Raw genomic sequence first — 140,443 nt, 5'->3', positions numbered from 1 at the left:
TCCTTAGCTGATTTGTTGCAAAGTCAGTATTGCTTATACCACTTTGTATCCAGCATAAGTTGCTCCAGGTATCTTTGCTCACCAAAACCTTCCTGTTGCCTTTTCTCTAAAAGTAGTAATTGCTCAATTTAGAGTCTCAAGAAGGTGCCAGACTAGGCAGTAAACTAAAGCTTCAGCACAGTATCCTGTCACTGGGATGTCAGCACTGGGAAGTGGTGCCTGTTGAGGGGGTTTCCTGAAGCTCTATCTTTAATGAGTGTTTTCTTTTATCAGTCTCTTTGATCAATCTCTTTGAGTTACTAGCCTTGTGTAGCACTTCAACACACTGGAAAATCCCATCACTCTGCAACAGGGTGAGGTCAGAGAGTATGATTGTAAGTTTTGCAGGATGAGAAACAACTGGCAGGATGTGGCTCCTTACACACATTATCCTCCTTATCTTTTATTCTTCCAACTGCTGATTTAATATAGCAGATTTTCTGCAGTGAAAGTCTGCTTCTCAAAGCAGCCCTTAATATGAGGTGGGAATTTGCCTTCTCTAACATCCTGGGAACTTGCCCATTGGGAAACAGCAGTGGTGGAAACCCTGTACTGGTTTCTGCAATCAGAGTGCTGGATTGCTGTTGTCTATCAAATCTTTGGAGACTGCTTCCATTTTGTAGATCTTAATCTTATTTAGTCCTATGTCAAACTTCATAGTTATTTACAGCAGTCATAGAATCACAGGATGGTTTGGGTTGGAAGGAACCTTAAAAATCATCTAGCTCCAATCCCTGTCATAAGCAGGGACACCTTCCACTAGAGCAGGTTGCTCAGAGCTCCATTCAACCTGGCCTTGAACTGTGCCAGGGATGTACCACACATCATGACTGTTAATGTATTACATGGACTGTGATTTTTTTTGTTTGTTTTTCATTTAAATTCTCAGACTCCTCCTACATATTTAAAAGCCCACGGAAAATGTGGGGCTGATGCAAGCTGCTGTTGTTTCATGGTAGCCAGAGATCTCTTTTGAGATGTCAGGGAATGTATCACTCATATTTTTAGCCACCAAAAATTTCAGGCTGTGACTTCAAAAAAATACTCTTGCAGATGGCTTGTAAGCTGCATGGATAACTCTTCTTTCAACTTTGTTCACTAATTCTTTAGAAAATGGAGAAAATATACTATGACAAAAATAGCTATACAGTATTTTTTGAATCTAATAGGTTCCTTAGTTAAACTTTTGGTTACAGGCAAAACTCAGTTCTGATTTTTTTCCTGCATAATACATGTTCCTGTTCTCCAGTTGTAACCCATGTAATAATAAGGATATGCTTATATAATTGCATCATTGACAAAGCTCTTAAACTGATGTTTAATTTTAAATCCTTGCAGTTCTACAATAGATGATTTTGAAAGAGCTGGTGGTTTATGTGATCAAGACTTCATTTTTATTTTCAAAGAACATCCTATTAGATCAGAATTGTGGCTTACTTTAAGTATAATCATTTGCAGGATCTTGTTTTCTCAGTTTATGGAAGTGTTTTCAGTAAAATGGCAAACATTTGGTAGTGCCAATTAGACTAAGCAGTGGGGGACAAAAAGACATTTTCATTCTCGTAGGCTTTCCAAGTGTTATTTAAAAATATTTATCCAGCTTTCAGAAATTCTCTAAAAATAGTTTTGTTTTTCTAAAGCAAGAAATAATTTGGAAGCTTTGAGAATAGATAAGTGAGAACATCCCTGAGGAATGAAACTGGATACAGTCTATCTTCCTACACATATGTTATCTACATTACACTCAAAGAGTTTTTGTTCCAAATGTTGCCATCCTCCCAGTGTCTTTCATTTCTCCTTGTGATTCCTGATTATGGGATCACTTTAAGACATTTACTGAAGTAAAAATGTAAGGGAGGCACTATTTTTGTTACACATTGCTGGAAGTTGCTTCATTGTTTGGATGGAATTTACCTAAAATTTCTCAGTCATGTAAACACTTGGACAAATATTTATAGTTTCAAATAACTCAGATTTATTTAGTTAATAAAAGAAGAACTTCTTACCAGAAAAAGTTGCTTCTTTCCCAGAAGCTTGCAGCAAGGAATGTTACAGATTCCTGAAATGCACATTTGAATTGCACGATCATCACTCGTGCTGCAGAGGCCTTAGGGAGACTGGAATTAGTAAATTAAGTCCTTTTTATCTGGGTTTCCACACTTTGGATTGTAAGTTTTTTTAGTTTCAAGAGGAGTAGTAAATGCACATTCCTCTCATTATGTATCCATGTATTTGAAGTTGATGTTTTTTCATAAAGTATAAACTACAGACCATCACAAAGACAAGATAAATAGAAACAGTTTTTCTAATCAAGGAATTTCTGTTTGACTTGATATTTTGATAGGGAAGGGAAGCAAAAAGAAACATGCATGTATCAAATATGTACCAAGTTTTCACTTCTGTTGCAAAACAAACCCCAGTTTTGTTACTTGGGGAAAAGAATGTACTGAAATAGTTTTTGTTTTTCCTTTAGCTAACAAAGTATTTATCTGTACTGCATGTAACAAAACACGTGCCAGACAAAGGATCAGACACAAAGTAAGGTACCTATCACTTTCTGTTCTCTACATATTTCCATAATTTTTAACAGTGGAGTGTTTTTCAGAACAGAAGTTTTCTGAGTGCCCTTGATGAAGGGGAAATATTTGGCTAAGAGGCTGTTTCTCTTAGCGTGGGTGGGATGTAAGAAAGTTCACATTTGGGAGTGGATAAAAGATCCAAAAGGGCCAGTCATCAGTAATTTGGGCAGAGAGTGGAGACTGGGAGGTGAGTGTGAGAGGAAATGGGAGAGACAGGTAGAGCCAAGGTTGGGTGAAGCTGATGAGATGAGATCTGGTGCCTCGGGAGTGTGAGCCAGTGAAGGCTTCTGGAGCAGCTCCAGCTTGAAAGATTCCAGAAGACATTTTGTGTCAGAGCACATACTGTGGTTCCAGTATGGAGTGTAGCCAGGGACCTACTTCTGTTTTCTGGTTTTGTCCACATTAAAAAATTACAATAAAAAAAAAGACAAGGAAAAAAACCTTAGTAATTTCCTTTAGCAGACTTCCATCAAGGAAGAGGTCCAAACACCTTGCTGTTCCTGTCAATGTTGATACAATTGTGTCAGCAATTTTGCAGTTTTTTTATCTAACAGAATGTTAGATAAACTTAGTAAGGTGGATCCTTTGCTGTGTTGGAGCTGTAAGAACATGAAAGGAGTATAAAACTGACCTGCATCTAAAAATAGAAGTACCTGGCAGAATGTAAATGGAAATCTGCGTCATACATTTTTATTTGAACAAAACTAACTGTAAATCAGATATGGGCATAAGGAATGATTTGTCTTAAAATTAACACAGGGTTCCTATTTGAAGGACTGTATCTGTAAATCATGTCTGGACACAATGAAAGGTTTATTTTCAAACTGTTGAAAGCAAATGCTGGTAATACTAATGCAGTGCCAAGTATGTGATGCCTTTTTAAAAAAATGTACCTGAAGTTTTTTATCTGTCTGAAAAAAAAGTGAATTAAAATAAAGCACACCTTGTTGGTTACTCCCAATACCTGCCCAATACTGTTTCTACATGCTAATAAGGTCATCTGTTCTTAGCATAGCTCAAAAGTTTCACATAGGCAGATGGAGCTGTGCTTTAAAAGTCCTGTACTGTATCACTTAATTAAAAAAGAAAATCCAGACAGTCATCCTTGTGATGTAAGCAGTGACTTGACATAATTTTGCCTTGTGTCAATCCATTAAATGTTTATCAGCTAAGCTAGAGGCTAAGTTCCTTTAGAAGTGTGGATGGATGGATACAGACCTGGACCCACAAAAGAGGTATGGCATAATGGTGTAAGTGTTTGGATTTATAAAAATAAGCTGCTGAGTGCCTTCCCATGGGACTCACAGCACTGGAACAGCAGCCACCCTGCAGTGAGAGCACCACAGCACCATGAGAGGAGGGCAGGTCCAAGGGCAGCTGCTGTGAAATGCTGGGTGTGTGCTGAAAATCCCCACCCTGCCTCAGCTCACAGCGACTCATTTAGTGTCATGTCTTCTATCTTTCTATCAAGTAAAATTGGTTTTGGTGAAAGAGCAACCTGAACCTTCTTTTTTAATATAATTATGATGAACACAGTGGGAATATGTGCAGAAAAAAAACAACCCAGGACTAATTGGGTGGTTCATGTGACTGTGAGAGGTTCTGCTCACCAGATGGTACGTCTGGAAAAAACTGGGCTTCAGTCAGGAAAAGTTTCCTGAGAATGAGACTGAAATATCTGGGTGGATGCTGCTGCTGTTATGAGCAAACCTGAAATATGGACCTGATGCATCCTCACAAGAGGTTGGTGGGAGGCTGGATGTTTATGTTTACTGCCTCTGGATAAAGGATTTGCTGGCCCTCAACCTGCCTGTAGTGACTGTGCACACATTGTAAGGCTGGCCTGTAAATGCAGCGTGGCCATTTGGCAGGGGATCCTGGATACCTGACAGCCCCATTGGAGCAGCAGCTGCCTCACAGCCAGAAAACAGGCAGAAAAAATGGACAAAGTACCTAAAGGGGGAAAAAAGGGGGTGTGTGGGCAGGAAGCCTCAAAGTTTGGTGACTACTTCCTGACTGCTATACGATTTGCCCATTAGTACATAAAGCACTGTAAATATTTTAAAGGTCCAGGTGGCTGGCCTGTTCATTACTTTCTTAAAGACAAACTTTAACTCTGTACCAGGGGACAGAAATCATGGAAGGTTTTTGATGCTGTTCTTTTTCCTTCATGTCTTTTCTGTGTCAGATGAAAACAATATCTATGGCTTAAGATTTCTGATTAAACCTTTGCTTTCTCATTTCCATGTCTGTGATGTGTCACTGCAGCACTATTATTATTCTATTATTACTTCTTGATTATTACAGCACTATTATTACTTCTTGACTGATCTCCAGTCATTAGAACCAGCTAGGAGTGGGTAGATCTGGGATGGTTAAGAGTGTTAGAGCCCAACTGGAGAAGAAATACAGAAGTATTTTTCTCTTTGAGTAACTGAAGTAGTTTAAGAAGAAGCCAGAGATCCACCATCTATTTTTAAACAGGAGAGGTGGGGAAAAGAGGAATTACGTTGTGAAGTCTGATTTCAGAAATTCTCTGTGGGTTTCCTGTACTTTCTGGGGAGACTAGGAGCTGATAGAGCATGTGACTGAAGTGAATATGGACCTTTAACAAGGCAGCTTTACCCATTAGTCCTATTACTTATACATTTTGACTACACAGAATGGATTTTCCTTTTTTTTTACCCTTTGTTTTTCAGGTTATGCCTGTTCAGCCTGCCTTCAGTTTGTGTATATCCTACTCTACATATGAAGTGATCTCTCCATAGTAATTGTTTAAAAGTCAGTTTCTAAGAATATTCCACCTATTTAAATTGTTTTCAATAGTGAGAACAGAGAGCAAATGCAGAAAATGAGAACACAGATTAAGTGGATTTGTTTTTAAATTAAATGAGTGGAAAATATTTACTGGATTCATTGTTCTCCAACTGTAAAAGCTGCTATTGAATTCCTGTTTGTCTTAAGTAAACACTTACTCCTGGAGCCTTCAAGCAATGTTTTTCTTTATATCAGGTGCACACTACAAAAGCCAATGTCTTCTGTTTAATGTCCTGCCAGAGGCCTCATTACACTTTCTCTTCATCCTGATCATCACGTTGGGGAATCTTCTGATACCAGGCTGTGCAGGTCAGCCAGTGGCAGGAATCTTGCTTTGACCATTTGGGGTTCATCCTCAAAGTGCTTTGAGGAACTGTACTTTGCTCACTTAGAACTTAATTTGGCCTATTAAAATTTGTTCTTTGTTTGTGCAGTCTGAAATGCCATGGCTGTACTATTGGCACTTCAGAAATACAGGTTTAATGCTCCCTCAGAGTTCAACCTAAAATGATTTCTTAGTATCAAACTTGTTCATTTGTTGTAGTGGTAGTTTTTGATTATATTGGTGGTGTTCTGAAAGACAGTATTTATAGAAAGAGATCATTATAATTTATCAGATCGACACAATTAGCTGGAAAAAATCCCAGAGTTGCATTAAGAAGCAAAGCTGCTTCTTCAGTCTTCGAAAGTTTGTTGTTGCAAAAGATTGGTTGAAAAGCCCCAAAATATTGCTTCTCTCTTTAAACCCATTTAGCTTTTGCTTTGAAATAGGTTAGTGACCTGCTTCTGGCTAATGACCTGAGAAGATTATACTCTGCTACTCCACAAAATAATAACTCTAACTGAAAGTGGGGTTTGTCTGAATTACCTGGATCAAGAGGGGAGAATGAGTTTTCTGCTATAAGGATTCAGGTGAAATAGCAGAATTGTTGTGACTGTTTCATTAGCATCAGGATCCCTACATCTGTGTCTGATTCAGTTGTTAAGTTGCTTCTCACAGTGCTTTTCAGAAGAAGCCTGAAAGAACTTGCCAAGTGTGCAGCTGCTGGCCCAGAGGGCGGACTGTGGGGGTGCAGAAATGGGAACAGAGATGGGAACATGGACCATACTTCATCCTTCCTTTCACTTCCACAGGGATTCACCTTCTAAGCCATGGCACGAAGGCCACTCCTTTTTTGAGTCTTTGCTGTATTTCTATAGTCTGTGTAAGCAGTGCTGCCTTGGAGATGAGCACCAGACAGGTGCAAAGCAAGAGAAGCAAGCCAGTTCTCCTGTTGCAGAAATCCTGCTATGCTCCAGCTCACACTCTCTTCCCATCTCATTCACCTTTTTTTGCTGTAGCTGGAAGAATAAAGCACCCTCCAGCTGCATCTCTTTGCTGCCTCCAAAAAAGAAAGATTGAGAAAATAGTGCTGAAAAACTCATTCTGCCATCCTTTCTGCCAAGATTAGTGGGCAGCATGTGCTGAAAGAGAGTTTGGACCAAAGTGAAGGAGAAACTTGCATAAAAATCTAAATATAAGTTAAACAGTCATCTCTTGGTACCAGAATACAGCTGAATTTTGAACTTAATACTGAAAGCCATCCAATACAAATCTCTGCTGAAATATGACGTTTGGGGAGGATTAAGGATTCCCTCTGTTAGAAGTTCCTAAATTAAAAGTATGAGCAGCCTTTCAATAATCAGGAAACCAGGAAATACAGGACAGTTGCTAGAACTGTTTCAAAGCAAATAATTTGATTACCCATAACTGTAAAAACTTTGGCTGTTTTAAATGATTTCAAAATCTCTCTTAATTGCTTTCTAAACTTTTTATGTTACTGTGTTTATTAATTTAGTCAAGTTCAATAGAAATTAATTTCAAAAGAAGATGATTAGGGAAGCCTTTTCTTCCTTTCCTGATAGAAACAATAGGGGATCTCAGCCTTGTTATAAGGCTTGCTTTGAAAATACCTAATAATTATAAGATTAGTGAACAACTTCTAATTGCACATTTATGATGTCTCATCTGAATTTGCTTTTTCCTCTGAAGCCTCATTTGGACCTCAATTAATTAGATGACTAATTAAAGGAAGGCCTTTGATTTGAGATCTGGAAAACACATTTGAATGAAGGCTACACCCTCTGCTTTATCTGGCAGCATCCTTGAATATTAGCAGCATGCAATGATTAGGTGTGTCAAGTTAGGAGTTGATTCATCTTCTTTAAGTGGTCCCAGAGGAAGAGGTGGAGGACAATCATTCTCCAAAGGAGGCTGAAGAGAGTGAGATGTATAATGTATCCTCAGTTCCTGATGCTTCCTCAGAATATGTAGCTGCTAATATTTAAGTTCTTGAGCTCTATAACATCCCTGAAGTGCAGATGTGAAGTAAAAGGTGGGAGTGTGAGCAGAAACACAGCATGGGCATGAAAATAATGCTACCTCTGTTGGTGAATAGTCCAAAATTAGTTCATTTTATGGAGGTACAACCAAAATCTTTGGCAGGCCAGTTGGTGAAGCACTTGCACCCCTTTCACCTGTTTTGTACAGTTGTTTCAGTGAGGGTAAAGTATCAGTCCCTCCTGTGACTGATAAAAATAATCTGTGTACTTTGAGTATATGGAGCTCCTAACACTACAAGTTTTATGAATTATTTATTCAGGGAGGGTGTTTTCCAGAGCTGCTAACCACTGTTGATCCAATGTTGAATTCATGATTGAAGCTAACAATGTTCTTCAAGTCTGGTTTTGGATTGCAATCTACCTATGTGCAGGTGCCAGTAAGTCTTGAAAAGAAGTGCTGTTAAATATAGAGCAGACCCAAAATACAAAGTCATGGCCTTGGTTCCCTATATTCTGTAATAGGCTATTTTAGCAACAGTAAGAGAGCCCAAGCACAAAACTTAGTCTGGAGCCCTGTGCCTGGGCCAATCCTTCATGGTGGTCTTCATACACCTGGTGTGATTTTAGCAGCTCTGATATTAGAGAAGAAGGAGCTTCAAGTGTGTAGGAGGGATGATGGCAAGCTCCTACCTACCATAAATAAATAAAGGCTTAAAAACTTCATCATGGAAAGAAGATGGTTAAACATGGAAAAAAATCACAGGTAATTTTATTAATACTTTGAACCTGTAACTATTGTGAAATGAACAAATGATGTGGGATGAAGGCATATGTCTAGGATATCAGAACTGTTGCTATTAAATGAAGACTTCAGAAGCAAAGGTAAGTCCCATAATATCTGTATATGAGGTCAGGGTTCAGTTTTGAGATGATTCAATATGGCAGTAACAGTCATAAAGCAGAGAGACAAGGAGTCTTCTTGCGAGTATCTTCCTGCTCCCAAAGCAAAACTAGCAACTTCTTTATCTTATTTTTAAGATGTTAACTTCAAACACAGTAAGGGAACTCCAAAAGCTGACATAGAAATAATTGTCAAGAAGCTTTATCAATATTAATGCCATTTGTACTGAGAAAGTGGCACTAAATGGAAATTGCAATTCTAATGCTGATTGTAAAATTGATGGAAGGAGAAGATAGGACCCAACCTTCTCTCCTCCTCCAAGTTGCCTTACAAAATCTCCGGACTTGGCCCACCCCTGGCTGACACATTGGTGCTGTAACCCTTGTGCTCCCAGCTCCAGCTAATGGGATGTCTGGGAGCTCTCAGGCAGGGGAGGCAAAAGCAACTCTTCCTTGAGGGGGCTGCACAATCCTCATCTGGTTTTGGCAAAAACATATCAGTACAGCTTAGTGAGGAAATACCTTTTTTATGGTTGCTGTTAATTTGGTTTTGTCTTTCCTGAAATATAACAATCTGGACATGCAGTCTTTTCCAAAGAACACTTGTGCATGTGTAAGCAAGCATATGTGTAGTAAAAAATACTTATTCACATCCAAAAAACTGAATTGTTTTGTTGTGAGCATTGTTTCTATTTACTTAGCAGATAAAAGTTGTATATCCCAAGAATAACAGGAAACCTGGATCCTCAAATTGTAATTTTGTAGTCTGAAAAATTACTAATTTTTCTTTCCTAAATGCCAATGAAATGTTGGGGATTTTGTTCTGCAAATGAAACAATTCAATGTAACACCCACCCTCTCAAGCACAAACTGGAGTGATTGGAATGCAGGAATGTAGGTCTACAGTTGCTGAAGAAGTTGATTGTTAAATTCAGGAAGATGATCCTTGTATTCAACGGGGTCAGTCTTCCTTTCTGATGTACAGTGATCTGAGAACATGCTCTCCCTGCAGTGCTGCCCTGTCCTCTTCCCCCTGCACTGGCTGTATGTTCCTGCCCTGTAGCTAGGTGCTGGTAGCATAATGGCCAGACCAGAAAGACAATCAACAAATTCATCAAGCTGATGTCTAATTGTCCAGTTTCAGATGACCTCCTGTGAGCTCAACTTCATCTTTGTTAAAAAGCAGTGATTTAGAAGTGCTTTCCTACTCTGATAGCAATATTTGTTACTGTGCTAATGAAATTAGTAATCAGATTTGATTAATTGTACTTTTCTGTAATTTAATATTTTTCTAAGCTTGAAATAATGTGAAAAAGTTTCCTTGCAGAAGTCAACTGTCTGAAATTATCTGTCATGGCCAACCTATTGACTGCTGAAATATACCTAATGAGTTTTACAGCTTCTTAAACCAGGTTAGGTGAATCATTAGATAATATTGATGGTCCTTGTTTACAGTTTCTCAAACTCTGTGCTCTTGTTTCCTGTAATGAGTGTTAGTATAATAAACAGCATTATGCTTAGGTTAAACCCCACTGCTCAAACTCAAAGATCAGAAAGGGACGTACAAAAAGATGCAACTTTCTTGTAACAGACTGTAGCTGCTTCTGGGCTAGGAGGTGCTTAATAACATGATAGTAATTCTCATTCCTGCAGGTACTCCCCTTCAAAGCAAGTCTGTTGCTTTGAAATAGAAAATAACACTAGAATTTGGATATGGGAAAAGGCTGAAAAGGGTGCTGAAAAAGAGTGCTGGATTTTATCCCAGGGGATGAAGAAAACTTGTGTGTACTTGGTGGCACAGACTCAATTATTCCTTCACTTCCTCCCTCTCCCCAAGCTGCTCATGCCCTCCCTCCAGCTCTACAGTCTGAGCTGGATCCAGCCCCATCCCTTGTGCACCTGATGGATTTGCCATCTCTTCTGCTCTCTTTAGGAATCTTCTACCAGTCTTCTTCAGGCAAGCCCAGATGTCACCCTGAGCTCACCATGGAAATCACAGCCCAAGCTCTTTGAGATTCCCACCTGCAAATCTCTCTGCTCCTCAGATGCCACTCTCCTTTCTGCAGGTGGCCTTGTTCTGTTTCCCATCAGTACCCCAAAGACCTTTCTATCATTTTGTTTGTTTAGCTGGTACCTTTTGCAGTCTGGATAGCAACTGTGAAATAAAATGCCTTTTCCCCTAATCTTTCCCTCCCTCTCAATTGTAATTTCTTACCCCAATCTACCCTTCCATTCAAAGCTTTCCTGCTTTCTGTCTCACACTCTTTACCAACCTTACCAATACTCCTCTTCAGGTTTGTCTCCCTCCTTTGTCATTCTAGACAATTCATCAAGTTCTAAACCCTAATCTCCTTATCTAGCCAGCCCTGGTGACCAGCTATGGCAGCAACTCCTCAGTCATAGATAATTAATTCATGCCAGACTCTGAATCTGTTTCCTCTCCCGATCTCTTGTGTCTACAGAGGGTTTTTCAGGTGAGATGGCACTCCTGGTGGTGGGCAGTGTCACTGAGACCATCAAATGCAAATACAGGAGACCAGGCTTCCCCATTCCTATCTCCTGTGCTGTTTCCACCTGCTGCTGCCCCTGCCACTTTGGGCTGATGCAGACTTTGCAATGATGGAGCACAAAGTCTGAGAGCAGTACTGAGATAAAGCCAGCTCAGATGACTTTATGTGTAAAATCAACTATTGCTTTTTATTGCTGGTGTTTTTAAGAGCTGTTATGTTGTTCTGCTCTTTTTGCAGTGCTTGTGGTTACTCTAAGCACAGACATACTCCCATCTAGTACAGACTGTACAAAGGCTACCAAGCCTCAAAAATGGGCTCCACTTGGTTTAAACATGATCACAAAGGGCCAGCTGGAGTTGTCAGCAGAGATTTTTGACACTTGTTTCATAAGGGCACTTGTCTCACAATGGGTGTAGTTCCTTATTTCCATGCTCCTAATGCCCAGAGCAGGGCACTGATATCTATCTCTGCAGGTAACCTGTGGATGTGCTTCTCAAGGAAAAACATGGAAACATGAAAAGCTTCATAAACCAAAGAACGGCCATGTTAAGCCTGCATGTGTAGAAGTTATACTGCTTTTGTTCACTTCTAAGTCTTTGTTATACACCATATAATTTCTTAAATAATATGCTCCCAGGTCATGTTTTCTTCCCCAGCTTTTTGAAGCTGGACTCAATGATCCCTAAGGGTCCCTTCCAACTTCAGATATTCTTCAATTCTAGGAAATTGAAGTGCATATTTTGTGAACACAGCTCAGCTCAGCAGTAGCTCTGGCTTGGTTAATTTTTTATACTGTATATAAAATTTTAGGGAAGTCATACACAAAACCTGTCATCAAAACATGGGAGATGCTCTCTAATATAAGATGCCATTGTTATTTTATGAATAAGTCTAACTTAAAAAAAAAAAAGGTAAGACTTTCTCTACCTCTAACACTTCAGTGCTATGGACATTGTAGCTATAATTTGTTTGCACTTGGGATTCTGGGAGAAATTATTGAAGGTGAAGAGAAAGAAATGAAGGTCAAAGATCTGTAGGATGCTAATAGAAAGTGGAGGAGAGTTGCAGAGGACCTGAAAAGGCAAGCCCCTTTAATGAGAACTGTAGGAGAGTGAAAGAAGAAGCAGAAGGCTGGCAGTGAAGGGAAGGGAAGGCAGCATTACTCAGCAGTAGAGCTGGTGTCTGTGTCAAAGGAAGGTGGGAGTGCAGCACCTTGACTGAGGTCATTACAAACTTTGGCAAGACAGGTTTCATGAAATTAGATGTTGCATTACATCTGAGTGTAATGTACACCTAGCATGAGGAAGGGTGCGGCCCAATACCTTTTGTTTAGTGAGTGCAGACATAGCAGAAACAAGTTTGAGAAATCCTGGTTCTGGAGTAGCCAAACTTCCACCAGCCTGGGCTGCAGCAGTGCCACTGGTGTGGGACCACCCTTACAAATCCTCTGCCTGCTCACCATCCCAGGGATTAATGAGGATGGCTGCTCTGCTACATGTGGTGGGGCTCTCTGGTCCCTCCCACTGCAGTTTCTGGAGGTGCAGGGCGCTGGCAGGGGCTGTGCAGGGCAGGCTGGGTGCCTGCTGGGTTGGTGGGTGCAGAGCTGCAGCACCCCTCCCCTGCATGGGGCACCTTTCACACCCTTGGTCTCCTCTGGGAACCTGTGCATAGCCTGGCTCTCCTTATTACTGAGCACCCTTTGGATTTCTGTATGTAAACACTTTCTGGAAAGAGCAAAGATTTAAAAAGCAAACACAATGAAATAAAAGGTGCTTGGTTGTTATTTGTTGTTGTACAGAAGTTCATGGTTAGGCAAAGGGATTGCATTTTTTTCTATGGCAACACTATTGATTTGCTCTTTCTGGTAGGAATATGTAGTGTTTCAGTGCATTCCTGGTGATGTTATAACCCAGGTATGGTGAACAGAGCTGAGTGTGAACAAGGCTTGTGTGATCCAGTTGTTTGCCTGTGGGGAAGTAAATCTTTGACTGTCAGCCAGCATAGGTGATATCAGATGGTCACAGGTGATGCAGTTCCAAATGTAAATACATGGTGGAGATGAATTAAAACTTTACCAGCTATGGGAAAAGGGTGTTGGTCCACACAGCTGTTGTCAGCCACTGCTGTCATATTCTTTAATGTAAACACATTTTCTTGACATGGGCAAGGTCTGGTAGTAGGAATGTGTAAGATAAATAATGGAGGAGAAACCATAGGACAAAGCAAATAGACATGGAAAGCATTCTTTAATTTTTGCAATGTTTATACTTCCACATCATAACATAATTTATATTTCTTATCTGTGAATGTGAATATCTATTTACAATTTAAAAGCGATTAAAATTTATCTTCTAATGATAATCATAGTAGAATGAATACAGAAAATGAAAGATGGATTTGTACATGGATTTGACCACAGCATTCAGTTCTGAAGTAAAAATTATCTTGGAAAAATTACTTGCTCTGCCCTTAAATTCCATTTTTCCCAATTTCTTTTCAGTTTGGCAGGTTGGCAGACAGTTATAAGTATGCTCAAACCAGAATTTGATTACTACCAGAAACTTAATTTCATTGTATGAGGAAAAATATTCAAGCCCTTAATGATGGACAGAGAGGCTTGGTGTGCCATTCATGGTTTTAACTGAGGATCATTTACCTGGAAACAGCCAATTCAAGCACTTACTGCCTTTTTCATCTTCTGGTCTCTTTGTTCACAATTAAGTATTTTCTATATCCTGGTTGCTTCCACTTAATCTAAAATTATGGATTTGATGATAATTATTTGGTCAAGTTCAGAAACTGCAGCTGCGCAAATCAGAAGAGATAATAAGTAATAATTTTCTCTTACATCTATACTAAATTTTTCCTAAATTGTTGCTTTTAGAGAGCTCTACACTTTCTTAAATGTATGTAAAGGTTATAGGTGTTCTCAGGCCCTGAAACAACTAGAACTATCATCACAATTAAGCAACAAGGTATGGCAGCTGCAGTCTCTGGTTTGGAGGAGAAAGCAGAGTGGAGGGCAGTCTCTAATTTATTAATAAACTAATTATTAATTATTGCTTCTTTCTCCACCAGGGACAAATCACCCAAGTGTTTTGCTGGTTCTTCTTTCCTGAGTATTTAAGGGACTGTTTCATCTTGTCTCTCTGGGGCAGGTCCAGGTCTACAAATGGAAAATGCATCTATTATATTCTAATATTTATGTTGAGATATCTTTTCTATAGGCCAGCTGATTTAACTCCTACTGTAGTGAGAAATGGGCTGTTTACTATGAGTGAGGAAATGGAACTGCAGCCTTTCACTTGCCCCTCTTTCCTGCAATGTCTGCTATGCAAACCAATGCTTGCTGGTTTGTACTCCCTCAACTTTCTCAATTTTCCAAAATAAGACCTATACTTTAGACATCCTGAACATGCAGTGCTTAATTGGTCAGAATTGCAAGTACCTGCAGTGCTGGGTATTATATAGATTTAAAACCTGCTGTTTGTTTGTTGTTGTTCTCAAAGTTGTTTCTTACAAAGGCTGTTTTATCCAGAGCTATCTCTCTTAAAACTTTCTTTTTATGAAGGAGGAAGCTCCAGCTCTTCCCTGAGAAATCAGTGGGTGGGGAGCTGGTGCTGCTGATCCAAAACTGTGCCTTTTGATCAATGGCCCAGGAATGAAGACACTGGGGGCCAATTCTACACCAGCTTGTACCTGAACATGTCTGGTCAAGGCACAGTACCTGCAAACTTCACAGGGGGTATTATTCATTCACTTGGACTCACTCTTTCCATACTAGGAGCTAGGCTGAGGTGCTGTATTGTATGACTTTCCTTTCCTTGTAGGAATGTGATGCTACTAGTTTCCTTAATATTCAGAGAAACATGTGGCTGGTACTAAAAATAGTAATGAATAATCATGACTTAAAAGCCAAAGAAAACAAAGAGAGTACCTGGGAACCCTGAGTATGTAAGTCTTCTTATTTGGCTGGTGTTTGCCTAGCCTTTTTATTTGGTCTATCTTTTTTGAAATCAAATAAAACGTTGATAGATAGTTTCAGCTAAGCTGACTCTATCTGGAAGGCTAACAAGCTTTCCAAACAAAACAATTCTTTTAATGAGATCATAAAGCTGTCTCCTCAGGAATGAAGCAAGGTTAGATGTTCAAGGCTTAGTCTGCAGAATCTGACATTTTCAGAGGCCAGAAACACCTGAGGGTTCTCAGCTTTGCTTTATCTGTGGTTCAGTGACATCTCAGCTGGAGGCATTTGGTCATTTCAATACTGCAAAGTAGAAGTGGAGTTGATGTGAAAAATTATATTCTGACATTATATTCCTTTTTTATGTTCTTTTCCCATTGTGTGAAATGGGGGGAGTCCATTAATATCACTCTTCTGCTGGAGCTGTATTTCAGCTCCATCTGTTTTGTTGGCTATGAGGTTGTTAGCACAGAGGAGAAGACACAAGAACAAAACAAGCTGCTCTTAGCAAAGCCCTCCAGGCATGAGTGTTACAAATGATGGTGAAAATTTACTACCTGTGTGTGGTGCAAATCTTAACAAGTGAATAGCAGAGCATAGAGGCACAGAAAAGGAGAGAGATGGTTCTGCAGGAGTTTTGTGCTGAAGTACAAGTGTATGGAGCCCACATTACAGCTTTTAACACAATCAATGCCTCAGAGGTTAAGCCTCTTGTCAGCTAATTATGAGCATCCTCTGTTGCTCTGGAAATTGCACAGCTGCCAAGTGTAACTCTGGAGCCCTGCTGCCTGTGAGCAGAGGTCTGGAGATCTGCCTCTCACTGCCTGCAGTCCCATGCCTGCCTATTGTCTTTTATTTTTAATTGCTAGATTTTTTAAATGGAACTATTTAGTATTACTGTATATTTTTGTTATTATACTGCTTTATTATATATTTTAATTATATTCAGAGACATGAAGACCGTTGGTGATCAACCACATGATCAGCTAAGAGAGTAAGGGACACGGAAGAGGTACCCTGAAACATGTGCTGTTGTGGTTCCTCATGTGTGCCTGTAACTGGTCTGTTCTGGGCAGAAGATGAGGGTTTGTCATAGTAAAATTAAATAGGCTGTCAAGAACAGTCTCATTAGATGTCTGTGGAATTTGGGCTTCTAAGTCACAGAGGATGGGCCCACACCAGACACTGGGTGATGGCACAGGAAAGACTTGACTGGTGCCAGCTCAGGCTCCTCTGTTCATAAACAGTGCCTTTGCACAGAGCTGGGTGTTTGGAGCAAAAATCAAGGCAGTTGCAGCACAGAAATGCTGCACCCCATCACGTGTGACCTGGTAGTTCAGACACTGCTTAGCACTGGTGTGGTGGCATCACCAACCACTGAATTTCTGCTCCCTCAGAGGTATCTGGGCTCTGTCCCAGCAGTTCCTGGAGACCAATGGAAGCAAGAGAGGAGCCTGAGACATGCTGCTGGTACAGCAGCTGGTAAAAATATCTACTTAAAGACTTAATGTTACTTCTGGAATAAAGAAAACTGCTTTAAAAGGCAAGTTGAATTTTGAGAGTAGTTAAAATAAACATAAAAGAATTTTGCAACATACACATGAATCCAGAGCAACAGGTACATCTCCTTAAAAGCTGATGCAACCTCTCTCAGATTCTTTTAGAAATACCAGAAATGAACTACAGAAAATTCAACCTAGAAACTTGAGCTAGTGCAAACAGTGAAACTGGACTATCCTTGACATTGACCAGGTGCCTGTTATGCCTTTTTATTTTTTTTTAGCCTAAAAAGTTCTGCTACTGCAGAAAGATGAACACAGTGGAGTTAGAAGAGAAACTCATATTTTACGGTGTCTTTACCTTAAATCTAGTATTACTCTCACTTCCTTGAGCTGAGGAGATATTGGTTAGGTTTGGCTTGGGTTTGTATCTTAACTGTACAGAAGTGTAATTCTCTGATTAAAAGGGAAATAAACATTATTTTGAACAGTAACATCTAATTTATCCTTTTTTTTTTCTCTTGCAGTCATGGGAAGCTGGCTTCTAATCTCCCCATTCCTTGCATGCTGTTTGTCACCAGAGGCAAAGCTGAGGTTTCTGTAGTATGTACAATTGTCAGACACAGATGAGAGCTCCTGAGTTTTTAGTCTATTTAAATATCCCACGACATTTCTTTCCTGAGCTGTGTAAATGAAAAGTCAACATCCAATATTTCTTCACCCTGCTGAAAACTGCTGATGTTTGCCAAGCCCTCTGAAGTCTCCAAGAGAAATCGGTGTGGTTCAATGCCACAGTGCAGGGGCACCTGGACAGTATTGCTGCTGCAGGATGGGATTATACAATGTCCTCTCTGCAGCACCACTTGGGAGATGCTGTTGCACTGTTTCAGTAGATTAAAAAACCTAAATATTGACTGCACTGAACATGTAAATATATCTTAGACCTCTGTGAAGGTCATTTGTAGACATTGAGTTCAGATTGTGGTCTAGCCAACATCCTAACTGGAAACATGGCATGCATTTCCACCTCACCCCCCCTTTTCTTCTTTTTGAGGGATTATCTCCTAATATTCATAGTGCTTTTCTTTTCCTGGGTTCTGCCCTTACCCCTCTGCTTTTGCTGGAAGCTCCATCTTGCCAAGGAGAAGCTCACCCCTGCTGTGTCTAAAATCATTGAGTCCTTAGCCTAGTCCAGTGGACAGAAAAGATCCTTATCACTGCCTTCTGGGAGCTCAGGATACCAGAGTTCTTGTCCTGACATAACCCATCTGTCAGCAGGGGTCACAGGGTACTGCTTAAGTTCAGAAAATGGGTTTAGGGAAAGAATTCAAATAAGCACTTTTGTATGCTGCCTCTTCAATTAGCAGAGAAAAAAAAGCTGTTTTTGCAGAGTCCTGTGGTATGCTGCTACCTTCTGAACACCTTCTGGAAAAGCCGGTCTCTCTCCGTGGATTGTCAAGGACTAGAAAGTAAAAACAAAGGTTTTACAGAGAAGCTGTATTTGTCTAAAGAGGGAAAGTTAAGATCAGCACTAGAAACACAATGTACTTTCTTGCTGGTGTATCACTACAAATACCAGCTTTTGACAATGTCATTAAATTCTATAGGTCTTTGAGTTGTTTGATGATACCCAGCACAGCTATAAGCACTTTTTGCCTTTTCTTGGCAATTGCTTGTTGTTGTTGCAAGCAGTCACTGCTAGATCTAATCAAGTTTAAACATCTGAATCATAAAAATGTAAGGGCAGTAGTCTAAAGGAAAGGGAATTTTAATGTAAACTAATGCTTAAAGAAAGGTGTAATTGTCATGTGGCTTTGCTTTTATATCTGAATTATATGGCAAGCAACAGCATGAGGGAGGTGTTTCCACAGGAGCATCTCTTAAAAGTGTTGTCCTCAAATTACTCCTGTGAGTCAGTAGAAGAGACATGTTTAAGGAAATTATCAAAATTGGAAATGGCTTTGTACATCTGTTTATTTTGGGCTATTTAAAAGCACAATAAGCTTTATATTTAACTACATTCTTCACATGGTACTGTAATTATTGGCTATGCCCATCATTTTTTTTCCTTTCTTCCTTGCCTTCTTTGAACTTCTAACTTTTAAACTTTCATTTATTATGATGTTAATTTTGTTTCCCTATAAATGCCTGGGTTAAAAAACAAAAATTAAAATCTTTGCTGTGAATTGCTATTATTAGGATGCAGAATTTTACACATGGGTCCTCAGTATCCTCAAAGAGTGATACACATCTGATATGGGCAACCATTTACTGACCACAGGGTTAATAAAAAAATATTTCTAGTTTATTATGTTTCTTTTTAGTCTTATTGACCAGGCAACTGGTATTTGGTGTCAAACATAAAATTTCTATATGCTAGTTACTATTGAAATTTTTGGTCATTTCTCATTGTATGAAGGGCAACTGGGTTAGCTAAATGAGGGGATGGCTGTCTCTGCTCCAAAGTCAGTTCTGCTGCACAGTTGCTTGGGTAATCAACTCCTAATCTTTTCAAGGGAAAATGATCTCAAGCAGCTCTTGTCCCCAGCAGTTGCTCTCCCAGTGACCCTGTCCATAGGTGTTTGCATGGACAGCTGTGGTTAGAAGAGAATGTACAATCAAGCCTTACTGGGGCTTGCTCACGACCTAAATTTTCTGGGCTCACATCCCACAGATCTTGCCTCTTTTTGGAACAGCAATTTTCAATCCAAGAACCTTTCCTTCTGAAGTTTTATTGCTATGAAATGTATGAATCACAAAAAGTTTTGATGAATCAGCATTCTCTAGTAAGTTAAAGGTCCCAAACACCTTCCTCCACCTCTGACCTCCTTTCCTGACTCCTTGAGTTTTGCAGAATAACTCAGAAAGGCAGCTTGAGTGATCTGCTCTCATTTCTCTTGAAGTGCTCAAATGACAAACCCCTGAATATGTGCCCAATAAGACACTGAATTATTATGTTCTTCCATCAAGCTGTGATGATCATCTTGATGTGCCTAATTTCCATTCCAATTTCCTGATTACCCTTATGTATATTATTGCTGGATACAAGTCCATGTTTACTGTGCTGCCCTTCTACAAAAGATAAGTAATAAATTACACAAGATGTTTTGGATAAAATGTAAAAACCCCAAAGGTAATTGGCAGGGCTTAAAGGTAGGGGGATTTTGAGTTGTTTCCTTCTCAGAATTTCTGAGAGCTGACACACTGCTTTTCCTACCCAGTGATTTCTCTATGGGACAAGGATCAAATTGTGCTGGCAAGCCTGACCAAGTTTCCACGAAAGGTGAGAGGACTTTCCTATAAGCTATTTCACCTTCTGGCTTTATATTCAAGGTCTATGGAGTGGTCCCTCCTCCTTGGAGGAGGAAAGTCCTCTGCCCTGGCTTTTTCATTTCAGGGTGGGTGCAGAAGGTTTAGCAGCCATCCTGAGCTGGCTCTGCTTGCTGTGGCTTTGGCTGTGAGCAGTGTCCTGGGCTGAGCATGCACCTTGCAGAGGTGTGACTGTGTGACTTGGCACAAGATGAAGGCTGCCCCAGGTGAGGGCTCTGCCAGCTGCTCTGTGTGACACACTTCAATAGCATTTCTCTGCTCTCAGGTAGGAAAGTCTTATTTACTGGAATGACTAAGCGAGCCCCATTTTCTTCTCAGGCATTTTTTCTCAGGAAACACTGTTTTTTATGCAATTGCATTGGGTGAATACTGGTGAGTTCCATGCTGCACATGTAACCCCAAATTCAGTGTTCTCTTACATGCTATTGTGTGATCTAATGACAGCTGAGGCGATGACATGCTCTGTAAGGCAGGTCTTACCTTTGAGACCTACTTAAATGGGATTTAAGAATGGATTTTTTTATAAAGTATTGCTATGTTCAAAAGCCTAGAACCTCAAAAGGTTCATGAGTGTAAAGGAGCAAATCCTCCATACATGCCTTTTCTGTCTGTGAAAATTATAAGTGTGTGTTTTGTCTTTAATAGCAGATAGTTTGTCTTTGCTTGTACCCCTCAGCAGAGAAGATCTACTCCATGATGTGCTTTGGGGAATTGGATTTGTTAAACATGCCTCAAATGGTCTCTTCCTTTCTTTATCACTAAAAGAAATGCAGGGAGGGGGGTATCTGTATCCTGCTGATCACCAGGTTAATGGTGTGTCTTTGAGGGGAAAAAGAAAAAAATATTTCTCTTCCAGGGGGTAAAACACAGGGAAGCAATTAGGGCCAGGAGAGTGGGAATATGTAGACCATACCTAGGATGGCTCTAGTGCACTGGGGAGGCTGGTCATTTGGGAGAAGAAACTCTGTAATAAAGGTCAGGGGGAATGTGGGTCAGATGGCTTAAATGGCTGTCAGCCCAGGAGGGAGATAACAAGACTGGAAAGTGTAGCATGTTATCCATGAAAGAAGGGAGAAAATGGTGACCAAAACAATGCAGGTGTGTTGTAGTGTGCAAGGCCTCAGAAAAAAATTAAGACAAAAATTACGAACATATGGAGGTGGACAAAACAGAAAGTTGGGTGCAGGTGGGATGTGTTAACCTACTGATGTTTTGAATAATAACATCTGTTGTCTAGTCCTGCTGAATTCTTCATCTGTGTTCCTATGAAACTGAATACATTCTCAGAAAAAAAAGGTAATACCTAAATCTGGAGAAGTATTGGTGTGAGAAGTGTGATGCTGGTGAAGAGGCAGACAAATATCAGTCACCTGGCATTGGTCCTGAGAATTCTGCCAAAAAAACTCATGAGGACTGCAATACTAGAAATCAGTCATATATATATATACACACATACATATATATATATCCAAAATGAGTGGATGGCAAGAGTATTAGCAGTCAACCATTGTTTGGTTTAGCCAGAGAAAGGAGAACAGTTTAGAAGGAGGGAAGTAGGAAGAGTAGCAGGGAGAGCAGTTTATCTATCTATCTGGCTCTCTGCTTTCTGTAGTGTGGAAGGAGACATCTTCCAGTGCTAGAAACTCTGTTGTAGCACTAATGCCACATTTTAACTCCTTGAATCCCAGGCCAAGGCTGAAATTCTTTTAGTGAAGCTCGTTTTTCCTGATGGGGTTAATATTGTGGCAGAAATGGCTTTAGTATCCAGACTGTTCTACTTTAGAACAGAAAAAATAAAGATAAGATAGAGGTTATCTCACAAAACACATCTTGCAATTCCTGCAAACCAAAGCCCACAAAAAACCCTGTGCATTTTCTTATCTGTGAAGAATTTACTGTATCACCAGGATCTGTGGACTAGACTAAGCATGTGCAAGTTACACCCTGAACCTCCAGGCTTGTGAGCTTTCATTCCTGCTGGCAAGTTGTAAACCCTTTGAGGAGGATGTGACCTGCACATCCCACCCTGCTCATCAGAGCTGGTGCACGTTTCTGTGTGGCAGCAGATCACAGCACAGCTGGATTTGCCCCTGGCTGGGGGTGAGGACCAGCTCCTACACTGAGAGCAGAGAGCACCTCAGCCTCCTTCCCTCCCTCCCTCTGCCTGTCCTTGCAGAGCACAGTCTGCACACATGTCCTTGCAGACACAGCTCTCTGTCACAAGTGCAGTTTTGGGGCTTGGTGGCCCTGCTGTGCCATTCCCCAGCCCTGCCAGCTCCTGCCCATCCCCAGGCTGTGAACCCCAGTTTGTTCCCCAGGGATGGTGTCCCTTGGTGGGTGCTGGCACATTGTGCTGGGACAGCTGCCTGGAGTGAGCAGCAGTGATGTGCTGGGCTGCTCCTGCATCCTTTGGAGCAGCAGCCACTCCTGGAGCACTGGGAGTCCTGGGGCTGCTCCCTCCTGCAGTGAATTCTCCTCTGTTGGCAGTGCCAGAGCTGCAGCTGCTGTGCTCAGGCTGCCCTGGGAGGGGACGAGGCATGGGCAGAAGGAGAAAGGGATTTGATGGTGGAGCTCTCTGCACTGAAGGTGCTCTGTGGGTCCAGTTCAAAGCAAAGCATCCCAGCAAGGACTGGGTAGGGCAGGAAGGTTTCCACCATTACCTTGAAGTTTGTGTAAACCCAAATATTGTTTCAAATTGTGGCAGCAGGAGCTGAGGTGCTGCAGGCAGCCTGACCTGGAGGCCAAGGGGCCACTGGGAGTCAGAGGAAGCTGCTCTACTGGTGGAGATGATATGATGCTGTCAGCTGACTGAAAGGTGGCACCTTTGGAAGAATTCAGCAGGAAGTTTGTCAGCCATCTCAAACTGGCCACTCCAATGTGCCTGTGCTTCCTGGCCTGGATAAAGCTGCCACCAAAGCACTTCTTTTTAGAAAGGAAGTGGTTTCAAGGACAGAAAATTCTCAGAAATGGTTGTTCAAATGGGCATCTCCCTGTCTTTGCTTTCAGAGAACAATTTTAAGCTCAGGACCACCTGAAACAGGAAACTTTAAAACAAGGATTACAAAGATGTGCCAGTATCTGGGTATAGCACCTGTCTCAGGCTGCAGTATCTTGTCCTTCACCAGAAATTGCTCTTAACCATTTATAGCTATCTCAATCTTGTGTCTTCAACATGCATCTTATATTTTCAACAGATTGATTCCCTTTAATGTGAAATGCACTATGCAAAAATCAAGTATTATTATACTGTTATCAGGCATAATTAGCCTTATGTGTTTTGATTAGTGATTACAGAAAATGTGCTGAAGCTGTTCTATATGCCTCCTGAACAGATCATGCTGGCTTTGCACTAATGCCATTTTATGATCTGCTTTAACTTTCAAAATGCAAGACCAGCAGTTGAATCTGCCACATAGTAAATATGACACATTTCAGAAACAATAGGACTAAGAGTCAGTGACTTTTCAGAGGAAATATTAGTAAGTCAGTAAAAGGCAAACAACAGCATGCTTGATATTACAAATAAATAAGCTGTAAAAGCTATTTCTCCTTCTTCATGCTACCCTTTGCTGTGATGGTTTGCTGTCTTAATCTCTGTAATATCCAGCTACAGAAGAGCACTTCCAGCTTTGCAGGCAAGTGCATGACGTATCACACACGTGAAAGGCACATTGCAGCTGGAAACAACATCTCTGGGGACTGCTTCTGGGTCTAAGAGGGGAGCTGGATAGAGCCTTGTGCACTTGTTTGGTGTGTGCAATCCTACTGTGAGCCCTACCAGAATCCTTGGCAGTTTGCTGTGCTCCCGTTTTCCAATTTCCCAGGGCTTGTATTTCGTGGCACTATTTATTCACTGCTGAGAACAGCCATGTGTTGCCCAAGGCAGCACATCTAGAAAGTGATGCTCAGCTGCTGCCAGGACCCTGTTGTGTACCTGCTGTGGAGTGTGTTTATCATCCTTGAGGGAGCACGGCCGTGTCCGTGTCCCTGAGAGCAGGTGGGCAGCTCTGCCCCACCTGCAGCCCCACCACTGCTTGTCTCTGCAGGCTGAGGTTCACAGTGGGTGCCTCAGACAGGCTTTCATTCCATGCACAGTGTTCCCTGCTGCCCTTAATGCACCTGGGCTGGAAAAGGATCCTGATTGTTATTTCTGCTGCTGTTTCAGTGAAAAGAACAGGCACAAGCATGGAACAATTACATCTGAGCAAGGGCTTCAGACTGTGGAAAAGTCATACATAACATTTATTCTGAAATGTCTGCCTTGACCATCTCTGAATATCACAAGCTCCATACTTCATACTTTTTTATTTTATTCAAGAGTATTTTTCAAATGAATAACCAAACTCACCTAATAACGAAAGAATGTGCTCTGTGGCATATGATATGTGCCAAGCCTTTTTGTGACTGACAGAGGTGAAGGCTGGCAGGTCAAATCTTATTTCCTGGAACCAGGGACAGTTTACAAGACCTGTGGAGACAGAGCTGATTAAAAAATAGCAGACCAATCCAAGCATGGTGTGAGGATCAAGGACAGCACGTAAGGTATTGTAAATGGGCTATACATTATTTATATAAATTAGCATAAAGTTACAGTTTTACAACTCTGAAAGTCTTGAGTTACACATCAGCTGTAACAAAAGCACCTCTTTAAATCTTAATATATGCAAAATGACACTTGTTACCTTCAGGTTTAAAAAAAAGTTCTTCCAGTACAATTAAGAAGCAATTCTCTTCTTGCTGAACTAATTTATGCTTGTTACTTAAACAAAGAAACACTTAATTTGAAAGTAATGGAAATCATAGGTTTGCAATAGTATAATTTTTATTGAAAGTGCAGAAACTTCAATGAAAATGCATTAAATTATTGTTAAGACTGTGTTTCTGCTAAATGAAAGAGATGCTTTGCAAGACTTAAAATCAAGAGGTTAATAAGGTCACATTATGCCAGAAATTTCCAGCTTATCAATGAGCATAATATTTGGGCCTGGGTTTAAAGAGGTTTTAAAGAGCAGCCAAACTATATAGCCAGTGGTTTATCAATTAATTTTTTAGAGAGATAAAATTATATTTTCCTGAGCAGAGGAATTGTTTATAATGCTTTTTAAAGCTAACATGATCCACTCCTTAAAGAAAGAAGGTCTTTGCTGTAGTATTTCCTCTTTGCACTTGAGCAACCAGCCAAAGCTGAGATCTGCTTCCTTTAGCAAAGATAGCTAATTGTGTATTCAGATATTCTTGAAGTATTGCTCTGTATTTCCAAGAAATGTTCAGATTCCTGTTTCATGAATTCAGCTTAAGAATACAACAGAGAATATTTTGTTGTGAGTTTTTGGTGGCATTTTTCTGCCATCACTGAGCCCAAAGGTTTAATACCTTTGAGTTCTACTTGGTGTACTCAGTAGGGAAAGCTGTTATAGATTCCAGGCGTTATAAAAGGAGGTAGAGGGATTTTTCATCAGCAGAGAGCGACAGGACAAGGGGTAATGGTTTAAACTGAAGCAGGGCAGGTCTACATTAGATGTTCAGAAGAAATTCTTCCCCATGAGGTTGGTGAGGCACTGGAACAGGTTTCCCAGAGAAGCTGTGGATGCCCCATCCCTGGAGGTGTTCAAGGTCAGGTTGGATGGGGCTTTGAGAAACCTGGTCTAATGAAAGGTGTCCCTGCCCACAGCAGAGAGGTGGGAACCAGGCAGTCTTGAAGGTCCCTTCCAACTCAAGCCATTCTATGATTCCATGATTTTTCATATAAAGAGACACAATGCAATAAAAGGACTTTCTATCATTTAAGGGAAGCAAACAGCAAAATCCTTGCACATGAGCAAATGCTTTCTGTCTTGGGTTCCTCTTCAGGTTTGCCTTGTGTCTATTACAGCCTTCCTTTGTAAAAGCAGGTATTGGTCTTGTTACTCCCTTAATTACCCCTTATAAAGCTAAAAATATGTGTGTAAAAGGATGAACTGTAAACAATTAAAAAGCAGCCACTGCCTGCATGCCTTGGTCAATATAATGCCTTAAACACCCACATTTACACTTCTGAGTCAATAGGAGCTGTAATTGTGTGTGAATAGGAGATTTAATCTTTCAAAAGTTTATAAGAAGCTATGTCTTCTTATTCTAGTGAAGTCACTCATTGCATGTATCTTGAAGATGGGCACCTGAAATCTATAGAAAGTCCTGGGGATAGTATTTAAGCAAAAAAAGCCTTGCATTTCTTCATGTGTGACTTAAGGCTGAGACTTATATCCAATTTACACTGCAAGGAGAGTGGGAATGGTTCTTGCACCATGTACAATGTCATGTTTTCAATAACAAAATCGTCTAAAAGAATCCATGGTTTCAGTGGCTGACAGCAGGACTGGACTGAAACTGTTTTTGTGGCACAGGCATCACTGAGAGATGGTGCTGTGAAAGAAGGAGACAAATTTTCTGATGTTTGGCACACTCCTAATTGCAAGATCTCTCAACTATGCAGCAAGACTAGTTTGCCTAATGCAGTAAGAAAATTACTGCAGTGCTCACACAGGAGAGGGCTGTCCTCACTCATGACTTGACTTGGATTCCTTTCCTGGTTATCCTGGCAGGAATGGAATGGAATGGAATGGAATAGAATAGAATAGAATAGAATAGAATAGAATAGAATAGAATAGAATAGACTCAGTTGGAAGAGACCTACAATTATCATCCTGTCCAACTGCCTAACCAATTCAGGGCTGACCAAAAGTTAAAGCATGTTGTTTATGACATTGTCCACACATCTCTTAAATGCTGACATGCCTGGGGCATTGACCACCTCTCTAGGAAGTCTGATCTGGGGTTTAACCTCCCTTTTGTTAAAGAAATGCCTCCTAATGTCTGGTCTAAGCCTTTCCTGGTGCAGCTTTGAACCATTCCCATGAGTCCTATCCCTGGAGAAGGGAGGAGAAGGGAGGAGAAGGGAGGAGAAGGGAGGAGAAGGGTTCATCCCTCTCTGTGTCTCTCTCTTTATTTCCCCTCCTCAGGAAGGTACAGAGAGCAATAAAATCACTCCTTAGCCTCCTTTTCTCCTACATGGACAAACCCAGAGCCCTCAGCAGTTCCTCACAGGACATTCCTTCCAGTCTTTCACCATCTTTGTTGCCCTTCTCCAGATACATTCAAAGACCTTTTTATTAGATGATAATCTTAGGTAATTGCTTATAAACTACACATTAAGGAAAGTTACTGTGTTTGATATTTATTGAATACCAGATAGTTTGATTTTGCTGTTAATTTTGCAGATCTAGTTTAATGACTTTTACAGAATTAGTGAGTTGGACAATTATTTGTATGGCAACTAATTTCAAAGAAAAGAGATTTATTCCCTCACCTTATGGCATCAGATCACGTTTAAGTGAGTCACCTAGAGCTGTCCAAAAGCTGTTTCATGAACAAAGGCTCAGAAAGGAGATTTTGCCAAGCATTTTGCAACAATAAGTACAGAACAGTGTTGTTGATTAAATAATTGGTAATTTTTCACCTGGAGTTTGAGGGGTTTCATACTTTATTTGAAATATACATTTTTTGTGCAGAATTAGTGCATATGGCCTTTGAATGAGTAGTGTGTTCTTGAGAGACTATTTATTTTGTGAAAAATCCTTATTTTATGCCACCCTCACATCTGCCTTTTGGCAGAATTAATTTGGGGGGAAGATCAGTAAGTGTGGGTGTGCCCTGTTGGCAGCACGCAGGGGCTGCACAGAGCAGGAGGAGCACACGATGGGTGGGAAAGGTGAGATGGAGCCTCTGTCTCAGCAGTCATGCTCAGCTGGCTGACAGTAATTATACTGGCTTGTCCTGCTACCAGCAGCACCATGCCCAGTGTCAGCCAAGAGTTAACAAATCATGTAGGAGGAAAACAATGGGTTTCTTAAAATTAAACATATACTGAAACTGTCTGTGAATAATAAAGGAGCCAACATCGCTTACTTTCCCAAAGCACTTGGATCTGTAAATTAAGGTTTGCCTAAGAGTGTGAATATTATTATTTATTTAAGAGCTCTCACATTTCCTTTCACTTCTCTTCCTCTTCCCCATCACTTGTTTGCTGGGAAGGTGCTACTTGCATTCATGTGTGACCAAAGTGGGAGGCAACCAGAGGCTGTGGAATATAAGATTGGTTCAGAGAGTGAACAGGAGTGGGGAATGATGGGTGTGGTGTCAGGGTAAGGTTAGGGGAGAGACTATAAAAAGTGTAAGGAAAGGTTAGCAGGAGGGGAATAATATTGGGTTTCTTTTGTGATTAAAAATTTCTGATGCCAAAGCATCACCAGCTCTTTGTCTTGGAGATTATTTTTTAATGAATTATCTTAACCTTTAGTTAAACCTTTTAGTTATACACTCCAGACAAGAAGTGAACGTTTAAAACAGCTATGGTAAGCAAAGTTTAAAAATTTATCTGGGATTTAGTAGTAAAAGCAAATTACATGATCCAACTTTTTAGCATTCTTGCTGAAATCAAATGCAGGCTACTGCTGGTACTATTTTTTCATGCCCTATTTTAGCCTGTACCTTGTTGCCTCAGGCCATGCCTCCCCTGGGAGGGGGTCAGAAGCTGTGGGAGCTGCCCCTGCTCTGAAGCCCTCACCTCCAGTGCCTGACTGCAGGCTCCAGATGAGCACTCCCTTACATGCCAGCAAACGCTGAGAACAGTGCATCTTGTAGCAAAACATCAACTAAATAGGACGTTAAAATAAGATACTTCAGGAACAATAAAAATAACTGTAAATAGTTACTTTAATGAAAACATAGCTATCATGGAAAATGTCAACAAAATATCTCCCTTAACTCATGTCCAAGGGTGTATTTGTACTGACAAAAAAATTTGAGACATAGTGGTAATGAGAATAAACTCATTCTATACTGAAGGAACTGCTCAGCTGTTGTAAGACCAAAAGAGATTTCCCTTATTCCTTTCAAACACTTCTATCTGTCTAAAATTGTTTGCCATATAATTGCTTCATAAAAACTATTTCCCTGGTGTTGAAATATTTATTTTCCTTTGTACGTTTGAAAGCCCTTCCTGTAGTTTTTCTCTTTGTGACTCCTTTGGTTCACATTTTATTTCCCCCTTCCATTCCTGGCATTGGTTCTGTTGAGTGCTGTCTCTTTATGACTTTATTCATTACTCAGTTCTGGAAGTATGTTAACTACCATAACTCCATTATTTTTTTTTTGCATATCATTCATGTTAGATGAAATGCACAGTATTGTAATAGAGAACCCTGTGATAGTATCCAGTTTCTTTATACGTGAAATTAGGGGTTTTCTTATTCCTATCAAAGTAGACTTAGGAGTTATTCTTTACTATTCCCAACTATAGCAGAAATATTGGGGAAAAAAGTTCTGAGTATGTATGGCAGTAATAGGCAGAAGAGTGCAGGCTAGCTGAAAGCCAGTGATTTCTTTCAAAGACAAATTTACACTTCTTAATGGAAAATAAATTAATTAGTGAACAGCAGAGTTGTAGCACTTACCCAGTGTTACAAAATCAAAGCATCCTATATAATGTCAGGGTCAAAGTCTGCTACAAATATTGCTTCCAAATAAATACCCAGCTGGGTACCACTATGGAAGTTCATATTCAAAAACCACATCTGACTGGGTGTTTTCATTAATAAGGTTCACTGCTAAAATGTTTTTAGGAAGAATACTTTTCAGACAATAGATAAAGCCAGGACTTAAATTTTTCCAGGTAACTACACAAAGAAGGAAAATCTTTTTCTGCTGAATGGGTGTAAGTCCTTAACCAAATAACTCTTCAGGCTATAATTCCTATTGAAATCAGCACTGGCCTCTCTTTTATGCTTGGGGCTTTGTGTTTTACGTATCTGGAAGAGGGAAGGCTGATTTACACTCATGTTGTTCCCAAATGTAGACAACTAGATTTGGTCAAGGCTTCTGAACAAGAGAAAATCAACACTTCTGTTTCCAAATGATGGAAACAATTCCTGTTCTCTTCAGTAAAGAGCTGTTTTCCAGATTCCCACTCTTTTGAATGTACATAGTTTAGGTGTGGATTCTTTGGATTTGTGGAATATTAAAAATTAAATTAAAATGTAGGAGAGAGAGAGATTTTCTCCTGGTGTTAGCTGAAAGCCATGCTCATGCTTGCTGACTTTTGAAGCTGTGTCTCTAAAAGAGCAACCCTCATCATGTTAATATTACTGTTAGTGAATATGTATCTTGGACTGCACTGACACACCTTTGCAGGATAAATGGCCATTTCTTTCACTTCCTTGTAATTATTTTTGTTTTAGTTGTGACTTATGTGCACTTGGTTTGCTGAACTAGGGCTTGGGTCTTACAGGTAGGATGGGGTTGACACTTGCACAGCAGGTACCCCTTTTTTGGGGAGATCTGTAAAGGAGCTTGTAGCACGGATGTTATGTGGACATGTTTCTTTTCTGTGTCATAACTTCTTGCAACATATAACAGTGACTGGACAGAGTTCACCTCTCACAGAATTTGCACATGCTAGGAATTTTTTTCTTATTCTGTGTTTAAGACATTTTCTGTGTTTGCACTTCCTGTTAAATGCTAGATTTATTCCAAATAGCTGCAGAGTAATCCAGCACCTTTGTTTGAGGAAACCAGGACCCTTCAAATTTGCTTGCTTTCTTTACTTTATTAAGTGTTTCCTATCCAATATATATATTTTTTTAATTAAGTCAGTTGTTTCAAAGTAAGCTCTAAAGTGGGAAGATAGAGCATTGCCTCACACTTGCCGAGCAGCAGCAGCATCTTTTGAGTGTGTGCCAACAAGCACTCTGAACTATCACTCTGACTGCCCTGGTGTTCCAGGAAGAACATCAGCTTCTCCTCTGATTTTGAATGAAGAGAAGGCTTCTGGAACAAATAACACCCACCTTCATCCCTTGTGACAAACTTCTTATGAAGGCTCTTTCAGAGTGACTCTGCAGAAGATTCACCCTGGACTTCCAAAGACAGACTGTAGATTGTCTGCCTTTGTGTAAATGACTGCTTTTTCTTTCCTTAAGTTTTTTTTTTTTTTTTTTTTTTTTTTAGTTCAATAGGTCTGATATAGAATTTTTCTCTTTCTGAAATGTTAACTTGGTCAGCACTTAGGATTGTGTTTAGCAAATGGAATTAGCAATGTTGGAATAAAACACTGCAGAGGACATCGCCACATTCTGGGTGAGCCATGGCAGGGTACTTGGGTACTTGAAATGTGCACACTTCATAATTTCCCACTCAGAAGAGCTGGGTTTCACAAGCAGTGACTCAGAAGAGAATAAGCCATAACTCAAAGAAATACAAGTATTCCCAAGTAAAAGATTCACCTGATTTCCTGCATGTTGGGCATGACTTAAAATGTACTATTTTTAGATGTAATGTTAAAGTACACTTCTGCTAAGAGAAGTGTGCCTGTGAACCACCAAGGACAACCTTGGGTCCTTTTTTCATTACTTCTTTCCACTTCTGCACAGTTCTCCACTTCACACAGAAGAGAAATTGGTTTCCTTTTCATCCTTGCCACCTCTGTGCAAACTGCAAGTGAGGAGGGTGAGGCAGGGCTGGTGCCTCCATCCTTGGGCTGCGCCATCAGCCCTGCCCAGCACAGTGTGGGCAGTGGGGTCGACACCAGCAGGGCCATTGCAGCAGGGGAGGTGCTTGGTGGCTCTGCTGCCAGGATGTGATGCTGCACACGGGGCTGCAGAGCTCTCCTGGCCACAGCTTATTAAACATTTCTGACGCCGACGCAGGAGAAGGGGAAGTTGTGACTCACCGCTCCGAAGGCTGGGCATCTCCAGGGGACTGAAAGGTGCAAAAAGCAAGAGTTTTACTTTACTGAGTTACTAAGTCACTAAGCTGCTGGGAGATACGACTGCATGCAAGCAGACAAAGCAGATCTGCTGCTTACATGGCTAGTTTACAGCGTATTTTCTGAGTGTAAGTTGCCCACTGAAACAGAAAAAAATCAAAGATAATAAAGCTGCAGTGCCTAATGCAGCCCCCCCATCCAGCTCCCTGTGAAGATGATCAGCACTAGAACAGACAGCAATGCTGGTGGCTGCTTTGTCTAATCTATAGTACCACACTGTTTTATTGAATAACCTATCTCTTTATCATCTATTTGTCTTCATCTCTAGTGTTCTGAATGTGATTATCAAAGGTGTCCTTACACCTTTAAATCTACTTTGGAAGTAGAGCCACAGCCAAAATGCTAATGAGCTTGCCTTAATTGTAAACATTGAGCACTGATAAGAATGAAACTCCATCCTCTGTTCTAAGGAGTTCTTACGTGTTTCCTACTTACACTGTTTTTATCTGATTCTCCTTCACTTCTGTTCTTAGGCAGATTAATAGGCACCTGAACAGACAAATAACAGTACTACATCTCCTTCACACTCTTTTGACAGACTTTTGAGACTGCAAAATATTTTTGGAAAATTATTATTGGAAAAAAGATTACTGAATGATCAGGCGGACAGCAATTTTTCTGGCTGGAACAATTAGTTCTCCAGTACTCACATGAGCACATTTGTAACTTGTACTTAAATGCTGATGGGACATTTTTTAGAATGTGATAAGTGTGAAATAACCCATAGTTTTATCAGTGTTGGTTGCTTCCCACTCCTGCAAAAAGAAGTTTTATTGTGATCATTAAGTTGCAGGTAGGCAGTGCCTCTGGACTGTAAAATAGGAATGTTAGTGTGCAGTGATGAAAGCAAACTTTGCTCAACACCTGTCTATATATATTGCAGGTTTCAGTGGCTGCCCAGTTGATCCGTTCACTCTATTGTCTCGGAATTAAGTCGTGGTAAGTAAAAGCAACTAAGACTGGGTTTTCTTTTCTTCTCTTTTGAACTTTTTTAGCTTCAAATCTAAAGCTCTGCTTTTGCAGTTCAAGAAATAGTGAAAGAGAGGTAATGGGGGTACTGGAGTGGGATGTGAAATGTCATCCTCTTGTTAATATTTTTACCTTGTTTTCCTTTTACTGCATCTGTATTTTAAGGAAGTGATAAGGAACATAGTTCTGAAAATAAACTATACTTTTTTTCTGCAATTAGCTAGGTTTATTCTTATTAAATATGGTAAAGGAAGAAAGTATTTTGTTAGCAGCTGCCAAAAAAACCACCCCCCCCCAAAAAAAAAAGAAATGCCTGTATCAAAAGAAAATATTTGTTTAACTATTATTTGAAAAGAAGTGAGATTTTAAGTCATAGTGATCAGTGGTATTGGATAATGGAAAATGTCTAGGATATGATTAATGAAACATTGGAAGGAAATACGGTCAGTTCATGTGTTAGCATAGATCTTCTGTAAGGGCTGTGTGCCTCACCACTGCCGTGTCAGGCTGTTCTCGATGGAAACATTTTCTTATGCTAATTTGGTTTGATACACGGAGGTAAAAGGAATACATTAGACTCTGATGTAGTTTGCTCAACTAATGTGGCAGTAGGCAGAAATCAACTGGTTTCTCAGTAACTTTTATTATCAGCTCTTCCATTAGGTCAGTAAGTCTTTTTAACATCATTTTTTTCCTTTCTTTGTTCTTTACTGTGTATTTTGTCTATGGGATGGGGTAGATCTGTACTATTTCTTTGTTGGTGGGGTTATTAATTTTCTTGGCATTTTATTCTGAAAAAGTAATTGTTTTATTTAAATACCTACTAGGCATTTCAAGTAGTTCAGTGGTATTTCCTGGCTCTGGCTCCTCGGGGGCAGTCTCCAGTGCTTTGCTTGGTTGTGAATTCAAAAATTAATCTTTGGGATTTATTCTCTCCCTGCACATACCTAGATATTAGTTGACTTTTCTAGTTTGTTTTGTGTGGTTTTTTGTGTGAGATTCAGGCTTGTGAGCAATGACTCTTACAGATCCATAGGACTAAAACTGAGCACAGTTTTTGTAGCTTTTGCATATCTCTTTCTGCCTTTACTACTGCATGAGTTGAAAGTTTACATCCCGGCTAAGCCTGCTGACTTATTCAAAGAAAAAGCCTCAAGGAAGCAGCTGGTGCCAGAGCAAAGACAAGACTTGCTCCTAGCAAGGCTGAATCATTGCTGGTGTTTATTTAAGTTGTTACTGCCTCTGTTGCACCTGGGGCTTTGTGGCTTCCATGGAACTGGTTCTGGGGCAAAACTATCAGCTGATGTAAAGCTCCTGAATGAATTTGTGCTGGCTCAGAAGCTTTCTTTTCCTGTCTCTACACAATGTGCTTCTATGCTGCAAGTGGTACATTTTGAGAGGAAAAAGACAATATTTCTTCAAACTTTGTACGAGAAAGGCTGATATGTAGGTTGGTATTTATTCCTATGAAGTATGTGTGATAAATATTCATATTTACTAGGTCATATATTTGGATATCAGATTAGTTAATAAATCCCTTTTGAAGATAAAAACTTTAGTGCTGTGGTGAATGATAAGGAAGTGAGGTACTTTAGTAGAAAAGCTGAGACAGGAGGGAATGAGAGGGAGAGAGAATGGGGAAAGCCTGGCTGAACCCAAAATCTGATATGGAGCTGCTTAAGCAGCCTGTAGGTGCATGTATGGTCACATTGGTTGTTGTAGTTATTATCAGTTAGTTTTGAAAATACTGCTCTTTTCTTCAGTACTTTTTATTTTATCTTGTTTTGACTGTTTCTGCTCCCCAGGAATGAGGTTTCTTTAAGGCTTGTTGCTGCTCCATAGTTCCTGTGTCTGGCACAATGTGGCTCACCTTTGGGTGAGCTGTCACGGGTGGAGAGGCACGAACAATGCTGGCTGGGCACACACAGGGGTAGCTCATTGAGCTGTGTTAAGTCCAGCAAAACAAACAGATTGACAGCTGTTTCTGATTTAGAACTGCAAAGCACCGAGAGTGCAGCTCTGCAACACAGGCAAAGCTGTTACAGCCCGTGAGTCACTGAGGAATGCAATATAGGGCAGCTGCATGACACCCAGTGTTGCTCAGATAATTCCCCAGAGACTTTAACTCTTTGAAATGCTGCAGTGAGAGACTATGGACATAAAAACCACAGGAGCTCACTTTGGCTCTGAGTTTTTCTCTCTCACGTTTTCGGAATTTGAATGCCATTGATTTTTCCCATCTATCTCCCTCTTAGGAGGGGGAGGGTTCAGTTTCTTTTGAAGTTAGAAAGGATGTCACACATGGTTAGCATTTTCCAAAGGCAAGGAAAGATTATACTCACAACGAAAGAGGCACACACGACGGTGTGAGAGGATTTGCCACGAGGTTCACTGAAACGGGCTGGATTACATCTTGCCCAGGCATTGGTTTTCAGACCTTTGCAATATGCATAGCACATTGTGACCTGCCACTTTCAGGAGGAAATCAGCTCCCGTTTCAGCACCCGGCAGGTGGATATCCCGAGCACCAACGCGCGTCCTGACGTGAGCTCCGTGACTTCACCCTGGCTGCAGGCACCCTGCCTGGTGTCCTGCCAGCCAAGGCAGGAGCCACATGCGTGGCACTGAGGCACCTGGGCTGGCATGGGAGTGGGCAGAGCTCATCACTCCAGTGCCTCATCCAGCAATTGTGGCTCTCCTGCCTTTGGACCTGGACCGGTGCGTCCAGCTGAGCACAGCAAGTTGTTGCAGTGTGCGTTGTCACTGGCCTGCTCTCTATGTTCCTTTGCATGTAGCTGTCTTTGGTGCTCACAGGTAAACCACTATTGGGGTTTTCATTGTCACTGGGATCTTGCGTCAGCAGTGCTGGTCCCTTCTGCCACAGCTGACGTCAGCCTCTGCAAAGGCGCGTGTGAGCACCCAGGGAGCGATGGGGTCACTCGGCCACCCCACTGCTCTGCTCCTCCACAGCACACTGACTGTCCTCTGAGTATTTTCTCAAGGTGTTAATGTCTGTATTTGGGCCAAGGAAAAATTCTTTAAAGGGAAAACTATAGAATGTAGATTATCTTTGTAGCACAGTGGTTAATTAACAGTAAGTAGCTGTGGCTAGGACTCCAGCAGAGAGTATCAGGTGTCTCCCCACTATCTTCTCAGCTATTCCTCTTAACAAGAGCTGGGATCTGGGAAAGCTGACAACTGTGGGAGGACTTCAAGGGTATAGAAGTTCTGCTAGCATCAGTCATTAATACCACTCACACATCATGGGCTGTTCTAGTAATGCCTCTGCAAACCCAAATGTTCAAGGCAAATGCTGTAAAAGCCTCCAGAATTCAATTCTATCTTCTCAAGTCAGAGGTTGGCTAGGGCTCATGTGAATTACTTTATATACATACCTATAAAAACTTCCTCTACAGAGGTGATTAACTCTCATTCTATGATGTTTAATCACATAAAACAAAAACAATAATAATACATGACGTACCTGTGGGCTCCTGAGCACCTCCGGAACATGGGAGATGCTTATTATGGAAAAATGCTCTGCCGAATTCTTGTTTGGAGAGACTTTTTTTAGGAGACGCAGAGGCTGTTTGTCTGCTGAAGTTTTCAAGCTCCAGTTTCTCCAGTGAATGCATCAGCTCAGTTTCCATACAGTAATAATGCAGGCTGAATCCTTCATTTCCATACTAAGCGTAACAGAAGAGCTGTACTACTGATGGCATCTCTGGGGATGGTGGTGTCCAGCATATTCTGTGTCTCCATGGCTGGAATAAGTTGCAGCTTCACATCTGACTTTCCAATATATTTTCATGATTACATTTCACTTAAGAATCACTTGTGCAGAGCAGTTATTTTTTTAATAGGTCTTTAAATGCTGAACATATATAAATGAAACTTGTTTAACAAGATGGAGGTGTTTTTGTCTGGGTGGGGCTGGAGGTTGTTTTGGCATGGATGGAAATGCGAGAATTTGCTCCAAGCAAATGGGAATCCTTGTTGAAACAAGCAAGAATGACTTTCTTTCATCTGTTTGAAGATCTTTGTGTATCTTGGGAGCTGCTCTGGGTCTTACACCACAGATAAAGAATGTGAAACGTGTAGTTTTTGCTAATGGAATTGCAGAATAACTTTTCCTGGTAATGTGGAAGAAGAGATACTCTTTTCTTTGTGGAGTGCCAGAAAACAATACCCACCTGTGTAACAGTAAGACACAAGTGATTTTGTCTGTGACTTTTCCTTCCCAGCTAAAGGAGGAGGATGTGTGGCTTACTGATGTGGGCAGGCACAAAACATTTTCGCCATCAGCTACATAAAGGACTATGATTAAATGAATGACTAATTATACTCCCTGAGAGTGACTGCTAACTGCTGGTGAACCTTGTTTATGGGAGCATGAAACCAGTTCTGACTTTTGGAGGCGCAGGGGGCACAGGGGCTCTGTGTATGAGGAGCATTGGTGGCAAATTTGCTGACCAGTGTTTCAGCCATGTGGGTGCCAGATGTGCTGCTCATGGGGCAGCTCTGGCTGCAGCACTGAGTGACTTGTGGGGCACAGAGGGTGGAAGAGACAGACCTGAAGGGGGGGCTTTCCTGGACAGGGTTCACTTCTCCCATCCTTTCCACGGAGTTTTTGGATGTGCTGGCTGATGTCACCAAGTCTGTAAAGGCAGAAGCATTGTGGTACATATTGGCTCCTGTTTCCACAGTCACTTCCCCCCTCATTCATGTCTCTCCCTCTGGTTTCTAATACTGGTGAAGTAAATAGGGAGGACCTTTCCAAGCTTGGTCTCCTCTTGTGCCTGGACCAGGTCTGTCATGTGTGCTTGCACCCATGCTGGCAGGATCTGGACATGTGATGTCTTACTTTTTAAGTTATTACTCATTAATAATAGAGTGCATGTCAAATGTGCCCAGAAAGGGGTCAGGAAGAGGTTCAGAGAGAGAGCCTGTGTGAGATGGGTGAGCTGGACCTTGCTGCTTCCAGCTCAGCTTCATTTGCAGCATCAGCTGTGGCTTACAGGCAAATACAGAGCTGCAAATGGCCCCTGCTCTCTAATTGTCCTCTTCTCTGGGCACTCAGCAAGCTCAAAACCCTGGGCTCTTCTTCCACCTTGTCCAGGATTCTCCTCTTCATGTTTCCATGGCAGTGAACCAGTAAAGGCAACAAGGCATTGTGTTTAGCATTCACGACCCAAACTAAGCAGTGCTTTAGGGAAGAATTTTTTTGCTAAAACATTTCTGTGTATTGAATTACCAGGTAAAGGTCTGTGTATTGAATTACCAGGCAATTGCTTGGTAATCCAGAAGGTGGACGAAAATAAAACAATTCTCTGACTTCTTGTTGAAAGGAGTTAAAATTAATTAAAGAGAAGAAATGCCTACCTTTTGGAAAGCAGAGGAATATTTTCTTTAATGAAAGTTAAAAGTGTATGAAAATATAGATGTGAGATGGAAATATTTTTTTAATTGTGTACACAAATAAGTAAACTGTGATTAAAAATATTGAGAAATCAATTTCCCAAATAGAAGAATAACTCATAAAGTTTAGTAAAAATTTGTGTTCAAGGGAAAATTGCTTCTATTTAATTTTCATCTCCTGTGCTCTTTATCCTTATCACATTTCTCACATGCACTCTTATAAGGTGAATATTTTGACTGCACTTGCATTTCACTCAACACTACTTTGTTAGTCACAGATCATGGCTCCCTGGCCGGAGGTAGAAAAGCCTGAAACCAATAACTATATTGGGGACTCTTCCAAACAAAACCAGAACATGGCTGGGAAAGAAGGAGAAAATCACAAAGGTAATGTGCTCACTCTGAGTTATAAAAAAATAGATAGGATTTGGGGATCCTTGGAGAAGATGGAAAGTAATTAAACAATTTTTTAAATGTTCTGTTTTGTCAGGCAACGTGGCTTCACTTGGAAATAAAGGGGAAATTCAACCTGCATTTTCCACAGTAGCTTTGATAGATGAGACAAGGCCAGAAGAAGAAGACCCGTGGGCTCTGCCAGAACTGCAGGACACTGGGATCAAGTGGTCAGGTAGCCATTTCTCTGTAAATAAGTTACCTACATTGTTTTCCCATCACTTGTCTCATGTTAATCAAGAGTTAATGGGTTTATAATATTCAATCAGCTAAGAAAAATCCCAAAATCATGCTTCTTAGCCTCCTTAAAACATGAGAAGATATATGTAAAACAGTCCAGCACTAATACAGTTTTATATCCAGGCAGCTGTTGGTCATTTTTTTACTCAGTAGGATGACTATAAAACCAAGGGTCAATGTCAGATTTCATAAGGCTTTTGTCACATACCAAAAAGGTTTTTTTGTGGTAAAAGTAGGCAAACAAAATACCTGCTTCTGCAGTTAAAATGTGATTAAGAACATTCTTTTGGGTTTAATCACACACTGGAGCCATGTCACTGTCTTTGTCTCCACTGTCTCTGCTTGTGCACTAGAGTATTCCAGAGAAAAATTCAAATGATTCTTTTATACATAATGTATTTGTTTTGCAGATCTGGATACAAAAGGAAAAGTCATTCGTGTACTCTATGGGATAGGGAAGTTCATTATGCTACTTGGATTACTCTACATGTTTGTGTGTTCTCTGGATGTACTGAGCTCTGCTTTTCAACTGGTAGGAGGTATGAAAATATCTAAAATATCAAGAATAAATTAATAAAGCAGTAAATTTTGTCTGAGACACTTAGTTACAACTACCAGTCTTCAAGAACATTCTTCATATATGATGAGACATAGATTCAGAAGGAAGGATCTCTGATTAAACACTGACCTTCAGATGTTTGAAAGAAATGAAAACATTTCTGTCTCAAATTCCACAGAGCTGATGTAGGGGTTATTGGCCCCAGTTTCCCAGTAGCTCCCAGTTACTTTAGTGACAGTTTAGAAAAATACATCTGGACATAAATCTGTCCCATGTAAAAGACATTTCAACAAGGTGAAATACAAAACTGTTCTCTTGACCAAAGCATCTAACACTGAAATGTCCCTCAAATCCTTCAAAGACAAAAACTATTGAAATGTATTTTTTACATTTACCTCAAAGTGTTGAATTCAGGTCATGGACTCAGGAGTGGTTATCAGAGAAATAAGTATTTTGCAAACACAGAAAGGTACAGGGACTGAATTAGTCAGTATTATTAAAAGCATTACCCTTAATTCAGTGTCCAAAAATACCAAGTAATAACATTTAAATCAAGGTATGGGTGTTTTTTTTGTCCTACAGTCTTTCTGCTGATGGCTGTGGCATTATATGTGGCAACTCTCTGCAGAGTTCAGCAGGTCTTATAGTCACTGAAATGAGAGAATAGAAAGTATCCTCTAAAATCTGAGAAGCTGCGAGTCCAGGACATGAATCTGGATCCCTGGGCTACATTGTACTTTTTTGGGATAGCAAACATGGTTATATATGTATCAATTAAATGGCTGAATGATCTTGAATTAAACACTGATAATTTCTATGGACTTTACCTTGTGCTTCTCTGAGAATATGTTTTTTTACAGGTAAAGCAGCAGGGGACATATTTAAAGATGATTCAGTGCTCTCGAATCCTGTTGCGGGACTGGTGATCGGAGTTCTGGTGACTGTGATGGTCCAGAGTTCCAGCACCTCTTCATCCATCATAGTCAGCATGGTGTCCTCCACATGTGAGTCTGCTCACAGAATCTTCCTAGAGATCACTCATAAACCTTGTCTCAGGTGCAAACATTCCCACTTGTGTTCAAATTGTAGAAGCTTTGTGTAAAAGAATAGAGACCATTGGAAAAGTTTTTCACAGCTGTTTCCCCGATATAAAATAAAATTTTTAAAAGGAATCATAATGGTATTAGTATTAGTAGTAGCAATAGTAGTAGTAGTAATAATAATAAAACCACAACTGCAAGGAAAATCATTGGAAGCCATGGCACCGAATGACTTAATTTTGGAATTATCTGCATCATTTTCTCACATTGGACAGTAATGAACTTCATTTTTTTCTGTGGTATCATTTCAAAATTCTGTAGTAAGTAGGAAAATGCCTGGGAAAGAAGAGACTTTATTTTCATCTGGCCCTTTAACATGTGATGAAAAGGGATAACCATGGGCCATAGTGTCAGTGGGGATCATGGGACTATGGGAGTGCCACATTACCAGGGGGCTTGATTAAAGCAAACCTGTTTGGATTAGAGCAGCTCATCACACTGACATCAAGGGAGGTCAGGAGTTCACTGATAGCAATAGAAATTTTCATTGAAGCATAGAGCTTGCTAATAATATGATTTTTTCGTTCATTGTTTCCTTTTCTGTTTTGCAGTGCTGACTGTTAGAGCAGCTATTCCTATCATCATGGGAGCAAACATTGGCACCTCAGTTACAAACACAATTGTGGCACTTATGCAAGCTGGGGACAGGAATGAATTTAGAAGGTATTGTATTTAAACTCTAGATCTGGAAAATTGTTTCTTTCATTTTTGTAGGTCTTCTATATTCCCTCTCACTACTACAGCCATTCAACCTTTCTAGATAGGAAAGTCACAAGCATGGCCATGGCAAAGGTATAAAGCTGCCTACATGTATGGCCTTATATGCTTGGAAAAAAAAACTATATCATGTTCCTTTAAAAATTTTGTGGGTTTGTGAGAATTCACCATTTTTAATGATCTTACACAGGAATAAATTTTCAAGTGCTCTCACTATACCCCCCACCTTTTATTATGTGCCAGCTGTGGGAGGGCTGTACAAGAAGTTAGTATTACATAAGTTTGGTCTGGTTTCCTTAAAAGAGATTTCAATGTTGAAGTCTGCAGAAAACCAGAGCTGGTAACTGTAGAGAAATGAAATGTTCTGGCTGTCAGATATATACAGTGACATCTTTAGGACTCACACTTGACATTGCCACTGAGAGAGCTCATGGAGCACTTGGAGGCTTACTGGAGATGGGCAGTAAACTTGGGAGTGATAGGAGACTTTGGAACCTTGTCATTTATGCACTGGGCATATTGAAATACTCTTGGCCAAAGCCTCTGAGGGACAAGCTGTGGCTCCTCGTGCTTTGGAGGAGAAGATTGAAGGGACCTGTACACCACAGATTGCAGAAACATGTGGGAGAGCTGCAAAGCCCTCTTGCCCCAGGAGTCAGGGAGAACTGGTCCTGTAGGCAATGACTGGCTGAGGATTAAAAATGTACTAAAAACAGGTGAGAGGCAAAACAAACACAGGCTGTACAGCCGCTTCTTTCTTCAAAAAAGTACTCTTGGCAGCCTCATGCTATGGATTACTTCTGTCTTTTCTAGTTTTTCTTGTTTTACTCACCTGTCTGGCTCTTTAATTGGCCAACAGTGTGGAGCCAACCTAGCACTCCATAACAAAGTAGCTATTGCATTTGACCCCAGAAATTAAATTATTCCCATCTTGAAATGCCCTTCATCTCTACTTTTATGATTTCATATCTAATTGATGTTATACACATTTTGTTTAATTAAAAGCAGCTCTGTTTTTTAATTTCTTCTTGCAGGGCCTTTGCTGGGGCAACAATCCATGATTTCTTTAACTGGCTGGCTGTGTTTGCACTGTTACCCATTGAAGTCATTACTGGCTATCTCTACCATCTCACCAATGTTATAGTTGACTCCTTTCACCTTGAAAGTGGTGAGGATGCTCCAGAGCTACTAAAAGTTATCACAGACCCCTTTACAAAGCTCATCATTGAGGTAAGCTCTTTCTCACTTCAAGAAGCTGCCTACCTGATTCAGTCCCAACTAATCAAAATGCTCTGACTGTGAGAAGGCTTCCCACTCCTGTCTCTGTGTTCCTGGGGGCAAAGTTCATTAGCAGATGAATTCTTCTCTTAATTCATATCTCATAAAGCCCCAGTTCTACGTTTCCAGTTTCTATTTCGCCCACATTTCACAGCATCAGTGGCAGACAGGGGGGAGGAGGACTGGGAAGGCAGCTGAGGACAAATTCAGCCATGTGGGATGGATGGGAAGGCAGCCTCTTGCCTGGGCATTTGCAGGTAGCACTAGCTGAGACACAGCCAGAGGAACAGCATTGGACCTGATGAAGACACTGAAATTATGGGACAAAATCATATGCATCTAGAGGCCAGGGGATGCACACAGGTTTTGAAGTGACAGTAAATACAGTCAGGGAGTTGTGTCAGAGCAGCTGATTAAACAGAAAGGATGAGATGAGGTAGTGGATGATGTGGGGAGAATGAGACAAAGCATTTGTTCATGTACAGTTGTACTTTTTTTTTCTGGGAGTAACCCCCTTCCTACCCGTTGGGCAGGAGTTCCAGCATTGGAGTCATGCAGATTTTACATGGTTGAGCTTTCAAGGGGGCTTATTTGAGTAGAGCTGAACAGAAGTATGTGATACAAGCTGGAAATAAAGCATTTTTAAAATTCTTTTTATTCTTCCTTTTAAGCTTGATAAATCAGTAATAAATGCAATTGCCACTAATGATGAATCAGCAAAAAACAAAAGCCTGGTAAAGATCTGGTGTGTCACTGAAACCAATGTGGTGAGTATCATGTTAAATTAATTGTCAGGTACCTCAGGAAATATATTACTGATCTGTAGCTGATGCTCCTTATCACAGGATTGTGAAATTAGATTTTTTAATGAGGGTGGGGTTTTTATCAGCAGAAAAAGAATGAAAAAAATTTAATGCAGTTTTTTTTAATGCTCCACTTAAACCAAGCATGGTCACCAGTGGTGACCTTGACCTGGCTGCTTTCAGTACTGTGCAGGACCTTGCCTATCAGAACTGGTGGATTGGTGCCAAGCCTTTTACTCCTTTCAAACCCAAATGCCTTTAAACTCTGATAGCAAGTCCTACCAACTCCCTGAAAGTGGAAAAAGTCTGCACCGTAGGCCAGAGAAAAGATCGTTTCAACCACCATTTATCTGCTGATCTAATCAGCTTCAGTTTGACGTGTGTTGGGGTGATCTGGTGGCCGCTGGCTGCTCGCAGCCTTCTTGGAAAACTGCCCTTGGACAAAGCCTCCGTGGGGCTGCATCCTGCTCCTCTCCACCCAAGCAGCCCTACAGCTTGGAGGAATCTCTTGCCCAGACCAACACCAATGAGTATTTTGGCAAACCATGGAGCTGAGTGTTTGCTTTGCATCGTTCAGCTAACCAACAATTACAGCATTAAATATCCTTTGATTCTCTAATTAGACTATTCTACCTGCTGGCACGTATAGAAAAGTAATTCCTGAAGTCCTGAGGCAGAAGATACTCAAGGAGTCCTTAAGTATTTCATTCTCCACTGGTTGTGGAGGTTGAAATTCGGTGCCCAGCTGCTATTGAATGACGCTGTGGCTGGGCAGTGAAACGCTACCTGCGGAGATGGAGCCGGGGCAGAGCCGCGCTCACCCGGTCCCTGCTCGGGTTACAGCCCCGGCTGTGTCTGGGGCTGCAGACCCAGCCCGGTGCCCCTCGCTGCCCTGGCAGGCCCAGCCTGAGCTCAGCTGCACAGCCCCGAGCCCCTGAGCCCTGCACAAGACAAGAAACTACATGGAAAGAGCAGGCCAAGGGAAATGTTTATTTCTAGACATGCTTTTTTCTGTGTTGCCTGTATTTTGGCTGGGTACCTGCTGCTCAACCTTACAGTCAAATGACAAAAACATGTGAAACCCCCAGAATTTTGACTTGACCTTGGTGGGGAAAAAGGAAAATAATTTAAATTATTGCATCCCTGTGACCGTGTTTGCAGGGCTCCGAGGATGAGGGAAGAGACAAGGATCTGACTCCATGTTTCAGAAGGCTTGATTTATTATTTTATGATATATATTATATTAAAACTATACTAAAAGAATAGAAGAGAGGATTTCATCAGAAGGCTAGCTAAGAATAGAAATAAAAGGAATGAATAACAAAGGCCTGTGTCTCGGACAGAGTCTGAGCCAGCTGGACTGTGATTGGCCATTAATTAGGAACAACCTCATGAGACCAATCACAGATCCAGTAGATAACCATTGTTTACATTTTGTTCCTGAGGCCTCTCAGCTTCTCAGGAGGAAAAATCCTAAGGAAAGGATTTTTCAGAAAATATCATGGCTACACATTCCTACTGGGTTAAACTAATTTCTAGCAAAAATTGTTAAACAGACTCATGGCCAGGATAAATACATGCAGACCCCATATGTTTAAAGCAAAACAAACATTTTGATCTAGTGATGCTGCTTTGAAACTAAGATGCTTGAAAAAAAAGAAAATTCAAGGTGAGAAACAAGACTGTGTTGTGTTTGTAAAGGTTTACCAGGTATGGGGTGCCTGGAGCCCAGGTGCTCCCTGGAGATGTGGGGGCACCAGATCCACTCCCAGTTTTGCCCACCTGCATCATCTGGAGAGAGGTACAAATGCAGGTGTTTGTAGGCAGTACCCAGCAAAGAAATATGATTTCTCTTCCCCCATTTCTGCAAAAGAAAATCACTCAGGCATTTTGGAAAGATGCCTCTTGCTCAGGAGCATGGTTCAGAGTCCGTTTGGCTGTCAGCTGCTCTTGTGTGGAAGCATAGCTCAGTCAGCAAGCTGTTCCTTAGTCTGCATAATGACTTACAGACCTGGTGTCAGAATGCAGCATGTCTGGCCTAGGAGGGCTTATAAGGAAGCTTTTATTGTGGTGTACACAGAAATTCAGTAATTTGGTAATGGTAATCATAGTGCTTGTAATGAGCTCTTAGCCCTTGAACATGACAATTAAAGTAGTAGCAGCACTTCTGTTTCTACTGACATGGAAACTGAGGCACAGAAAATCAGCTGGAGCACTTTGTGCTCATCCAGCAAGAGAGGCTGCACTCGTGTTGTAGCATTCTGACTCACAGTCCTGTAGTACTCATCAGACCATGAACTGCATTGAGATGTCAGGAAAGAGACCTTTCTTTCAACAAGAAAGCTGTGGCAGTGGCTGGAAAAGGAATATCACTGTCCCACAACTGTAGCCAAACATGAACCTCACTCCTCAAATCTGTCATCAGTAGTTAAGTTCCTCAGCTATTAGTGGATTGGTGCTGTGGTTATTAAAATGTAGAAGATTTTGGGAATATTTTAATCTTTACATATTGTACTGATTGACATGGGTAACAGCATAATCATTTGTTTTCAGAATGCAAAATGTTACCATGCCATTGATGTGGTGCCAGCTTACAATGCTGACTTTTTAGCTGATGAATCTTGGTTGTAGTAAAATTTGAAAATTCTACATGAGCTCTTATAAAGGATTGTAGGTGACTGAACTCTCTGCTTTGTCTGGCAATCTTTAGACACTGCAGAATGTCACAATTCCACCTTCCGAAAACTGCACATCTCCTGACTTCTGCTGGACTGCAGGAAATGTGACATGGACCCTCAAGAATATAACTGAAACAGACTATATCAGTAAATGTAAGTAGTAGAACTACTCCTCTGCAATATATTTACAAAAGTATATATCTTTCTAATGGTGCTAACAGCCCCCTTCTGAGGTGGATCCAGGAGCCCTGGCCAGTGTGGGGACACATGGCACTGCTGCAGGTGCTGCCTGAGGAGCCTGTGCTCTGCTGTGGCTGCACAGCTGGAGTTACAGCAGCATCATGGTATCTGGCTGCAGGGGGATCTCTTTCCATGCTGCCTGATAGCAGTCATTGAGGTCTCAGTATCATGTCACCGTGATGTTCAGATGGCTCGGAGCTACGGTTACTCTGCTGTCATGGTTGCTAGGATATCCCATCCCTATGCATGCCCTGCAGGACTTTGAACTGCCCTGCTCAGGCATGCAACCACCTCTGGGAAAAGCTGACCCACTGTGCAGCTTGGAGCACCCCAAAAGTTTCTCCTGCCTTTGTGTTCCTCTCCCTTACACATGCCTCATACACCTGGTTCCTGCCTGCCCCATAGGGGTGCCCACTTTGCATTTTGTAAGCATGTCTGTAGAAGCACCTCTCCTGCCTCACTCAGACATGGCTTTTGTGGAGGAGGGAAGGTGGCATTTTCCATCTTTGCATCAACCCCTCAAGCTGTGTTTGCTTTGGTTCAATTTTCTTAGGGGAGCGAACGAAAACCAGCGGTGGGCTTAGGATCACAGGCAAAAATGTGGGTAGGCTAATTCATTTTCCTTTTCTTTTTCAGGCCAACACATCTTTGTAAACTCAGACCTGCCTGATCTTGGTATCGGGCTCATCCTCCTGGCTTTGTCCCTGCTTGTTCTCTGCTCCTGTTTGATAATGATCGTTAAGCTGTTAAACTCTGTGCTTAAAGGACAAGTGGCCAGCGTTATCAAGAAGACAATCAACACTGGTAACTATCTGCTTTTCCTGAGGATTGTTTTTAGGAATGACAAGGACACTGAGCATGTTTATTGATGTCTCCTGTTCTGAAAGACGTTATAGAATATTTTAAAGAAAATACTATTGAATGAAAATCGTGCACACTGCCCAACATTTTTTCTTCCAAGTATTTTTTTTTCTTTAATTTAAAAATCTTTTAGTGAACAGCTTGATTGAGAAATGCAGCAGATTAACAGCATTAGAGACCAAAGTCCAGGCTCTGTTTCTAGATGTATAATCATTAGCTGTTAGAAATGTAGATCTCCCATCCTCAAAAGATAGCACCAAAGTGCTGAGATTGTGATTGCCTGCTCTGGCACAGGGCCTGCATATTCCTTCTAAAGTTGAAAAAAGATTCATGATCTTATCCTGTGCTGCTGCCTAACCCTCTCTTCAGCAGGATAAGGCAGCCTTGAATGGTGGTGTTTTTCTGTCTTTCCCTGTGTTGTCCAGCTGTTTTTTTTCAACCTGGATCCATTGAGTGCAAATGTTCTGGGGTTTTTTCACCAGGCTGCTTTTCCTTCATACTCTCTTTAATGGAGAGATTAGGAAGTGTAGCAGAGAAAAGCAGTCCTGGCACAGATCTCAGGCTGTGGTTGAAGTGAGGGTACACAGAAATACAGAAGGCAACAAAGTGGTCCCCATGCTGTCTTCTCCTGGGCAAAGAACACTGCCCAAATTAAAAACAAGGGGTAGAAAGTAAACAGCTACTGCTTATTTAATTTGGGATCTTCTCTCTATTCCTCTGTGTCTTCCCAGCTGATTAAGTCCTCACTTCTCAGCTCTCTCCATAAATCTGCAGACTACAGGGGACATTTGTGCCAAGTTTCTCTATCAGTGTAGTTAGCTGTTCTCTGCAAGAGTTAACAAGTACATTTTTAGGGGATAATCCACTTGGAACTAGTTAGAGCAAACAACTTGGTTCTCTCAGGAGCTTTCTGAAGATCTGATCCAGTGAGTGCCTGGTTGCTGAAACCAAGGCTCTCAAAACACCCAGAAGGTTTTGTGTTGACCTCTGAGGAAACATTTCTGGTACCTAATTGTATCACAACACACATGCCACCCTGGGTCAGGACAAATGTCTACCTAGTCTGGTATCCATCTCAAAGTGTATCCAGTGGTGCAAGGCTGTTGAAGGCACATAGCAAACAGGATAAATCAAAGTAGTAGAACTGGCCCCAAATCGTCATTTGAGACCCAACATGCAAACAATACATCTACATTTTAAGGGCTTAACAGTCTTCCCTGCTGTGTTATTGTTACATGGATCACTCTGTTATGCTAACAGCAATGTTGTCCCTCTATTTTCCAGATTTTCCATTTCCTTTTACTTGGCTCGCTGGATACTTGGCTATGCTCGCAGGGGCTGGTATGACCTTCGTTGTCCAAAGCAGTTCTGTTTTCACATCTGCTATTACACCCCTTGTTGGTAAGTTGGAAATACTGTGCTCTTTATCCCCATGTTTCATCTTCTCCATCATCCTGAAGCCAACCCAGTTGTGTTTCTTTTCTCGTAGGCATTGGCGTCATAAGCATTGAGCGCTCTTACCCCCTCACCTTGGGAGCCAACATTGGCACAACCACAACAGCTATACTTGCAGCTTTGGCAAGTCCTGGGAGTACATTAAAATATTCATTACAGGTCAGTATAAAACCATGCTTTCTTGACTTCATTTAGAAGTTGTAAGTTTTCTGAAGAAAAACCTGGCAAAAGTGATGCAAATGTGCTGTTCATGTTGTGCCTGATTTTGTCTGTGCTATTAATAACAATGCATTCACTTCAACTGCTAGAGCAAAGAGGTTGCATTAAAAATTCCCAGAATATCAATATATAGCTAATCTTGCTTTTATAAATTCTCTTGATCTGCATGAATTGATTCAGAACTGGGACAGGGGAGGTCACTTGACCCCTGAGCGTGGGGTCTTTTTTCTGCTTGGAGTTCAGTGCCCACGTGCTGAGAACCCTCTGAGGGTTATTGATTTCTGTAAGCTCTCTTCTCAGGGTCCAAAGTCAGTTCATTGATTGTACAGGGACTCCTGTAACCTAAGTGAAGGTTGCACAATCCTTAAGCTGGCAAGCTCTCTATCTACCCAACATTGCAGTGAGCATCATGGCATCTATTTTTCTCCTTGTAAACGTATTTTGACTGGGTTTTATTGAATTCCTTTTTGCCTCAAACTATTTAAAAAGTAGGAAGGCTGGCTTTGACTCCCATTTTCCACCCAGTAAAGAACCTGGCAGCAAATAACATTTGAATGAATGCTTTACAATTAAGAGTGAAAAGATAATGACGTTTCCTTGGTGAATAGGAGGAATGTCTTTACTAGCTAAAATAAATCAAGAAAATTGCAGAAGTCATTTTATTGTCCTCGGGCAACAGATGTAATCATGAGAAGATGCTATCTTGATAAAGCTCAGATTTCATGATAACATACTGGTTTTATAATGCCCTTTATAAATAAACACCTGTACTTTCATATTTACTTTAGTCTGATAACAGTTACAAAATTAAAATAGGATAAGGTGAGCAGGGAATGTACTGTTTTGTTCAATATATGCTTATTCTGTCTAAGTGACTCCTGTAAGCTTTAGCAAGTCTCTGCCTTTTAATGCTAATTTTTGTTTAAAAAATTTTTGAAGTATGTGAATCAAAGGATTGTAAAGATCCAAAGACAAAGTCCCCTTCCAGGAATCTCCTCAGTGCCCCATAAACTTATAGCTAAATTTTTGTAAAATCCAAGTTTGTACCATTAAAAATTTCTCTGTAGCCAGTGTGCAATATCAAATTTACGTTTCCCATGTTTTCATTGAAAATTTCTGGATGTAGAACCCAATGGTTCCCACACCTTGACAACAGTACTGTTTCCTGAGAGCTGGAAGTAATTATGATGTGGGTAGGAGTATTTAATGGTGGTTTAGTTAATGAACTTCTCAAATGTTTTTGCTTTCAGATTGCCTTGTGCCACTTTTTCTTCAATGTCTCTGGGATAATTCTGTTTTATCCGATACCTTATACCCGCCTGCCAATCCGCATGAGCAAGACCTTGGGAAATATAACAGCCCAGTACAGATGGTTTGCTATATTTTATCTTCTCCTCTGTTTCTTTCTGTTGCCTTTGTTTGTATTTGCTCTGTCACTGGCAGGCTGGGGAGTCCTTTTGGGTGTTTGCCTTCCCCTGTTTCTTCTTTTTATTGCTGTGGTTGTAATTAATGTCATGCAGAAAAGGCGACCTCATTCACTGCCTGAGAAGCTCCAAAACTGGGATTTCCTACCTGTGTGGATGCACTCCCTAGAGCCCTGGGACAATATACTTATGGCTTCCCTTGCTTTTTGTGGGAAACACTGCTGTGGCTTCTGCAAGTGTTGCAAAGTCAATGCTGAACAGGAGGGTGCCAAAGACAAGCAGCTAAAAACTATGGAAGTTTATGAAAACACCATGGCAATGGCTGATGATGAAAGAGGTGGAAGAAGGGCACCAGCAGTAGCTTGTGTTGACAAAACAGGCACAAACAACACAGCCTTATAGTATTGGATTCATGCATATTAGCAGAGATACAGCACAGGACAGCCAGGCTCATCAAAACCACCTTGGACCTTGCACTGAGGACAGAGTGAACATTTTGTTAGGTTTCTGAAGCCAGTGATACATCAACCATCAAGGAAGGGAGTCAAACAAGCTTGACAGAGTCCCTAGAAAACCTATGCTCAGTTGCAAAGCTAATGACAGATTTGCTCACAGAGGATCTGCTATGTGGTACCTTCCTCCAATGTTATCAGTAGCAAACAAAACAAATCCTGATGTAGTCCCATGAAGAGAGAGATGAAAGTGGCAATCAATTAAAACTTAAAAAAAACCAATAAATAATGCACTTCTAGAACAGCCTTTCTGACCTACTGATTCAGCAGAAATTACATCATAATACCGAAGAAGTCCTTGAAATTTAAAAGAAAAAAAAAAGGGGGGGCGGTTGGAAGTAAAAAAAAGGGAAGAAAAAAAAGGGAATCCTAGTGTTTTCATTGGCCTGTCTGCAGTGGTCAAAATGGAAAACAGTAGCTTTCCTAGAACAGACAAAATCTATTCTATGTGTGTGAAGGAAAATGAAATGCTGGGACATTCTTCAGAAGCTCTTGGAGTCCTACTCTGGCATAAGAGTGTACCTAAGCCCATTTGGAGCCCTCTCTGTCTCCTCTAATGGTGGGGACAGAAGCTATAACCTTTTGTTATCTCAGGCTAAAGACCACAGAGGTAATTGCTGCTCTCTCTGCCTGCTGAATGCTAAGAACTGTGTATGGAGGCATTGGGTTGCTACCAAAGGTCTTGGCTGACTGAGGATGTGATTGTGTGACCATTCCTCTCTCCAGATGGTCCTCTGCAGTCCTGTCCACCATGTAATCCCACAGCTATGGACTGGTGCAGGAAGGAGGACAAGTAGGAGAGGAGGGAGCTGTGCCAGCCTGGGCTGGTGCCAGGAGATCTGTGTGCAGCTGTGGCTCCATTTGCCTGAGCCACAAAAGGAGTTTTCAGGGTAGCAGTGGAGAATGACTTTAGACCTACAACAGAGGGAGCCTGCAGAGCAGATTGTGGCTAGCACAGGGAATCTGGCAACGTTGACTGGAGACAAAGTACTGGAGACACACCCCTTTGTGCTCTGAACCACCCTACTTGGAAATAATGTGAATTTTACTGGCAATTGTATGTAGCAATCCAAATCCCAAATAAAATCCATAAGGAGCGTAGTCACTACAATGCCTAGCAAGTCCATGGGTAGTGCAATACTTGACAGGGAGCTGCTTGTGCTCAAATTTTACCTTAGTGATGTTTTAGTAAATGCTTGTGAGACTGCTCTGAATCATGGGCTGACAGAAGGCATAATCTCAGAGTCAGAAGAAGAACATTTCAAAGATGCACTCAGTCCTTCTGCTGGTTTTCAACAGCTTAGATATTACTGAGTATGGGACAATATCTGAAGTCCAATCACTAATGTTCAAAAAAAAAAATTAGATGGCTGAGTGTAAACCAAGTGTCATTTAAAGCCCATTTAAGTGGCTGAATTTTAAATTAAATGTGTAATGAAAATGCTGAGAAGACCCTTAGTGCAACAAAGCTACTCAGTGCTGCTAGAACACAATTACTTCTGAATAGTTGTTTTTTGCAGAGCTTGGAATTCAGTAGGTTAAATTCAGCAATCAAGTAAATACATACATTTTAGAAGTGAAAATTGTTTTCATTTACTTTTTTAGCTAACAGTAAAACTGGCAAACTATGTGTTTGCAAATTGCATTCAAACTGAGATTCTAACTTTCTGTAATTGTGAGCCAGTGACAAAATGCCTAGAATCAGAGTGAAATTCCAAAAACATCTAGTTTTGGTATAGTTCTGCTCTTTTGGAGTGTAGTACCAAACAGCAGAATTATGTCAAATGTTCTTTTTATTTTCCTTATGCTTCATATAGTTGAAAAAATTTTGTCAGCATCTCATTTTTAAAGTGGAATTTTTATATTTTCAATAATTCTTCTTCATTTTATTCTCACAATTCTGGATACTTTTGGAATCAGTTTCTTTAAATCCCAATGTGCATTTCCCATGCCCTGTTTCTTTGGGAAAATATGAGAAAAATATCCAGAATTGTTTTCAAGTTATCTTACGTTTCCATTGACCACCCATCGAAAGAGGAAACATTTTAGTCTACTTTTACTCATTTCTTAAACAACATGCACCTTATTTTGCTTCTTGAATTGAAGCCTTCAAGAGCAGTGATAATATAACTGTGGGAAAGCAATTCTTGCAAACGAGTCAGGGTAATAATTGTCAGGCATATCAGTGCTTTATGGTTCCTCTCTGTAACGTCTCCTCTCCTTGCTCCAGGTCATACCATGCCATTGTGTTAAGCAGATCCCAAGGAGTATTTCTGTTTAATACACCATGATATGTCCTGGTACACTCACCCCCACACTCTTTCTAAAAGATATTTACTCTTTATTTATAATTGTTTGAGTGTACAGAATTTTTCATAACTTATAGAGAAAACGGCTGGTGATTGTGTTATATATTACATATTTGAAAACTATGCAATGTTTATCTATAAAAATGTAAAAAGGCACTACTGTATATTTTGTAATATAACTTTTCAATTGTTTGTAACTGTGTATACTGTGTATTATGGAGACTGTTGGCTCCATCAATAGGTTACTTAAAGATTGTTGGTAATGCAGAGACAGATTTCTTAAAGACACAAAACAACTATAGACTTTCATAATATGGCTTAATGCACAAGGATATTAAACACTATGTTTCTAAAAGATTTGAATTTTCTGTAATGAGAAATTTTGGAAATACAATGTTTCTAAAATACTTTTTTAAACTCTTAAACACTTTATCTTTTACCTGTTTCAAGGACAGTATATGTCTTTATATTTTGTCATGAATGTTCATCTTGTCTGTCCTCATGCATTGAATGTAAAAATAAAGAGAAGTTAAAAAAAATTATTTTCGTAATATCTATTTATATACGTATCATGGAATCTTGCAGAAAAATAAGTATTCAGACAAGGTCTAGCCTGAGCTGATGAATTGTGCAAGAAATGAGAAGGTTTTTTTAGCACTGAGCACTAAAGAAAAGCACCTGTGTGTCCAATATTTTCATATGAATGAGGGATTTTCATGTGGAGAAAAATAAAAAAAATTGCTCGGTGCAACTGTGTGGGTCAAGGTATTTTCTGGCAGAGTGCTACAGACTGTCCTTAGTGAAGGCAAGCATGTAAGACAAAGCCAATGCTATTGTGGCAACAGGATGCATGACAAGTCACCACAAACTATGTGTCACTGTACCAGGCTCAGGTGCTTCCTGTATTCTCTGGCAAACAGAGTGTCTCTGTAATGCTCCTTATACCCTGGGGCCTGAGTGATGTCTGGCTTATAACTGGCAAAAATATCCATCTTAATCTTTTTTTTTTAATCACACATGACCTATGGAGCTTAAAATTAGCCAGACAAAGAGAAATAAAAAGTGCTCTTTAAATGTGTTAAAGAGCATTGAAAATGTTATTAGACTTCCTAATTATGAGCTCAACAGTAGCTGAGGAACCAGCCCCAAAAGCACCTCTCATTCCCAATTACACCATGCTTTATTGAAATGAAGATAGCAGAAGTATTTCTTATAACACCAATATTAATGCACGAAGGTAGAAACTGGATTCTTCTGAAAGTGCAGGAAACACTCTAGGCCCATGATTTAAAACTTAGAGCTTCTTACACTTGTGCATAAATACTGTAATTTATCACCTTCTATGACTCTCTGTCTGTGGGGAATCAAAGAACACCCAGGACACAGGCACATGTTGTGCCACCCACCTCTCTGTTTCCAAACTGCCTGGGACAAAGTTCAGCAATGCCTATCACTATTTAACCAATACCAGTTAAGTCATGGAGCTCTGCACTCATCAGAATCTTTCAAAATGTGCAAACAATGCTTCAGCTCATCGCCTGTTCTCTGTCCTCTTCCCCTCTGCTTGCAACTTCACCATGTTGTCCACAGTTCCTTTTGGTGCTCCTGTGTTTTTTTTGGTCTCTGCTGAAGTGCCACATTTGCTTCCCCCAGTTTCAAACTCTTTATAACACTGCATTGAACTGCACCAGAAGAACTGTACTACTGTGCAGTGTTCTGGTCAGTCTGAAATGCTGCTTGAATGCTCCATCATCTCTACCTTCACCTCACCATGTGGTGGTGGGCACCCAGCCAGGCCCTTTGGACAGCCCTCACTGTGCCATTGGGAAAGGCTGTTCTCTGATTTACAGTAAATTGTTTGGGGGTGCAAGCTGGCCTGGTGCCCCTGGCTAGGCCAACACACAATCAATAGCACAGGATCCCATCAGGTCTTTTCAGAATAAATAGTGAACAGTGTGAAGCACAAATCCACTGTTTCAAGAGCTGCCTTGGCAAGGATACCACACAAGTAGCAGGGAATGCCAGGCCACGTTTCTGTTGCATCATCTCAGTGGGCTGTGCTTCCATGCAAGCGCTCTGTCTGCATTTGGAAGTTTTTCATTGTCTAGTGGCCTCTCCTGGTGTTGCCACATGCCAGAGGCATGACACTGGAAGTGTAAACACACTCATGATATTTTTACAGAATATTTTTTGGATCTTACTCCCTTTATGACAATTCTACTACAAAGATCCATATGGGAGAACTGAGTGTTCACTTTGCATATGGGATAGTAACAACACAGATTTAATGGAGTTGTCCCTAAGCAGGTCTTCCCTAACAGCTAAGATCTGAGTGTTTCAAGAAGACACCAAGAGAAGCAGAGCAAAGGCTAGAATTAAACTGTCCCAAGCATTGTATCTTACTCAGCACCTGATGAAATTCCCTAATTGCCATTTACACTTTTGGTGTATGAATCTTTTTACATGGCTCAACGTCTAAGGACACATTACCATGACATAAACAATCAGGGTAATTACAGGAGCAGATCTTTTGCAACCAACACCACAGCTGATAGACTGGGTTTTTTTTACACAATGCAAAATGCATAAATTATAGGACATGCAAACAATTTGTGGACCAAATGCTGCCCTTGGTGAGGCAATACATGGCCATAATTGACATTAGGAAAACTGGTGCTCATGTGAGTGAGGAAAACATTAAGCCTTATTTTAACTGACTAATGCAATGGCCTCAGGCACTGGATCTCAAATGGTTGCCAGCTTGAAGGCTGGGTCTGGTTCTGCTACATAGTACAAACAAATGATATTGACTCTTGTTTCTTGCTTCCTGCTGTTATATCATCCGAAAAGATATTCCTAAAGATACTTCTCAGTGCAATTTCCCTGTCTTCCTCAAAGAGTGTGCTAGAACAGTCTCAAACACTTTCCAGCAGAGTGGGATGCATAGGGCTGCTCTCACCCCCAAGGTGCAGAGCACCCTTTGGCCTGTGCTTGAGGACGGGCATGACACAAGGAGTGTTTCCGAAGAAAATGACAGTACAATGGCTCAAATCACAGCCTTGTATGCTGAAAGTGGAAAGAAGCTGAGTCTGAGTATATCCTGGGGAAATTTACTTAGCTGCCTTTGGCCAGGCTGGGCATGTCATCACTGCCCTCAGAGCTCACACTTCTATCCATGGACAGGGGAAAGAAGAAATCCCAAGCAGCACATTGTATCTCAGGTGGGACCCCATCTCTGCCTTCAGCCCTTTGTGCCTGTGACAGCTCTTCTTCCTTCCCCTCAAAAATATCAACGCAGCTAAACCAAGGAATCCCCAAGCTGATGTTCACCCAGCTTTGGAAAAGGAGGGACAGGGAATGATGTTTTGTTTTGTCTACTCCCTCTATCACCTTGCAAGCTTGGGTTGCTGGGGATTGAGGAATCACAGAGCAGGAGCGGGGCTGGAGGAACACAGCTCTGAAACAGGCCAGGATTTCCAGGGGTGGGATGATGTGGGATTGATACTGGGGCTGGGTGGCTGGCTGGACCTGATGGTTAAATGACTGCATGTACATGGCAGCAGGCAGAGAGCACTTTGCATCCATCAGCAGCAATTTCAACACCACCTTGAAACACAGGGAAAGGAATGAGATTTACTTCCCTTGGAGTAAAACAAAATGGCTGGTGAGCCAAGCAAGGCATCCTAAGCCCAGATGCATGGAGCTGGCAGTCCTTCTCTAAGAACCCCATGGTTATGGATGTGATGGGGCAGCTCCAGTCCACCCCTCCTAGTCAGGTGACCACCAGCCATGGATTCACAATCTCAGCAAAGCCCTAAATAAGATAGGCTGAAAGCATTTGCTGATGTACTGTGAGAAAGCAGCTCAGTGTTCAGTGGCACCCCATCCCAGGGGGCTCATCTGGGACTCTGCCAGGGGAGGGAGGGAGGGAGGGATGGAGGAGACCTCCCTCCCTCTGCAGGACAGCAGCCAGGCCACTTCACCTGGGCTGTGCACACACATGGAGTGCTGTGTGCAAGAAATCCAGGTGGGTACACTTAGGACAGATGTTGGCAGCTGGAAGAATGACCCATGAGGGAAAGTAACCAGACTGTAACCAGTGGCTATAAAACTGAGATATTTCAGCTAGGAAAACAATGCTGTTGAAACCAGTAACTGAAAAAGAGTCTGAGAGATTGATCTGTGGATCATTCAAGGTCATCATTAGCCCCTTCAGAGAATGAGGGGTCTGGTTCTTGGTGAATTTGGAGATTCTGATTAAGTGGTCTTCTATTGTTGCAATGAGCTCTCCTGTGATGGATACCAACATTGCCTGAGAGCACCACACAGAGTCTTCTTCTGTTAGTAAAGCTAACTTCTTGCCAAGTCATATTCCGCTGCCCCTCTTGGATGTGAGTCAGAAGGATAATACCTGACAGGCAACTTTTAAAGCTTTTAAGATGTCTTGACCACATGTAACAGGTGATTTGAATAAATTACATTGAGGCACAGCTTAGTGTAAACCTTTTGGGCTTTCTTACACCATGTGCAGCAGTACCTTGCCAGGGAGGCTTGTCACACCATACACAGGCAGGAATGTTTGAAGCTTCATTTACTCAGCCTTTGTCACTTTTAATTAAAACACAGTTCCAGGACAACCCATTGGGTAACTTTTGAGCAAGAGTAATTAACAAGATTTTTGGTCAATGAAAATGTTCCCACAGAGACACTACAGATGTTGTCACAGAAGGTGTTTTGGGGGTCAAAATCTCAAGCTAGTAGGAGCTGGAAGGACTACTCAGCCAGAGCATCTGCAAAGGCAAAACAAAGCCCCTGGGTGCATTAGGGTGTTTGTAGGGCAGTGAAGACTTGAATGATGCAGCAGGATACAGGAGCCAGGTCTGCTTTTTGGGGTTGTCCACATACTCACCCCATCAACCTGGTGGAGCTGTTGGGTCTTCAGGACACCCTGGTTCTTGGGGTTTGGACACCAGGACTTGGGGCTGGCTCAGACACAGAGATCAGTGGGGGCTCCTCCCTCTTTTGTTCAGTCATATATCTAAGCCAAAATGTCAAATAAATGAGTTTTACAAAATGCTCTGTTCCTCATTTATTGCTTTCACATCAAATTTTATATTTAAAAGGCTTAGCAGCCTTTTAAAGATGACAAGGGAGACTGGATGGCAGAATTCCTGTAGCATACATAGAGCATTTTCAATGAAGCAAACTCTGGTTAATGGAGGATATCACTGAGCTGAGAATGGATTTCACATCTCACCAGTAGAAAGGGCCATTCCAGCACCATCTGTTGACACATCCTGGCAATTCTCCTCATTGCAAATCCCAGAGGAATTTAAAATTTCCTCACCTGGGCCAGGTGCCTTGCTCACCTCAGGAGGAGGCCTTGACCTCAGCCTCTGCAGGGCACAATTTTCAAGGCCTGCCTATGCCTGAATGTGCATGCTGTATGATGGGCAGTAGGATAACTGGTGCTGGGTAAGATATCACAAGCAATCAAAATTGTTTTTTATTTTTTAATGATCACATGTGTTTCCATACATGGAAATAAGAAAATTAAGTAGAAATGAAAAATAATGAAGTAGCCTCCAAAATGTTACTTTATAGGATTACAAACAAATGCCGTTCAAGATGGGCTGGAAAACTTTTTTCCCGCTGAAAGTTTCAAGTACCTTTTCAGCTCAAAAAGGATGAGAAAAATTGCTCTAGAAAAAGAAAGTATGGGAAACAGCTAAATCAACGTTCCTGGGGCACAGCTGGGGAGGCTTAAAAGCAAAATAAAGGGTTTGGAAACAGCTGAAAAGCAACTGAAGAAAAACAACTCTTGTTAGGGGCAGTCAGATTTAGGCCTACTGGTATGAGAGAGGATCAGCTCTGTATTTGTGTGTCTGAAGTTTTGCTTGTGGTGGGCAGGGTTGGTCTTGGAGACAGATGGTCTAAAACTGTGGCTGTTTAATGAGCAGGTAAGTGTTCAAATTTTTTTATAGTTTGGCACCTGTTACTTGGTTTGAACCCACAGTATTATAACAGGAAGGAAAAAGGTTTCTATTCAGAGTACTTTCTTGAGTATCTTCTTGAGAGGAGATGTGAGGGAAGGACTTTTTTTCTTGGGGATGTCAGAAATATTGTGAAGGATGTACTCATTGAGGATCTTTTTGTTGACTTTTATTGTAGCACTGTTATTCTTTCCTTTCTCTTCCCCAGTCATGAGTTAACTTGTGTGGAGGTTTAAATGCAGTCAAAACTTGCTCTGTTGGCTGTGTGGTGGGTGTGATGGGACAATAGTTGTTGATTATTTATTATGTCTCTAGGAGAGAAAGAAGTCTAGTCTTTCTGCAAAAATAACCTATTTCTATTAGAAACAATCCTTCTGGTTTTGTATGATATTTCATCTGATGTCAAAGGAACAATTTAATTCTTCACCTTTTTTTGTTGGTGGCACACAAATCCTGAGGATACTGTTATGTGTGCTCCTAGCAAACAGAGGTCTTGAAGGAGGATACTGAGAGAATGATTCTATTATGGAGGTATTATTATTAATGGAGGTAAAATGAATTTGTATTGCAATGTAGATTACACATCTCATGAACTTTTGCCACCTGTGCCAATAAATGTATATTGGGGTGGACTACCCTTCAGTGCTTGAGATTTATGCTGGGGCTGGTGACACAAAAACTATGGCAAAAAATATGGAAAATTTACAGGGTACAAGCAGCAGACCCCAGTTCAGCCATGTCCTGGACCAGTTATGGATGTTCAGACTCTGAGATTGCTGCTCAACATCAGCAATCTGACATGGCTTGTGAATTCAAGCTGGGTTCAAGAGCTGTCACAGTCTGGACTTCACCCATTGCTGTTGGCTGAAAGGGGACCATTATCTCCTCACTAAGAGTAGAGATCAACTTTTTAATGGCATGTGGGATAGTCCATCAAGGATGAATCACTCTGGGACTACTTTGTCTTCTGCTACACAGATGTTTCCTGGTGAACATGCTAAGATCTTCTGTGCTGTTATAAACAAAGTCACTGTAATTATCAGAGAAATGCAATGAAGACCAAGAGAACTGCTCTTCTTTTTCTGTATAGAAGAGTGATAGAGACTGTAAAAGACTCCAGAATATTCTCAGGACTCCAGTGACTGTGGAGTTGGGGGTTTTTTTATGTGTCCTTTTTCCTTTTGTTTTTCCATTACTTTCATTTATTTATTATTCACAGTCAAACAAGAATTGCTTTCTTTTACAGCTTTGCTCAATTTAAAGCACAAAACTCTGGTTTCATTTGTTGTGCTGGTTCTGGCTGAGTTAATTTTCTTTATAGTAGCTAGTATGGGGCCATGTTTTGGATTTTTGCAGAAAACAGTGTTGACAATATGAAAATGTTTGTGTTATTGCCAAGCAGTGCCTACATGGTGTAAAAGCCTTTTCTGCCCCTCACCCCATCCCACCAGTGAGGAACCTGGGAGTGCACAATGAGTTGAGAGGTGACACAGCTGGAACAGCCAACCCCAGCTGACTCAAGGGAGAGTCCATCATACTGAGCACATGGAGCTGGGGAAAGGAGGAAAGGGAGACATTTGGAGTGATGGTGTTTGTCTTTCCAAGTCACTGTTACCTGTGATGGAGCTCTGCTCTCCTGGGGGTGTCTGAACACCTCCCTGCCCATGGGAGCATTGAAAGCATTCCTTGATTCCTTGTTTTGCTTTGCCTATATGCAGGCCTTTTGCTTTACCTGTTAAACTGTCTTTATTTCAATACACAAATATCCTCAGTTTCCTTCTTCCAATTCCCTCCTCCTGTCCTGGAGGAGTGCATGTGAGTGAGTGGCTTAGTCAGCTGCTGGGGTTAAGCCATGTCATGTGTCAAGGAGATCAAGGGTGAGATAAATATCTAAGATAGTTTAGATCAATTATTCTTTAGTGAAGTAGCATTATTTTGTGTATCTTCAAAAACTGCGTCTTGAATTTCTTTCTCCTAGGCATGTATTTGTTAACACCAGTGCAAACATTTAAATGTTTCAAAGAAAACACCTTAATCAGAGTAAGTAAAAGAACCAATTGCAGGTATCTTAGATATTTGCAGAAGAGGTCTTTATTAAACTCCCATCATCACCCCTTCAAATAGTTCTGGAATTATATGAGACAGGGGTAGATTTCTAGATCTACAAGGCACAGGATAGATATCTAAATTTCTGCTTTCATCTGCTAGTGGTAGTTGGGTAAGTGGGTGCCTGGAGAATTCAAATGTTATGGTTTTTATTGGCAGACTTATGGCCATAAAAATAATTTACTGTATCACAAAAGAATCTAAATAGTCCTGGAATAACGGCATGGGGGCACAAGGTAAATAGGCAGGGGACAAGGCAGGGGTTTGTGAGATAATTCAATTAGAAAGAAAGAAAGAACCAAACTGTCATATGGAGTAGCAAAGCTTGCTTGGAATGGTGCATAGGTATTTTTTTACTTGAAATGCTGAACAAGGTGGTTTCTATCTATCATATCAGCAACAGTGTGTAACCAACTCTGTCATGCACTATCCCTCTGTGGGGTTGATAGTATCCAAGTGCCAAGGATATCCTGGCACCGGATATTTGAGATATGAAGATGAGGCTTTTTATCTCCTTTTAACACTGTAAAAGCACAGAGGGTATGTTTGCAGAACACACTAAGGCAGTGTCATGCAGGATAGAAGATAGGAGAGATCTAAAAACAGGCTGAGCAGCAAGGCTGCTGCCTGACAGCCTCTGGCTCCTGGCACCAAGGGCTCACGCAGGCACTTGCCGTGGTTATCTCTGCATGGCTGTCACTCCTCTGGTGGGTTTTGGCCTCTGTCAGGACATGCTTTTAATCAGTGTAGATAACCACTTTTAATCTTCTTAATTTAAATTGGTTATCTGAAGAATGTGGCAATTACTCTAGGCCTTGGAATATTTGGATTCATGTCACTAACCTATGGCAGCTTTTCAGGTCAGAAAATCAACTCTTAAATATTGGCCTACTAGTGCTTCTGAAGGCTGCTGATGATATGATAAAAACTTGATGGGGGTCAGACACAGCTGAGCAGTAAAGACTTAAAAAGATCTAGAGGAAAAATTTCTGATCAGAGAATGGGTAGAGTTGGAAGAGACCAGAGTTTTTTGGTTATCTGGTCAAACCTCCCTGTTCAGGCAGGATTACCCTAGAGCACATGGCACAGGATTGCATCTAGGCAGTTCTTGAATATTTCCAGTGACAGAGACTCTAAGACCTCTCTGGGCAGCCTGTTCCAGTGCTCTGTCACTCACACAGTGGAGTTCTTCCTCATGTTCAGATGGAACTTCCTGTGCATCAGTTTCTGCCCACTGTCTCTGGTTCTGTTGCTTGGCTCCACTGAGCAGAGCCTGGCTCCATCCTCCTGCCACCCTCCCTTGGGGTACTGACAGACATTGATGAGCTCCCCTCCCAGTTGTGTCTTCTCAAGGCTGAACAGGCCCAGCTCCCTCAGCCTGTCCTCACAACAGAGATGTTCCAATCCCTTCAGCATCTTTGTCACCCTCCTCTGGGCCTGTTCCAGGAGCTCCATGTCTCTCTTGTACTGAGGAGCCCAGAACTGGACACAGAACTCCAGATGAGCTTCACCAGGGCTGAGTAGAGGGGCAGGATCACCTCCCTCAGCCTGTTCGCAATGCTCTCCCTATGCACCCCAGGGCACCACTGGCCCTCCTGGCCACAAGGGCACTGCTGGCTCATGGACACTTGGTGTCCACCAGGTCCTTCTTTGCAGAGCTGCTTTCCAGCAGTTTGGCCCCAAGCATGTGCTAGTTCCTGAGGTTATTCTTCCCCAGGTGCAGGACCCCGCATTTGTCTTTGTTGAATTTTAGATGGTTCTTTTCTGCCCAACTCCCCAACCTGTTGAGGTGAGAGACAGCATCAAAAGCTTTGCTGGAGCTCAGGTAGAAAACATCCACTGCTTTTCCCCTCATCCATCCAGGTAGTTGTTTCATCATAGGAAGCAAGCAGGTTAGCCAAGCATGATTTATCTTTACTGAGTCCATGCTGACTGTTCCTGATCACCTCTGTGTCATCCATGTGGATAGAGATCCTCCAGAACAGAGGTGCTCCATCATTTCTCTGGGGTTGAGGCGAGAGGCTAACTAGCTGGAAGTTCCTGGGTCCTCCTCCTTGCCATTTTTGAAGACTGGGGGGACATTTGCTTTCTTGCAGTCCTCAGACTCCTCTCCTGATCTCCACAACCTTTCAAAGATGATCACGGGAGGCCTTGCTATGGTGTCTGCCAGCTCTCCCAGCACTCGTGGATACATCCAGTCAGTGCTCATGGACTTGTGGATGTCAAGTTTACCTGGCTGTTCTCTAACTCATTCTCCTTGAAAGGAAAGTGTTCTTTTCATCATTCCCTTACCTTGGTCTCCTGGGTCAAAGATTCCTGAGGGCTAGTCTTGTCAGTGAAGGCTGATGTAAAGATGATGTTTGGTAGCTCTGCCTGCTCTGCATCCTCTTTTACCAGAGTCCTTCTTCATTTAGTGACAGGCCCACATTATCCTTTGTTTTCCTTTCATTATTCATGTATTTGAAGAAGCCTTTCTTGTCCTTCACATCCTAGGCCAGATTTGATATCAGATGGGCCTTGACCTTCCTGGTCTCAGTCCCATGTACTCTGAAAATATCCCTATATTCATTCAGAGTGGCCCAACCCTGCTTCCATCTCAAGTATGTTTCCTGCTCACGCTTGAGTAAAGATAGGAGTTCTTTAAACATTCACACAGGTCCCTTCACACCTTTGCCTGACTTCTTGCTCATTGAGAGGCACTGTTCTTGAGTTTGGAGGCAGTCATCCTTGGCTATAACCAGCTCTCTTGAACCCCTTTTTCCTGCCTGTTGCATGCCTGTTTCCATGGGATTCTTCCAAGAACATCCCTGAAGAGGCTAAAGTTAGGTCTCCTGAAGCCCATAGCTGCAATCTTGCTTCCTGCCCTGTCTCATCCTTGCCTGGTACTGAACTCCAATGTTCATGATCACTGCAGCCAAGGCTGCCCCCAGCCTTCTCATCTCCAACCTTGGAGGCCTTCCCTGTTTGTTAGGATGAGGCTGAGAAGCCCACTATTCCTTGTGGGAGCTCCACTACCTGTGTCAGGAAGCTGTTATCAGTGCTTTCCAGGAAACTCCTGGATGGACTGTGTGTGTTTTGCTCTGTGGCTCCTCCAGCTGATGTCAGGGTAGTTAAACTCACAGGAATTAGTGTCTGTGATTTTGAGACTACTTACAGCTGCCAGTAGAATGCCTCACCCACTTCCTTCTCCTGATCAGGCTACCTGGTCCTCTGTAACTTCTAATATTTGTTTAATGAACTAGCCTAGAGTTTTCTGCATTGGAGTAGGTGTATCTGGGTTTCCCCTACTGGTATTGTAACCAACTGAACTTCAAAGGTTAACTTGTTTTCTGGGACTAGTGTACTGTGTTTAACTCAAAAATTAAACTGGAAAGGCTATCCATGTGCAACTGGAGCTGGCTTGGAAGAGCAATGCAGGACTGATGAGAGATAAAAGCCTCTAAACCTTGTCACTTGGGTAGGACAGAAGACAGAGCTGATATGGGACAAGGAATGTTATTGCCACTACTAACTCTGCAGAGCAGAAGGGGAAAACTACAATTTGGTCTTCATGAAACAAGACAAAACATGAGTGGAGACACTTAATTCTCATTCCAACTAGTCAGTACTGGTGTTTTTCGAAAGACTGCCCTGTGTTCTACAAACACAGGCTGAGCACACTTCTCTCAAGAAAGCAAGACTTCAAAACAGCTCTGACCATGCTAGGGCTGCTGGAGGGCTCACACTGATCAACAGGCTGGTGAAACTGGAAGGACTAATCTCAATCATTGCTTGGGGGTGGAATGGAGCCTTTTATGGCCTGTAAGAGAGGCAAAGAGTCTTGGTTCATCTGCACAACTAAACTGAACAAGGTCTGGAGGATATGCTTCAGCACTGGATTATGATTGTATTAGCTATTTGGGGGTGTGCTTCTTGACCTAGCTCAAGCCCATTTGAGAAGAATCCTCCTAGACAATGGCTGGGCACCATCTGGGGGCTTTAAGGACCAAGACTGGTCCAAGAAGCAACAGATGAGATAAATGGGAAAAGGTTAACTCATCACAACCAAACAGCAGAGCCTGGCCTTGGTTAGTTTATCATTACTAGTCTATCCAGGGAGATTTGCTTATAACTTGCACTAGCACTATTGCTGCGTAAATCAATTTCTCAGCACATGCTCTAATGGACAGACAGATAATGCCAAGCAGGTATCTCAGTTCCTGCCTTGGCACACTATAAAAAAAGGGTGCTAGGTTTGCTAATGGACTTGTGCTTTTCCTGCTCACCTGGCATAACCGATAAGAACAAATAGCAATGCTAGGCATTAGGAGCTTTCTAGACAGTTCATGAGTGATTAAGGAGAGGTCAGTGTGGACAAACAAAAGAAACAACAGGAATCAAAAAATGCAGATTGGGGAGGGAAGCAAGGTCAAGGAATACGCTAACAGAAAGATCCCTGAACAGTTATAAACAAAGCTGTTGTAGCCAGTTTTCTTCTAAGGTGCCCAAAGGTGGATGGGTATCTGATAGCACTTGTCAAATAACTCAAGTCCCTTAAGTCAACAGGCACTCAGCACTGTTGGTGCAATTTCAATTTGGAACATCAGTGCCTCAGAATATCTGATCTGCTGCAGGTGATTTGGCTTCTGTTTGGTTGTGGTTTTTGGTTTTTTTTTTCTTGCTTACTGTAACTGTTACATAAATATATACTGTAATAATGCAAGTACCTTTTCCATTCCATTTGGGTTACTCATGTCTCCTTATCTGGTCAGATTTTCTAATTAGCTATAGACTCACTTTCCTTATCACAAATATAATGAAGTCTCCTGGCACAGGAATTAATTATTTAAATAAATAATGAGGCTGTGATGCATTTCCAACACACCTATATTCCAGATGCTGCGTTTTCTTTATTTACAATTTTCTGTTGACTATTTAGTAATTGTTCTTGTCACCTATGTCTTAGAAGACAGCATAAGAAATTGCTCCATGCTCAGATTCCATTTGATATTCTTTAGTTTTCTTACCCTTGGGCTTTTTCTCAAAAAAATCCAGCCTTTTATTTTTGTTCTCTTCCTACATGCAAGTCTTTTAACAGAGTTCACACATTTATGGGAGGAAGGCAAGAGTCTGGATGGAATTCCTCTGCCAAAGCTCATTCAACTTGTTTCATGTCTTTGTGCTATCTTTCATTCGGGATAAGGGTCAACAGCCAGTGTTAAATATCATAGTCCATTAGTCAATGGGGGCAGCTTACACAGACAAGAATCCACTATAAATTAATTCTCTTCACAGATAATCCATGTTTCACATGTGGTTTTTAAACATCATCTATGTTCTTCCAGAAGCTCAAATGGGAATATAAAAATACCAGCAAGGGGTGTGTTTATAATATGTAATCAGTATATCAGGATTAATTCACAAGTCTCCCCTCTATCACTAAATATTGACATTGATATTGCAAGATATTAATATAGAACTTTAAGTCTGTCCTCATGCTTATTTATTGGGGTGCAAAGCTCCTCACTGTTATCTTCTGGGAAGCAACACCATGCAGCCAGTGGTCAGCCACCCCCATATGCATGCCCCCCACATTTGGTGCTGTCCTGCTACTACCCTACCATGTGATTCAGAGCTGAGCAAACTTCTCAGCATAGATGCAAATCTTTCATAACTGGTCTGAATTGTTTTCTTCATAAAGCTGTAGCTGGTAACTACTCAGAACTGCTCAACATTGACTTCTTTTTCTTAACTTATCTTCACCTATCTGATTCTCCCTTCTCCCCACAGAGCTTTGATACATTGCAGGCAGCAACCTCTCTCCTGTCACTTTCTGTAACACACAAATCCATTTACTTGGTGTAAATTGTATTCATTTTAGATAAGTTGGCACCTATTTTGTAAGTAACCCTTCCGAAATTCTTTCTTGTCCATAATTTATTTGCTAGAGGTGATTCTGAGCAGAACCAAGGGAGAAAGAAAAATGATCAGCACTTACTCTGCCTTATGCATGACCTGTGTTGTTCAGATGGCTGGACTTCTATCAAATATGTATAGACAAACTATATAGAGCAGTTCAGCTCTACAGCTGTGATTTATTATTTCCTTATTCCCACCCTGAACACTCAATATGGGCTGCAGAAACTATAAACTTCAGTGATCATATTTCAATTTATGAAAAATTATTCTTGATGCAGCAACTCTGTTTCTCTTCTCTCCCTGCTTTCCTTGTGGATGTAGCAAACTATGTAGCTACTTTGTGTAAAGAACCATTCTCCTTCTCACTGGGAATTGGCTGATTCTCTAGGTTGCCAATAGCCCCCTGGCTTTTATAAGAAGTGAAGGACAATAATGTAACTAATATTATTTTAGCCTTCAGGATTGCCAGTTTATTGTGAAGAGCTGCTTATCTTAAAATAATTTGGTAGAACTTCTGATGTAATAGGCAACAATGAACAAAGATGGAACTATTAACTGCTGGCGTCACGAAATACATTGCAGCTTCAGCAATTGCCTTCTGAAATATAGATGTTGAATTGTGTTTCTGGCAGAACTCTTCAAATTAGTTAATTACTAGAGTTCAGAACATGGGCTTTAGTGAGGAAAACAGAGTGAGCTGGAGTGCTAATACTTAACTCTGACTGTGTTTACACAATCTACACCACTGCTGCTTGGAGAACTCCCAGATTGCAACACATGGGCTGCAATCACACCACCACTGACAAACTCCTATGGGATTAGTATTTCACCAGCGGCTTCGATTTTGCTACGTGTGACATTTGTAGCAAAATACACCTTTAATGTGTAGCTAACTATAAGCAAGATTTGCCTTATGCAGGCCCAAATAGTATTTTGTGAACATCTAACTGTGCATGCCATTTGCTACCTAACCTGACACTGTGCCTATGTTGTGACATTTGTCTGCTTGTCTTCAAGGGCTACTGACTTTCTGCAGGGCTTCTGGGTTTACCATCTAAACCTGCTCCAGTTTTAATACAGATGCACAGTCTTCTTTTATTAGGTGACAAAAATATAGCTGAGAGGGCTCTTGAGATAGCCATATCTTAAGGACCATTAAGGAATTTGATATAATTTAATGTGTTAAGGAATTTGATATAATCAAATTTAGCTGCACAAGTTTTTGCAACTCAAAAACAGACTCAAAAATAACGGGGACCATTTGCAATGGATATCAAATACACATAATCTAACCCCAGTGAGTAAAACAGTTTAGTATGTAAAAGTCAAGCTCCTTTCTAACACATTAGAATATCCACCTATATATAAAAAGAACAAAGTATGTATCTACAACTGTACTAAGAACAAAAAGTATTCTTTGCACAGTTCTTGATCAAATAAAAACTTGGTAACATGACACACAATTTACTTTCTCAGAGGGAGGGGGAGGAGCTTCAACATCTTCATTTCTATCCCATGACTTGTCAAGGGAGCTGCTGCCTCAAAGCATCAACTCTTCTCTCAACAGTTTTGAATTTTCCGTTTTCTGCAAGCAAAACATGCCTTGATGATATGTATGTATAGACATTTATATATAAATATAAAAATCTTTCTTGAAGGTCAAAGATTTTTTTCCTTTTAAATAATTCTTTTCTTACTGAAACCTCCTAAGCCTTGCTCTTTTGTTTTGAAAAACAAAACAAAATATTCCAGGTTTGCTCTGTGAGAAGACTGTATTCCTCAGAGAAAGTGAAAGCTGATTGTCTCATTTGAAGCTAAGAAAACAGACATGTAAATAATGATCTTGAGAGATGGCACAGCAAGACAGTATTTCATCCAAGAGGTGACTTAAAAGAAATTCCTCCACATACATGCTGAATTAAAAAAATATTTTTATTTACAAGAGTAAATAATGTAGTGCAAGGCAAGTGGATTTAACCCTCAATAATGCATAGATTGATGCAATTTATAGTCTGAGATCTACATTATTTTGCAGAGGTGACTGCACACCTGCTGTAAAGGTTAGACCCTTCCTACAGCTGCTTTACAGACAGCTTTAAATCAGACAGAAGGTATTTGCACTCTGTATGTGTTATCTGTATGTCCCATCCAACATTTATCAAATACACTGTCACTTAAATATGTGTCTTTTAGAGTCATTATAGAACATGAAATAAATCCTTGCCAGTGTTATCTACAGAAGAATACAAAAATAATTTTTTTGTTCACTTTGTGTTATCTGATCACACTTAAATATTCTTTTATTTATTCATTGGGGAGCTACTTTCTCTAATCAGTGGCTCTTGGCAGGAAGAGAAATATTTTGTTGTGTCCACCAGGAAATGTGGATGCTTGTAAAACTTTGACTAAAACTTAGTGATCATAACCAATATGTTATGACCATATTGCAAATATTCCTGGTGTGTTTTCTTTCAAAACAAAATACTTTCCACATTGAAAAATCAGCATGGAATATAAAATACCAAAAAAACTCATTTTTACCATTGCATGTACTGAAGTCCTGGCAGGTTTCCATGGAACTTGGAAAGTACTGGTGACTGGGTTTCGCTTTTATGTAATTTCAGTGATTCAGACTTGGAAAACTGCAAATTTCACCAATAAACTCAATACAGTAAAAGCAATTTAATAAGAGATTAGATGTGTAAGTAAAACCTCATTAAAACCTGTGGGATGTTTGCTTATTTTTCAATTAGGTACAGACTTTGCAGGTTTCCTTCAGGTCCTTCCATGACATACAGTATGATCATGTGTTGGGTACAGTGAGATAATCTGCATCATCTCTTTGGATTTAAATAAATTATAGGGATGGTTTTCCTCTGTAGTGGAGAAGTCAGATCAGTGAACTTCCCTACAACATCAGCTGTTGGACTGCATTATTAATGCCATGTACAGGGTTGGTTGCCAGTTCTTAGATTCGTAGTTGTTCTCATCCTGTCTTCCCAGTGGATGCCAACCTTAAGAAAACTGCACTTCAGCTGGTGACTAGAGGACTCTGAGGGTTTGACTCCTGCTGTGATAAATCATTTGAAACAGTAGGTTCATCTTGCTGTACTGCTCTGGTAGCATCCTCACTGTCATTCCCTAAGGAAAAAGGGACATCATGTGACAATGGTTCTGATCTTCTTCCAGGAGAATTAAAAGCATCAGAAGAATGCCAAAAGAATTATTTAAGAAAACTCCACTGTGTCTGGGAAGTCTACTAATCAATATTTAATTATTATGCGGATGTAAAATTACATATAAAAATATTATTCAAAGGTTTGGAAATACTGAAAGAATATCTCTAACTATATACTTTATAAATTTGTTGCATGATTCCCAAGTTACATAAATTAATAGCTGGTAAGAAAAGAAAGCAGGATTTCACAATTATTACAACAGGTTCTGTAACTCCTGTCTGAATGCATTTGCTGATTCTGTTACTGGTGTCAAGAGTCTGAACTGACTCTTACTAAGTTACTCAAATGTACCAGCTCTTGGAACCTCACTTTTTCTCCCACCTTGCATCTGAAGAAATCCAGTCCTATGATACAGGAAACACACTTTGACTACATATTGCAGAGACTACATAGGGAATCAGTGTCATATCATTACTGTGGAGAGATGGGGAATAATCACATGCAGTTAGGGTTTTTATTAAGAATCTCCTTTAGCAAGAGAAGTTCTTCAGAAACCAGCAGGTTTAAAGTTATGCTTTGCTTCATCTACTCCTTTTTAATGATCAAAAAAATTACTTATGTGTTAAAGTAGCTACTGCTCAGAGGTACTTCTATCAAATCTAGACTTCTGCTTTCATTTTTGAAGGTTTTACTGACCTAAAAAGATCACTCCTCTTTCTTCAATTTTACTATGACACATACTTACCAGATAAAGACTGAAAAGACTGCACTGCAAATGCAACAAGAATCGATAAAAGAAAGGTTCCCATGAAGTAGATCTGTGACAATAATTTTAAAAATATAGTTAGAGCAGTGCAAAGCCAAGCTAGAGCTCCAAACAAACTGTCCATGTAATAAAAGAGCAATACATACCAGAGTAGAGTGTAAAACATTGTTCCAGAGAACTCTCATGTAAAAATAAAGCAATGCTAATGAACATGGGCTAATTGATTCTTGGTTACTATTATTCCAGCACCTACAGCAAGAAGATAAAAACAACTAATTAGTCCTCCTCCACAATTTTGTGGCATCAATCATCTGGGGCTCTCAAATGGGTTTGCAGAACCAGTAATTCAGAAAAACAAATGAATATCATCATCACTTTCTCACAGATGGTGAAGTAAAAATTCAGAAAGATACCAGCTTAAACTTATAAGCACAGAATACCTTACCCTAGATGTGTGTCTTTTTATTTTCTTACTAGTCAACGATGGCTCTAAGCATCCAGGCTACACTTTCAAAGCAGTCACAGACCAGCTCTGACTAATGTGAGTCAACAGCAGAAGGACTTGGTTTAAAAATACATGTACAAAATTTAGTTGCCTACACAGAATACTGGTGCCAAAACTCCTTTAGAGACAATGCTGTCTAATAGAATGAAGTCAGAGCTTGAAGAGTATTCTAGGTGACTAGCACAAAGTACCCACCTCCTGTGGGGTGAGCTGAGCAGCTTTCTTATTCTATCAAATAGGACTTCACCAACCAGGGGAGTTTAGACAGCTAAATCACAGGCATCTATTTTAAGCTTCAACTGATTCTTTTCTACAAAGCTAAGGGAGGAAGTGATGATGCATATATATAGATATATACCTTTTCTGCATAAATTTTGTTATAAATATACACATAATTTAGTTATACATAGACTATGTGTATATATATATATATATAAGTATAGAAAAGTATGTGCCCTTTTGGACAAAATTGTATGATGGGAAAACCCTTCAGTGCTGCTGTCAACTCTGGAATTACTCTCATAGCAAAGCAGGTGGATTCAGCCCAAGTGAAGGCAGAATTCAGACTCCAGCTTACAATCTCAGATGGTCCACAACCCCTATGTATCTGACTAGCAGTTTCATGTTCATTGGAAGCAATTTAGGGTAGAAGTTCAGTCTAACTGCAGTGAAGAACAATTTCAGCAGATTGTTGGTGAAGAGACAAATGAGGTTTCAACGTTGGTGTCATCTCCACCCTTCTGGGTTCATTGAGTAGCAAAACAGATGATAAACCACACACTCATCCTTCACAGCCTCATGTATTGACCATTAGCTCCTGCTTCTTCAAATATTTGAAAGGCAATTCCACAAATTCACCAAATATTGTGTAAACTTCACATTCCCACTGTGCCTTCCAACACCTGTGGCTTTACCTGGGTAAAGGAAACTCAAGTTCTGTACTGGAACCAGAGGACACTACGTGGTTTGTCCATGAATAGTGCTGGCACAGGTCATTCAGGCAGCAGACCTGTAACATTCTCAGATATCTAACATTCTGTGCCACAACATCTGTGCCAGCCTGGACATATTTGCAGAATCAATAGGGAGGATTTTTATTATCCCAGTTACACATTTTCGAGTTGTGTATTAAATTATGCTACATTTAGAATTGAACTATTGGTTTGGACTGCATACAAATCACCAGTGCCTAACTTAGGAAATGAAATATATTGAACTGGAAAAGACCTCCTGGATTATTGAATCCAGTCCCTGCTATTTCAGGTAACCACATATAATCAGACAAAAACTGAAATATAATTAGGGAATTTAAGAATTTCAAGTATGTTGACCGTATCCTGCCTTAAATCACAAAAGTGAACAAAGTTAATAATTACAGGAGGTGCTGTCCTCCAGAGTAAATGTTACTCACGTGGAAAACCAGAAGATGCTGATTAATGCAAAACAGACTCACCTGTAATACAGCTCCTGAAGAAGTGATGTATTACTAGAATGCAATGCTTGATCAATTTCCAAGTGATCCAGAATGTAGGATGGTATGGAGTTGCCCTCTTCCATGACAAGAGCCAAATTGAAGAAACCCTAACAGGAAAAAAATGCACACCTTTGAAACATTAAATTTTCATATCTGTATTTAAGCACCAAGTATCTAAATAATTATAACTGTCTTCCCTAAATTTGTTTAGTATAATGTGATATTCATTGAATAATTATGAGAGCCTTTTCTCCTAACCATACACTCAGGTAAGTACTGAAAATGCCAAAGAAGCATTCAGATGCTGTGACATTCTTTTCTTAGCTCATATCTTTTTCCAGATGGTTTCTTTCTTATTTTGAATTGCTCTTTAAGTCCAGTCACCATATGAAACTGTAATTTTTTCTCCTAGGGAAATACAGAGTGAAAGCAGAAATGGATTTTTATTCTGTTACTGTACAATTCCCCTTCACATAGCTCCACAGATCAACAGAATCTGTATAGTGAAATTGAGAGCAGAAATTTCCTCAGACAATTTAAGTCCTTTATCTTATGGTTTTGCTTATTTGGACAAGTCTTAGGCAATCCTGTGTCTCTTCAGAGTCATGAAGATGAACACACATGAGACATTTTACAGGATTCCCCATCACTTCGACTTTCATACTTTAAAGTAACTATTTATGCATCTCTTCTTTCTTTTGCTAGCTTAGCAGTGATGTTTTGTCCCAATAACCTCAAAACAAAACCCACCCATGCTACCTTTGTAGTTCACATACAAGAGACCATCTGAGGATATTGCCATAGGGACAGGGAGAACAGAATATTGTACCCAGGACACTTCAGGAGGGCCTGAGAACAAGAAACTCAGTGGTGAAACACTGCATATCTTTGGTCATGTGACATGGTGTATTCTTTAATTATGAAGCATTTTAAGATGAAACCTTCATTAGTGAACAAAATTCACCCTGGGATTCACTTGGCATAATATACCAATGGAAATGGGCTAGTCTTCTTTTTTTTATCATAAAATGGCAGAGGATAGGACTGGAATACAACCCAGCAGTCTATTAATTCTTCTTCTTGAAATAGCAAAAATACTGAGGTCACAACTAAGTCAATTGCATCAAGGTAAGGTAGCACCAAATTAAGCCATTGACCTTTAGCTTACAAAGCAGCCTAATTCTAAGGCCATTAATCTATGCTAAGTTTATCTTCTCTTAAGAAACAGCAACTACTGACTCACAAGGTGTTTTGAAATAATTGTAACTTATTCTAGCAGGTTTCTTTTGTGCAGATGAGGCCAAACAGAAGAACCAGTCCCAGCTCAATTCTCTGATTGTTCCACACTCTGGTGTTTTGCCATGAGAGCAGACCCACCTGGGAATCCCCCTCCAAGGCAGCCTGGGCATACATCCTCATGGACAGCTCCAGGTCTCTAGACTGGTTCTGGTAGCCATAGTAGTAGAAATCTCCCATCTTCAAATAAGCTGTGGAAGAAATCAGCAGAAGATCATTTAGACTATTTGCAGCAACAGAATTACCCAACTATTAATGTGATGGAGAAATTTTCAGTAATTCTGTTTAAAGCACAGTACTAAAAGACAAATATACTCTTTCTCTCTGGTTGTCTCTGTGGCTACTTTGTATCAGCCTCCCACTGAAAATAATTATTCTTGATGAAATCTCTCATTGTTTCTTTTTAATGAATTTAATGAATGACATTACTTTTACAAAATCTGAGGCTTGAGAGTCTTTATATTTCATTCCTTCTTCACTTACTGAATCTGTCTTTGGACAACCTGAAGCCTTATTTAGCCAGATTAGCCCTACTAAACTGATGAAACATAAAGCCATGTCATCTATGTGTTTGCTCTGTACCTGACACTATGGTGGCTGAACCTTTCCCAAAAGTTAGAGAATGTTGCTGCTGACAATTTCATTAATTTCAAATCCTAATCAACCCAGGACAACAGTAAGGATACAATTCTCCTGGTCTAGAAGGGAGCAATGCCTAGCAAACATTTTACAAACATCTTTCTGTGACATTGCACCATAATGAAGTGCATCAAAAAAGAGGGCACTGACCCAGACAGGAGCAAGCGTGATGATCTGTGCTACTGAAGTTAAAAACTCCTGTGACTGTGTCTACACTTACCTGACCTAAATTTTCCTCCAATCATTTGAAACTCTTCTAGGCTTAGGCTTGTGTATCTACACAAGAAAATCCCACATGTTTTTACAGCGGGCTGAAATGGAATGACAGTTCCATCCTATGAGTCTGACTTCAGAAGTTTTTCTAATGTGAGCTTGTACCAGTGGATCTACCAAAGGGTTAACCAAACTACACCTTGCTAAGTGTCTACAAACTCCTCAGCTCCTCTGGCTTCAGGCTATATCCACGTGGTACTCAGTTTCCAACCTTTAAATTCCCACACTGTGTATTTAAATGAACAGCATGAATCATTTTTGTACTCCACTTTTCCACATGCTTGTTACAAATGACTGAAGTGCTCCTGTGAGACAATCAGATCAATGTTTTCAAATATTCAGTAAAGCTTTCAGAGACACCAAAATGACTTAGTTATTGAAGCCCTAGGTGTAGTAAAATTTAAGGCTGCGGAATGTAACTTATTTGCAAATAGACCTTAGAGAATCCTTTAGCTCTCCAGGGTAAGCTCTACCAATGTTGATAAACTCTGTACCCTAAGAGGAAAACTAATAATAAATTAGATAAGGACTCCCTTGGCCTTTATTAGCTTCTCATGACTCAATTATGATATGGAAGTATATTTGCTTTTGGATTTTCCCTTTGATAAACCAAACAGCATGAGCTTCTAAAGTCACCTGCTTTTTTTTCTTAAACTTTGAGTCAACTGCTCAGACTCCTAAATATCTAGCCCTTCCTCAGGGCTCATCTTTTTTATTTTATTAAAATTTTACCCATTTAATGTAATAAAAAGGAAATTTTCAAAAACCTGTGCTGAAATAAAACACTTTAATTACCTTTAATTACCCTGATATTCCTATCAAAACATGAATGATTAGAAGGAATTTATCTTCCCTCCCTCAACCTGCTTACTCACATAGAAGTTGTGACAAACGCAGTCCTTGAAATTTAAAAAAAAAGTAACCTTAAAATTTAGAAAAAATTCCTTATACATACCAAATGATGGAGCATTGACTTGAGAAACTGAGAAATTGTAGTATCTCCAGACACAATCAGTTGCTAGGTATTTTCTTGCTAGGTCCTATAAAGAAAATAATTGATTCCTTCATATTCCAGGTAAGAGACTAATGGCACACATTATCATTAATAAAGGGTCCTTTCAGGATAATGAGTTGTGCATTCATTTACTCACTGGTCTTTCTTCACAGATGTGTGCTAAATTTGACTGTGACACTTCAATCCCAGTTTCAGCTGCTAAGATGTAATGCAGCAGAGCTTCATGCCTACAGTTGGATAAAATAAATTAATAAAAACCTTTACAAAAATAACATGCATTTTACTTTCAGTTAAAAAAACCCAAAAGCACTAAACAAATGCATAAAATTGCCTACGAGCAAAATTTTGGCACAAAGTTTCAGAGCAAGGGGCTGGGGAAACCCATGCAACAGCGACATATACAGGCAATGCTTGGTGTAACCTGCCATGCTGCATCTCAAAAATTGGCTGCCCTTTTCCTCTTGCATTGAAGCTACTGGCTCCAGTGTGTGTTTACTCCAAGTGCCAGACTGATGGGAAAGAAGAATTGATTGAAGAAGAAGAAGAAGAAGAAGAATAGAGAATTGCCCAATTCTCTATTTAAATGTTTCAGATAAAACATTCTTAAAAGACTCTACTTAAAAAATCTATAATTAACTTAGCTGTGTATGTATCTGTCTAACACTCATCTGAGTATTTCTTTGGTATGCTTTATCTTTCATTTATGTGACTTGTTTTTTTCTTGTCTTTTTAGAAAGCGCTTTTTGAAAAAGAATTTGTCTCTCCTTATATTTGAATGTATGAATAGAAAAACAGTCTCTGTCCCTGTAAGGACTTTATGCATCTCACTGACTGTAAAGCAAGTAGTAAAACTTAATATTGCATTTGCAGTATAGCAATTCAGTATTCTGATACTAGATGAGAGCATCTCTTATATTCTCTGCCACTCATCTACTCTATACCATGAAGACCACACATTTAAAATTAAGAGGAAGACTTACAAATTGTGTGTAGTTTTAAAATCCCAAAACAATAAAAAACTCCACTTGGTGTACTTTTTCCTTCTGAAGTTTCCTATTCAAGAGTAGTGCTGCCAATGATTTTATCCAAAACACAAAGGTAAAAACCATGGCAAGTTTCAGGGTTCAATGGCTTGTTTAACTGGAAGCTAACTGGAAGATAAGGTCAAATACACATTTGACTTCAAGAGTAGCTGCTTAAGCAAAACCACTTCAAATCAAATTGTGAAAGCAGTTGCCCTTACAGAACTAGCAGGTGTAACCTCCTGTTATCCAGATATTTCTGCATGATTACAAATTATTCCTTGTACTTGCCCTGTAAAAACATCTAGTACAAGAGACACCTGGGACTACAGAAGGAATTCAAGGGAAAGATGGGAAATTGGTTGATCCTTAAGTGTCCAAGGGCAACTTAGAGAAGAAATTACATTTACAGCCTTTGCATCAGTCTTTGAAGATCAAACTACCATGACAGACAGATATGTAAAACATGTGTCTGCAAACAATGACTGAAGAACACATTACTTGGATGGATTGCAGTGCAACAATTTATACCTATGCAATTTACACCCAGGCATCTCAAGTAGGATGCCAGGAGATTTTCCCTCCTAGCTGTAGAGCCCTGATTCCTTTCTAGAATCTTTATGCTCTACCTGTCATCTACTTGTGGACTGCAAAGTGAGCTGGGCAGAGTCACAGGCTTGCACAACAGAACACACTACAAAAACATCAACAGAGTTTTTCAGTGTTCAGAAGTGGGTTCAAGTCTGAGAAGAAATGTCTGTGATGGACTGAGTGAAAGAACACCTACTAGGAATGGGTTACTCCAGAACAGTCCACTGACAGTTTCTTGTAGATCTCCCTAGCCTGAAGCACTAATTCAGTACTTACAGGGGGAAGCTGCAGGACTAAATGAGCCATTGTTTTGATCACATATGACAGTCTGATGTTTGCATACAATATCTGATGCTTATGCCTACAGAGGCTGCTAAGTGGAGATTAACCTGGACACTATTTTGAAACCTCTTGACTGGCTCATTGGATATTATAGCCCCCTATTATACTTACATAAAAGACAATACTAACCATACACAGAAAACCCTACAAATCTAATCCAGCAGCTGGACTTTTCATGACACAAAAATATACAGAAGAGAGAAGGTAAAATACAAGATTTTTAACAGAGAATAGTACAAGTGAAAGGTGTTCCTCTGGTTAATCCAGTGCACATTACAAAAATATTATGGGATGAGAACCACAGTTGATGCAACTATTTCACACTACAAACTCCTTGTTTTTCACTTGATTCTGTCAAAAATGTTGAGTTACATTTTGGGTCAACTTCTCCTTCCCTTTATGTCAATGGATGTTTTGCAACTGAGTTTTGTAATGCTACTGCTTTTTTTTTTCTTTGCAGTGATGGCCCATTATTAATTATTTTATCTTGCTATAAAGTAAGTGAAAAATAGAAAATATAGAGAACAGAAGAAACATACCATGAAAGCTCCAGATAAGCATTGAGAGCTTTTCTGATTACATGACCTAAGTAGCCATTCTTCTCTGCAATGTGTTTTGCCCAGCTGTGGAATAGAACAAACAAAAAATAAATGGTCATGCTCCAGAAATGTTATCCCAACTCATGTAGACTCAAAGAACACAAAAGGATATGGAATCACCATCTAACTTCTTCTCTAAGACAAACTATAGGATTTAACAGTAGTCACTGCATCAATCCAGTGACAATTGACTGAGAACATGAAGTCCATTAATCTCTGTAAGTGTATTAGAGACATCCTATGTTTTTTCTCCGCAATGTTTTTTAAGAAAACAAACGTAAGTTAATAGGTGCTACCCAAAATTATCTGCCTATTTTAGATGCAAATCTACCACAATGCCAACGTGCCAATTCTACCACCAATATTTCATCACCAATATTTCTTGAAAATAAAAAAATAGTGACGCTTTGTTAGGTACAACCTTTCAGAATTGTTCATACAATCTCTTTGAGTTGTTCTGGAAAAAAAAAGTTGTAAAAGTACTCAATATCTCTTAAAATCTACTGGTCATCTAAATAATACACATACTCATGCAGATCAAATATTATTGCAGAAGAATTTTTTGCCACGGAGGTAAACACTGTGAAGTACAAGATATTTAGGCCATTGACATCACCAAAAATCACCAATAATCAAAATAATCACATCAGAAATATATTCTCCTTTTATAAATGGTTTCCTTACTTACATTACAGCTTTTTCTGGATCTCTAGGGAAGTCTTCCATATTTCCTGTGATGTAATACAGAGAGCATCGCAAAGTCCCTTCAATGTGTCCTCCTTGGGCAGCTTTATAGAAATAGCGTGCAGCAACTGTCTGCAAAGAAACAAGACAGAATTAGCAACGCTGCATTATTAATCTTTATCGAGATTTCTTCCTCAGGACCCTTTTCATCAAAGGAATAACAATAGGTAGCTGGCTAATGAGGGTAAGATAGTTTAACTACTGTTAGTGTACTTAGATGAAATGAATTCTTCTAAATTTTTAATAGTTTAGGCTAGAGAAAAGTTTTGAAAACATATATTTGGGTAATACATGGAACATCAAACAGAAAAGTGTCTAAATGTTTAACTAACACTTACTAACACAAAAGTCTTGCATGCACTGACAAAGTAAAACTGGTTATTCTGGTAGTATACTGGTAGGAAGATTATTAAGGCATCCTGGAGAACAGAACTTGTGATGCCAAATAAGGCTGTGGTCAACAGTGCTCAAATCCTTGAAACTGGTTTATAAAAGATAACACAGATGGAGTAAGCAGGGCACAGCTACAGAAGTGGGAAGGCTGTGTGTGACTCCACATTTTACTCCACACATAAATGTGTGACTCCACATTTTACCCTCAGGAATAGTAATCAGTAAATAAACCAAACCAGTATACAAACAGAAATAATTTATTTCAGGACATTTTTAACCATCAATATATGCTTGTTAGTGAGCATGGACTACACACTCCTTCTTGCCATTGGCTTTGATGAATAAAGAAATCTGGGCACTTTTAGGTGTACTCTTATAATCAGTCCACTCTGAAATGTGGTTTTGGGTCCCTGGGGAAGGAAAATGTGTTTGCCAGATGCACATGTTGGTGAGCAGTGCTGCTGCTGACAGCAGAAATGCTCATTGTCTGGAGTATATCCAGATCTCAGAACTCAAAGGCCACACTGGAAACATTTTTTAGCTTTAAATATGAAGTCTGATGACATTTATTACAGTTTACCTCACTACATTTTTGCTGCTGTTCATACACTTCTAAGTTAATTAAAAGAAATATAAATAAAGTAGAATATTCCTATTAGGGGAAAATCTATTTTGCACTTATGTTAATGGGTTCTGTCACAGAAAAACAAAATACTGCTGTCTACCAGGACTGTATCAAATAGTTCCATTTTCAAGTCTGGATTGGAGGCCTCTCACTGCAGCTCTGAGGCTCACAGAAGCTATGTGAATGTAGCATAGCTGTTCATGGGTTCAGGGACAACGTTGTGCTTCTTTCAGTTATTGTGGAATCCCTTCCCTATAAACTTTCAAATCCAAAACTGAACCTGAAAGGTCACACGATGTGAGAGCACACACTATTCTTCCTGGCTGCTGTCACTGCAAGAAGTAAAACCTGTACCTGTTTTGTTTCTAAATTAAAAGAATACAAACACATGCATATAATTTTGACTGAGATATCTGAGCAACATTGCTCTCTCTCAGCAATCTGACTGAATCCCCAGTAAAATCCTTCTTTATGATAAAAGGTATCAAAATCTAACTTAGAGTGAACAGAGCAATCTCAACAATGAGGCAAAAACTTCTAAATTGGGCCCTAATGTAAGAAATAGTACCATTAAATATTTACTCACTTGATTTCTACCAGGTACTCCAGGGTAAATCCCATCTAAATATAGGACACCAAGGTTGTATGATGCATCTGGATTTCCCAATTCTTCAGCAATTAACCAGTGCTTGGCTGCTTTTTTGTAGTCTCTTTTAAAATTGTGGTAATACCATCCTAATCCATTCACTGCCTGGGGCAAGCCCTTAGGGAAGGAGAAGAGCAGTCTCAGGTCACACATTTGATTTTGCTTTTTTGTCACTTGTGGGACTAGGGGTTATAAACCCTTTTTTCCCCCACTACTTTTCTCTATGGCCTTGTATATAGAGTGAGGAATAAGACTCCCGTGTCATCTTATTCTAAAGAGTCTCATCCATGACTTTGACTTGTTGACAAGAAACTGTGACTATTTTCCCCTGTCTCCTCTTCCAAGCCAAACAGGACACTTGTTCTTGTGAATACCCAGAAACTGCTTGACAGGATTAGCAATCAAAAAACCCACTTCTTTTAAACTAGAACATTTCCTTGAAAATAAATAGAAAGCAATGTACACAGAACTTTGTAATGCTGCTTTCAAAATGCATTTCACCAACATCATACCGATCAGCTTAAGATATTCCTACTTGCTATTACTAAGTTGCATCTTTACATCTTGGCTCAAGAGAAAATCTTGAGACAGTTTTTATTGTTGTTGCAATGAGTCACCACTTCCTTGCATAAACTGGTGGATCATATGGGGCTGTAAGTATGCCAGCAGTGTTACTAACTTGCACATTAAAATGCAAGAGATGGTAAACTTTTCAATAATTATGATGTTGTTTCTGTATAGAAAATGTGCACTGGAGCATAAGAACCCAAGTGTTGGAGTTCAAGAAGAGTAAGGAAATTGATGTCTCTAGGAGTCTTCCAGGAAGCTGCTCCTCAGATCCTGAATCAAAGGTATTTTGATCACATCATAAAAGCCTCTCAGTTTATTTAAGCCTTTCCCAAACAGGCAGTAGAACAGATAGTCTCTCTTGTTTCAAAGGAATCCCAGAATTGGCACAAATCTTTTCTGACAGTGGTCAGCAGTGAAGTCCTACTGTCATAATCAGTCATTTAACTAATTCTGGTTCTAAGAGCTAGGAATGTATTCAAGTCTAGGCACTCTTTCATCTTTATTCTAAGGACCAGATCATGGCCCGGGTAACCCGGCTGTCCTAGATCATTAAATGGAGCGAGGCTCCTCTGCTCTGTGGTGCTCAATGTTTCTCTCTCCTATAGAAATAAATCAGGAGACTTGGGGACATCCAGGTCTTCTCCCTTTATGCTTGGAAATATGAGGCAAAAACATACTCCTGGATCAAATATTCAGTCTGTAAATCACTTAACTAACATCAAGTTCCAAAAGATGTAAGTAGACAGAATTTTTTTTTCTTTCACAGAAATTTTGGCTGATTTTAAGTGGTCTAGTCTCCTAACTTGGGCAGACAATGGCTTTCACCATTCATAGTGATAACACAGGAAGAAGCAAGCAGTATGACCCAGAATTATGGTAACAGGCATTTTATATAAATCAGAGTTCATAGTTATTAGCACCTAGTACAGAACTACTACAGTAAAATATTTATTGCATTTTACCTTGGCTGCTGCTTTCTTCATCAATTCCAATGCAAGTTTTATATTCTTTTTCACACCTTGACCCTAGGAAATGGATATGTGAAACAATCACTGTTTACAAATGCAGGCTGATAAAAATTCACTTATGCACATCCAAAATGCCTTTTAATATTGATGCTATTACCTACTAAGTGTCATTCAGCTTTAAACAGTTACAACAAAACAAGCAGCTTTGTGTTCATCCTTCCTTCACAGCTTTACAAAATCTCAGTGATTCAGCTGAGAAACAATTTCACCAGTATATTCAAGTGTTTTTTATAGGTAAATAATATCACAGATCTTTAAGTGTGAGCAACTAAGGAAGAATAAATAGCATTTAAAGGGCCATAGGTCGTGCACAGTTTGGCAGTAAGAGCTCTCAGCTTTCCTGAAAAGATGTTAGAGTGTCTCTAGAGGAAATACACAGATGTCATGCTTATGATGTCCACATAAAATAATTCCAGACACAGGTAAAACAGATTATGTGTGCTCAAAAATTAACACAAGCAAAACTTAAGCAAGGATTTTCGAGAGAAAAACTTTCCACTGTCTAAGGAATGAGATGAAGACCTAGCAGTTCCTCACCACCTAAACTTTAGTGCTTGAATGAATGTCTTATGGGTGACATCACTTAGCTGATACACCTTATTTGACTCAGGTGAGGTCATGCTTCAGTTTAGCATCTTCTGTCTACTGCTTCTAGCAGGGAAAAACTAACTGCATGCAGAGATAACTTAATTCCAACTAAAAAAAATCCTGATAAAGGGCATTCTAAGAAAGGATCAAACTTTTACTTACACCTCTATACCAAAGCCTATGCCTACTAGCTGGTTGGATTCTTGAGGTGACAAGACATTAGGAAAAATTAGGACCCACAATTTGGGTGGTATTGCTCCTGAATATGGAGAGCAATAAAATAAGATTGTTTTTAACTTGCTCTTTTTAAAAATTTTGTGCCTCTTTTTGGTAAAAATCAACATTAGCTTCATCCCTATTGATTGATTTTCAGAGTGAATGTAAAAGCACTTGTATACACTCTTACCATGTGTCACTGCAGATAACTTAAAACATCATGTTAAAGGGACAACTATTTTGAAGTGAAAACATGAAATATGACTTACCTTAAACAACACAATGGCGTAATCATATATCAACACTGGATCTTCTGTTTCTATTGCACCCTTTGCATACCATTCTATTGCAGCTTCAGGATTTTTTGCCACCCCTTGTTGGCCCCAAAACAGCATCTGAGCCAAACGTTGCTAAAAGAAAACAACTTAAGTAGTAATGCTATAAATGCTAGTATTGAAACTGGAATTGCAGGAACAGACTTTTGCAGGCTTAGATGCATTTCAAATATGAGAAGAAACTACTATACACCCTCAACAGTTTGAAAACAACTGGTTAACAGGAATATGCAGAGAGCTTTTCAATGGTGGAATGTACTGATGCTAACTCTACAGCAGGCTTATTTTTACAGTTGTCAGTATCATAGAGTCTGGATTGACTGAAGTGCAGAGGTAAGTGACAGATCTGATGCATGTAAATGGCTCAGTATTACAATATACTGCTACTGGTCTCAGATCAGCAGCAGAATTGCATACAAAGCCAGGGAAAAGGATCAGAGAAGGAGGTTGCCAAGACACTTGTTGAAGACAAGTTGAAGACACTTGCCTTCTGCCTTGCATCATTGTCATGGCTTTTGCATGGATATTATTGAACAGGAACATGAGAAATAGTCTAGGCTAAGAAAAAAGAAGCAATTCTGGGTGGAAGGAGGAAAGTCTGTCTGCTCTCCTCTGCAACTTTCCTACATGGTCTATAGATGTACATTCCTAAGTGTGTCTAAAACCAAGAACGGGGAAAGTTATTGCTTTATACCTGTGCAGCTGCATTTCCTCTTGTTGCTTCATGTTTTAACCACATAAAGACATCACCATTTTCTTTTGTTTGAGCTTTTAGCAGTTCATCATCCATCAGTCTTATAGTTTCAACAAATGCCTGAAGAGTAGGTGAACAGAAAAAAAATAACTTCCACATGAATTTCACAATGGATTTCTACATCTGCAACCAAAATGAAAATGTTGTCCATGTCCTGCTTATCCCTAAAAATGATTAGTTCTGGATTTTAAAATTCTTATCACTCCTGTGTTGGCCAGTGCATTAAGAACTATTCTTACATCCCCTGTAAAAAACATTTACTGCTTTGTTCCAAAACTGTAAGTCCATTCTACACTGGAAAGATATGCCAAGACACTAACAACTGAAAAAAAACCCTCAAACCATCTTTTTTGGTTTTAAAAATGACAAAGAAGTATATTTAAGTCTTTCAAAGCTTTAATATTTCTATAGAAATTGCTTTCAAAAGATTAAAAAAAACTGGCAGAAAGCTTGATGAAGACATGACCCACAGCACTCTTATCTAGGTAAGTCTGCCAGCTTTTAGTTCTTCAGCAATTAGAATCTCTCTATTTCTGTACAATAATCATGCTTTATGATAAGCCAGGATTCCAGCACTATTCTTTACAAATAAAGTTGTGCTACCTCCTGTTAGCAGCCTATTCTGAAATTATTTTATTGTAACTTTATCAGATAATTATTTAACAACCAAGTAATTACATTTGATTATTGAAAAGGTTAAAGTATGGAGAGGATAATTCATTTTTTGCAGGAACTTCATGATGTCTGTCTATTGAAACAGCAGATCAATTGCTTAATAAACACATCCAATTATATTAATAATTAAAAGTCTGAGTGAGGATTCAGGGGCCAAGACTAAGGCTTGGACTTTAATAAAAGACAGGCTTGAGGACAATTCTGAGGATTTGAGTCTGATATTGATTTTGATTCCCCCTTCTTAAGAAACACAGTAATGATACCTACATATAATTTGGGGAATTTTGTGACAATCATTGGATCATAGAATTATTTGGGCTGGAAGGGACTTTTGAAGACCATTTAGCCCAACACCCCTGCCACAGGCAGGGACATGAATCAGATGAGCCAATACTTGTAAATCAAGATAGAAGTCTTCTGGTCACATAACATGAATATGAAAAAGAACTTGCACAGAAAAAGATTCAGATACACTTCTAATTCTTTTACCTGTTCCCCTTTTATATTGTGTTGATCCAGGGATGTCTTTATTGCAATATTGCTGTAATAAGCGTAAGAAAGCTCCAAATCAAGTGGATAGTTATTAATCCCTTGGTAATGTTTATAGCCAAGATTCATCACAGAAAGTCTCTCGTTCCCCTGAGCACCAACCAAACTATATAGCAGTCCCTGGCAAAATCAACAGACATAAACAAGAGTGAATTCACTGCACATCTCACAAGCTAAGCACTTCCCAGGAAATTTCCAGGGAACAGAATGTTCATTCTGGTAGCTGATATACCAGCTATATTATGTAAACACAGTTACAGAAGCAAACACAGCCCATAAAGTAGTCAAAGTGTCTTATGTTTGCACAGAAACATTGGAAAGAAAAACTAGGCTCTAAATACTTTTCAAGTATTGCATTTATTCTGTCATCACTAAATGTGCAGCAGTTTTGCAATGTCATTTTAACTATGGTGTTATTTATACTCTGACACTTCTTATGCTCAGCAGTGATTTAACCAGTCCCACTGAAGCCAGCTGGAGTTTTCACACTGAATTCTGTGAAACATATGGAAGCTAACAAACAGCATTTGAGAATCTTACCCTAGGGATCTGACAGAACTAGTAGGATGGAATCTGTGGCTGATAAGGTTTCAGCACAAATCTCCCTTGAGATACATGTTAATTGGTCTATGCACCACACATATGCCAAAAATTTTTTGCCAAAAAAATTTTTTTGCCAAAAAAAACTTTCAGCACTACTATTATTTTTCAACTGTACAGTAAGAAAACCAGTGGTGTCCCATCTATGCTGGATATTAAATTGTTTCCTTCACTACCTGAAGCAGATCCAGTGATGAAATTACTTAGCCTCCATAATAAGCACTGTATACTCTATAATTAGGGTATAAAAAAGGTTCCTGTCTAAGGTTTCTTGTTTCTGAAGAATTGCAGGTGAGCTTTGTCTCTGATTGGCCAGTAAGAGGTTCTTCTGATTTTATGTCCTCTAACCACAACAGACAGATCTACTATTCTTTATGAGTGTTTTATATTTTACTATTATACCACAATTAAATATCTGCTGGCAATTTTAGGGTTGTCTTCTTCCCCTGACACATAAACACCTTCCCTTTATTTGACCTAGAACACATTGAAACATTTCAGTTATTTGCAAGCTGCCTAAGAGGTCAGGAGTTCTCAACCTCTGCAGTTGCTCAGTTTGAAGCACAGTCACTTTTACAAAAGAAAACTGCTCTACTTTGGTTACCCTTGCTCATTTAATATACTCAGTGTCACATTTTTGCACACTCTAAAATCAGACTTCTTCCCTGACTGTACTATGCAACCTTTCCAATTTAGATTTGGCTGATCTGGGACTTTTTACCTGTCTTCAAATCACTGTGGGTGATTCAAGGGCTCTTACTCATCCTGGCTCTCCAGTAACTAGGAAAAGCAGTACTTTCTATGCTGTTCACTTTACTACCATTTTTAGATCTTTACTATATCACTGATGTCCTTGTCCTCCTTGAGCAGGATAAAGATTACCACCACCAGGCCTTCACAAAGATATCACTGCCATCAAGGTATTTATCAGTAGCTTTATTGGAGAATCCCTTCAACCACCTGGATCTGAGGGCCATTTCACCTTTTTTAATTCAATGGATCATCCCATTTCTTAACTGTCTTTAAAGGTTATTAATTTCACAGACATAACAGCACATGTTAAGTATGGTACCTTTATACGATCCACAGGCACACCAAGGCCTGTTTCAAATATAACTGCAAGGAAATAGGAAGCCTTATGGTATCCACAACAACTGGAATCCACCAGGAGAGGGACAGAGGAGCCCAAATTGCTGAGGCCATTGGCACTGGACAGACCTTTCACAACCTTCTCAAATATCCTTCGGCCAACTTCTACAACAGTATCACTTCCATCTTCTAACACCAAAAATAAAATATAGAACACACAGTTGTTGTAAGAGTTCAGATTAGGAACCAATTTCCCCAGAAACTGAATAACAGACAGAATAATAGATTCTGTTATTTCTCAAGCTGAATGGTACTCTCAATGCAGACAAAATTCCTAGAGAAATAAGGTATTACTGAATATGAAGAGTGAAAAAAATCCAAAAGATCATCTCAAAGTAACCACTAAAAAAATAAGGATATTTCTATGATTCTTTCTACCTAGTAAGACATCCTTCCATCTGCAGCATATTGCAATATATAAGCCACTAAACACTCCCTTATTAAGTTAGCTAATATGAAAAAAAAAGTATAACAAATTAAGTCAAATGATACTAAACACACAACAAATATTGTTGAGTTATTTAAGAACAATTTAAAAAAAGAAACATGATTACCATCTGGACTACTGAAATCCATCTCTTGTAACAGTTTGAACAAAGTGTGGTACTTTTCCCTGAGCTCTTTTCCCCACATGAAAGCATCACATTTGGATTTTTCTCCATATTTGTGAATCTGCTCCAAATAATAGTTTTCATAGTAACCTAGAGAAAGCAACATATTTAAGACATGAAAGTTGACTTTTTGTTCTTGAAAGAAGTTTCTGACAGAAAAAAAATTTTCTCGTAAACTCAAAATTCATTGACAAGATGAACACACCCTTAACACAAAGCTAAAAACTCACCAGCTAACACAGGCCACTTACAAATACATTTAGATTTCTTCTTCCATAATCTGGTGACAACACATTCAATCTAATTCAAATTAGAAACATAAACTAGTTTTCAGCACACATTTAAGCTATGTCATTCTCCTTTTACCAAAGTGGACACTTTGGTAGAAACCTGTTGATTACTGAATGTTAGGCAACTGTGGCTGAAACATTCTAGCAAAATCCACCCATTTTCCTTTAGGGTAATTTTGAAAATGAAATGGAAGAAAGGAAATAGCATAGCACACATGAAAGCTTGAGAATATTTCTTTGTCCCTTTAGGCACCTGTCTTATTAGAGAAGACATATCAATATGTTTTAAGTTTTTATTCCATGACACAAAAGTATTTGCAGGGACAAAACCCCAGTTTTAGCTACCAGTAATGAGACTAAAGTCTTCAAATTGCATTTTTTCTTTGTTATGGCTGAATTTAATTTTACTTTTGATGATCAATATCCAGACTGTTAAAAGAAAGAAAACAGGTCTCCAAAGATGACAGTTTAAAATTCATGTCATAGATCAACACTTACAACTTCTGTGTGTTTTTTCTCCTTGCCTTACAATATATCTGTAATCATAAGCTATTTCTTGAATATCCATACATCTCTCATAGTAAAGTTCAATTTGTTCCACTGTGTCTTTGTCATGAAGAGGATTAGAAATCTGTAAAAAGGCAAATGATGGATAAATGGCATCCCCAGTATCTGTTGTTGTGTATGCTCAGCTAGAAAGATGCATTGTACACAAATAACAAAAGGAGACAGATTGTTCACTACAATCAGTTTATCTGGCACACCCTATTAGTGTGTTAGACAGCCTGATGCTGACCCCAGTAGATCACTGCCTATTTAAATGGTCAGCATAATCCAAAAATCACAGATGAATTTCCAAAACTGACCAGACTCATGTGACTTTTACCATCAGTTTCATCAAAACCACAGATTAATCAAATATACCCAACACTGTATCATCAGAAACTCTGGGAACAAAGCAATAGTGAAAATATTACATATATTAAATATATATTATATTATTATAATTGTACCTATATTATTAAATATAGATCTACAAAAGCTGCTTTACACACTCACTTCCCAAAGTATTATCTTTTAGCATTTGAAATGATAACTAATATTCCTAGATTTCAACAGAAAATGATCGTGTATGACATATGTTCCCAGACACTATTGTGCTTCATAGTTAATCACTTGATGAACACTCCATCTGAAAAAATAAAACATAGTCATAGTTGGCTGCTAATATTTCAGCATTTCCAAGTAGTGCTGTTTCTCACCTGCTCTGTTTCCAGCACATTGAGGCGATAGTACTTCACAGGTCCAAAGAAGGCTTCAATACCATTTACGTACCCACTGCCCCCAAGAACAAAGTATCCAGCAGTGTCATCATAATAGAAATCTTCCCTAAAACTTGAGAACATGAAAGAGAAGTAAGCTGACTATCTAGAGGTACTGTGAAAGAAGAAAGAAAAATTAGTGTTTCTCAGAATTTCTGCAACTGACGGTCTTAAGCTTATTCCAAGTATCTTTTTCTTTTGTAATTTGTTTATTCTCAAAATTGACTCTGCAATTTAGTGTGACAAATTATGGAGTAAATTTAACAAATTCCTTGTCTACAGACATATTAAACCAGCAGGGGTGTTTTATTTTTCTGACCTGTAAGTATCTTTTGATATTTCAGGCATCATTACTTAAGCTCATTTTTTTCAGTTCCACCTTTCCCTTTCACTTTTCTAAAATCAGCATATGAAAATTTAAGTTATTTGTCCCCTAGAGTTATCATCTGCAACTTATCAATTTCTGGATTTAAAGCATAGCAGAGAAGGAACAATCCTGAAGTCTGCCATGCAGTTCACTGTTACATAGTTCCCTTATTAACAGTGGCATTTTTAAATTCTTTGCACAAGAAAGAGTCCATCTTAAATTATAGTGAAAGAAAACAACTAAAAATTCATTTTAAAAATATTCAGTTGCATAGAATAAAGGACAGAGAGTGAATTTCTTTTGGTAGAAATTTTGCTCTCTAACTAAGCAAAGCAAGTAAGAATTTCCCTGGTGAAATACTACCTCTCACAGTAACAGTAAAACTAGACTTCAGTAAGGCCAAGAGTTCATTTGAAGACTGATCTTAATGCCACTGACCTGCCAATCAGTTTTTAGTGAGGGTTATCAGACTCTAGTACTAGATCATGCACCACATTAACTCATGGCATTAACAGAAATACTCAGCTCATGCTTAATCTAAGCACAGTAAAGCAAACTGGTTTTGAAAACATAGTGCAGAAAAAGACCACAGACATTTTCAAAATCAATTAGAATCTCAGTTATAAACTTGTTTTATCCTTCTCCCATTCTCTGTATCTGAACATACACACACATATTACTCCACGAAGGGGAAAATGCTGCTTACGTAAAAGATTGATGATGATGTCTTTTCAAATTCTTCCCAACACTGCTTACTTCGATCTAAAAGAGCACAAAACATTAATTACAATGAAAGAACTGTTATAGGGTACATTTATTACACTGTCTAGTTGCTCCAGGGGAGGTTTAAATTGGATGTTAGGAAATATTTCTTCACTGAAAGGGTTGTCAAGCACTGGAACAGGCTGCACATGTTAATTGTGGAGTCACCATCCCTGAAGTGTTCAGGAAACAAGCGGATGTGGCACTCAGCACTGTGGTTTTAACTGATGTGGTGCTGTTTGCTCAAAGGTTGGACTCAACAATCTTTGAGGTCTTTTCCAGCCTTAATGATACAATGATTCTTCTTGATCCACAGCCCAAAATCCTTCTCCCCAGGGTGTTCTCAATCTACTCTCTGCCCAGCCCGTGTTTGTGCCTGGGATTCCCCTGACCCAGATGCAACACCTCGCACTTGGATTTGTGGAACATCACAAGGTTCACATGGGCCCACCTCTCCAGCCTGTCCATGTCCATCTGGATGGTATCCATTCCCTCCAGCATCTCAACTACACCCCACAGCTTGGTGTCATTGGAAAACTTGCTGAGGATGCACCCAATCCAACTCAATTAATCAATTAATCAATCAATCAAAGTTGATTTTCCAAAGCTGGATGGTCTGAACATCCCCTCATAACTTCTAGTTTTAGATTTTTCATTCTTTTGCTATGTGAGCACGTACAATTTAGTGTTTCTCTCAGCCTCACCTATTAAGGAGTTTGTCAGTTTGTAATTCAGTAGCAAGCATACCTGCCCACCCTTAAAGGAGAGATCCAGTCGAAACCACTGCTTCAGAGGAAGGCTAAAGCTAGTTTTCACTGCAAGATCATCCCCTCTCATGAGATGCATCTGAATATGCACATAACCTGACAGCAAAAAAGGAAGAAAAAGGAAATAAACACCATAGAAACATCAGCAGCAAGAACGGGTTTACTAATGCTTTGTCCACAGTGATTCTGTCCTCTTCATCCTCTTCATCACTAACAACAGAAATCTGGCACTCACCAAGCTCTCAGAGTCCCACAGACAGCGCTCCACATTTCAGTTACACAGCTCAGATGCTGATGCTCAGGCTCCCACATGAAACCACAGGCTGAAAACCAGGGTTAAACAGACTAAACAGACTAAACCTAAGGGAGGCTGTCACAGTTGATCTCAAACATCAGAAAGCACTTGTGGCTTGCAGCAAACAGCACAAGGGACCAGTAAACAATAGCATCCATTCAGCACTCAACTGGTGGCACGTGACTGCAATGATCAAGTACAAGATGACTCTACCTGCCACTTCTTGGACCTGCAGAAGCTACACTCATGGTCTGAGCTTTTAAGACCAGAACAGGCTACTATGATAATCAAGTCTGACACTGGGAATAAAATTGGCCCTAAAACCTCGCCAAGAAAATCTCATATTAAGCTGATAACTTCAATTTTTTTTTTGTTCTTCACAGAAAAGCATCCAGTTTATAATGGATACATTAATTATTGACATTGGCTACATGACAGAGAAAATGAAAATGACAAAAATAACAGTGAGGAAGAGGCCAGTTGTCAAACTCACAAAGAAGGAGGAAAAAAACGTATTATGAGAATGCCAGGTGTACCTTTTAAAACTCTGCATGCTTATTTCCTCTGTGAGCCTGTTAGCCTGCTCCCAGCCCTCTTCTGACAACAACAGACCCCCACTGCAAGCGTTGCAAGACTAAGACTAAGACCTCTTAACTTTCTTCTGGACCAGGGAAACAGACTGGTTCTTGAACATTGCAATGTAGGCAAGACCTTGAATGACTTTGACTTTTTCTGAGGCTACTTCCAATTATCAAAAATTTTCATGTTGTATATATAGGAATTAAGATCAATTTAAAATAACACTTCAGTAATAATAAGAAAGCTTGTTCATTGAGGCAAGACTGTTTAATCTCAGTGGGCTCCTGGCTGTAAGATTCAGGCTATTCTCCTGACAAAGCAGACATTTCTGAAGTTAGTGAAGATTAGATGCTATGCAACTACTACATTTTCTCCTGTTAATTTAGTGCCTACTTTCCCACTGAGATGCTACAGTTAAAAAGAAGCTTTTTGCAAGGGATCAATTTCACAAAACAGGTCTGATAATATATTTTTATAAATGTTATTCCTAGGGACAAATCGATAAAGACTGTATTAGACCTCTTCTGAAAGCCATTAATAATATCCCTTACCTTCCTCATTTAGAAATACAGCAGGAGTACCATACATTTCTTTTGAATCAATAAAATAGAGTATACCACACAGATCCTTTTCACAGTGATGGAGTAGGTATAGCCAGATTGAAATGGTGAACCTGTATGAGCAAAAACAAACAAAATCCACTCCTGATGACAAAGCTCGCTATATAATTTGAAAAGCATGCATTTCACTTTAATTTAGCAGACCTGTGTCACACATGTAATCTTCAGAATAAAATAGAACACTGTAAAATCCTCTACAGTAAAAATCTTCAGAAAAACCACACTTAAGACTTTTGGATCTTTGATCTCTAACCATGGACTTTTGTGGTAACAAACAGGAGAAGAGAGTAAGGAAGTGCTATCTGAATCAATTCCAGAATGCCAGGTCAGAGCTACTTCCAGATCCTACACCGCCAAGGAACACACTGAGAACACAACCAAGACAAACTGGAGCCAACCTCCCCCACACAGACTCCAGTACCAAACCCCCAGATGCATCTTGACTGTGGAAGCCAGTAAAAACTATAAGCTCTGTCTTCTGTACTAAAAGTGAACTGTGAAAATATGCTTGGGAGAAGCAGTTAAAAATGAGTGCATCCTCTGGACAGTACAGATAGGTATGAATAGCTGTCACAGAAGTACCACAGGATGAATAAAGGTGGAGCCTCTGCAAACTATGGAACAGTGCTAAGTAAAAAACCAAACACCAACAGCACTATGTACTTAGAAATTTCTGTTCAAACCTGGCTGAGGCACTAAAAGCAGAATATATACCACAATATCTAATTTTAAGGAGTTCCTCTGAGCCAGACTAAATCTGCTTCTGTGCTCTTAACAGAAATTTGATCACACTTATTTCTGTAACATTGCCACAGCAGTTAGGTCAATGCTGAATGACTTTGAAAATTGTACCTCCAGTGTATAATTCAGCAAAGCACTGTAATTATTATTATATCCGATGAAATAGTTCACTTTTCTAAATGACTTTTAGAAAGAGATAGTAATTTTTTGCATTTCTGTAATTAATAAAAATGGCCAATATTTGTTTATAATACTTTAAGATTGGGTCAGCTTGCCTTGCTTCTCTCTCAAAAAATTGCTTAACACGAGTACCTTGTAGCTTTTCCTAAGTTAAACCACTGTAGGTCTGAAAGCTTAACACCTGCTCTCCTTGCTCTAAAAAAAAATGCAAGGGTGATTAAGTTTTTCCTAATGGAAACTATGCCTTAAACACCTAACAACACCATTTTCTCCAGAGATGCTACATGGGTGAGTTAGAAGGGTTTGTAAATGACAATCACTTGTATATTGATTGCTAGGACCTACAGGCAAACACTGTGCTTCTAGAAATACTGCTCGTGTGTTCATGCTTATATATTGCTCTTTTCAACTTTCATCTCTGCCAATACAGCAAACTCAAATGCCTCAGTCTCCATTTAATCCTTGATTGCCAGTCTGAGACTGTGTTTGTTCTGGACACATTTCTTGGGACAGAGTTTGGGACAATGCTGACTCATTTCATATCCCCATTGCTGCAGAATGCCAAACAACATGAGCAGTCCCTTACAGTCCCAGCTTGTCCTTGCTGCAGGCTCAAACAAAAATTATGTATCTCGGGCTCTCTTTCTTTACAAATCCCTGACTGAAGCCAAACAAGTATCTCAGTTAGATTCCTCTACTTCTGTTAACCTTTTGTACAGTGGGGAACCACTGCTCACATACACAGAACTGAAAAAGAACTGAAGAGAAGAACTCTCTTCCTAACAGAACTACCCCAGGCTGTCACACAACCACAACACTTAACACACTGAAGACATCACTTGAAGGCAAGAACTATGTGGAGCAGATAAAAAGATGCATAAATTGATGCCATTTACTCTACACCAGAGCTTAAGTGCCTCCGTACCAGAAGCAGAATGCAACTGTGTTGGTGGGCAAAGAGCAGCAGGCTGTCACTCATCCAGAAGAGACCAGGAGCTAAAAATTGCTCTGTATTTATGGCTTCAGTTATGGTTTGAGAGCTAGGAATTATCATGCAACCTGTGCCCTCTGGCAAGCCATCTTGGCACTCTTCTTGAGGCCATAGGCCAAATACAAACCAGCAGGCAAGTTCCAGCTCCTGTAATTATTTCCTACTTCTGTAATAATGTTGCCAGGGTGAGAGCATCTGGTGGAAGGGAGGTATATTTATGTATCTCTTTTCCCCTGAAGTTGCAAAATGTAACTGGAGAGTTGTGACAGTTTTGGGAAGGGGGACCAGAGCAGAGCAAGATGACCTTACAAGAGTGATTCCTCTGTAACTGAATAGTGTGCAGGGGCTAAGGAGTTGTACTCCTGTCAAAATAGGAAAGATTACACAGCAATGGTAGAAGGAAATGGAGTGAGCTCAAGCTGGAAGACTTATCTAGGCACAGGATTCTATCAGGTTGCTTGTCAGGTGCAAAATAAACTAGAGTGGGAATTTATAGGGATAAAGCTGCTTCATGCTGCTTGCCCTTGCAAGAAATTCTACTCTGGTCTTGGTCTGCAAACAATGTTAGAAATGCAGATCTGTTTGTAATGCAGAAAACCCCAGGCTAGTTAGTCATGAGACAGCAGTCTGATCATGACAGCAGGTAACAGCCAACTCACCCTCCTAACTGAACCTAATTCAGTTACACCTTCAGTGGCACAGCACTGCACTAACACATACTGTAAGTATCTTCCTGAGCTTCAGCTTAAGCCTGTCCAGAACTGTAATCAGAAGGAACTGCTAACTAGGCTCCTTTTGCATCTTTTCTGAAATTAGTAGGAAGTATCCCTTTAATTTGTGGTAAAGTCCAAGAGTTTAAGTAGCTCTATAGCCTTCAAAAACCAAATACAGCCCCGTTCAGTTACTCGCCTATACTTACATGGGATAATCAATCTGATGTTGTCTGACTGTCTCAAGTTCTCTGTTTTCAAACTGTTCAAATTTCTTCACAATTCCTGTTTTTTCCCCACTGGAAGCATATATAAATTCGAGAACCTGGACACCATCTGCAAAATACAGTCTTTTTAATCTGACAGACAGAAAACATAGAAACTAATTAATTAGCTCACATTCCTACAGTCAAACATTTAAATCACACAACAGATTCAAAGTTAACATAAACTCTCAGTAAGTCCTTAGACACAAATTCACTTGCTGCTGTAAAATACATTACAGTCTTGGACAAAATAACCCATGAAAAGTGAAACTTAGCCTGTCTCCAGATGGAATTAGAAGCAGGGAAAGAACAGACTTATTTAAGATACTTAAAGAACCAGTTAGTAAACAAGAAGTCCTACTTAATGTTATTCACTTAAATCTCATCCTATCTCTTGTTATGCCTAAGTGACATTTCTCCACATCTCTTGGAATTGCTCTCCATTTGTGCCTCTCTATATTATATGTATGCATAGATAACAATTCTGTTCTTAACTGATATGGATAATCCTGTAACAAAACTGCTAAAGCTGCCCTTTCTAAGAAACAGGAGAAAAATTTTCAAGGTCATGATATATCATCAGCTTGCCTAGAGAAACCCAAAAAACAGACAAAAAACCACCAAGAAAACAATCAAATAAACCAAACCCTGAGAAATTGTTACAATATTATTTTAAGAAACAAAATTTCAATATTATTTCCTCCTATTGTCTATTAAACTGATTTAATCTGTAATAGAAATAGATAATACAGACAATAAGATATTTCACAGTGTTGTCAGATATCACAGGCTATCTCCAACAAGTATTTTAAAAAGCCCTTAAAGGAAGCAAGATGTTCCCTGTTCTTCTTCAGAGCACTTACATGCCAGTGTAGTGAGAATAAATGACACAAATACCATTATGGGATTTTCTGGGAGAGAACCATTTAGAAACAAATGTTCTTTTTCCTTCTAGGTTCTGCTTTGAGCATGCACTGAGACCAAAAGAATTGTCAGCAAGTGCAAAGCTAGAGATAGGGAGGCAGAAAAAAAAAAGAACTCAAAAAATCTAGAAAGCAAAGCTGTTTCTGTAATATGTACTGTTGGCAAGACACAAGTTTTTATTTAAAACTACTAATTTTTCTTAAAATGCTTGTTCATAATGGTTCTGGGGAAAAAAAAAGAGGTGCTGTAAAGCTTAGCTCACTACAAAGACTTGAAAATATGTTTCTGAGTGTGAGGCCATCACTTTAAGCAGAGGGAAACTATTTGTGTGAAAATTATGTGTGCATGAACTGCAGAACTGATTCTGAATTAATGCAGTAAGGGACTGAACAACTCTCTCTGAAGATAAAGGAATGATGTTGACTAACTGGTGGGTTTTGACTAAAATTGTTTGAAAATGCTTAGAAAATAGGAGGCCAGGCTGCTACCAACCTCCAGGCTGGCTGTGATGAAACAATCCAAAAAGCAGGATGGCTTCAGCAACTTGCAACTCTAACCTTACAGTTATGGAGATTACATGCTCAACAATGCTTCCCAAGTAAACCACTGTATGTAATATTTACTATTTACTAACAGTAGGCACTTTTTAACAGCTTACCAGATATGTTTCCTTGGGGAAAAAAAAGTAACATTGCACCTACCAGTTTCATGAGGGCACTGAGGTATCCTATTGGCCTGGAGCATCCACAAATAGTCGGCACCCCACTGAAGACAAACTTTGTGGTCCTTATATGGCCGTTCAAAGGGTGGAACTGCTTCTAAAAATGTGTAATTCTTGGCAACTGCAGCCTGGTAGTCTTCATTCTGCTCATCACCATAGTTGCTAGCTGATCTGTGACTAATCCATGCATACAGTATCACACTGTGCACTATTATTGAGTTTCTGATGATATAATCATCTCTGTAAACCATGATGCTTGGAAATTTCAAGTGTACTTGTCGAGTTCTGCTAACATAAAGGTTCTTCTCATCCTTCCATCTCCTTCTATACACTGGTACACCAGTCCTGAACTCAGAGGAAGCTACTGCTTCTAAACTGACAATACAAGGCTTAGAACATAAATACTGAACTGAAACCTCAGAATTGTTAAGAACTTTCTTTTCTAAAATGTTTAAATAGATAAAATCTACATAATCCATATTCTTCTGAAACTGTGGAGTAACTGCTGTTGTCTGTAATGTCTCCTTTCCAAAGGACAGCACAAAGTTCTGGAAGAAAACCCAAAACACAAATATGTTAACCAGAGAATCTATGTGATTATTCATACACTCACGATAATAACAGAACACTGCACAGGCATGTATATACCACACGTTTACTTCAAAAGATGAGATTCCTTTTCCCAGCAAGTAGACACAGATTACTGGAGAGCCACCATCAAGACTTTAATGGCATCAACGTCCCTACGTCAAGTTCTCAAAGTTACACATGCTTCCACAAACAAACTGTATTTACAGGGTGTATCCTGCAGCCCTCATGCAAGTGGAATCTGGTCTAAGATAGCGACTTAGACGTCACGTTATTTAAACATGCTCCTAGGATCAGGCCTAAGGAGTTTGCACAAAAATGTACAGGCATACACTCATTATGTATCATTGTTTGCTAGGATTGCTACAGCCTGATGTTTCTGCTTCTTCTAAAAAAAGTTAGCTAATTTTGTTACTTGTCATGAAGGTCCCTGAAGGATAAAATAACAACAAAGGCTTCCTGAGAATGAATTAATATTCATGAAGTGTTTCATTTTTGACATGTTTCTATTGTGAAGATGGACTTGGAAATCTGAGCAGCAAGACCAGCAGGCTGAATTTGCTCAGCTCTCCACATTATATAAGTTGGAGAGTGAGTGCCTGGACATACAACAGGATTATCCCCTGTGCTGAAGTTCTTGTCTCTAAAGCTTCAAACAGCTTCTTTTCTTTCTGCCTAGCAGCCAGCATCCAGCTTGATGCACTGCCAAGGATACTGGGGATTACTGAGCTCTGAGGGCAAGCCACCAGCACAGCAGTTCCACCATGCCCCCTGGTCTGTCTAAATATTCACAATTGTCACTTAGGATTACCAGGGAAGATGGTCATTAAGATTGCTCAAAATGAAATCTGTCTTGGGCAACTTTTAACTTTGCTAAGATTAAACAAATTAAAATAAAATTTATCTTGGATACCTATCTTAGATTGATGCCTTTTTCACTGTGTTTTTCAAAATATTTAAAGGGTTTGGCCTAGTCATTAGTACATTTCTAATGATAGAAATTATGTGTTGTGCACCTGGAGGACTAGACCTTGCCCACAATCCAATATTTTGGGGATCAGTAAAAGTCCCTAATGATAAACTATTTTGCTTCTTATTTCTTGAGAATATGTTGACACTCCTTGAGAGCTACACTGAAAAAAACATCAAGCCAGTAAGACCTGTGAAGGTGTAAATATTAGGAAAAGTCAGAACTCAGTCCTATACTACCTCCTTGCTCCTACAGATGAGGATTTTTGGACTTTTTGATCACCTGTGTGATCAAATGGTATTTTTCCCCAGTTCCCTGCCTCCTTAGAGGTGCAAAAGAGCTCAAGGTTTGTTGGTGGAACACAACTATGCATAGAGGTGCTGTTTACTTCAAGACCTTGACTTTATTAAGATCAGACACTGGAAGACATATCTGAATGAGGGAACTTTTGGACAAAAAAGCTAGATACCATTGTGAGCAGATGGGTAGCTCTAGATCACTTTATTTAGTGTTCCTAGGGAACTTGTCACTTAAACCACTTTCCATACTTGCAATCAAATGCTCTTTATCTTCTTGAATTCGACAAGAGACACTGCAAGTGAGGTGTGCAGTGATGTTGAACAGTGATAAACACATGCAAGCCCCAAGATACAGACCTCAAACAAATAAAATGCTAAAAACCCACAGAACACTATGCAACTCTGCCTATTGTAGAAAGCCAAAATACCATCTCATCAGAGTGACAGCCTTCCTCTCTGCCTTATCTCCCACTCCACAAAATGCATATTGGTTAGAGTACCGTGCTAATAATGCCAAGGTTGTGCGTTTGATCCCTTTATGGGCCACTCACTTAAAGAGTTGGCCTCAATGATCCTTGTGGGTCCCTTCCAATTCAGAATATTCTGTGATTTTATATTGTAAAAACTATGCAAACTGAAGGGGCTAAAAAAGGAATAGCAATAGGAGGTTGGTGTCCATTGGAACACATGGTATGGTGTCTATCATATGCTGGAATAACACATGTACACAAATACTAAGACAAAAGTTGAGGAGAGAGCCTTCATTTTAATACTAATTTGAGTACCTTTCAGAGCTTCACTTCACAAAAGATACTATTCTTTTACATTTCCAACACAATTCTTCTTTGGTTTAAAAGTATTAAAAGCTCATAGCCGCAGCAACAAATTATCCTAAACCTCTTGTATTTGATGGTTTTAATTAATATTTCTTGATCTTACAATAAAGAGTACTTGTAAGTAGCTTAATCTTTGTGATAAGGGTGCTGTGTCATGAGGAAGATGGTAATATACTATGAACACAATGCCATGTCATTATCACAAGATGCAAAAGTCTACCAGGTAGATACTAAAAAGCATGGGGGTGCTAATGTGTGCTTATCACACACACTTACTGTCAAAACACACACAGCCAGCTCTCAGTTTTCTCAGTGGTTATCCAGTACAGAGCAATGGGAACTAGACTCCAGCAAGGACAGCTTGGGTCTGGCACAGTTCATTAACAAAGATGCAGCAGTGTATGAATATGTCCATCTGAATTCCAGTGAATGGCAGAAATTTTGTGGTGGGGGATCCCAAAGCAGTAAGCTTTCAAACCCAAAGCCAGGTCTTTGCAGAACAGTTTCTATGATGTTCCTAGAGCACTTAAGCACAATGCAACACAATTGCTGATGCCTAAGTTTAGCTTCAGCTCTGCTGATCTAGTGCCTTTCCTGTAGTGCCCAATCTGCTAAATGGCTCCCCATTTTACTTTGTATTCTTTGGGCCCTGGGTATTACTTGAGGCCCGTGCTGCCAAAATGCATGAAGTGTATTTGAGTCTGCTGTTACACTCCACCTAACTAACCCTTCTGGAGGCTCATCCAGTAAACAGCATGGAGCAAAGAACCCTGAGCAACCCCATATGATGGAGACCTGGCAGAGACTGCAGACCATACACCTCCAGACCATGGCCAAGTCTCTGTTACCACTACACAGTGCACAGAGTGTGTATCATCTCAATGTTCCTGCTTGGTGAGGAAGCCTCTTCCCTTCCTGTGATATCAGACAAGGCAGAGGTAAATGTGCATCACCTCTGAGAAAGAACAAAAATGAAAAGATTACACATTGAGTGTGATTATGAGACTTAAATATAAAAGTTTTCCAGCATGCTAAAGAGGCCAACTATGCTGATTCAAAATATTATCATGAACCAGGCAAAGTTCAACAAGACAGACATAAAGGTTTTGTTGTGGAGGGTAACTTAGCCATTAAAGCTGTAAATGTTTTTGGTTTTTTTTTCCTTTTCTTAAATCCTGCTGAATCTGAATGAATAAGCCCAAGTCATCCCATCAGATCTTGGGATAAAAATCAATGTGGGAGGCAAATACTGCAAGCATTAGGAAACAGAACATTTTCAGTAGTGTAATAATACAGAAATGATTGAGCAAGTATTCTTTCATTTGCTGGAGGTCTCAACAGGACCCTCCATGAGTTCAGCTCTGCAGAAATTCCACAAAACTCTATGAAACCTGCATCTGTTTGCACAAAACCTGAAGATAACTGCAGTTCTTCACCTGCAAATGTCCAACACGTCATGCTACATTTTACGATGTGTGAAAAGAAGACATGACAAAAAAGGGTGTTAATCTGCTGCTCTCCATCAGCACCAACATGGTACAGGCACACAAACACTTTGACCAGAACTTACGTTTAGCAACAGAAAAGATGAAAAAGTAGTTTAGTAACTGGCTCTAAACCACACTTATTTCCATAAGCCAGTGCAGCACTATGTTTAGTCGTTCATCTGTACGCAGATGTCAAAGGCCTCCCCATTTTTCCCACTCTAGAAGTTTATCGTCAGCCAGGGCAGAAATCCCAACGCTTGGCTGTGACGGCTCGGCGTCCCCAGCTCAGTAAGCCAGGCCCCAGTAACCGCGGGGCTGGCAGGGGGCGCGGAGCCAGGCCGGACAGCCGGGGCTGGCTCCGAGGGGCAGCCCCGGCCCGAGCCCCCGAGCCCCGCCGGACCCGGGCTGGGCTCCCTCCGCCTTGCGGGAACGACCCGCGGCCCCGCACGGGCCGGCCCTGCCCGGGCTGGGTCCGCGGGGGCAGGTGCGGGGCCGGCGGCACTCACCGTGAGGAGGACGAGGAGCAGCGGAGGGGGGCGGCGGGGCTCGGCCGGGGGCCGCATGCTGCTGCTGCTGCTGCTGCTGCGGCGGTGCCCAGCGCGGCAGGGACTGCGCGGCCGGCCCGGCGACAAGGATGCGGCAGATCCGGCTTCCTGGAGGAGGGGCCGCCGCCCGGGCAGGGCAGGGCAGGGCAGGGCAGGGCCCCGCTCCGCCGCCGCAGGTGCGGAGGGGCTGGGCCAGAAGACGCCAAGCCCCGGCCGTGCTGCGCAGCTCCTTGGCGGCTTCTGGGAGCTCCGTACAGTAGGCGCCGGGCGGCGGCCCGGGAGGGATCCCCGTGCAGGGCCGTGCCCGCCCACTCCCTTGGCGGCTCCGCGGCGGCTCCCGCTCTCCCGCCTCGGCGCTGCGCTGCCGGCGCGGTCCCGGGCCGGGATAGCTCCCGCTGCCGGGCGAGGCGCTTTAGGGCGGGGCGGCGGGACTGGGGCGCATCGTCTCGGGCTGCCCGGGCCGGGCTGGCAGCCCGACCGCACCGGCCCCGTGCCCGCGCTGCGCCCCGCCGGCCGCGCGGGGGCGCCCTCCCGGCGGGCCGGGCCGTGCCCCGGAAGGCCCCGCGCAGGCCCCGCGCCGCGTCCGCCCGGCCATGGCCGCGCTGTCCCGCACGATCGGCATCTTCGGCGCCTTCGTGGCCATGGTGGGAGCCGCCTTCTACCCCATTTATTTCCGGCCGCTGCTGCTGCCGGAGGAGTACAGTGAGTCCGTGCGCGGGGGGAGCTGGCTGGGCCATGGCCCGGTCTGTGCCCGGCCTTGGGGGAATGCGGGGCTGCTGCTCGGCGAGTGACTCCCCAGGGGCTCGTCTAGGAGACACCTGAAAACTAAAATAATACAGCTCGCCGTTGCTCTTATTTCAAATTATTGGCCAGCACGAACATCCTTCAGCTGCTCCTTAGAGGATTGAGACGCAGTTGAAGAAATTGAGATCAGAGAGATGGAGCCTCTCCCATGCAGAAAGGCTGAGAGAGTTGGGCTTCTTCAGCCTGGAGAAGAGAAGGCTTCAGAAAAACCTTGTAGAACACTTGAAGAGAGCTTGTAAGAAAGTTGGGGTAGGCTTTTTAGTAGGCCCTGTTGCAATAGGACTAGAGGTAATGGTTTTGAACTAAACAGAGTAAATAGAAGGAATACATTTATGATGGTGGTGATGAACCACTAGAACAGATTGCCCAGAGGAGTGGTGGGTGTCCCATCCCTGGAAACATTCAAGATCAGGTTGGACAGGGCTCTAAGCAACTTGATCTAGCTGAAGATATCCCAGCTCAGTGAGGAGAGGTGGCCTAGATGACCTTTAAAGGTCCCTTTCATCCCAGACTGTTCAATGATTCTATGAGCTGTTCGAGTTCCGTTTTCCAGCTGCATTTGAAAATCTAACTTAAAACTTGGCAGCCAGTTGTGATGATTTGCTAGAACTGGTCTCAGTCTGCAGAGTCTCTGAAACTGATTCCTGAGGAAAATCCCACTTTCCTGCCAGGAAAACCTGCCAAGCCCCGAAGGCAGCTGCAGCTCCAGGTGTGAAGCCTCAGCAGCTCCAGGCTGGTGCTCTATAGGGAGCACCCATTACTCCTCCTCAACTTCTGTGAGATGGTGCTGAAGGAAATGGGGGGAAAGTGCTGGTAAAACCAGCCTTGCACCCCCACTTGAATTTTTATGAGACTAAGCAAGCCAATACTGTGAAGATATGTGTGGTTAATCTGCCAAGACAACTGAAGATTTCTAGGAAGGAAAAAGAAAAAAGGATAACAAACCTAATGGTTTTATTGGAGAGGCTTTGGCCTGGCATCAAAGGTCAAGGAAAATTTAACTTACAAGCAAGTTTTTATTCAAGGATACTATGTTTGTGAAACTTCCTACAATTATGTTTCCTACTCCGTGTTTCCTTTGAAAACATTATTACTAAATCTTTTTTGCTTATGCTATACTTTCCAAAAATACTATATTTGAAATGTGTCTTGGCAGTAAGCAAAGGACAGAACTAGTGGAGCTATGTCTTTCTTTGTACTTATGAATTATGTGAGTAGATGTTTTCAATCAGTTTAGGGATTTTTAATTTCTATTTAGGACATAGAATTATTGAATTGATGCACAGTTAGCAAGTGCACAAACCTATGATTTGATACCTGATTCTAAACTTACTGCCTGGTGCTGAATCTCCATCTGATATCACCTTTATTCATTTCTAAGGAGCTTTTCTTGATCATCACTGCAGTATGAGAGGCACAAGCATTTGTTATCACAATACTTGAGGCAAGATTGTGAACTATCACAGTTGTGGTGTTTGAACCCAAGTATTTAACCTTTGGAGTACAGAGGATTTTCTGAGTACAGCCGGCTGTATGACAACTTCCATAGAAGCTCCCGCCCTCTGTTGGCTTGAGCTCTGGGAAAATGCTCAGTATTTCTGTGTTTGGGGATGCTGTGTCCCAAAAGTTAGGTGTTCTGATTAGCATCACAGAATAATCATGCAAAAGGCAAGAATGAATATTAGTTACCTGGAGTGACATTGAACTATGTAAACATGAAGTGCTGTCTTTTCTTTCTTCACTCTTGTTTTTCTCGTGTATCTCCCAAATTCTATACAAGTGAAGTACATTAACGTTCTGGAAGAAGACTTTACTGCACAATTCTCAAAACATCTTCAGAGAAGTTCCTAGCAGTTTAACAAACAAGATGAGAGCTACTTGGAAAAACTGTATATAATCAAATTGTTGATATGAACCGTAAATTATGCACAAAGGAGTTTGACCTAATTTTATACAGAAATGTTATAATTCTGTAGGGTTTTAGTACTTCAGTTTTTTGGCTTTGCTGTTTCTAATATTTTCTTGCCTGTATCTAGTTTTAAAAATGACTGCAGTTTAGTGGCAATGATGAAACTTTGAGGCTGTCAGCACAGGCCTTTTCCACATGGATTAACTAAAACAGTGGCTTGAGAGCTGCTCTTTGTGATATTTTCACAGGTTGCCTGATTTTCTGAATTGTGAGACTGTTTCTTCCCCATCCTGGGAGGTGGCTCTCCTGTCACCAAGACTGAATCTTCCTTGTTGCTCTTTTCTGGCTTACCTGTCTTCCAAGTTGTTTGCAGGCCCAGCTGTGTTCCTGTTGACTGTTCTGTGTCCTGTCTGTGTATTTATCATCTCTTAAGCTTTTGCACAGGTTTCTTTGCCTGACCAGTTAACAGCTCCTGCTGTTCAACCCAAGTGTGTCCCCAGAACTCTCAGATTGGTTCCTGTTTTTCCTGCCTCTCTTCTAATCCAAGTTTCTACTCAAGACTGAATATCCTTTTCCTTCATGTCCTACAGGAAGTCTCCTTTGTTGCCCTAATCTATTCTGTTCTCCCCTTCTGGATTTTGTGCCTTTTCTTTTGAAATTAGACAAGTCCCTGTGATTTTGTCTGCTAAAAAGGATGAAATGGAATTACCATGCTCAGTGAACAGAATTGGAGAACCTGGATGTGCCTCTACTGCCTGTCCCCTTGCAGGGAGAATCAATTACTGTGATACACTGCAAGTCTCCAGTAGCATTAGGCTTGTACCTAGACAGCCTAATAACATGTGGTGCCAGTGCATTCCCAGTGGGGTAGGATAATGAAAAATACCAGTTTTAAGGTGAGCTTATTTCTGAGCTTCCTTTGGGAATGTGCACCCTGCAGGTTTAAAGGCCTCCAAAAGTTCAGTGGTGGGGGCAAAAGGTGAATCCACCTGAGCTTTGACTTCCTACTTCAGAGTAGCAATGTGGTGGTGAAATGCATGACTGGAATTAGAAAAAAAGGAGGGGCATTTAGTAAGGGAAGTAGTGTAGTTTTCTCCATTTCTCTATGTGGAAGTGGTTGAATCATTCAAAGAAAAAAGAAAAGCCTGAGACAGGCCCAGTGTATGGGAAAATATCCCTCAGATGCTGAATTTCACAAAGTTTACAAGCAGTAATTTTGTAGGTACCGTCATGAAATCTGTTTGCAAGATCTTTCAGGTCTTGAAAAAAGGAGTTGCCCAAAAGAAAAAAAAATACTTTGACTAGTTTTATGTTGAGCATATGAATGAGCTTTTAAAAGTACTGGTCATTCCTTAAGTGCTGGGACCATGGCAGGTGTTTTGGCATCTTTATTAAACAGTATAAGGCATTGTTTGAGGATGATTATCTTGTTGTTTGTAATCTCTCAAAACAGACTAGCTGTTGATTTCTCAGTGAAGTAGGAAGACTACATTTGCATTTTGTAGGTAGATACTTAACCAAATTTTACTGTGAAGCATCTCAAATTAATAAAATTTTCAAGATTATTTTATTGGGTGCAATCAAGTTATCTGGTATTTTCTTTTTTTTAGTAGTGTCCTTTCTGTTCTGTTTTCCAGAGAATGAGCAGTCAATAAACCGAGCTGGTATTGTTCAAGAGGATATTCAGCCTGCAGGTACACTTGGTTTATGTGTTTGCATCAATTGTTTTAAAGATTCTCTTGAAGTAACGCCTCAGTATTATATGGATTTAAATAATACAGTGAAGAATACATTCAGTGAAAGCATATTTAATAAACTTGCTATTAAATTATTTTTTCAGGCTAATTCCTCACTGAAAAATTATGGTTTTAATGAAACTCACCTTAAAGTGACTTAACTGGCCAAATAAGTTGCAGAATTTCTGTTGTCTTCACACTTTGTTAAATAGAGGCCAGTTTCCACTTCTGAACCAGCTCAGAGTGAGCAAGAACCATGGATAGGCTGAGCTGAAACACAGTTCATCAGCACTTCGGCAGTGCCTTCTGGCTTCATGGATGGATGGGCCATGCAGAAGTCCACTACATGTGAAGGAAAATTTGGAATGCAGTGCTAATAGCTTTTGGATCCTTGCTGCTGACAGTGGAAGGCTTAGAAAAGCATGTGAGGGAAGTAAAATTCAAGTATAGCAGACTAGCCTTGATAGTTCATTTTTTTATAATGTTAAATGGAGTGTTAAATCAAGGCTGGCATTTCTTGATTAAAGATGTGAGAGTGCCTGTCTTGATGAAACATGTAATATCTGAAATATGTTAAAGGGTATTTTTGTTTTTGAAAAAGCCTAACGTCAGCAGCAGGTGAAAATCAACCAGGATTAAAGCCATGACCTTATTACATGCATTGTTTAGATCATTACTGCAGGACTTGCTTTCCAGGGAAGTGGAGAAAATGCTGAAGAGGAGTAGGAAGGGTATTGTGAAATAGAGGTCTTGTAAACCTGTCTTTTTTACTAAACGTTCAAGAGGACTGGACTGGCTCATTTATCCAAGATGCAGGTACTTAATGACCAGTTCTTCTTTGTGTAAGTTCTCCTTTTAATCTGAATTTAGCTGCTGATGAGTTGCGAAATCCATTAGTTGAAAAGGAAACCTAGACAAATTTAAGTGTAAGGTGCAATTCTAAATGATCCAGCAATTTTAGAACACCTTGCCTATGAATGTCATAGATTTTTCCATTATCTGAAGTGTAAGATCAAGATGAGGTTGTTATTCTGTATATTTTTGCAAGTTTAAGCAGAGGTGCAAATTCAGTGCGGAAATTGTTGTCTTCTTTCATTGTTTAAAATACACAAAGCTGGAGTAGCAGACCTGTTTGTTTTTTTCTCCAACAGTCTAAATTATCAACTGCTGCTATTCTGATGTTTGATTTGTAGGGTTAAAAGTGTGGTCGGATCCATTTGGAAGAAAGTAATTGGCAGCTGGGTGGATTGCAGAACTGAAGATGGATGTCTTCAGCTGCTGCTTCTTTCACTGAAGTGTGTCTTTAGGTGTCACTGGAGCAGAATTCTGAATATGCTGTGTGGGCACATGAGGAGCAACAAAGGCTGCTGGTTGGAATCCCAAGAGATAAAAACATGCTAGTTTTGAGAGAGAATGCTGGTGTATAGCTCACAGCCTGTTAGAAAGCTGAATGATTATTGAGTATAGACATGAAATACTTATTTCCTTGAGAAAAGGAAAAAGGATTTTCTTCTAATCTGTACACTTGTAAATTATGGATAGAATAAATCATGCAGACTGCTGCAATTTCCTCCCTAGTTTGAAAGTTACAACATGGTGAATGTAAATTTGTACATTAAAAAATTTAAACCAATTTGTACTTTTTTTTCATTGTTTTGCAAGTGTGTGTGGAAAGTGCCTTGGTTGCCTGTCAGGTGTGTCCCCCTGGCCATTCTTACTCCTGCTCCTCCAGTGGACAAGGGGAGTAAAGAGAGTAACAGAGCTCGTGGATCTGGATAAACACAAGGAGATTTCTCAGTTACTTTTGTAGGCAAAACAGACTCAACTTGGATAAAATTATTGTAGTTAAGTAAGTAGAATTATGACACACAACATTTTAAAGATCATTGCAGGATGCTGTATGTGTTGAAAAATGTATGGGCAGAGTGTTATTCCTAATGTTAGCAGATGTTTGTCATCTTTTTGGACATCACACACTGTTATTAGGACAACAGATGAAAGACTCCATCTTTACAGTGTTACTTTCCAAACTGCTGTTCTGCTACTTGCTATTCTATTTCTGCCTGTCATTGTCATTACTCTCCCACTCAGACACACCTCTCCTCCTATGAATTAGTTTTTATTTAGTCTTCTATTATCACTCTAAGCATTAGAATATTTTCTGTTTGCTTGTTGGTAAAATGTGGCCATGTTTGATTCCTTCGGGTTCTCAGGTCATTTTGCTTGATATTTGGAGCCAGAGTGAGTGTACCCATTCAGTGTAGGGATCATAGATTGGTTTGGGTTGGAAGGCACCTTAAGGCTCATCTAGTTCTGATGCCTTGAGAGGCTACCTGGAACAGAGGCTAGACAGAGTTAAAGGAATAAAGTAGGTATTTATTAAAAGGCCTTCAAAGGATACACCTTGGGCAGTACAAGAGCCTGGCTGTGCCTCCACCCAAGATGGATGCCTGGTCTGAGTTTTCACACTTTTATAGGTTTTTGTCCATTTACATATTGGGGTTAATTGTCCAATTACAGTTTCAGTTAAGAAGTCCCATCCTCCCAGATTGCTTTCTTCAATTTGCTGTTTACACTTTTTGGGCCTGAAGTGTCCTTGGTTCTCAGGCTGGAAAAGGATTGTTTTGCCTAACTAAACTGTGAAGAGAACTTGCTAACACTTTATATGAAGTCTGAGTTATACTCTAAGGCAGTACAGAATCTGGAAAATACAAAAGCTAAAACTTGGGGCATCAGTTCCAACCCTGCTGCCATGAGCTGGAACACCTTCCAATAGACCAGACTGCTCAGGGCCCCATCCAGCTTGGCTTAGAACACTTCCAGGCACCCACAGCTTCTCAGAGCTACCTGTTCCAGTGCCTCATCACCCTCACAGTAAAGAACAATGTCATCATATCTCATCTAAACCCACCCTCTTTCAGTTTGAAGTTTCATTATCTAGAACAGTACAACATTGTCACAAAGCTAATTGAGTGTTTGCTGTGAAAACAAGAATAGAGCTGAAAAAGAAGTTTTTATAATTTAAACCTTTCTTCAGTGAGACTGCAGAAATGAGGGAGCCTTAGGTTTTTGGTTTTCTTGAACAAAACATTCATGCATCAGACCATTTCAGCAAAGTTCTTTCATCTACAATACCTCCTCAATGAAAATAAAACTGCTGAAATGCTCCATCTATAGAACATAGTTTAGATACTCCATCTATAACTGACAAGCTGCAAACCAAAGATTTTTCAGAGAATGTGGGAATTTCTGGATTTCTCCATTATGCAGCTTCTGTCACTTGGTGACACAAATGCTTTAGAAATCATAAATCATGGTAGTGTGGAACCATCAGTATAAATGATGTGACAGAGAATGTGAAATTACTTAGTTTGGGGTTAAGAGATAAGACAATCTCTGCTACTCATTTACTTTGTGAAGTTGAGCAATTTGCTGAGTCTGGTCTTGCCTAGAAAAATGTTAGATGGCTTCTGAGCAGTGGCTGCTGGTGGCAGGTGCTGAGCATTTTGCCTTCATATTACCTAAATGTTGCAAAATATTTGAGTACCTGAACTCAGTTATTTAGCATTTATAGAACTAAACATTGGTCATGCTGGTCATGTTCACAGATTCCTTCTGGTGCAGAAAAGCTTGGTAAGTTTTGTAATTGCCCATTTGTACAGAATTTACAGCAGTTTATATCAGTTGAGCACTACTGAAGTGAATCTAAACTCTAAAAATGGTGTACATTGGTATTAATGAGCATTGCTTCCCACTCATGTTCCACCTAATAAAGTGGGCTGATGGACCATGGCTTTAAAGCATTGGGATAGTGAGTGTCTTTTTCAGATTTTTGCTATTCTGTCTGGATGAAACCAACAAGGTATGTACTGCAATAGTTACCCAGAATTTACACTGAAATGTTCTGATTGCTCTGGCATGTGCCAGTTGCCTGGAGACTTGCCCAATTCTCCTGTGTTTGGTTCTAGTCCTGCAGCTGGCTTTGAGACAATGCTTTGTTCTGCTCACGGATGTTTGACGTAAGCCTCTTCTTCCAGGTACCCAGTACCAGTGAAGTTCAATGTAGTGAGCTTTGCTCTCCAGGACTCTTACCTTGCTCTGGAAGTAAGAGCTCTTCACCACTTTCATAACCTCCAACTACTATTAATTTGGTGATTGGGAGAGACTAGGCCTGCATTCTGCAGAGCAACTAAATTTCCTAGTTTGGGCCAAGTTGTTCTGATTGTTTTGGTAAAAATGCCTTAGAATATTTTTAAAGCAGTTATCTCTATCCTGTTACATGAATGCATTTTGCTTATTTATTATAGCTGGATGGTGAACAGCAAATACACCTTCAGCCCTTGAAGGACTGAAGGAAAGTTTTAAACAGTGGTTTAACGTCCCAAGAGAAACTGGTTGTACTAGGTTTTGGCCTGTTGCATGCTGATGTTTTGAAATTATTAAAACTTGTTCCATAAAGAGCAAATCTAGCATTTTGGTCGAAACACAGCTTAGTTTTGAAGCACTGCAGATTGTTGATGATGCAATGAAAACCTCAAGTACAAACACATGAGAAGGAATAAATATGGCAAAAGATATGGGCAAATTGCCAGATTATACACATGTGGGAAAAGGAACAATATCAATAAATGAGTATAATATTCAGCAAAAAAAATCCCATGGGATTTTGAAAAAAATCAAGTGGGATTTTTCTTGCTGAATATTGTAATTATTAATTGAGATTATGATAAATGATGAGAGGGGATTTTTTATCTGTGATACTCAAAGCATATCAAATATCTTCCAGTTATTGTGAATTTTACTCTATGTATGCCCTCCCATGAAAAAGCAGCCCAGAAGAAGCAGTTCTCATGTTTTGCTCTTTTCTAAACCAAATTAAAGCATGTGTTTTCCCTTCTTGGAGTCTAGCAATAATTAACTACTCATTTTCTTTCTATTGTGTACATTCCTACTGACCTTCATGTTAACATGCAGATGCAGCAGTAAATGAAAAGCTGTATTGGCTTTTTCTGTTGTGCCACACAACCCAAAAAGTATGTTTGCTAGTGGAAGGAAATTATTCTCCAGCTTCTGAGAAAGTACTGTGGGATATACACTCTTTCTGTGTGGACAATTTGCAAGAGGTGAGAGCAAAACACAAAGTTCAGGTCAAAGCTTAGGTTGGACTGTGGTCCGAGGTCTCTCTCTCCATCGTGCAGACAGTGTGGGCCTTGCAGGAAAAATGGTGCAGTGTTTAAGGCACTGTCTTGGAAAATAGGACTGTTGTAGTCAGTTCCATATTCCACCACGCTTTTGTCTGGCAGCAGGTAAGTAATTTAGCCTTTGAGCTTCAGTTCCATCTGTAAAATAGCATAAGTAGTGCTCCCCTTCTTTGCAATTGAAGGTAAATACAGAAGTGTGGGGTTTCTTGATGCTCTAGAGAACATTTCTCGTCTGAGACGTTTTCTTCAAGTTTAGGAAAAATGGATCTGAATTTGTGTGAGAATCAGATATTTGGGTTCCAGAAATTTAAAATGTTTTGAAAAATCTTTTCCGAAAGAAAATAACAATGAAATTTCCCAGATCTTCATACTGCTGAAATACTATCTTATGAGAATAGAAATTTTATATTTTGGGAGGCAAACAGAAAACTCATCTGTTTTTCACAATACTAATATTTTTTGGAAGAACTGCAAATATGAGTGAGTTGAAATTCAACCCAGTGTGAATGTTTTGTACAGATGTACAAAAAAAGCAGAAAATTGGTCAGCTTATTTTGGTGGTCCAGCTACCTCAGCAATTTTTTGAGACTCAGCAATTTTCAATATTTTGAGTTGCTATTTCCCTTATTTTCTGTAACAATGGGTCCTCCCTTTTGACCTTGGCATGCCAAAAAAACAACTGTAATCCTTCTAAGCATTACAGGTGCTAAGTGGAGGAGATTGGGACACAGTGAAAGGAGATGAGAAAACTTGAGATACTGCTGGGAACAGTGTTCCTCCTGTAGCCCCAGAGGAGCACTTGGAAATGGAGGGGTGGATATGAAGAGGAGACAGCATTCAGTTGAGTGGGAGCATGAGGAACACAGGACATAAATCCATTGGCATATACAGCCATGTAGGCTCTGCAGCTCACAGAGCAAATTGGGATACCTCTTGACCTCTTTTCTGTTTCCTCCCCAGCAGATTGGAAGTAAACCTTTATAAAGAAAGTTCTTAGGCAAGACAAAGGTTATCAGAGAAGAGAGCATCTGAGGAGGAATTGTATAGCTGTCCTTTGTTCTAGCTTACCTTAAGAGGCCAAACATCAGAGAAGCATTTGTGCTGGAAAGGACCTCATGCTGAAAAGTGTCTTTTAGGCTCCAGGTCGCAGGGAAAGGTGCCTCCTATCAGCTTCTTTCCATAATTCAGAAGAGTGAGTATCAGCAATGCCAGTCAAGGTAGGGGAGGAAGGTGTTCCCTTTGCTTCAGAAATTCCTGTGGGAGGAGTTCTCAGCAAACCCACAAATGGATGGCTTAGATGCAGTGTAGGAATGTATTCTTCCACTCTGAATGAAGAGAAACCACTATGGATATAACCAGAAGTATTTGCTCCCTTATCTATTCTATATGAATTTTCAGGTGTTAGTGGCTGTGGCAGGCCACCTGTAGACTCCTCACATCTACAGATATGAGGAAGGTTGACACAAGAACTGTAACTTGTGCCATTTCTGGATGAGCAGTACCATTAGGAGTCCTCTGAAGCCTGGAAAGCAGCTAATCTTAGTATCTTCCCTGTCTGCTTCTGTCTTCTTCTGGTTCTTACAGTTATCCTGTGAGTGGCTGATGTGGGCTTGCTGGATGTTCCACATAACAAAGAATTTCTTATGGTTCAATCCAAAATCCTATGTCCCACCTAAGAACCTTTGGGACATTTCTATTCCTTGCATGTTCTGTATGTTTTTAACATGGGTTGTGTGATTTTGTGGCCTCTGCTGCCTGCCTGCCTGCCTACCTCTCTGTGCTTCTGGATCAAAGCAACAATGCCAGCAACACCACTAAATGAAGCTGTAAGGAACTGTGAGGATATGAGTGACACATTCCCATACATGAAGTCTGGCAATCCTAGCAATATGTCTCAGAGTTCCTCCTGGTTGCTTTCAGTTGGCAAGCTTTTGGTTCATTGCAAAAACTTGTTATTCCTTATTCCTTATTGCACTTAGCAGTTAAATTTTGTCCCATAGCTACCATTCCAGCTACTCTTTTGCTCTGACATTGCCTCTCAAGTTGTTTAATCAGAAAATTTCATTAGTCTACTTCAATTTTTGTGCCAAACAGTTATGTTAAATTTGTCCTGGGACAGTCTTTTGAGGAATGCTACCAGTAAAATCCATCCAGGCCAATGACTTCCCATTTGTCATTTCGGCTTTTAGCTACTTTCATGCTTGGCTCACAGTTCTTGCAGCTACTAATTGTTTCCCATGTGACATCATTCCAAATGCTTTGCTAAAGTCCAGAGGGAGTATATCCCCTGAATTTTGGTCAGGTTGACAAGCTGGTTACCTGATTAGGTAATACAAGTAATACTTTCACATATTCTACTTTGGGACTTTTCACTGTCCCCACTTTTCTTTATGTCACAGTTTGCTATGATTCTTGTGTACTTTTCTGGAAAGAAGAACAGGTAGACAGATGTTTTCCAAGGAAGTACCTGGACATTCTCATACTCCATCTGTTTGAATGCATTGTGATGCTCGTAAAATTAACCATTCTATTAGAAGTACCTAAACATCAGAGAGTGACCTGCCTCCCCAGTCCAGGCAGGAAGGAGAGATGTTTGCTGCTATCAGTTTATTTCAAAAGCTCAGAAGTTAATAATCATCCTGTCTTTTGTCACTGATTATTGACTCATAAGAACCAGGCTTGGCTAGTAGAAAATTGCTGTAAATAGTACAAGAGCACAAGGATGGATTTATTTAGTCAGAAAAACCATCACTCATCAGACTTGAAGAAGAGGAAAGGCAGTGATCAAGTCCAATTGACAAAATGTGATTAAGTGAAATGTCACATCTGCATTCATTAGCAAAATTATTTACGGGGGTGCAAAAGTGTTCACACCCAGTTCTGGTTTCCACAGGTCTTTGGGTGCCTGTTGCTTAGAAAGGCTCTGACAAGGCAGGCATGCCAATCAGATAATGACAGCTTTGAAGAACATAAAAAGTTTCCCTTTGCTTCAATTCTTTGGAATCACAGAAGAGACACAGATAAAGGTAAAAATATAATTTTTCAATTGTGCCACCAGTTTTAGTTGAGTGATGCTGATGGCACTTTGGGATTCATTTGTGAAGTGTCACATCCTTTGGGAGCTACTTGGATTATGATCTGTATGCCCTGTTGGATCCTAGAAACTCTAAAGATATCATTATTCCATTTCATGCCCCATTTACCATCAGTCACTTTGCCCAGCCTTTTTCAGGAATATTCCTGTGATGGCATGGTCTAGCTAAAATTCTGGTCATCTCTAAGTCTCAGCAAAAGATGTTTTGTTTGTGTTACTTTCTGTCTTCCAAGATAAAATAAGTTGGCATGCAACTTTCTGTTGAAACTACCATGAATCTTCACAACCAAGCTCTAATTCTAGCCCTAAATCTATGGAAAGTTTCTCATCTTCTAGATGATTTTTTCTACCTATGTTTGCAGGCAGACGGTTCCAGTACCAGAAGTGTCCATGTTAAGTGGTCTGCTGGTAGTATAGAAATGCATAACCACAAAACCAGTTTCATTCCAAAGAGACATTTAGGACTGCCTTGCTTGGAACATGGCTCTTAGGGCAAATATCTACAACAGATAGGAGGCTTCAACCACTTAATTCTTTCAAGATGCAGCAATTTTCTCTCCTCTGCAGTTTTTGAGATAAATCAAGGAAAAAAACTGTAGTTCCTACTTACAGTATAACAATCTTCATCACTCTGTCCTGAAATAGATCTAAGCAGGGCTATCAGACCCCAACGATCTGAAAATAACTTCTGGAATTTTCAGGATTGTGTTCTGGGTAAATAGCCTCCTTTGTTTACGAAACACTTATAAAAATGTACCTCTACTGTATACAAGAGGTATGATAATATTTATGTCTGCTTTGCTAATTTTACCTGGATGGACAGAGGAGTCTTACCCTCTGCTCTCTAGTGTTAGTTGATGTGTTGACTATCCTGTTATCATTAAACTTTTCTTCTTGAAACACAGCAGGGGATAGCCCATAAAATCATCTGCATATTCCAAGTATGTATTCTTTATGGACAGCTTCCTATGAATATTTCTCTGTTGAATGCTAGCTGTTATGTTGAAAGTCTTCCTCATCATTCTAATGGCTTTACCATCTTGTATTGTTGTAGAAAACATCACAAGTGATACTTCATATACAATAAGGAATACATACACTTATATTTGCAGATTCTGGGTATCTGGGGAAATATTATGTTTAGTACAATAGTTGCTGTATATTTACTGTTGTAGAAAATGACAGGGAGTTTCTGAAGAGGAATTATGCACAGGAAAGGATATCCTTGCCTCAAACAAAGTGAAAGCACAATATCACAAGTCTTCTCTGAATGTTAGGCATCTGTCCAGTGTTTTTCCACCATTGCATTGATCACAAGAGTCATCAAAAATCTTTGCCAGGATTATGTTAATTCTAATTGAACCCCCAGTCCCAAATCTGAGGTCTTTCCATTGTTTCTTCACAGATGTGTTGTCTCAAGAGCGGTCATATCACAAAATCACAGACTATATACTGGAAATGACACTTGGAGGTCATCTAATCCAATTCCCTGCTCAAAGCAGGGCTAACTCCAGAGTCAGATCAAGGTGCCAAGGATTATTTGGTGTGAAGGTGTCTCAGGATTATGTGCTGCCTTGTAGCTAGTTCCTCAAGCTTAGGTAAGTCAGTTCACAAGATCATTATCTCTGGGAGCACTGCAGAATCAGTGCCTACTTGTCTGAAGTGTAGGTGGAACTATCATCATGTGTGTTGGTGCAAAGCTTGTTAGAATATACCAGGGACTATGGTATTGATATCTGTGGACTTAACATGCCTGCCCTGGAGAAAAAAACATCCTTACAGTGATTCAAGGATTCACCTTTGTCCCTTTTCTGTGCATTACTTAGATGACATAATAAACAAGTGCTAGAGTAAGTCTCCGTTCTCTCTTGAGGGCACCAACACTGGGATCTGCACGCCAGTGCTGGCTTCATCTGTCTTGCCAGGAGGCTCCATTCAGCCTGCAGTGTTTTTAAGGAAGTGGAAAATCATGGTGAAGTCTCAGTCTTTACCTGAGCAGGGCCTCTTCAATGAACCTTCTCGTTCAAAGCAAAGAAAATCTAGAGAGCTCTATTTGCTTTTCCCACTGCAGATGAAGGAATGGGCTCCTAGTGAAAGTATGGCTGGAACAGGCTTTCAAAGAGGTGTTAGGAGAGGGGAAGTGAGGAGCTATTTCTGGGTGAACTGGTCAGCCATGCTCTCTTTTGAAGGCTCACTGACAGAAGGGCTTTGGCTGTGGGACGGCAACCATGCAGTGGGTTGTAGTCACTTCTCTCTGCACCCAGCAAAGCAAGAGCCACAGTCATGTTTGTGCAAGCTCACCAGCAAAGGCTGCTCAGCCCAGCCCAGCCCAGTCCACAACAAGAAGAGAATCATCCCTCCAGTACACCTCAAACAGTCCACACCATCGATTGCTCTTCAGCCTAGTCAGTATTTCTAGCTCTCTAAAGAGGGCTACTAACATTTGGAAAGTCTCTACACACAAGGTCTTTCCAAACACTCCTCTCTCATTTCCCTTGGGCTGGAAATCATTTCAGATGTGCCAGCTGGTGCTCAGCCCCTGGGCTGATTCCAGCACCTGTGCCTAGTTTTATGTCCAAGTGAGCTGGCTGAGCCTGTGGGACATTACAGTGTGGCCTGATGCAGGTGGTGCTTGGAAAGTGCTGCCTGACTTCTGCCAGGAGGAGGAAAGCAACAGTGTCAGAGCTGAGTGGTGGCAAAGCAGTGATTTCCAGTTCCTTCTGATGTTTGTTTCTTGGTGAGTGAGTGACATTTTTAAGAATATTTTTAATGCTTGTGGTAGTAGGAAGAAGTTGCTTTGCATGTTTCTTTTGTCTTGAATTTTAGTATGTCTGCTGCTAAAGATATAGTTACCCTGCACTCCAGAAGAACCCCCAGAACAGGGACTAGTCAGATGGATAATTGCCTACTCCCAAGGCTCTAGATGTAGAGTGAAACTTCTCATTTGGTATTTTCTGGACTGCTTATTTTCCAGTGAAACAAATTTTCTTTTGATATAAAATACGTGGTTCAGTCTCTAGAGAACCCTGTCTTTGTCTTCTTCTTGTGCATTATTCGTATTACTAAATAAAAAAATGAAAAAAAACTCCCAAAACAGAGCAGTAAGCTAAGTTCACAGCTGAAGAATGTAGACTTTCTTCCCAGGAAAAAGTTAATAGGAAACACAAATTGAATTTAGTTCTGTTAAGTAACTAAGAAAATTCTTTTAGAGAACAGTGCTATGTTTTGCTCCTCAAAGGTATTGTATGTAACTAGCATAATTAATTATTCAGTTATTCACAATGAGGAAGAGGTATATTTCATTCACTTTATTTTGCAAAAAGAAAAACAAGGGTCCTCAATCTATCAAGTGCAATATAAATAAGAACTGAGGATTGTTTCTGAGCACTGAAAATGGGGCAGAGATGGGAAGTTGTGGGATAAGGATTGTCTCATGTACAGTGATGGCAACAGTGAAAGAAAGCATAAATGGTTTATTTGCAATCATCATTGTAGCTTTCAGTTAGAGCCTGGTTTATATTCAAAGCTCTTGCCAAACATTTGCTTTTGCAGTTTCAAGATTATTTATCAGCTTGGATTGACAAAATAAGCTTGGGGCCGATGATGTAAGTCAGATGTCTAAATCTGGTTTTGCATAGGGAACAGAGTGGGTTTTCCCAGCCTAATAAGTCAGAACTTGGTCTGTCAAAGGTGTCTCCATGAGGGACTAGAGAATTAATTAATGAAGTCTGACTCTTGTGTGTGGAGGTTGTTTTTGAGAGCAGCACTACTCTGTGGCCATAGAAAATGGGCCAGCATCCTTTCAGTGTCTTTCTTCAGCAGGGTTGCCACTTTCACAGCTGTCTGCTATGGCTCCTTTTCTAGCAGCTTCCACATGAGCAGCTGCCCTCAGGGGATCCTCCCAGCACAACGGGATTGAAGCTCAGGGAGCTAAATGTTGTGCATCCTCTCAGGAGAGAGGAATCCTGAGCTATTAGGAGTTATATTTCTCTGGGTGGGTCTTCATGCATGGAGAGTTGTGCATGAATTCAAAAGCCCAGGCAGAGTTGGCACCTGTTTTCTCATGTGTAAGTACTGGTCTTTCTTCTACTACTTAGTGTTTTATAGGCTGAAGAATTGAAGTAGTCTTGGGTGGTGCTACTTGTACCTTGCAGATGAGGAATTATTGAGGAAGTCAGATGAGCTAAGATACAGGACTCCCAAAACTCCTGCTCTTGAGGAAACCAACTTGCACTGCAGGCAGTTCTGGGCACTGCCTGTAGTCCTCATCTCTGTCCCCTATCCCTGGTGACACCTTAGCTGTCAGCTGTTTGCTTCCTTGCTTCCCCTGATGTCTAGTGCAAGTATGCCAAGTGGCTGTGTGCCTATAAGGAAGCTCTCAGCAGGCTTGTGATGCTCAGAGAACTCAGAGAGGCTCAGAGAGCCCTCAGGACCTGTCTTCAGTGGGTTTTTCTTGCAGATACTTCTGGACACTGACAGTATTTCTTTTACCTCAGTCCCTAGATAACTGGGATGTTAGAAAATACATGCTTCAGCTGAAAAATCTCTTGGCCCTTTTTGTGACCTCTAGGAATGTCATCTAGAAATGCTGGATCCCAGCTTACACTGTAATTCTGAGGTTGTGCAAGCATTTGCACCAAGGCACTGTTGTCCAATTTTTTTGCGTTATAGAGTTTGGACTCGAGTGATTTCTGAAACATTTGACCATCCTCTTAAGGCAAAAGTCATCCTGAAATATACTTCTGGAAGGGGGGTAAGCAAACCTTTTGTGATGACCCTCAGAGTAGTGCATGTACTTTATGAAATTTCATGTACAACCCATCATTTGGTTTACCAGCAGGTCTAGATCTACTGCCAATTATTTCTTTCCCTGTCTGGTATAGAAATGATATATTTAAATGTAGTCATAATTGCTTCTCAGATTTATCCCCTGGGTTGAATGAGCCTCAGTGGGGACGGGATGCTGTTCCCTCTCCTCCTTTACAGTCTGTTCCCTGCTGTGGCCAGTTTACTCTTACAGAGTTTCCTGGGTAGGTAGGGTCAGAGCTCCTCAAAAGAGAAGGTTGCACCTGTACTTCCTGAAGACAATGCTGTGCTCTGCTTGCTGAAGAAGATGGTTCATCATTCTCTGTTGTCGTGTGACAACAACTTCTCTCTGAGCCCTCATGCCTGGGCCTAGATAGACATGCTGATAGTCCTGTTTCTGCTTAGAATCTGCAAGACCCAGAAGTCCTTTGAGCTTGTGTGCCTTGCAGGAAATATAGTTGCATACTGAGTATCTGCTTAAGCAGAATGTCAGAGGCTTGCTGGGCTCGCATGGAGAGAGGATGGCTGTGTGTAAGATCTCATGGTGAGTCAGCTTGCAGCTATATTGGGTTACCTGGTGGGAAGCTTGCTGCCAGGGTGTTTGATGGTCATTTTCTTGGCTGCAGCTTTTCTCTAGGTACATCTGATTGCACCTGCAACCAGCATGGGAGGTCATGGAGCAGAGGGATGCTACAGTACTAGCACAGGCACTGCCCTTGAAGAACATGATGAGAGTGAGGCATGTGCTAAAATAGAGAAATCCAGCAAGTGGTCCTCCTAGGCTAGTGTAAAATGTCTCATCAAGTCAACCCAAACTTTATGTTTTCCCTTCAGACATCGGCCTGTTCCTCAAAGGAATAGACCCACTTCAGAAGGATGGATTCACTGCATGCAAAGAAGAAAAATAAAAGGTCAACAGGCCTGTAGGGAACTTAACTTTATATCTAACTATTTGTTAAACAAATGCTTATTTTAAAAATCCATAAAATGGCATGATAACCTTGTGATGACCTTACTGAGCTGCAGTATGTATGGCTGCTTTGTGACAGGGGGTCTGCAGGCTGCTATCTTATAGCATTAATTTACGTTGGCCTACTTCAGAACAAAAGAAGGCATATTTATTTAATTTTTCAAGGTGAACAAACTAGTGTTACTGAATAGACTGCCCTAGTATTTCCTTTGAAAATAATACATTTTTCTCTTTGTTTGTTATTTCTATTTCTGCCGTGCTAAATAATTGGCCTCGGGCTCCAGTTCCGTAGAGCCCTTCTGTGCTTAGCACCTTCAGTAGCACTTATGCATGTGTTTAAATTTAGAGTTGATAACTTGAGAATTGACTGAACTGCGGCCTCGGTGGTAATGCTTTTAATTGCAGTGTAAATCCAGTCTTCCCAATGGCCAGTAGATGGGGCAAGTGGGCCTCCTTATAGTTATGGTTAAATTTTTGGGGTTTTTTTTTTTTGAATGCAGGGTTAAAATGTAGCCGTCGTTGGCTCTCAGTTCAACAATCTAGTTTGAAGGCTCTTTACCTTTGTACTGTAAGGGTAAACGACGAACTTTGACGTAACTGCAGTATTTTCTTTACAAACATGTGTCGTAAACAATCGTTCTGTTCCTTGAAATTCTGAGATTTAAAATTATGTTCCTTTCTTTACACAGGGATGAAAACAAATCTTTTGAAGGTTTTGTTGTGCAAAGATATGGAAATGTGTGTTCCCTCCCCAAAACTAGCCAATCGTGAGGTGTTTACAGCACTTGTGGGGATGCAAAGGATCCAAGTTTTAGTCCCTGGTAGTCTCCCATGGGCCTGTAGAGTGTACCTGTGGCAAGATCACCTTACTTGCCTTTGGGTAATCAATCCTCTCTTGCTAAAGCTGTTGTCACTTTTACACATTTATTGGTGCACCAGACTTGTACAGACTACATGAGTGGCCATGGTTGCTGGCCACATTTGCTCTCTGCCCACACTTCTTGCTTCCTGTTAATGCTTCATGTTACATACTTATCTAAAGAGAGGGTGATCCTCAAGTCAGTCACTGAATACTGCCTGTTAAAAGGAGTAAGGGCTTTTTCTTGAACACATAGGTACACATAGGAATAGAGAGTTCTCAGTATCCCTTTAGCCACCATCACACTTCTGTTTGTTGTTCATCACATCAGTTCCTTAAGTGTGCTCTGCTTTGTCCCCACTTCTTGGAGCTCAGCTTGGCACTGTGAGTCCTGGAGCAGGCTGTGTTCTTACAGGCAGTGTGATGCAGGTGCAAGAACTGTTTTCTGCATTGCACTGAGGCAAACAACTCCTCAGGTGCAGAGCCCAGGGACAGTGGGGAGCTTCTGTGTCACATAGAGCAAATATGGTTTGCCTGTTTGAGTGTATCCTGCCCTTGTGGAAGCAGCTCCTACTGTTCAGCCTTGAATAAAAGGTAGTGGTATTTCTATTCTGTTTTGTTTTAGAGTGGGGCAAGCTGGCTGAGATAGTTCAGTGGCAGGGGCAGGTGAAGAAACTAATAGTATCTATATACACAAGGTTTAGTATCTATACTAAACTGGCCAGGCAAATACAGCATGTTAAAATAAAAGAAAACAGTTTGGCTAAAGATTAAAAAAACAAACAGTCATCAACCCCTAGATCTTTCTTCTTGAACTTTCAAAAACTGAAATGGAGGAATAGATGTGAGCCCACCTTCTTAGATACACAGGGAGACCCTCAGCTGCTGGGCTTTAGTTTAGCACAGGGATCTCTGTGTGCCACCATCTGTCATTATCTGTTTGTGATATCCAAAACTTCTCTGAGTGGGACAGAGCACAGAGGAATTCCTGTCTGGATTGGCATGACTTTCTCCTCTTTCTTGAAGCTGCTACATGGTTAAATCTAAGATGGGTAATACTGAGTGCAGGGTGGGGGTATAAGGCTTAAGCTGGTGTAAACTGAGAGCAGCTCTTTTGCAGACAATGAAAGTAGCCAAACTCTACAAATGTCTAAACCAGTAAGAGTCTGGCTTATCTTCTCCAAAAATACATTATACAGAATCTAGGCACTGCCTTAACCTATTCCATATTTTGGAGGAGCAATGTGTGTTGCTTCAGCTTCTCTCTCTTTTGCAGCTTCATGATGTCCTCAGACCTCATCTCTAACGCTGCCCCCTATGTGGTGAGCAGCATGATTCAGACAGGACTTCTTGCAGCCAAATTCCTGCAGCCTGCAGCAGTCCTGCTTTCTGTACTTTCCATTCAGTCCTCTGACAGCAAAAATTCCTTTGGCTCCTGCCATATCTACTTTTGCCTTTGAATATTTTTATTGGCTTACTGTGTTTTGAATGAAATGTAAATTCCTCAGTGCTTTTCCAGTCAGTGTTTGCATTTTGTTCATTGTGTATGTCTTGACTGTCCAGCACCCTTTGACTTCCTTGTGGTCTTCCTCTATTTATAATTTTCTTCATATCCTTCCCTGTTCCCAAAGAGATGTTCTCCTCATAAGATAAGCAGTGTTACAAACTCTCAGAGCCTATGCTTCCACCCTGTTTTGGGCCTTCCCTGAAAAGCTGGTCATTTCTCTCTAAACTTTCTGGTTTGTGATATGGAAAGAACTGCTTTAAAAGGAACATATTGCTTCTGGGGTAGGTATAAAACATGGCTCAGACAGCACAGGCTCCTCAGGAACATGGGTTTTGACACAAATACCTCATGAGGCAGCTGGAAGCACCTACAGCATGCAGTATTTTAGAGTAAACCAACTGTTCAGTGACATGCTGGCCTCTGAGGAAAGCTATGCATGCTGTTAGCCAGAGGTATCTCAGGAGGACTGAGAGTCTGTCTGCTGTTTGGCTCCTTGCAGCCAGCAGCTGTTCCACAAGAAGGTGAAACAGGCAATAAATGACTGCATTTTCTTGAAGCAAATCAGAGCTCAAACAAAGGCAGTGGTCCAGCCAAGTATGTTTACTGCTCTGGGAATGCTTTTGTGCTGAAGCAGCATCTTTCACCCCAAATCTCTGAACATTTTGAAAACATTAAGAAGGATAGGATAATGCCTGTGTTTGCAGATGCATTTGAGCTGGTTTTGGATGCTGCTGTCCATATAGCCTACACTGAGTTTGGTACTGCTGTGGCTGCTTGGCCAACCATTTCCTTACACGCAGAGATGGTTTCTGCAGCTGGTGCCAAGCTGATGCTGATGCAGTTGCATTGGTAACAGGGCCTGAGCAGGCTGCTGTGTGGCTAGCTCATGTAGGTACACAGGAGCTGTGGTCACTTGAGTAGAAAAATACATTTGTCTTATTTTTAGGAGGCAAGAAGATCTGTGACCTGGACTGAAGACAAAAGATCAGTCCCAAAGATACATTTCTCTTTTCTACTGCTGCTTTTGAGGGGAGAGAAATGGGAAAAGTGAAATATTGTGTAGATTGTCACTAGTGAGAATAGGTTCAGGCTAGGTTGTGCCATGTCCAACTGCTGAATGAATGTTCAGAAAATGTCTGATACAGGAAAATGTCCAGTGACCCAGCAGGGAGAGAAGTAGTCTCTTCATGTGCATGCATATTTTCCTCATGGACCTCATAGATACATCTTTGGATGCTTCTTTTGAGGCACAGAGCTCACCAGTTAATCTGCAAGGGCACACAGAAGAGGGCTCTGCCTTTGGCCAGCAGGAGGGTGTTAATGCAAGGATTCCATGTTGTTTTTCTAGAAAAGAACATGCTGCCAAATAAATATTACCTGCTTCTGAGTATGTGCCAGAGGTTTGGCAATGAGTTAAGAGCCAACAGAACTGCACAGCCCTGAACTATTTCCTGCAGAGCTCTGGAGGCTGATAGCTCCAGAATGATTGGAGGATGGCTCTTCCTTGCCAGACTATCCCCAGACAACTGGGGTGAGTGGCTCCTCCCTGATGGTCTGGTGGTCCTCTACTCATTTTTCCTTGATATACAAAAGGGGGCAATATGAAAATTCTTGGAATAGACAACCAGTGCCTTCACACATTTTACTGAGAAACTTGCTTGTTCCCTTCTCATTTGCTTAGCTCACTCCTGGTGGTTTGCTGCAGATATTTCCCCCAGATGACTTTGCTCGAACTACAGTGAAACTGAAGGCACTACCCATGTTCTACTCTGAGTCCCTTAACTACAATTGTTTTCAGTCTGTGGAGAGGGTTTTTTCCTCTCTCTTTCATTCTCTCTGCTCCTTGGCTTCCCACAGTGACAGCCATATCTGTTTGATTTGAGAGAAGCTTTGCATGTGCTATGAGTGGCTCCTTCTGCTAACAATTTGTCCTTTGGAGCCTGTTGCTGCACAGTATAAATAAATTTCACTGTTTAGTACTTTCCCATTCTGGTCCTCTGCTGCTGGCAGTGAGTTGACCTACCCTGTTTTGTTTTTCAAATTTATCTTTCTTTGCCCTTCTTATATGAGACAAAATCACAAGATTAAATTAACAGGGATGCATTTTTGATGTATACTTTTCTGTTGTTGTTTTGTGCTGCACTAAAAGTTCTGCATAAAATGGTAATTAAAATGCAGATTACATTCTGGAATAGTATTCAATTTGGGTTTAGGATGAGAAATAAGACTTTATCCCTCTTCAGAAAGTCTAATGGTATGTGCTAATTAGATACCATGGACATATAAAAAGCATTTTTCAGTCATCCTGCCACATAAACTCAGTGTTTTCATAAACAGTCTTCATTTGGCCCATTCCATGCATGTGAGCTGCTAGAATGACCAGGATGTTTAGCACACCAGACCTTGCTTTGCAGGGGTGAATGCAGGTACTGGAAGTTCTCCAAGTGTAGTACTATGCATGCCCCTGCAACCTCCTGCTCAGAATATGGTAAATATTTAGAGTGGCTGAGCCCAATCTGGGCTCTGTGCTGTTTTAACTAGATTGTTCCTGCCTGCTTTAAAGCTGGCTTAGGCATTTATCCACCACACCAGAATCACTGTGGATTACATGTACCCCTAATTGGGTATGATGAAGGCCACAGTCATGTTTTCCATGGTTCCAAGCCTGAAGCTTAGAGCACTTGAGGTTGTTTTTACTGCATGAATGTGACTGCATGTGGATTTTAATACAGAGAAAAACATACGGGGACCAGCTAATGAAGTCAGTAAAGTGGTTACATTTGCCTACTTTCTCGGAAATTATCATAATTCCTGTCTTTCTTGGGATGAATAAAAGAAATCTATCAATCTAGACAATATTATTTTTGTCTATTTTTGTATCTTATTATAGCAAAAATAGGTTTTGAATAATACAAATCAAGTGGTTTTTATTTTCTCTTCCACTGACTTCTAAGCGAAGAAGGACAACACCATGCACAGGGTAAAAAAGGCAAAGAGAAGCTAACCCATTACCATTTGCATTTTACAAACCAGATCTTAAAAAAAAAATACTTGAAGGAGGGGAAATTTGTCACCTTAACATTGCAAATTATGTGAAACCAGTGTGTCCTCCCACTACAGCATATGTTTGTGGTGGGTGGGCGGGGGAGATGCAGGGAAGAGGTGATGGTATAAAAATACCTTGTAAAAACAAATGTTTGGCTAGGGGAGAGAGTTTGTCACTTCAGCTAGACTAGAGGGGGAAACCAGACAGACAGGGGGCGGATGGGGGCGTGGGGGGAGGAACTTAAGTCACTTCAGTGAGGTAAATAACTTGACAGTGTCTCAGAAATAGCAGTCAACTAATTAGCTGGAAAAGATCAGATATTAAACAAGAAGGTAGCCTAGAAAGTTAAGGAGTAAAAGCTATTTAAATGAAAAATTAAGACCTTAGGGGAGTTAAGCATGTGACAAATACCGAGCAGGAGGGTGACAGGTACAAACCCCAAGGTAAAGGGCACAGTCTTGCTGGCAGCCACTCTTCCTGCACTTTGAAGAACAGAGAAGCAGGATTTTTCTCATCTATCTTTCTAATAGGCATGCTAAGACAGATACATACCAGGGGCTCTATATGGTAACATAAATGCAGCTTTGTAATGCACTTCTAGCATGGCTCTCTCCCTCCACAAACCATATGGAACAGTTTGTACACTCCACAGCATCCAGTACCATGCAAATGCGAGCAGATACAAACATGACCACCCACAGTGGCAGCCAGGGTGGAAAATGACACTTGCCTTGTCATGCTCATGGGCAGTTTGTGTGCTGTGCTGGGCAATGACATCCCCACATCGTGGCACCTGGAGGATGCAGGAGCTGGGGGGAGAGAGGACCAGGAGGGACAGCACTCAGTGCCCCTGCGCCGTTCCAGCTGGAAGTAGTAGCTGTCTGAGTCTCCTTCCTATCTGTGATAATTATAGTTTAAATTTGGTTTTAATTGACTTCCCTCAGTGGACAAGCAGGTGCCCAGCCCAAGGAAGAGTGGGTGAGTGTGTGAGAGAAAGAGACATGAGGAGAGAGCAGGCTGGTGAGTTGCCCTTACATCTGCTGATCTGTTACCCACTCGTATCCTGTTTTATGGACAGCTTCAGATGCTGCTTTCCTTTCTACTTATTCCCTGTTGCTTTAAAATAGGGAAATTTAAAAGTGATTTGAATGGACATCTCCATGAAGACAAGGTGTTTTGATAAATCAGACAAAACCTGCTCACCTTCTCCCTCTCTTCTTTCACTTGGAAGTATGTCTTTCTCCTGCCTTGGTGGGTGACTTCTGGGGGTAGGTCAATCTCTTCCCCCATGGTGTGGGACCTGCAGGGTATTTTAGCTGAGTAAGCAAGGCTCTGTTGCTGTGAGGGCTTATGCCAACCAGCTCTGTGCTGACAGATGGACTGGTGGGGCTTCTGAGGAACAGGCATGGCACTGTTATAAGTGCAGGACAGGTTTTGAGGTTGGCATATGCTGTGGAAGCTCCTTGGTTCTCAATTTGCTGTCAAGGACAGAAGAAGATTCAGCTCTCTTCTCCTCCCCTGACCTAAACATATTGCTGATGTCTGTTCTGCAGGGTGAAACTTTCCACTAGTAGGTGTTCACACAAATTTGGCTATATCTGGCTATCTTCATATGTTGGTATACAGTCATTTCATACTTACATTCCTCTGAAAAACAATGTGTATTTTCCCCCTTCAACTGATTTCAAAGAAAATACGCCAACAGAACATTGATGGAGAAATTTTGCATACTTCAGTCAGGAAACTGAAACCTAGAATACCTTCTGAGCCCCTGTCTGTGCAGCTGTGTTGTTGCTTTGTCCTTCAGGGCTGACTTAGAGTAGCTGTGGGGATTAGTAGTCTGAGTTCCCTGATTTACATGCATGTAATATTAATGAAATATTTTGGTGAAAATCTAGCTTTTACATTTCAGATTTGTTTCGTTGCACCAGTTGGTGGATTAAAACTGCCATCACAGCAGCTGCCTGAATATCATGTAACACAACATGCCTTGATGCCTTGTCATATTTCAGTGTTTGCTCACAGCACGAACAGTCCCAAGTATTGTGTTGGTTTTTTATGAAGGTCCAGAGTTAGTGAAATAGAGAGGATCTCTTTTCCTTCACTTTCTCACAACCCCCCAAGCTCTCATGCCTTTCTGCTATCCCTTTCACTGATTTAGTGATCCACCCTTCACTGTGCCAGTGCTTGGGGGTGCTTGCACCGTGATAAGCAATGCAGTACAGAAAGCCTTTGCAGATGCTTCTGCATGTGGCTTCCTGAATATACTGAGGTCTTCCTGCATATGGGGAGCAGTAACACTACAATAACTGAAGAGTGGATAGTATAACACTCACAGCTATGTGGTTTACAATTAATTAAGAACTTTTCTGCTGGGGATCTTAACACAAAACCCTAAAACTTTTCATAGAAATTCGGTACTTGTGATGCAACTCTTTGGGGAGTTTCTTATGTGTAGAATGCAATTTCTGATGAAAAGGAGAAAAAGATGGTGTTCAATATTGTAGGATGTTCAATAACCTGATCAAAGGTGATCACTGAGATGTACAAGACAAATTTGTAAGTTCTCTGGATGAATAAGAAGAAACAACAATATAAATTAATCTTTTCAGTACTGTAGATAAATGTCTTAACTGTCGGGCTTTTGAGGATACATGAGTCTGATTTCTGTGGGTTCTTTGTGTGAAAACTCTCAGAGTCTTTATCCAGTTCTAAAATTCCTCTTTTTCTTTTTTGCTGGTACTAAAAATTTATGGTTTTGCAAAATGAAAACCTTGTTATCCATCCAGATAGAATAATAAAAGTTGTAGGTGTTTTGTGAACGTGAAGCAAGAGGAAGAAAATGTGTTAATTTATTGGCTCTCTGTGAGAGAAAAGTCTGGGCGTCATTTAAAAGTCAAATGTAGATACCGTTTTCTAACTTTGGCTTGTGACAGATCAAGATTTGACATATTCTCATTTTTCCTAGCAAGCTGCTAAGGATTCAGACCAACTTGATGGAAATATACCTTTGACAGATGACAGCAGGATTTCATGAGTGATTTCTATCTCAAGGCTGTGCCCCTCTCCACAGCCAGCAAGTAGCATTTTAAAAGAACGATGTCAGAGAGCAGCTTGGTTTTCTCAGTTGTCATCATTATTTGTTTCTCTCCTGGCCAAACCACCAGAAGCAGGTTAAGGATGACACAAGCTAGCAACAAATCACAGGGTGGAGGACAGAGCATGTGACAATGCCCTGGCTATGGTGCAAACATCTGAGCTACGTTTCGAAAGCCTGGATTTGTGTTCAGCAGAGTTCATGAGTGAAAAATAAAAGTCTCTGACGATAACAATCAACAACCTCAATCTCATTAGTGTCTACTCTTCAGAGAAGAGGCTGGAGTGGATCCCATCAAGCTGTGATTTGGTTCAGTGCACTGGGGAAGGTTCCTAGAAGCATTACCCCAGCTTCTTTACACTGTGCACTGAAGGGGAAAAAAACAACATTTGGCAATTTGTTGTCAATATTTGTATAACTCCTGATGCCACTAAAACTGCATATGTAGGCTTTAAACTAACAAAAACAAAGCCATGGCCAAGCTGGAGAGCTGGATTTGTTTCCATGCACAATTAGGTTTATTTGTTTAGGTCTCATTTTATTTGCTTTCAGATGACTCAGATAGGAGTATTGCAATCCTTTCAAAGTGAAGTAGTGTTCTGTGTATTTTGGGCATTGGGCTTAGCCAAATGTGGAAAGAATTGGCTGCTCAATAGTATTTTCCTATCCAGAGGTTTTTTTCAAACTTTTGAGAGGAACTGAAGGAATGTCCCTTCCATGCCAGGCTTTCCCCCCCCCCCTTCCCCTTCACAGCGTCTCTCCACATTATTGTTAAAGAGCACAGGAATTTTAAAAAACTCCTCTGTTGTGCAACTGTTAGCAACTGCTCTTATTAATTGCTTTACCATTATGCTGCATATTTAAATCCTCACTGGTGTCATCCATACCATGCTGCTGTGGGTGTCTTTTAACCCATTCCAATAGAATGTATCAGTGGGGCCTTGCTCAGAATCTCCCATCCTGCTTGGCCAGCTCTGGGTTTGCTGAAAATGATTTCCTGCATACATGAAGGGGTATGTACATTTTGGCAAGTAGCCAAGTTTTCTGTTGGGAATTAGTCTCTAAGGGCAGATTATTTTCCAGTGGACATGCTGGCACGCTATCAGTGTTAAGAGAATTGTCTTAAATCTCAACACCATGGTATTTCTTTTGTCCCCCAGCCCACCAAAAAACAAAAGAAAACAAAAATGCTGGGGTTTTTTTTGTATCTTATATGTGTAGGAGGCAATGGCTTTTAATTAGTGCTTTAGGCACCATTGTATTTTTGGGGGATTTTTTCTCCTTTGATTTCTTCTGATAATTTTGCTTGTAGAAATACTACCTTGGGTGATATTTAAAATGTAGACAATAGGAATAGATCCACATTTATTTCTATTTCTATGAAACATAAAGGATTTCCTGCACTCACCAGAAGTATGTATTTGATTTATAGCCTTCCTTAATGCTCTTCCCACTCACACTCATAAAGGAAATATTGTAACAAAGGCTATTAGACAATCTATTTTAAAGTTTGCCCTGATAAAACCAAACTGGAACTTTATTCAGTCTTAAATGTCAATTCTAAACTTTGTGATGTTTTTCTAATCAAGAACAATAAATGTGGAAAGTGTCTCTGTGGAACAGAGCAATGGCTCAGCACGCTGCTGGCCCGCTGCTGCACACACACTTCAGAGGCAGGTGGGGTTTGCACATCACAGACTCCTCCCCATGCAATAGCTTGCTCTGTGAGACTGCTTGACTCTGGGGGGGACTCAACAATGCTTATGATATGGGATTTGTTGGAGGTTTTTTGCTTTTTAGAGGATAGGAATCCAAAATATATCTATGACAAATGACCCCATTGAGGAGGAATGTAAATCTTCAACTATGATAAAGAAGAAAGAAATAATATAAATTTCCAAGCCTGTGTTAAAAAAACAAAATCCAGGAGAAGTAATAAGGTGGACAAACTGGATGGTGCCTGGAAATCTGTCCATATGATGCTTTGTTTCCCTCCCTCTAGCTGTGGAGAACTGAGGCTGTCAGAATAGATGAAACCCATTTTAGTGTCCTTACTTAGCATGGGTTCACTTTATAACACCTTCAGGGCATTTCAGCATTGTGCCTGGAAAGCTGTCAGACAACACAGCCCAGTGCTGGCTGCAGCTCTCCTGCCCTTTCCCCACACAAACCATTTCCTGTGTGCAGTTCTTCAAGTTTCATCCAAGGCTGAATGAGACTCTGGATTTCACTGGAAGCTGAGGAGGCTGGATCAGGACCTGACAGAGCTTATATTCTATGGGCTAGTGTTAAATATGTAATTTGGTTATCAAAGCATGGTTTTGATGTAGGATGCAGGAATTAGTTTGACTTCTATTGACTAATAAATATACAGTTAGCTTTATAAGCTGAAAATGTGTAACCATTCCAGATGCATATCCTTTCCATGCATAGGAAAATATAAAGACAGTGCACTGTATTATAGGTCCCTCATCACATAAGACACATATATTAGGCTGATTTTTAAAGTGTTTGGGCTCCCTTAGTTGCCATGTACAATTAAGTGGTTAGACAGAGACTTTTTTTGGCAAGTTGTATGTATCTTTTGCATTTTTACTTACAAGGCACTGTGAGCTACAGCCGGGCAGGTTGTGATTTCAATCTAAGCTGGTTTCACCCCTTCCTTCCTGCAGATGTGTAGCTGTGTGTAGGCAGATACTTGCTGATGCCTGGCTAGTAATTCAAGTATTGAGACTTGTGGTCTTACCACCACTTCCTGATGTGCTTTACAGGTAAGCCTGAAAGAGGAAAGAGACTCTGGAGAGGAAAATTAGGAGAAAAGAAGTTAAAGATTTAAAGCATCAGCCTTGAAGCTACAAGGCAGTCAGGACGTGGAAGGAATCACAGAAAGCAGACTGTACTTCCTCTTCCATGTGATGAGGGACCTGAACAGTTTGAGAAAGTAAAAACTTATGGCTGTGCCAAGCACAAGTAAGATAATGCACATGTTAATCCTGTGTTATCCTGTCCCTCTCTTCCCTAAGACAGAATGAAGTAAGTCTGTATCTAAATGTCTGCTCCTGTTTAACTTCAGGGTAAAATAAAATACCTCACTCTGAAACATCTCTGGGGCATGTAAGTAAATCATAGCCCAGACAAGAGATACATGCTTTTCATCTGTTGAGAAGTATTACATCTTAGTTGAGGGTGGGAAGGAGGTGGCTATCAGCCATGAAGGAGTAATTTAAGTCACCTGAACATTAAACATATCCTAATCACTAATGACAGCACCAAATGCTGGGAAGCATGAGGGGAAAGAAGGGTGGAGTAAGATGAACCACCAATGAAGCTTTGGGATCTAAGCATGGCAGAATCCAGGAAGGCTCCAAAGGCTCACAGGAAACTTTCCCTGTTATCCTCTGAAAATGGATTTTTTTTCTCCACATCTGAGGCTTGGTACACATAGTCTGATTTAATCTAATAAAAGAGAGGATAAACTGCAGTTTTGCAGTTGTACAGGTGCTGCTTGTCAAAAACTACTTTGATGTACAGGTGCTGCTTGTCAAAAACCACTTCTCTCCCCCACTAATGCAGATCAAGCTGTCATGTAGGAAATCAGTTATTTTGATAACCCAGCTTTTTTGTGAGGTTTCACTTTCCACTGATAGTCTTTATTACCTTGTCCTGCTCATTTTAAACAGGACATTCAGTCTTCCATGATTAATAACCTTATTATAGTGATACATGTTTATTTCCTCATTGCTGGATTTCATAAAGTTGAATTTCCCATCTCTGAACTTCATCAAAGTGAAACATACCAGGTATCTCATTCCAGCAAATTTTTGTATGTTCCTTTTCTTATTGTTACTTCCTTATACTGTATCTACAGCTGTGTGGTCGCTCACCAACAGATAGGAGCTTCCTCTGCATGTGCTCTCAGCTGTGCCTGTAATTAGCAGGTTGCAAACCCCAACTCATAAACTTGCAGCTGTGGCTTAACACTTCTCTAAAATGGCCATGTAGCTTCCAGTTGGCCCTGAGTGCCAAAACATCTGTCTGCAATGGACCTTGTAATAAACCCTGTGAGTCAGTGTATTGGCTTCCTGGACAGAGGAGTGCTGGTGTGCAGTTTAGCAGCCTATTTATGCCATGGTGGCACAAGCTGGAGCTGGAAGAGCAGTGGAGCTAAATGTCATGTAGGCAGGTCAAGTGAACAAGGGAGTGTTTGCAGTGCTGAGCAATAAGACACAAGTAAAGGTGAAACTGCAGGTGGTGAGATCACAGGATTGCAACTTGGGACAAATATGCAGATATGAATGAGGAGAAAATGGCACTGTGTAGGAGAGGAAATCCTTTTCTAACTTCTCTGAACTTACATGCAAAGCAGAATTGCTAGAAATACTCTGAATTTGCCCTTTCTTCTCTCCTTTCTTCTCTCTACTATCCCTCAGAAAAGTGGGGGTAGGGGACTGAACCACTGTGGAAGTACCCATGCCATTATGGGATCTGCCAGCCTTGTGGAGAGAAGCCAGTGTGCCAGAGAGCAGCACAGGCCTGTGGTACAAAACATGCTTGTATGAGTCTGGGGGATATGAAACTCCATGACAATATTTGACCATGCATGGCCAAGCTCTCACTTCCACATGAAAGGAGGAAACCTCCGTGTTTGTACATCAGGACAAAAATCCATCTTTTCACCCTGCTTTCATTCACCCCCTGTTAAGCTTTCTGACTGTGAGTCTGTTGTGTCTCCTTCTCTTTGTCTCATGTTTTGTTTCTTCCTCCCAAGCACCCCACAGAGGAGCCATGCAGGGTCTGCACAGAAGGTGCTGCCAGAAGCTGTGGAGCTCCTTGGGAGTGGGTGCTGTGCCTCTTGCTTGCCCTGTGCAAACACTGGCAAAGCACAATCTTGCACCTTGCTTAAATGCCTGTGTGCTTGTTAAGGGCCCAGATTTCCAGAGGACCATGTATGACAGCTTTGTGTTGCTCTTGGGAGTCAGACATTCTCTCACTATGTTTCAAGGGGACAGGCATCCCAAGGAGTGTTATTCCCAAACGGACACTTTGCTGCAGGCTTTCCACTGGGATGACATCTGCTGATTTCATGCAGGGATGCTGGCCCAGGCACCATGGACCATGACCACTGGAATGGCCATTTTCAGCAAACTCTAGTTAACCAGACCCTCTGAAATATCCAAGAAGTTTCCAGCTAGAGCAGAAACTGAGCTGTTTGCAATGAAATGTACCCCTTGCATAGTAATAGCTGCATGTAAGGACATTCTCAGAAATAAATGAAAGCCATGCTGGTAGCTGTGGGTGCTTTATAGCAGCTCCAAGAGCTCTTTCTGTTTTCCTCAGCTAAAATGGTGCCAGAATGCTTTTGTTGCCTGACGGGCTGCTGGCAAGAGCCCCCCTTTTGGCCAGTGCTGATTGTGGTGCTGCTGACTGCTGTGAGCCTGGCAGCCAGGCTCTGTCCCACTGCCCCTGCCAGGAGCAGGAGGCCTGGGGGCACCAGCCCTGGGCACCAGGCACCCTCCCAGGGCTGTGGCTGGGCAGGGCAGGGCTGTGGGGAGCTGGAGACCCATCCTGCTGCAGTGCTGCTGGGGCAGGGACCAATGAGCCCAGGTGATAATGAAATGGGGTCCTGGACAGGATGAAATGTGGGAGCCCTGGGGGGTGGCAGTGCCCTCAGGGCCACTTTGGCTCTCCAGCACCAGCTCCAGCCTGTGCAGGGTTCCTGCTGGCAGCTGCTGTGTGGCTGTGGGCCTGGGGATGGACACACCTGCCTGCTCCCTTCTTCCCCTAGGGCCTTCTCTGGGCCATAAACCTGGGATTTAATCCAATAACAGACTGTAATGCTTCTGCCAGAAGAGGGTGGCTGCTGGGGTCTGGCTGTGTTCCTGGACAGCTTCAGGAGCACTGATGTCCCTTGGGTGCAGGCAGACAAAGTGATCATCTGGCCAGGCAGCAAACAGAGCCATTTGTTAAAGGTGAGTGCAAACCCCCAGCACCAGCCTGGCCTTCTGGATATATCAAAATGCTTGTGCTGGTTTGAATTGAGGTCTCCCTGCAAACCCAGACTGAGTTTGCCCCTCAGCAGAGCACATTTAAATGTAAAGCCAAGCAGAATGTTGAGCACTCAATATGTGAAAAGTGATCTCACAGAGAGCTAAACATCTTTAGACAGGTGAAAGGATCCCAATGCCATGGTTAGGTAAGTAGGACCTGAGAAAAACCTGCTGCTTAACAGCTGCTAAGGAAAAGAGGGCAGGATGGGAGAGGCATCCATCTGTTTCAGAGGCCTGACTTTCACCTCTGTGCTCATGGCAATATTCTTCATTTGTGCAATATTTTTCACCCAAGAAACAATGCTGTTAATGATGAAATGACACTGCTGATGAACTATTTGGTGTTAGCTTTCCAGTCAGAAAAGTGAAAGGGTGATGCATTTGTCACACTGAAATGATGTCACCTTGGGAAGGGAATAATGTTTTTGTACTACGAGATAATTAACATCTTCTATCCCTGAGGGTTTGATTAAACTATCAAGTACCAAGTGACATCTTTGTCATATGACACTTCTTTGGAAACCATAAGTGCCAGAACAGCATTTCAGTGTATACTTTGGCTAACATAGAGCCACTGCTCCTCCCCAGGGCTGAATTTGTCATGACTCCTGGGCAGTGAGGAATCTTTGGTCTCTTGAAATAGGTTATTTCCTTTTTTGGAGAGAAATAAGAAGACAAAAGCAAGGGATTAAGAATTTTTTTAGGTACCATCCCTGTAGCAAGGAATTGTGATCAATATGAAAAAACAGTAGTTCCAAGACCTTGGGCTGTGTTGCTCAGGAGAAGTACTTTGCATTTCACAATAGGTACAAAGGGAGATACTGTTAATATTATTTTTCTGTAGATGTTTTAGATACAGTTAACTAACTTTACACCAGTAAAGTTGCTTGTATTGAAGGCATTACACTGATAACATGTGAGGAATGCATATCTGAGATCAGAGAGGTTAGGTAAAGAAAAGGTAGCAAAAAGGAGAAGAACATACAGATGACAGAAATAAAATATGACACAAATATGAGACAAAGCAATTGTTAGGAAATTAATCTAGGAATTACCCCAACACACTGGAAATCTGTGGGCCCTGGTGGTCTGGTAGATTACACTGTCCTAGCTGCTACCACTTCACTTTTAAAATGTAAAATCTGTCCTGATCCTCCAATGTCTTCAGCCATTATGTTCAAGTTCTTGCAAGTGCTGTGCAAGAAAAATGCATGCATGCCAGCTCTGACAGAGTAGTGAATACAGCAGGTGAAAAAAAAGAAAGCTAATTAAAACTAAATCTTAAAATTCTGTTGCAGTTCCATCATGGGGTTTGACAATAAATGAATTTTCATTAAAATTAGGGGCAAATATTTTGTTTTGTATTCTTATATCTTTCCTCCTTTTAAGAAAGTGTGCTATAAAATTTTATAATGTTCAGTTGTCATCACATACAAAGAGCTTATTTCCTGTTCTATAACTTCATCACTATCAAGGACACCACAGTCATAATGCTTTGTTGCTCCCTAGGTCTTCCAACTGGAAGGAAGTTTGTTGACTAAGTTAAACAACAGACATGAAAAAAGTAAAGGAAGAAACATCCCCATAATCCTACTGAATTTCTTAAACTCCATTGCAGGATGAAATGGGCAAATACCCAAATGAAATTTAACTTGAAATCTTTTGTTGGATTTTGTTTTAAAACTTTCTGTGTAAAGATTCAATGGGTATTTTAACTCAATCCCTAAACTTCTTTTGGATGAACCTCTGTTTTTAAGATCCAGACATTTTACTGGCAGTAATGTTTGGTTGGTGTTTGAAGACTTCAAGCTTGGATTCTTCAGATTATTTCATTCACCTATGTCAGCCAAAATGCTAGTGAAACAATTTGGGCAGGACTGAAATGGGAAGCTTTTGAATTGTTGCCCCATCATTCACAAACTGAAGCTCAGAATATATTTCCTTCTTTTTCACATGCAGTAGAAATTGTCTCCAGTTTCAGTGATCTTGAATAAAAATTATTTTGCTGTCAGAATGTGGAAAGCAGAGAAAATGTGAAACAAAAGGTGTTGAGTCCAAACACATAGTTAACTGACCACGTTACTGCAAAACTCTCCCTAAGAATCTCAGATTTATTTAAGTGCTTTATTAAAGAATTATGTAACTTGATGTCTCTTGTTTTATTTGTTCTAAGGATTTATGTGTTTCTTAGCTTGCAACGGCATGGGACTGGAATCTCTCATTGCTTCAAAAAAGGAAGTAGTTTTTTTCTGGGGTAAATTTCCTTGCTTGATAGAAAATATTTGTATATTCTCTCCTGAAGTGAACTTATTTGTGTTGAAAAAGAAACCAATTAACTATTGTGGCTTCAGCTAGAGATATGAACTCGTACTATTAGACAAGGAACAAGAGCCATCTTTATTCAGTTGTCCCTGTAATTTATGTCCCTGTCCAGGTCACTTTGTCACTATATTGCATTATTCTCTAGGAACCTGGTTCATAGACCTTCAAACAGCTCCCAGAAACTGCAAGTTATGGTGGGTCCCAGAAGATTTCAGAAATCTAAGAATAAAGTCCCACCATTTTCTGGAGGTAGACTGAGGGTAATATCTTCCACTAAACAAAGGCTAACCTTAAGTTTAGTGTTGACAGAAGCTGAATTTCTTGCAGGATAGCTGTGATTGAAGCAAGTTTTTATGCAGTACCTGTGGAGATTCAGTAACACATAGGAGAAGGTCATGATGCCACTTTGGTGGCACTGGTGTCATCATTCTAAGAACAAGAAGACCCTTGTGCACCTATGGAAGGAAAAATTAAAGTTCACCTGAGCAGCAGCTTTTGACTTTCTCTTATGACTCTCATTAGGTAGGGCTGAATTGGTTTGGAGGTTTGAAAGAGTAACTGGGATGTGAGACATCAAAAAGAATGAGGAGTTGTTTATATACTTACATGGTGAACTTGTCCTGTTATTGCTGTGGGTGAGTTATCTGACTTTTCATAAGGAAAAGAGAGTGATAATTTGGACTTTTTTTGAGATTGATTGATTACGTTTCAATGTTAAAGAGCTAAGAGCTGACAGTTTTCGCCTCTGGATGTCTTAGACTGTGATAATATGCAAAGTTTTGTAGGACTCTTCATGATTGCCTCTAGGTAGCCTGTTGGAGATCAATGAAGCATTTTTAATTATCTGAGTTATTGAAATAGGAAAGAATTATTTGAATGAGTAAGATATCACTTTTGCACTTTGTAGGCTTGCCTTAGTAAAGCAGAAGTGAAATACACATTGCCAGAACTTTTAAGAGCTCGGAACTTTTCAGAATCAACCAGGTATTTGTTCTACACATATGGCAGACCTGAGGTGTGTCTGTGTGTCTGCTTTTGCACTTTTGAAAACATTCCCAGACTTCACAGAGACAATCACCTGGTCTATAATATTCTCAGCAGAGGGCAGACAGTGGGATCTGATGTTGCACAGTCTATTTGCTACGATCTGTTACTGCTGGCAGCGGTGTATGTGGGATTTATAGGTTAATGTCCTACTCAGAGCTTTGGGAATTCAATCTTCTCATACTTTTTTTTTAATAAACTGTCTTTTGCTGAAAAAATTTATAGCAGTATGGCTTCTTATTGTTGGTATATTGAAGAGCACTCAGACTTTTGAAAAGGACCCACATAATTTATTAAGTGATGAAGAAGAGAGTGCATTGAGAGCTGGGGTGGAAACTGAGGCTAAAATTATACCACATTTGAATTTTTAATTTTTTTTTTTTCTGTGAGGCTTCTTGTGCCCTTTGCTAAAACTTTTCCTGCTGGAAATGTTCTGGTCTAAATGGACCTTGTGTCTAAGTGAGTCTGGCAATTCTTATATTAAACAGTTTCTAGAATGATTTAATACAAATAAAGGAAGGAGGTGACAGTTTATAGAATTCTATTTAACTTATATCCATTTCTTCCCATAATTCTTTACATGTGTGGAAATGAGGATACAGGTATTCATGGAGTTCATAGTTTATTTCATTCTGATCCATTATTATATTGGAAAGACAAGTTACTGAGTCACTGTTATAATTTTTTTTCCTTAGCTGCTGATAATTTCTGGATCATGTTAGTTTTGGAAATTTCTATTCTTCGATTTATTCTCACAATATGAGAATTTTTCTCATGTTCCAAATTTTGGTCTCAGGCCGTCTTGTTTCTTTAAAGTGTTGCCTTGCTTCAATTTGTTCCTGAGAATGATGGGAGATGTTGAAGTTCTCCTTTTGGGGCATCTCCCCATTGTCCTGGTGTGTCTGTATTCTTGCACCACCACACTGGAATATAGGAAATGGTAGAACCATAACCAAAATACTTATATGTTACAAATTGATACACAAAGTAATATGCCGAGGAAAGAATTTTGGCCCCTTTTTTAAAGGTCTGGGATTCTAGCCAGCCATGCCACTAGCACTAGAATTAGGTAGGATCATAAGATATCATAACACCAGATTTTTCACTTGACTGGATGCAGCTCATGTTGGCACTTCATTTCAAAACTGTTTGGTTGAATCTGTTTTCCTTTATTAGTTATGTTGCAACAAAGAATACTAAATATTCATCACAGAGCAACTGGAGACCTGGACAGAGGGTCAGAAAGAACAGATGTGGCTTTATAGATGCAGGTTAGAAGTTCATGCAAGTGGGAGGGAAAATAGCTCTGTGTCTCAATAGGGTGCTGGAAAATAGGAAAGGGGCAGCAAGGCATACATGTCTCCAGAAGGCCTTGCATCTATAGATGCAGCTCTCTCAGAAGGGTGGCTTTTTTGCTATTCTGAATCTCCAAAAGGCACAGAAAGCATTAATCTGAAACATGAAACCAGGCCCAAGGTCTTAAGCCACACTGAAATAGCAGTGTT

At 40.6% G+C, this 140,443-nt stretch overlaps 3 protein-coding genes across 4 annotated transcripts; 2 read left to right on the top strand and 1 right to left on the bottom strand.

Annotated features, from left to right (window-relative positions):
* Window positions 1-38,479: 38,479 nt before the first annotated feature.
* Window positions 38,480-50,636, top strand: SLC34A2 (solute carrier family 34 member 2). Its single transcript, XM_054633569.2, has 12 exons — window positions 38,480-38,594; window positions 38,698-38,835; window positions 39,311-39,439; window positions 40,320-40,463; window positions 41,111-41,222; window positions 42,311-42,506; window positions 43,226-43,321; window positions 46,068-46,188; window positions 46,912-47,079; window positions 48,421-48,537; window positions 48,626-48,750; window positions 50,061-50,636. Exons 1-12 carry the CDS (start codon window positions 38,489-38,491, stop codon window positions 50,634-50,636), a joined length of 2,028 nt encoding a protein of 675 aa, XP_054489544.1. The 5' UTR covers window positions 38,480-38,488.
* Window positions 50,637-68,966: 18,330 nt separating this feature from the next.
* Window positions 68,967-102,594, bottom strand: SEL1L3 (SEL1L family member 3). Of its 2 annotated transcripts, none has more exons than XM_054632966.2 (24): window positions 102,458-102,594; window positions 97,752-98,319; window positions 96,070-96,196; window positions 93,170-93,291; window positions 91,725-91,840; window positions 90,922-90,977; window positions 89,789-89,921; window positions 89,025-89,157; window positions 88,180-88,326; window positions 87,549-87,754; window positions 85,817-85,996; window positions 84,593-84,712; window positions 83,833-83,973; window positions 82,694-82,756; window positions 81,102-81,278; window positions 79,442-79,569; window positions 78,694-78,777; window positions 76,336-76,426; window positions 76,140-76,224; window positions 74,354-74,463; window positions 72,956-73,083; window positions 71,144-71,246; window positions 70,977-71,049; window positions 68,967-70,193 (listed from the first exon to the last, which is right to left on the bottom strand). In XM_054632966.2, the coding sequence occupies exons 1-24, from the start codon at window positions 102,512-102,514 to the stop codon at window positions 70,084-70,086; spliced, it is 3,258 nt and encodes a 1,085-aa protein (XP_054488941.2). In that variant the 5' UTR covers window positions 102,515-102,594; the 3' UTR covers window positions 68,967-70,083. The 2 variants fall into 2 exon arrangements, with proteins under 2 accessions (XP_054488941.2, XP_077033764.1); XM_077177649.1 differs by having other exon boundaries at window positions 87,549-87,751.
* Window positions 102,595-103,066: 472 nt separating this feature from the next.
* Window positions 103,067-108,578, top strand: SMIM20 (small integral membrane protein 20). Its single transcript, XM_054633872.2, has 3 exons — window positions 103,067-103,198; window positions 106,847-106,903; window positions 108,139-108,578. The coding sequence occupies exons 1-3, from the start codon at window positions 103,090-103,092 to the stop codon at window positions 108,174-108,176; spliced, it is 204 nt and encodes a 67-aa protein (XP_054489847.1). The 5' UTR covers window positions 103,067-103,089; the 3' UTR covers window positions 108,177-108,578.
* Window positions 108,579-140,443: the final 31,865 nt, after the last annotated feature.

The sequence above is a fragment of the Agelaius phoeniceus genome, chromosome 4, assembly GCF_051311805.1.
Source record: "Agelaius phoeniceus isolate bAgePho1 chromosome 4, bAgePho1.hap1, whole genome shotgun sequence".
In the NCBI taxonomy this organism is placed as follows: domain Eukaryota; kingdom Metazoa; phylum Chordata; class Aves; order Passeriformes; family Icteridae; genus Agelaius; species Agelaius phoeniceus.
This window is presented reverse-complemented; position numbering and strand designations above follow the sequence as displayed.

What these genes read in the sequence shown, in the direction of transcription:
- SLC34A2 (XM_054633569.2), top strand. Translation starts at nt 38,489, where the DNA reads ATGGCTCCCTGGCCGGAGGTAGAAAAGCCTGAAACCAATAACTATATT. An exon ending in GACAGGAATGAATTTAGAAG is followed by an intron (nt 41,223 to 42,310) that starts GTATTGTATTTA and finishes TTCTTCTTGCAG; the next exon opens with GGCCTTTGCTGGGGCAACAA. An exon ending in GTGTCACTGAAACCAATGTG is followed by an intron (nt 43,322 to 46,067) that starts GTGAGTATCATG and finishes GGCAATCTTTAG; the next exon opens with ACACTGCAGAATGTCACAAT.
- SEL1L3 (XM_054632966.2), bottom strand. Translation starts at nt 102,514, where the DNA reads ATGCGGCCCCCGGCCGAGCCCCGCCGCCCCCCTCCGCTGCTCCTCGTC. An exon ending in GAGGAAATGCAGCTGCACAG is followed by an intron (nt 83,974 to 84,592) that starts GTATAAAGCAAT and finishes GTTTTCTTTTAG; the next exon opens with CAACGTTTGGCTCAGATGCT. An exon ending in ACGCCATTGTGTTGTTTAAG is followed by an intron (nt 82,757 to 83,832) that starts GTAAGTCATATT and finishes TCCATTTCCTAG; the next exon opens with GGTCAAGGTGTGAAAAAGAA.
- SMIM20 (XM_054633872.2), top strand. Translation starts at nt 103,090, where the DNA reads ATGGCCGCGCTGTCCCGCACGATCGGCATCTTCGGCGCCTTCGTGGCC. An exon ending in GCTGCTGCCGGAGGAGTACA is followed by an intron (nt 103,199 to 106,846) that starts GTGAGTCCGTGC and finishes TCTGTTTTCCAG; the next exon opens with AGAATGAGCAGTCAATAAAC. An exon ending in AGAGGATATTCAGCCTGCAG is followed by an intron (nt 106,904 to 108,138) that starts GTACACTTGGTT and finishes TTTGATTTGTAG; the next exon opens with GGTTAAAAGTGTGGTCGGAT.